At 45.2% G+C, this 144179-nt stretch overlaps 1 protein-coding gene across 2 annotated transcripts; it reads right to left on the bottom strand.

Moving 5' to 3' along the window:
- Positions 1 to 9399: 9399 nt before the first annotated feature.
- LOC138664114 (oocyte zinc finger protein XlCOF6-like) lies at positions 9400 to 112993 on the bottom strand. 2 transcript variants are annotated; one of them, XM_069750541.1, is made up of 8 exons: positions 112754 to 112993; positions 112445 to 112624; positions 112238 to 112361; positions 112057 to 112154; positions 111423 to 111513; positions 84793 to 85595; positions 27905 to 27919; positions 9416 to 12931 (listed from the first exon to the last, which is right to left on the bottom strand). In XM_069750541.1, the coding sequence occupies exons 1-8, from the start codon at positions 112934 to 112936 to the stop codon at positions 11885 to 11887; spliced, it is 2541 nt and encodes an 846-aa protein (XP_069606642.1). In that variant the 5' UTR covers positions 112937 to 112993; the 3' UTR covers positions 9416 to 11884. The 2 variants fall into 2 exon arrangements, with proteins under 2 accessions (XP_069606641.1, XP_069606642.1); XM_069750540.1 differs by lacking the exons at positions 27905 to 27919; positions 84793 to 85595; positions 111423 to 111513; ... (2 more) ...; positions 112445 to 112624; positions 112754 to 112993 and adding exons at positions 25356 to 25446; positions 25644 to 25738; positions 25822 to 25945; ... (1 more) ...; positions 26334 to 26483; positions 33054 to 33121 and having other exon boundaries at positions 9400 to 13326.
- Between the last annotated feature and the right edge of the window lie 31186 nt (positions 112994 to 144179).

Here is a 144179-nt window from a genome sequence, read left to right on the forward strand (position 1 = left end):
GCACCACATGCTGAAAAAACAACGGAACCAAATCAGAAGAAGGCGGCAATTTAGGCAAAGGCACCAAATGAACCAACTTAGAAAATCGGTCACAGACAACCTAGATAACCGACATTCTTTGGGAAACAGGAAGATCGGAAATAAAATCCATAGAAATATGCGTCCAAGGTCTCTCAGGGACCGGCAATGGCAAAAGCAACCCACTAGCGTGGGAACAGCAAGGCTTAGCCCGCGCACAAATCCCACAGGACTGCACAAAAGAACGCACATCCCGTGACAAAGAAGGCCACCAAAAGGACCTACTAACCAAATCTCTGGTAGCAAAAATCCCAGGACGGCCAGCCAACACAGAACAATGAACCTCAGAAATCACTTTACTAGTTCATCTATCAGGAACAAACAGTTTGCCCACAGGACAACGGTCAGGCTTATCAGCCTGAAATTCCTGAAGAACCCGTCGCAAATCAGGGGAGATGGCAGAAAGAATCACCCCTTCCTTCAAAATGCCGACCGGCTCAAGAACCCCAGGGGAATCAGGAAAAAAACTCCTAGAGAGGGCATCTGCTTTAACAATCTTAGTACCAGGAATGTACGAGACCACAAAATCAAAACGGGAGAAAAACAGGGACCATCGAGCCTGTCTAGGATTCAGCCGTTTGGCAGACTCGAGGTAAATCAGATTCTTATGATCGGTCAGGACCACAATACGGTGCTTGGCCCCTTCAAGCCAATGTCGCCACTCCTCAAATGCCCACTTCATAGCCAACAACTCCCGATTGCCGACATCATAATTGCGTTCCGCAGGCGAAAACTTCCGAGAAAAGGCACACGGTTTCATCAAGGAACCATCAGAATTCATCTGAGACAAAACGGCCCCTGCCCCAATCTCAGACGCGTCAACCTCAACCTCAACCTGAAATGGAAGAGAAACATCTGGCTGACGCAACACATGGGCAGAAGTAAATCGGCGTTTAAGCTCCTGAAAGGCAGAAACAGCCGCGGAGGACCAATTCGTCACATCAGTGCCTTTCTTGGTCAAATCGGTTAGAGGTTTAACCACACTGGAGAAGTTGGCAATGAAACGACGATAAAAATTAGCAAAGCCCAAGAATTTATGAAGGCTCTTCACAGATGTGGGCTGCAATCCAATCATGAATGCCCTGAACCTTAACCGGATCCATTTCTTTAGATGAGGGAGAAAAAATGAAACCCAAAAAAGAAACCTTCTGCACTCCAAACAGGCACTTTGACCCCTTCACAAATAAAGCATTATTACGGAGGATCTGAAATACCATCCTGACGTGTTTCACATGAGACTCCCAATCATTGGAAAAAATCAAAATATCATCCAAATATACAACCATGAATTTATCAAGATAACTCCAAAAGATATCATGCATGAAGGATTGGAACACAGATGGGGCATTAGAGAGTCCGAATGGCATCACAAGGTATTCAAAATGGCCTTCGGGCGTATTAAAAGCAAAGGCAAGGGGTATTGAAATTTAACCGTGATCTTATTCAAGAGGCGATAATCAATACAGGGTCTCAAGGAGCCATCCTTCTTGGCAACAAAAAAGAACCCCGCTCCCAACGGTGAAGAAGATGGCCGAATATGCCCTTTCTCCAAAGACTCCTTAATATAGCTCCGCATGGCGGTATGTTCAGGCACAGACAGGTTGAAAAATCGGCCCTTAGGGAACTTACAACCTGGAATCAAGTCAATAGCACAATCACAGTCCCTATGCGGTGGAAGGGAACTGGATTTGGGCTCATCGAATACATCCTGGAAGTCAGACAAAAACTCAGGAACTTCAGAAGAGGGAGAAGAGGAAATTGACATCAAAGGAACCTGATCATGAACCCCCTGACAACCCCAACTAGTCACAGACATGGATTTCCAATCTAACACCGGATTATGTAGCTGCAACCATGGAAAACCCAGCACAATATCATCATGCAAATTATGCAACACCAGAAAACGACAATCTTCCTGATGGGCTGGCGCCATGCGCATGGCCAGCTGTGTCCAAAACTGAGGCTTATTTTTAGCCAACGGTGTAGCATCAATGCCCCTCAAAGGAATAGGGCTCTGCAAAGGCTGCAAGGGAAAACCACATCTGGCAAATTCTAAGTCCATTAAGTTCAGAGCGGAGCCTGAATCCACAAATGCCATGACAGAAAATGATAATGAGCAGATCAAGGTCACGGATAACAGAAATTTAGGTTGTATAGTACTGATGGCAACAGAACTAGCGATTCTCTTAGTACGCTTAGGGCAATCAGAAATAACATGAGCAGAATCGCCGCAGTAAAAACACAACCTATTCTGACGCCTGAATGTTTGACGTTCAGCTCTAGACAAAATCCTATCACACTGCATAGGCTCAGGGCTCCGCTCAGAGGGCAACACAACAGTGTGCACAACTGCGCTCGCGCAAGCGCCGATCAATCTGAATGGCCAGAGACATAGAATTACTCAGACCAGCAGGCGTGGGGAACCCCACCATAACATCTTTAACGGATTGAGAAAGACCCTTTCTGAAAATTGCCGCCAAGGCATCCTCATTCCATTTAGTCAGTACAGACCATTTTCTAAATTTCTGGCAATACAATTCTGCCGCTTCTTGACCTTGACTGTTGTGAATTCCGCTCTTGGGCTCCCTCCGGTGGTTGTAAGTGGCACTTTTGTGAGTTCTGCTCTTGGGCTCCCTCTTGTGGTTTCTAGTGGTATGGCTGCTCCTTGGAGTTAGCTGTCATTAGCTGCCTCCACTTATCGTCTCTTCTGCTCGGCTATTTAGGCCAAGGCTCTTTCTTCAGCCAGTGCCACTTGTAAATGGTTCCTGGTTGGATTCACATCTCTTTGGAGTTCCCTGTTATCCTGACCAGTTCAGCAAAGCTAAGTTTTTGCTTGCTCTTTTCTGTCCATAGATTGTAGACTTATCCATTCTGTGCTTTTTATGTTTGTCCAGCTTATCAGTGTGAATTAATTCTGTCTTGCTGGAAGCTCTGGGAGGCAGATTTGCCCTCCACACCTTTAGTCAGGTGTGGAGATTTTTTTGTAAACTCTGCGTGGATTTTTGTAGTGTTTTATACTGACCGCACAGTATTCCATCCTGTCCTATCTATTTAGCTAGACTGGCCTCCTGTGCTCATCCTGGTTTCATTCTGTGTATGTATTTTCCCTCTCCACTCACAGTCATTATTTGTGGGGGGCTAATCTATCCTTTGGGGATTTTCTCTGAGGCAAGATAGCTTTCCTGCTTCTTTCTTTAGGGGTAGTTAGCTCTTAGGCTGTGACGAGATGCCTAGGGAGAGTTAGGAGCATTCCACGGCTACTTCTAGTGTTGTGTTGAGCTTAGGGACTGCGGTCGATACAGATACCACTTCCTTCAGAGCTCGTTCCATGTTGCTCCTAGACCACCGCATCATAACAGTACAAGTGGCCAAAAATGAATTAAATGCATCTCAAAAGAAGGAAAAGAAAGTTCTGAACCATTTTTTTTTCTGTGCTCTGGTTTGTCTTTTTTTTCCTCTTGATATCTGGGTGGTTCAGGATATATGCTTTGGCATGGATGTTCAGGGTTTGTTTTCTCGTGTTGATCAACTTGCTGCAAGAGTACAGAGTATCCAGGACTATGTTGTCCAGACTCCGGCTTTAGAATTCTTACTCCTGATTTGTTTTTTGTGGACAGATCCAAGTTTTTGAACTTTACAAATAACTGCAAATTGTTTTTTTGCTTTGAAACCCCGTTCTTCTGGTGATCCCATTCAGCAAGTAAAAATCATCATATCCTTGCTGCGTGGTGACCCTCAAGACTGGGCTTTTTCTCTTGAAACAGGGGATCCGGCATTATTGAATGTAGATGCATTTTTTCAAGCGCTCGGATTATTGTATGACGAACCTAATTCTGTGGATCATGCAGAAAAAACCCTGTTGGCCTTGTGTCAAGGTCAGGAAGCGGCAGAGTTATACTGCCAGAAATTTAGAAAATGGTCTGTGCTCACTAAATGGAATGAAGAGGCTCTGGCTGCTATTTTCAGAAAAAGTCTTTCTCAAACCCTTAAAGATGCTATGGTGGGCTTTCCTACGCCTGCCGGTTTGAGCGAATCTATGTCTCTAGCCATTCAGATTGATCGGCGTCTGCGCGAGCGCAAAGCTGTGCACCATATGGCAGTATCCTCTGAGCAAAGTCCTGAACCTATGCAATGTGATAGGATTTTGACTAGAATAGAACGGCAGGAATTCAGACGTCAGAATAGGCTGTGTTTTTACTGTGGTGATTCGGCTCATGTTATCTCTGATTGCCCTAAGCGTACTAAGAGAGTCGCTAGGTCTGTTACCATTAGTACTATACAGCCTAAATTTCTCTTATCTGTGACCCTGATTTGCTCATTGTCGTCCTTTTCTGTCATGGCATTTGTGGATTCAGGTGCTGCCCTGAACTTAATGGACTTAGAATTCGCCAGGTGCTGTGGTTTTTCCTTGCAGCCTTTGCAGAGCCCTATTCCTTTGAGGGGTATTGATGCTACACCCTTGGCCAAGGATAAACCTCAGTACTGGACACAGATGACTATGTACATGGCTCCTGCACATCAGGAAGAGTGCCGTTTTCTGGTGTTGCATAACCTGCATGATGTTGTTGTACTGGGATTTCCATGGTTACAGGAACATAATCCGGTGCTGGATTGGAAAACTATGTCGGTGACTAGCTGGGGTTGTCGAGGAGTACATAGTGACGTTCCTTTGATGTCAATTTCCTCTTCCCCCTCTTCTGAGGTCCCTGAGATTTTGTCGGATTTCCAGGATGTATTTGATGAGCCCAAGTCCAGTTCCCTTCCTCCGCACAGGGACTGTGATTGTGCTATTAACTTGATTCCTGGTTGCAAGTTCACTAAGGGCCGACTTTTCAATCTGTCTGTGCCAGAGCATGCCGCCATGCGGAGTTATGTTAAGGAGTCTTTGGAGAAGGGGCATATTCGGCCTTCTTCGTCACCATTGGGAGCGGGTTTCTTTTTTGTTGCTAAGAAGGATGGCTCCTTGAGACCCTGTATTGATTATCGTCTTCTTAATAAGATCACGGTCAAATTCCAATACCCCTTGCCTTTGCTTACTGATTTGTTTGCTCAGATTAAGGGGGCTAGTTGGTTTACTAAGATTGACCTCCAAGGGGCATATAATCTTGTTCGTATTAAACAGGGTGACGAATGGAAAACTGCATTTAATACGCCCGAAGGCCATTTTGAATACCTTGTGATGCCATTTGGGCTCTCTAATGCTCCATCTGTGTTCCAGTCTTTCATGCATGATATTTTCCGCAATAATCTTGATAAGTTCATGGTCGTATATTTGGATGATATTTTGATTTTTTCCGATGATTGGGAGTCTCATGTGAAGCAGGTCAGGATGGTGTTCCAGATCCTTCGTGATAATGCTTTATTTGTGAAGGGGTCTAAGTGCCTATTCGGAGTTCAGGAGGTCTCTTTTTTGGGTTTTATTTTTTCTCCCTCGTCTATAGAAATGGATCCTGTTAAGGTCCAAGCTATTCATGACTGGATCCAACCCACATCTGTGAAGGGTCTGCTGATCAGGATGATTGGGTGTCTTTCTTGCCGTTGGCCGAGTTTGCCCTTAATAATCGGGCTAGTTCGGCTACTTTGATTTCACCTTTCTTTTGTAATTTTGGTTTTCATCCTCGTTTTTCTTCTGGGCAGGTTGAGCCTTCTGATTGTCCTGGTGTTGATTCTGTGGTGGACAGGCTGCAGCAGACTTGGACTCATGGGGTGGACAATTTGACGTTGTCTCAGGAAAGGGCTCAATGTTTTGCTAACCGCCGTCGGTGTGTTGGTCCCCGGCTTCGTGTGGGGGATTTGGTGTGGTTGTCTTCTCGTCATATTCCTATGAAGGTTTCTTCTCCTAAGTTTAAGCCTCGGTTTATTGGTCCTTATAAAATTTCTGAAATTATTAATCCGGTGTCTTTTCGTTTGGCTCTTCCAGCCTCTTTTGCCATTCATAATGTTTTCCATAGATCTTTGTTGCAGAGATATGTGGTGCCCGTTGTTCCCTCAGTTGACCCTCCTGCCCCGGTGTTGGTTGAGGGAGAGTTGGAATATGAGGTTGAGAAGATTTTGGATTCTCGTTTTTCGAGGCGGAGGCTTCAGTATCTTGTCAAGTGGAAGGGTTATGGCCAGGAGGATAATTCTTGGGTTGTTGCCTCCGATGTCCATGCCACCGATTTGGTTCGTGCTTTTCATTTGGCTCGTCCTGATCGGCCTGGGGGCTCTGGTGAGGGTTCGGTGACCCCTCCTCAAGGGGGGGGGTACTGTTGTGAATTCCGCTCTTGTGCTCCCTCCGGTGGTTGTAAGTGGCACTTTTGTGAGTTCTGCTCTTGGGCTCCCTCTTGTGGTTTCTAGTGGTATGGCTGCTCCTTGGAGTTAGCTGTCATCAGCTGCCTCCACTTATTGTCTCTTCTGCTCGGCTATTTAGGCCTGGCTCTTTCTTCAGCAAGTGCCACTTGTAAATGGTTCCTGGTTGGATTCACATCTCTTTGGAGTTCCCTGTTATCCTGACCAGTTCAGCAAAGCTAAGTTTTTGCTTGCTCTTTTCTGTCCATAGATTGTAGACTTATCCATTCTGTGCTTTCTGTTTGTCCAGCTTATCAGTGTGAATTAATTCTGTCTTGCTGGAAGCTCTGGGAGGCAGATTTGCCCTCCACACCTTTAGTCAGGTGTGGAGATTTTTTTGTAAACTCTGCGTGGATTTTTGTAGTGTTTTATACTGACCACACAGTATTCCATCCTGTCCTATCTATTTAGCTAGACTGGCCTCCTGTGCTCATCCTGGTTTCATTCTGTGTATGTCTTTTCCCTCTCCACTCACAGTCATTATTTGTGGGGGGCTAATCTATCCTTTGGGGATTTTCTCTGAGGCAAGATAGCTTTCCTGCTTCTTTCTTTAGGGGTAGTTAGCTCTTAGGCTGTGACGAGATGCCTAGGGAGAGTTAGGAGCATTCCACGGCTACTTCTAGTGTTGTGTTGAGCTTAGGGACTGCGGTCGGTACAGTTACCTCTTCCTTCAGAGCTCGTTCCATGTTGCTCCTAGACCACCGTATCATAACACTTGACACAGGGCTAACAAGATTTTCTCAGCCTGATCCACAGAATTAGGCTCATCATACAACAACCCCAATGCCTGAAAGAACGAATCAACATTAAGCAAAGCAGGATTGCCAGATTCCAGGGAAAATGCCCAATCCTGTGGGTCACCACGCAGCAGAGATATGATGATTTTAACCTGCTGAATAGGATCACCAGAAGACCGGGGTCTTAATGCAAAAAACAGTTTACAGTTATTTTTGAAACTCAAAAATTTGGATCTGTCACCAAAGAATAAATCAGGAGTGGGAATCTTAGGTTCTAAGGCAGGAGTTTGAACAATGAAATCTGAAATACCCTGTACCCTAGCAGGAAGCTGATCCACCCAAGAAACTAACTCCTGAACATTCATGTTAATACTAGACTCCGTAGCCACCCAGAGGTAAAGAGGGAGGAAAATACCAAACAGGCTAAGGAAAAAAAATGGCTCAAAAGCTTCCCGCCCTTCTTCTGAGATGCAATTAACTCATTGTTGGCCAGTTGTCCTGTTATGATCTGGTGGCCTAGGAGCAGCATGAGACGGACTCTGGAGAAGGTGGTCCCTGTACTGACCGCAAACCCTGAACCTAGCAGCGCAACTAGAAGTAGCCGTGGGGGGTACCTAACACTCCCTAGACCCCTCGGCACAGCCTAAGATCTAACTACCCCTAAAGACAGAAACAGGAAACCTATCTTGCCTCAGAGAAAATCCCCAAAGGATAGATAGCCCCCACAAATATTGACTGTGAGAGGAGAGGGAAATAACATACGCAGATATGAAATCATATTTTAGCATAGGAGGCCATACTAGCTAAAAAGAAAGAATAGAACAGAGTACTATGCGGTCAGTATAAAAACACTAGAAAATATCCACCGCAGAAAATACGGATCACCACATCTGATTAAAGACATGGGGGGGTATATCTGCATCTCCAGAGAAATAGCTAGGCTGCAAAAAATCCTTCACAGACTAAGCTGGACAAGACAAAAACATGAAAAAGCACAGAACTATAAGGTCCACTGCAGGTGGACAGCAAAAACAAAGCCAGGACTTATCTTTGTAGAAAAGCACAGCAAACTGGAGAGACCAGCAGGGAAGTGAATCCTTCCAGAACAATGGACAACTGGCACTGACTAAAGGATCCTGCAAAGCTATATACCCCAGTCAGTTTTGCAATTAGTAGATACACCTGTCCACTCCTGCAGTCCAGGCACAACTGCATTACCCTCTACAACCACCGGAGGGAGCCCAAAAGCTGAATTCACAACAGTTATGGCCCCATAGATGCCCCATATAATGCTCCATGCAGTTATGGCCCCATAGATGCTCCATATAATGCTCCATGCAGTTCTTTATGGCCCCATAGATGCCCAATATAATGCTCCATGCAGTTATGGCCCCATAGATGCCCCATTTAATGCTCCATGCAGTTCTTTATGGCCCCATAGACGCTCCATAAAGCATTGTGCCTCATGTAATGCTGCTGCTGCAATAAAAAAGAAAAATCACATACTCAACTCTCGACTGTTCAGGCAGAGGGCGGCGCGCACACTAATATGTCATTGCGCCCTCTGACCTGCACAGTCACTGCAAGAGGACGGGAAAACGGAGTGGCGCCTGGCGGATGGAACGCGGACAGGTGAATATTAAATACTCACCTGCTCCTGACGCTGTCCCTGCCTGTTCCATGGTACCGCAGCTCCTTCGAGCCTGCGCGAGAACGTCATGGAAGGTCCTTGTCACATACCATCCTTAGCACCGGAACGTTGTGAAGAGCGGGAAAGGCGCCGGAGGGTGAGTATATGATGATTTTTTATTTTTTTTATTATTTTTAATATTGGATCTTTTTACTATTGACGCTGCATAGGCAGCATAAATAGTAAAAACTTGGTCACACAGGGTTAATAGCGGCAGTAACGGATTGAGTTACCCGCGGCATAACGCAGTCCGTTACCGCCGGCATTAACCCTATGTGAGCGGTGACTGGAGGGGAGCATGCGGGCGCCGGGCAGTGACTGCGGGGAGGAAGGAGCCGCCATTTTCTTCCAGACTGTGCCCGTCGCTGATTGGTCGTGGCTGTTTTGCCGCGACCAATCAGCGACTTGGATTCCATGACAGACAGAGGCCGCGACCAATGAATATCCGTGACAGAAAGACAGACGGAAGTGACCCTTAGACAATTATATAGTAGATGTGTTATCGTGCACTAAGTATTCATGCAGCACTATATATGAATGAGTCATTTGTATGGAAACTTACTATTTGGAATGGCATATTTATTATTGGTCTATTTGAGTATCATGAATTATAGGATATAGATCGAGCATATTGCTTTCCCATATAAATGCACTTTAATAGTATTACACTTTTGGTTAATTATTATAAGGACTTCCTGTAATAAGGCTAATACTGACCTGTAATAAGCAGTATATTTTGCATCTGTAACTCCGTTGACTATTATTTTAAATGAAAATTGAATAAAAATGTATATTTTGATATTTTTTTCAGTACTTGGCATCTACTTCCTTTTATTTGTAGGATTATATTGAAGTTAGGAAGTGCCAAAAATAGGCCTGTCTTCCTGTTAGGTTCTGATAGGGAATTTAGATTGTGAGCCCCATCAGGGACAGTGATGATAATGTGTGCAAACTGTAAAGCTCAGCAGAATATGTCAGCGCTATATAAAAATAAAGATTATTATTATAGTGCTTTTACATTTCTTTACAATTTGTCAATAGCATATATAATTTCTACCCCTGTGAGTTATTTTTGATGGTCAACTTAACATGATTTTCCAGTAATTCCTTTTTTATACTCTATGTATGATAATGGCTTGACTCTGTGTGAGATTTTTGATGTTTAAAGGGGTTGTCCACTACTCAGTCAACCCCTTGTCCTTCCTCATGTTTGGTCCTCTTAAAATTAAAACACTTAATCTAACCTCCAATGCCAACGCTATTTCAGCAGTGTCGATAATTGTGCTCCTGGGGCTCATGTGAGGTTGTTACGTGATGTGAACCATGCTCCCAATCAGCACTGGCGTCACTGTCCTCACCTTCGGACAAATCGAACATAGTGAAAAAGTCAAAGAGCAGCCGCAGCCCTGGCTTCCTGTTGACGGGCAATACATCCGAAGATGGGGACAGTGAAGCCGGCGCTGCTTGGACATAGGACTCATGTGATGTAACAATCTCACATAAGCCCCGGGAACACAAGTGCTAACACCACTAGAATGGCACCGGCACCAAAGGTGAGTATGAGTGTTTTTATTTTAATTATACCAAACCTAAGGAATGATGAGGGGTTGTCCTAGTAGCGTACAACCTCTTTAAGGAGAAAATATACTTAACATTAAAAAGGGCTTCACTGTTGTTGATTTCCGTGTAAAACATTTCCCACATTAAGAGCAAGAAAAAAGCTTGTTCCCTGAATGAATTTTTTGGCGACAAAGAAGAGATGATTTAATCACAAAACATTTTCCACATTCTAAACTGGTAAAGGGCTTCTCCCCAATTTGAATTCTCTGGTGCCTAACAAAATATGATTTATCATTGCCACATGTGGTGCAGTGACCCACGTTGCAGCCAGGGGGCGCTGTGTGTGCGCTTCAAGATGTGCTTGGAGGCATAAATGTGATGAGACAAAGTCCGGCAGGAGTGTAAATGGCCGGTGTGTGTGTTGCAGAGGAAGACACTCTGCGCTGTCAGTCTGAAGTTAGGTTGGTGTTCTGGGACCTGTAGTCCCACAAGTAATGGGGTAGTTCTAATGGGAGACTGGCAGGGCAAGTTTTGAAAGATGGGTGGGTCAAACTAGCCACACAAACCCACACTCCCACCCAGGGGAGTGGTTACACCTAGATAATGTGACCAGGGTATGGGTCACATGGGTTCAGAGTGTATGGATCTGTTTGGTCCATGTGCAAGGTCCTGGATGGTCTGTGTTGGAAGCTCCTGTGAGTGGAGTCTTCCTGGAAGCACCTGAGACCGTGAACCTAGTGGACGGTCAGTGTTGGAGTCTCCTGGCATTGGAGAAGTCCTGGAAGCACTGAAGAGTGAGTCCTGCAATAGCCTGGGTGTTGGATTGTCCTGAAGTGGGCTGGAGTCCTGGAAGCACTGGTGAGGCTATGGACTGAATGCTCGAGGTTTTGGATTGTCCTGGTATGGACTGGAGTCCTGTAAGTACCTGGTAAGAGTGTGAGTCCTGGAATGGTCAGGGTGTTGGATTGTCCTGGGATGGACTGGAGTCCTGCAAGCACCTGATAAGATCATGGACTGATGGCCTGTGTGTTGGAAGTGCCTGTGATTGGACTTCCTGCAATCGCATGGAAAGGCTGCATCTACAGAGCCTGTGAACCAGCACTGGCAGGAGTCAGTGTGTGGAGTCGAACCTCCTGAGAGATAACCCCTGGTATGGGAAAAAACCTGTAATATACGGTAGAGACATATCTGCCATTGGAACAGACTGCTGGTGGTTAACATGTTCCGTTGATGCATACAATGAACTGTAATGAACTGTGCAGTCACCTGGTGACTGGAGATAAGGCGTGACTACCGAATGTTTTGTAAAGCCACACGTGTTAAAGTAACAGACTAAGTGTTAGCTGGTGATGTGTAACCTGGCTTATGGTGCGGTTTATGACGCTTTAATAAACCGTATGGATTGATTTGTGGAGAAATTATGCCTGTATGCGTTATTCCCAAACAAAGCGAGTGTCCCCCAAGGCCCGAAGTAAGGTAAACGCTATACACATTATGAACATGAAAAAGGCTTCTCCCCTGTGTGAGAACTTTGGTGTGTAGCAAGATTCCATTTATGCTTAAAAAATTTCCCACATTCTGAACAGGAAAAAGGTTTCTTCCCTGTGTGAGTTCTCTGGTGCTTATCCAAAGCTGATCTCTGGTTAAAACATTTCAGACATTCTGAACAGGAAAATGGCTTCTCCCCTGTGTGGGTTCTCTGGTGCTTAACCAAAGATGATTTCTGGTTAAAACTTTTCCCACATTCTGAGCATGAATATGGCTTCTCCCCTGTGTGAGTTCTTTGGTGTATAACAAGATTCCATTTCAGGTTAAAACATTTTCCACATTCTGAACAGGAAAAAGGCTTCTTCCCAGTATGAATTCTTTGGTGCTTAACAAAATGTGATTTCTGTGTAAAATATTTCCCACATTCTGAACAGGAAAAAGGCTTCTCCCCTGTGTGGGTTCTCTGATGGTTAACCAAATCTGATTTCTGGTTAAAACATTTCTCACATTCTGAACAGGAAAAGGGCTTCTTCCCTGAGTGAGTTCTCTGGTGCTTAACAAAACTTGATTTTTTTGCAAAATATTTCCCACATTCTGAACATAAAAACGGCTTCTCCTTTGTGTGAGTTTTCTTGTGAGTAACAAGATCTGATTTCTGGTTAAAACATTTCCCACATTCTGTACATGAATATGGCTTCTCCCCTGTGTGAGTTCTTTGGTGTATAACAAGATTCCATTTCAGGCTAAAACATTTTCCACATTCTGAACAGGAAAAAGGCTTCTTCCCTGTATGAATTCTTTGGTGCTTAACCAAATTTGATTTCTGGGTAAAATAGTTCCCACATTCTGAACAGGAAAAAGGCTTCTCCCCTGTGTGGATTCTATGGTGGTTAATCAAATTCGATTTCTTGTTAAAACATTTCTCACATTCTGAACAGGAAAATGGCTTCTCCCCTGTGTGAGTTTTCTGGTGCTTAACAAGACTTGATTTCTGTGTGAAATATTTCCCACATTCTGAACATAAAAATGTCTTCTCCTCTGTGTGAGTTCTCTTGTGAATAACAAGATCTGGTTTTTGGTTAAAACATTCCCCACACTTGGAACAAGAAAATCCATTCTCAGCTGTGAGAATTTTTTGATGTTTAAGAAAAGATTTTTTGAGAGGAAAACTATTTCCATATTCTGAATGTGAAAATGGATTCTTTGCTTTAGGAGCAATTAGCTTTTTAATGCTTATTTTGTGACTTTGATTATCCTTAGTATTTGGTAATGAATCAGAAGACAGGACCTGTCTCAAAGGAGAAGACGACAGATATTTGCTGTGAAGGGATAATGATATATCTTGAGTAAAGGCATTCACTTCAATTGTATCCTGTGGGATCTCAAGATCATCTAATTTAAAAATTGAAGATGTCAGCTGTCCCTCTGATCTCCTGGTACAGTCATCTGCAAAGAATAAAACAAATTATTATTTTTGAATAAAATATCCTTTTATATTTTCTAACATTTTTACTACATCTGACAGTAAAAATGGAAAGTTATGTAATAATATTGAACTATTAAACAGAAGATCGATACGATCAGAGAAAGCTTTGGCCCACAGCGCCCACTGCCCCTCTTAGCTGCTCAACCCTGCTCCTCCAAAACCAGCTTCTCCACCATGACAGAAGATCAGCTCTCCACCCTCCTGTCAAGATCACACCTCACCACCTGCACGCTTGACCCGCTCCCATCCCACCTCATCCCTAACCTTTCCACGGTCTTCATCCCAACCCTAACGCACCTCTTCAACCTCTCACTCACAACAGGTGTCCTTCCCTCATCCTTCAAGCATGCCAAGATCACACCCATCCTCAAAAAGCCCTCCCTCGACCCATCCTCTGTGTCTAGCTATCGCCCGATATCTCTTCTCCCTTATGCCTCCAAATTGCTGGAGCAACACGTCCATCTTGAACTGTCCTCCCACTTCTCCTCCTGCTCCCTCTTTGATCGGTTACAATCAGGCTTCCGTTCCCATCACTCAACTGAAACTGCCCTAACTAAAGTCACCAATGACCTACTAACTGCCAGGAGCAAGCGACACTACTCTGTCCTCCTTCTCCTGGACTTGTCTTCTGCCTTTGACACTGTAGACCACTCCCTTTTGCTACAAATCCTCTCATCCCTTGGCATCACAGACTTGGCCCTTTCCTGGATCTCGTCATATCTGACAGACCGAACATTCAGTGTCTCCCTCCCCCACACCACCTCCTCACTTCGCCCCTTGTCAGTCGGTGTTCCTCAAGGCTCTGTTCTAGGACCCCTACTCTTCTCCATCTACACTTTTGGCCTGGGACAGCTCATAGAATCCCACGGTATGCAGTACCATCTCTACGCTGACGACACGCAGATCTACCTCTCCGGACCTGACCTCTCCTCCTTGCTTACCAAAATCCCGCACTGTCTGTCTGCCATTTCAGCCTTCTTTTCTGCTCGCTTTCTACAACTGAACATGGACAAAACAGAATTCATCATCTTTCCCCCATCTCACTCTACCCCTCCACCAGACCTATCCATCAATGTCAATGGCTGCTCACTATCCCCAGTCCCACACGCCCGGTGCCTCGGGGTGATCCTCGACTCTGCCCTCTCTTTCAAGCCACATATCCAAGCCCTTGCCTCCTTCTGTCGTCTCAAACTCAAAAATATTTCCCGGATCCGTGCTTTCCTTGACCGCAACACTGCAAAAACGCTAGTGCATGCCCTTATCATCTCCCGCCTCGACTACTGCAACCTCCTACTCTCTGGACTCCCCTCTAGCACTCTGGCACCACTCCAATCCATCCTACACTCTGCTGCCCGACTAATCCACCTGTCCCCCCGCTATTCCCCAGCCTCTCCCCTGTGTCAAGCCCTTCACTGGCTTCCTATCGCCCAGAGACTCCAGTTCAAAACCCTCACACTGACATACAAAGCCATCCACAACCTGTCTCCTCCATACATCTGTGACATGGTCTCCCGGTACCTACCTACATGCGACCTCCGGTCCTCCCAAGACCTCCTTCTCTACTCCCCTCTCATCTCTTCTTCCCATAACCGCATCCAAGACTTCTCCCGTGCTTCCCCCATACTCTGGAACTCTCTACCCCAACACATCAGACTTGCGCCTACCATAGAAACCTTCAAAAAGAACCTGAAGACTCATCTCTTCCGACAAGCCTACAGCCTGCAGTGATCCTCAACCTACTGAACAGCCGCACAGCCAGCTCTTCCCTCTCCTAGTGTATCCTCACCCACCCCCTGCAGACTGTGAGCCCTCGCGGGCAGGGTCCTCCCTCCTTATGTACTCGTGTGCCTTGTTATCTGCTCATGTTTAATGTATTTGTCTATATTTGCCCCGTATTCACATGTAAAGCGCCATGGAATAAATGGCGCTATAAAAATGTATAATAATAATAAAAAATAATAAAAACTATTCACCAATACAACAGTTCACAGTGTAATAGCGTAGCATGAACCAGTGGGGAATGGTGTGGAACTTATTGTTCATTTTGCCTTCCAAATATGGAATAAAAAGACACCAAACAATGGTATGTTGGTGAAAATAATACCAATAAAAACTTCTACTCATCTCACAAAGTCCCCACTCAGGTCTTTCATCTGTCAATGGAAAAACAGAGGTTTCCACATTATTAGTGGCTCAAAGGCACTTGGTAGGCAACATGGTTGGATAAACCAGTCCAGCATTATCGGCTCTTGCAAAGTCAAATTTCCCTCTTACGTCTGAGCCTTGCCGTGTGCCCATATCACATTTAGCATCCATGTATTTAGCATTACTATCTTGACAAGAACCCACTTTATTTACGGTGTGTTCACCACACATGGGGCACAATATGGGCACTATGCATTGGATAATAAAATGGCAAATGTACAATTTTCACTCTACAACATCCACTGCTTGCTAATTTCCAGAAAGTGCCTGAGGAATCAAAATAGTCACTACTCTTATCGATTAGTTAGAATTTCCAAAATAGAGTTAAATTATGGGGATTTCTACTGCTCTGGTTTTCTGCCATTTTGATATATTAGGGCATCTGCAAATGGTGCGTCATATTTTCTCTGGGATCAGCTCCTGTGCCATCTGCTTCTGTCATCAGACACCACCTTATTCATTCTGAAGGCAGCTCTGGTAATGGAGGAGATGTCAAACCAGGAGCTCTGGATGGTGCAGGCTCTGTCCAGCCACTGAGATTAGGGTTGCTGGGACCAGTAGTACCATCCAGTCTGGCAGTATGGGTGTGTATTGTAGAGCTGCAGTAATCTGCTACCTGCTTCAGACAATTAGAAAGCATAACACCATACTAAAGCTCGAAGCATTTTGCTGGAAACTGACCGATACAGCCTTGTTCTACTCTGGTTCAGTCCTCTGTGCTCAGCTCCCAACTTGTGTATTTGTTTCCTGTTGTGACCTCAACCAATTTACTGACTTCTCTTGTGTCTTCTGATTTTGTATTGTCTCTGCTCTCCTCTGGTCCAGACCAACTATTTGACTATTCTTCTTGCCTTCTCACAGAACAGCAAGTAATGTCGTGGCCCTAGCCTAAGCGTCTTTGTGTAAGTCTACATCCATGTAGAGGCGTTAAAGGGTGACACAATAAGACATCTACTGAAATGATCGAACTTTAGTCTTCTTCATTTCAAAAACCTGACCGGCACATCCAAACATAGACTAAGTGTGAACAGGTGCTGAACCTAGAGTCGCCAACTCATATATAGTTACCGTATATACTCGAGTATAAGCCGACCCGAGTATAAGCCGACCCCCCTAATTTTGCCACAAAAAACTGGGAAAACTTATTGACTCGAGTATAAGCCTAGGGTGGAAATGCAGCATTTACCGGTGAATTTCAAAAATAAAAATAGATCATTATTTCCCCATAGCTGTGCCATATAGTGCTCTGCACCGTTCATATTTCCCCATAGGTGTGAACCATATAGTGCTCTGCACCGTTCACTGTGCCCCATAGCTGTGCCATATACGGTGCTCTGCACCGTTCACTGTGCCCCATACATAGCTGTGCTGTGCCATATACGGTGCTCTGCACCGTTCACTGTGCCCCATAGCTGTGCTGTGCCATATACGGTGCTCTGCACCGTTCACTGTGCCCCATAGCTGTGCTGTGCCATATACGGTGCTCTGCACCGTTCACTGTGCCCCATAGCTGTGCTGTGCCATATACGGTGCTCTGCACCGTTCACTGTGCCCCATAGCTGTGATGTGCCATATACGGTGCTCTGCACCGTTCACTGTGCCCCATAGCTGTGCTGTGCCATATACGGTGCTCTGCACCGTTCACTGTACCCCATAGCTGTGCCATATACGGTGCTCTGCACCGTTCACTGTGCCCCATAGATGTTCCACATAAATTTGTGCCGCCGCTGCCGCAATAAAGAAAAAAAAACACATACTCACCTCCCTTGATTGCAGCTCCCGGCGTCTCGTTCCGGCGCCTCCATCTTCCCGGCGTCTCTGCTCTGACTGATCAGGCAGAGGGCGCCGCGCACACTATATGCGTCATCGCGCCCTCTGCCTGAACAGTCAGAGAGCAGAGACGCCGGGAAGATGGAGGCGCCGGCCGGGAAGATGGATCGGCGCCCGGCGGCTGGAACGAGGACAGGTGAATATGCTATACTCACCTAGTCCTGGCGATCCTCGCGCTGTCCCCTCCTGTCTTCGGTGCCGCAGCTTCTTTCTCTATCAGCGGTCACCGGCACCGCTGATTAGAGAAATGAATAAGCGGCTCCGCCCCTATGGGAGGTGGAGCCGCTTATTCATTTCTCTAATGAGCGGTCCCACGTGACCGCTGAAGAGAGGAAGAAACTGCAGCGCCGAAGCCCGTGGGACGGCAGGGACAGCGCGAGGATCGCTGGGACTAGGTAAGTATACCCCAGCGCCCTCACCCCCTCACCCGCCGACCCCACCGCTACCGTGACTCGAGTATAAGCCGAGGGGGGCACTTTCAGCCCAAAAATTTGGGCTGAAAATCTCGGCTTATACTCGAGTATATACGGTAAGTAAATAAGGCAGCACACTGCAGCGCTGAAACATGCAAACTTGAAACACGAAATTTGAACTGCATTACTGCACTAGAAATATGAAAAATGAGAGCGTTTAGCGCATAAAATTGGCCAATTTGATGTGTACCTGGTAGCCCCTTTACGGCATCTCTCTTATACCAGGTCCTACACTTGCCTTACCTCGCTGAGAATAAATGTCTCCATCTGAATGGGTACATGTGAAACCTCTTCCTAGACTAAAATTCTCTCTCTCTCTATGGAGGTGTATTGGACCTGCTGTAATTAAAACACCTGTGGCTAGGAGACGGAGTGCACGATCAGAAGGCTAAAGAATACATTTCCAAAACCTGACCGGCACATCCAAACATAGACTAAGTGTGAACAGGTGCTGAACCTAGAGTCGCCAACTCGTATATAGTTAAGTAAATAAGGCAGCATAATGCAGCGCTGAAACATGCAAACTTGAAACACGAAATTTGAACTGCATTACTGCACTAGAAATATGAAAAATGAGATACGAGTTGGCGACTCTAGGTTCAGCACCTGTTCACACTTAGTCTATGTTTGGATGTGCCGGTCAGGTTTTTGAAATGTATTCTTTAGCCTTCTGATCGTGCACTCCGCCTCCTAGCCACAGGTGTTTTAATTACAGCAGGTCCAATACCCCTCCACAGAGAAAGAGAATTTTAGTCTAGGAAGAGGTTTCACATGTACCCATTCAGATGGAGACGTTTATTCTCAGCGAGGAAAGACAAGTTTAGGACCTGGTATAAGAGAGATGCCGTAAAGGGGCTACCAGGTACACATAAAATTGGCCATTTTTATGCGCTAAACGCTCTCATTAAGTCTTCTTTAGTTAAAAAAATGAGAATGTATAGGTGAAATCTCTCAGGAGTAATTAGAGTATGTGGCTCAGTGGCTCATGACAATCTAAACTATCATAAGGGCCAATACTTTCTGTCAAATGAGTTTCAAGAAAAATTATACATCTATTATATAATTGTCTAAGGGTCACTTCCGTCTTTCTGTCTGTCCTTCTGTTTGTCTGTCACGGATATTCATTGTTCGCGGCCTCTGTCATGGAAATCCAAGTCGATGATTGGTCACGGCAAAACAGCCGCGACCAATCAGCGCCGGGCACAGTCCGGCGGCAAAATGGCCGCTCCATCCTCCCCGCCCTCAGTGTCCGCTCCATACGCCCCTCCAGTCAGCCCTCACACAGGGTTAATGCCAGCGTTAATGGACCGCGGTGTAACACACTCCATTAACACAGCTATTAACCCTGTGTGACCAACTTTTTACTATTGATGCTGTGTATGCAGCATCAATAGTAAAAATATCTAATGTTACAAATAATAATAATAAAAAAACTTTATTCTCACCCTCCGACGTCGCGTCCTCTCCTCGGCAGTGCAAGCGGCAGGTTCCAGTGGCAAGGATGCTATGCGAGAAGGACCTGCCATGACGTCACGGTCATGTGAACTCGACGTCATCACAGGTTCTGCGCTCATACCAACCCTGGGACTGGAAGCTGCCGCGTGCACCGCACACAAGCGACAGAACTACAAGGGGCCCTCGGAAGGTGAGTATATGTTTTTTTTTTATTTTAAGTCTTTTTTAGCCTGTTACATACGTGGCTGTGCAATATACTACGTGGTTGGGCAATATACTATGTGACTGGCCAATATACTACGTGTCTGTGCTGTATACTACGTGGCTCTGTGCTGTATACTATGTCGCTGTGCAATATACTACGTTGCTGGGCAATATACTACGTGGCTGGGCAATATACTACGTGACTGGGCAATGTACTACGTGACTGGGCAATATACTACGTGACTGGGCAATATACTACGTGACTGGGCAATATACTACGTAGCTGGGCAATATACTACGTAGCTGGGCAATATAGTACGTGACTGGGCAATATACTACGTGGCTGGGCAATATACTACGTGGCTGGGCAATATACTACGCGGCTGGGCAATGTACTACGTCACTGGGCAATATACTACGTCACTGGGCAATATACTACGTGGCTGGGCAATTTACTACGTGACTGGGCAATTTACTACGTGACTGGGCAATATACTACGTGACTGGGCAATATACTACGTAGCTGGGCAATATAGTACGTGACTGGGCAATATACTATGTAACTGGGCAATATACTACGTCGCTGGGCAATATACTATGTAGCTGGGCAATAAACTACGTGGCTGGGCAATATACTACGTGACTGGGCAATATACTACGTCACTGGGCAATATACTACGTGGCTGGGCAATATACTACGTGGTTGGGCAATATACTACGTGGCCTGTGCAATATACTATGTGGACATGCATATTCTAGAATACCCGATGCGTTATAATTGGGCCACCATCTAGTTTAACCCCTTAGTGACCGCCAATATGCCTTTTAACTGACCTGAGATATAAGAGACTTATATCCCCATAAAGGTGACAATCCAGCAGCTGTCAACTGGACACTATAGCTGACAACTTGCTGCATCAGCCATGAGCAGTGTTTGCACCATCCAAATCTATTTAACCCCTTAGAGGCTGCTGTCAGTAGTGACTACATCATTATAAATGGTTAACATAGTATGGGGGCTCCCTCTTTATCCCAATTGGTGGTCTCAGATCATGATTGTGTGGTCCTGATGTTTGCCATGGCAATTCACAGCCAAATAGCGGCCTTAGAGTCTGTCAGCTGTAGTAATCTGTTCAGAAGTTAGAGGTGGTAAAAATACACATTTTCATTTTTCTCATGCCACTTTGCATTAATTCCTGAAAATCACCCAAAGGGTTAACAAACTACCTGACTGCAGTTTTCAATATGTCAGGGGGTGCTCTTTTTAAAATGATATCACTTGTGGGGGTTTCCCTATATATAGGACCCCTAAAGTCACTTAAAACATGAATAGGTCCCTAAAAAAATACATTTTGTAAATTTCCTTGAAAAAAATTTACATTGTTGCTACATTTTTAAACCTCCTAAAATGCTAATAAAATAAAATAACATTTTGCAAATGGTGCTGATGTAAAGCAGACGTGTGGGAAATGTTATTTGTTAATGTTTTGCTGTGGTATGACTATCGGGATTAAAGAGATAATCATTCAAAGTTTGAAAATTGCAAATTTTTTTACTTTTTTTTCTCATTTCTGATATTTTTTATAAATAAACACAAAACATATCAACCTAAATTTACCATTATCATAAAGTATAATGTGTCACGAAAAAAATAATCTCAAAATCACTGGGCTTTGTTGAAACGTTCCACAGTTATTACCACATAAAGTGACACTGGTCAGATTTCAAAAATTTGGCTCCGTCACTAAGGGGTTAAAGATAATTATGTATAATATTGCAGAGCGGAAGTGTCTTAAATTTAGATTTTGGGCATTTGCCAGAGAAAATGGAGACTTTTTTAAAAGACTATCAGGGCGTTTCAGACATACATGAGGGCGACCAATCCCAACCCAATCAAACTACTCATTAATGGTGGACCATTGGGGCTGCTATTAGTCCTGGCCAGAGGGGTAGAGAAAGCATTAGTGCTACCCATTTCAGGAGAGATTGTGCAGTAATCTGAATTCCTTAGGATTGAAAACAAAATGTAATTTATGACGTGGAGGGAATCCATTAAACCAGGGCTCAAGCCATGCCAACAAATCTCCTGCAGACGTGAATAAATGTATATTACAGCCATCAACCACACACAGCTTAGTCTACGTTCACATTAGCGTCGCGTCGCCGTTGCGTCGGCGACGCAGCGGCGACGCATGGAAAAACGCACGCGTTTTGCGACGCGTGCGTCGTTTTTTACGAAAATCGGACGCACAGAAATTGCTACATGTAGCGTTTTCTTGCGTCCGACGCTAGCGTCGGAAACGACGCACGTGGCGAAAAACGCCACCAAAACAACGCACGCGTCCCCTATGTTAAACATAGGGGCGCGTCGCCGCTGCGTCGCCGACGCAACAGCGACGCACATTAGCGTAACGCTAATGTGAACGTAGCCTTAGAGATATATATCATAGCACATGTGTAATGTTTTTTATGTAGTTAATCACAATCCTGTTTGAAGTTAGTTGGTTTTAAAGAAATTAAAAAGTTAGGTTAAAGGAAAACTCTGTTGTTATTGTACAGAATTTCACACTGGGCCTTCACTGCTCATTTAATATTGTCGATCATAAAAGTGAAGTTTGGCCAGAAAGACTGGACCTGGTCATGCAGGGACATGTGAGCAAATTCAGCAGCACAGAAGGGAGAGAATTTAGATTCATCCAATAAGATATCAGGGTTCTAGGAAGCCAACAGCATCATTACCCTCCACATCATATTATTCTTCAAGTGACATGAGAAATCCATATGGGTGGATCATGCATTCTCATTAGATGTTTTATATTCCTCTAAAACTCGTTTTTTGTCACTGATAATGACTGGGAATCATTTGTAGCTAAACTGATAATGTTGATACTGATTGAGAGCCAAATATTTTCCTTATTAATTGTATTTACAGTGGGGCAAAAAAATATTTAGTCAGTCAGCAATAGTGCAACGTCCACCACTTAAAAAGATGAGAGGCGTCTGTCATTTACATCATAGGTAGACCTCAACTATGGGAGACAAACTGAGAAAAAAAAATCCAGAAAATCACATTGTCTGTTTTTTTATCATTTTATTTGCATATTATGGTGGAAAATAAGTATTTGGTCAGAAACAAACAATCAAGATTTCTGGCTCTCACAGACCTGTAACTTCTTCTTTAAGAGTCTCCTCTTTCCTCCACTCATTACCTGTAGTAATGGCACCTGTTTAAACTTGTTATCAGTATAAAAAGACACCTGTGCACACCCTCAAACAGTCTGACTCCAAACTCCACTATGGTGAAGACCAAAGAGCTGTCAAAGGACACCAGAAACAAAATTGTAGCCCTGCACCAGGCTGGGAAGACTGAATCTGCAATAGCCAACCAGCTTGGAGTGAAGAAATCAACAGTGGGAGCAATAATTAGAAAATGGAAGACATACAAGACCACTGATAATCTCCCTCGATCTGGGGCTCGACGCAAAATCCCCCCCCGTGGGGTCAGAATGATCACAAGAACGGTGAGCAAAAATCCCAGAACCACGCGGGGGGACCTAGTGAATGAACTGCAGAGAGCTGCGACCAATGTAACAAGGCCTACCATAAGTAACACACTACGCCACCATGGACTCAGATCCTGCAGTGCCAGGCGTGTCCCACTGCTTAAGCCAGTACATGTCCGGGCCCGTCTGAAGTTTGCTAGAGAGCATTTGGATGATCCAGAGGAGTTTTGGGAGAATGTCCTATGGTCTGATGAAACCAAACTGGAACTGTTTGGTAGAAACACAACTTGTCGTGTTTGGAGGAAAAAGAATACTGAGTTGCATCCATCAAACACCATACCTACTGTAAAGCATGGTGGTGGAAACATCATGCTTTGGGGCTGTTTCTCTGCAAAGGGGCCAGGACGACTGATCCGGGTATATGAAAGAATGAATGGGGCCATGTATCGTGAGATTTTGAGTGCAAACCTCCTTCCATCAGCAAGGGCATTGAAGATGAAACGTGGCTGGGTCTTTCAACATGACAATGATCCAAAGCACACCGCCAGGGCAACGAAGGAGTGGCTTCGTAAGAAGCATTTCAAGGTCCTGGAGTGGCCTAGCCAGTCTCCAGATCTCAACCCTATAGAAAACCTTTGGAGGGAGTTGAAAGTCCGTGTTGCCAAGCGAAAAGCCAAAAACATCACTGCTCTAGAGGAGATCTGCATGGAGGAATGGGCCAACATACCAACAACAGTGTGTGGCAACCTTGTGAAGACTTACAGAAAACGTTTGACCTCTGTCATTGCCAACAAAGGATATATTACAAAGTATTGAGATGAAATTTTGTTTCTGACCAAATACTTATTTTCCACCATAATATGCAAATAAATTGTTAAAAAACAGACAATGTGATTTTCTGGATTTTTTTTTCTCAGTTTGTCTCCCATAGTTGAGGTCTACCTATGATGTAAATTACAGACGCCTCTCATCTTTTTAAGTGGTGGAACTTGCACTATTGCTGACTGACTAAATACTTTTTTGCCCCACTGTATATAGTGTGTGTAATGAGACTAGTAGCCGAGTAGTCCCTCACATCTGAGGTAATAGGTTTTTAGTCTGGTGAATTGTAGTTAGTTTACAACTCAAATTATTTAATAAAAGATGATTTTATGGTATTATTTTGAATTTGTGCTTTTCTGTTCACTTCCTGTGGGACTTGGTAGTGTAATGGACGGAATTAGATGTTATGTGATGCACCTCATTATTGCTGGATCATTTTTGTGATAAGAAACGTGAATAAATGTATATTACAGCCACCTACCACACACAGCTTAGAGATATATCATGGCACATGTGTAATGTTTTTTATGGAGTTTATCACAATCCTTCTTGAAGTTAGTCGGTTTTAAAAGAAATTGAAAAGTCAGGATAAAGGAAAACTCTGTTGTTATTGTACAGAAATTCACACTTGGCCCTCACTGCTCATTTAATGTTATCGATCATAAAAGTGAAGTTTGGCCAGAAAGACTGAACCTGGTCTTGTAGGGACCATATGAGCAAATTCAGCAGCACAGAAGGGAGAGAAGGTAGATTCATCCAATAAGATATCAGGGATCTACGAAGCCAACAGCATCATTACCCTCCACATCATATTTTTCTTCAAGTGATTTTCTAACTTGTCAGCACATTCTACGTACGCTGTCATTTGGCTTTGTAGTTTACAAATCTGGACAGGTAAGGCTAGGGTCACATTGCGTTAGTGCAACCCGTTTAGCGCTAGCGGGTTGCGCTAACGCAATGTTTTTAATGGGGCCGCGTCCTGGGGTCGCGGTAACGTCCCCGCTCTCGCAGATCCCCGTTCTGCGAGAGCGGGGAACGGACCGCGGGCGCGCCTCGGACGCTGCAAGCAGCGTCCGCGGCGCACCAGGAATCACCGGCGCATCGCTAGCGCGTGCCGAACATGGCACGCGCTAGTGCTGCGCGTTCCCATTGCCGTGAATGGGCGCGCTAACGGACGCGTTGCACAGCGTTAATTTCGCCGTGCAACGCTGTCCGTTAAGCGCGTTCCCATAACGCAATGGGAACCCAGCCTAAGGGTTAGCGTCTTTTTATCCCAGGGGGTAGGTGGATCCTCCAGGTTCTAACTTCTATAGAAAAGGGTTTCAACAATGCACAAGGAAATTTGAACAGTTTTAGAAGGAGGAGAATGTTGTGGTCTAGAGGCAAAATGGTGATCACACTATTGTAATAAGGCCCGACTACAAGACCGATAAAGCAGCCACAGCTGGTGACTGAGAAGAATCTGAGACTTTTCTGCATTTAGTGGTTACTACTCACCTGGGTGGTCATATGTAGGAATCTCCTGTTTACACCACTCATCACCCCTCACATATGTCTCTGTAGTATTAATATGGGTCAGATCTTCACCCTGAAACAAATATTGTAAAAGTCATAGACAGATGGAGAAGACACAGCAGGATTAGAGCTGATCATAGATATCTCCACCGCTCTCATTACACAATACAAAACATATAATACTGGTGGATAAAACAAGACTGAGCACAAGACCTTCACAGCCTTCTACACATCATAGGGGAGATCTCATGACACCTTCTCTCCATCTACCTGATGATCCTGAGGAACATTGGGATCTTCTTGTTTACAGTGCTGTGGAAGAGGGTGGGGAAATCTCTCTGGTGTTGTCCTGTTACTGGATGGATCTGGAGGAAACACATACAGGGACTGAATTCAATCTTTACATACAGATAATTATAGGCCATGTGTATTTATTCCTGTCTATTACCTGGTGATGTGAGGGGCTGGGGAACCTCCATCATGACGTCCTTGTAGAGATGTTTGTTTCCTTCTAAATACTCCCACTCTTCCATGGAGAAATAGACGGTGACATCCTGACACCTTATAGGAACCTGACACATACAATGATACCGTCATCCCCCGATCCCTCCATAGCGTTACTGTATAATGTCCCAGCATTCCCAGCAGTGTCACCTCTCCAGTCAGCAGCTCAATCATCTTGTAGGTGAGTTCTAGGATCTTCTGGTCATTGATGTCCTCATGTATCAGGGGGCGAGGTGTAGGCCCCGTGATTGGGCTTAGGGGTCTTCCCCATCCCTCAGACACAGGGTCCTGACAGCGCTCACTAGAGGTCTTCACTACTGTGTAATCCTGGTTATGGAGTGACACATTAATAAACCTCACTACAGACATTTCCAGAGTCCTCACCTCTCCAGTTCTGTCCATCTGTTATTCCCATAGATAAGAATGATGTAATGTGACATCATCAGAATCTCTCACCTCTCCAGTAAGCCGGAAGAGGATCTCTAGGGTGAGGTGTAATATCTTTTCCGCCATCTTTTCTCTGTCCATATTTATTTTTGATGGGTAAATCAGGAAAATTCTCTTCTATAGAAGAACTTCACAGAAAGGATCCGCTATTATAGAAAACTGAATGAGAAGAAGATGAGCAGATGTAACATCATAAAGGATCCTGTGTAATAATACAATTACTGGAGATAATAATGGAAACATATTTTACAGTATTTAGTTTTCTTTACATTGTAAGAGGGTCACTGGTTATGTGCTAGAGGAAAGATATGTTTCACTGAGGTTATTAGCTTCAGTGATATGAACTTGGAAGTTTACTAGTGCATGCTATGTGCTGATAGGGGTTAATAGGCCAGTCATGGAGAGTGAACAAACCGGAATGTCCTTACTGCAGTTCCTGAATTCTCTGGGGTCTCCTGGATATCATTGCAGGGGCTCACTATAAGAATAGGAGCTCTGATAATGTTACTTAGGAACCTTCACCAACAAATTGTGTAACAGCACAAGGTCGTGTGTACGAGTCTCAGCCTAACGTTATCAAGGCCACTATTCTTATGGGAAACCAAGGGGGAAATGTTTCCATTCCGTGTATCCACCCTCGTTACCAAACAATATGTCCCCCATTATAGGCATCTCCAGGTCCCAATCCGACTTGTATTCACTATGAGCTGAAACAAAGCACAAGGTCAATCACTGACAGGGGCTGCAGGAATCTGAGGGCAGATTTCACAAGGGAAACTCTACGCTGCTTGTTCTAGGGTGGAGACCCTAAAATCTCCATATATGAGGGGAAACAAAAAACACTTTTTAACAGAAAGCTCCGATAGACAACGGTTTATCTGTAATCAGTCTCACTCTTCTGTCCATTACCCACTGATCGGTTACACTGGGGGAGGGGTGAAGGGTTGCACCATGCTGTCCCTCTCTTAATTTATGTGTTTGTGATAGGGGAGTAAATTTTAATATTTTGTAAAAATTAATTCAAAAAGTCATTGTCGCCTCAGTGTTACCACAAATGTGTAAAAAAAAAAAATCTGTTAACAACAAACAAAAAAGAGATGAAAAACAAATTGTAAACGCTGAGGCATCAACATCACGGGGAAACTGAAAATGTATCCAAGCGAAACCAACAATTTACATATCATTGTCTGCGATATTTACTAGTAGGTTATAATGCTGTCACTCTATGGATGTGCGGAGGTTGTTTGTTTCTTTCCCTTTGTTGTTGTTTCTTGTGTCATTTATTATCTTTATGTCACGTATGTGTATTGGTTCTGACATAAGGGATCTTGATGTCATGTCACAAACACTACATAAGGAACCCCCAAGGGATATGACAGCGGCTTAAAAAAGGTGTCCGACCCCAGAACATGGCAACAGGTGCGTGTTCACACCACCACTCCCTTTCCATGATCTCCCTATGAAATGCTGCTTGTGCAAGCAGATGATGGATCTCACATCACAGATCTGACAGGATCTTCTCCTGGCTTGTTTAACCCCTTAGTGAGCGGGCCTAATTTTTTAAATCTGACCAGTGTCACTTTATGTGGTAATAACTCTGGAACGCTTCAACAAATCCCAGTGATTTTGAGACTGTTTCTTCGTGACACATTATACTTTATGATAATGGTAAATTTAGGTCGATATGATTTGTGTTTAGTTATAAAAAATATCAGAAATTTAACAAGCATGTAAAAAAATTTGCAATTTTCAATCTTCAAATAATTATCCCTTTAATCCAGATAGTTATACCACAGAAAAACATTAATAAATAACATTTCCCACATGTCTGCTTTACATCAGCACTGATTGTAAAATGTTATTTTATTTTGTTAGCCTTTTAGGAGGTTTAAAAATGACTTTGCAATTTTTACTTTTTTTCAAGGAAATTTTCAAAACTTGTCTTTTTGAGGGACCTATCCAGGTTTGGAGTGACTTTGGGGGTCCTCTATATTGGAAAACTTCCAAAGGTGATACTATTTTAAAACAACACCCCCCACACATTGAAAACTTGTCAGGTAGTTTATTAACCCTTCAGGTGATTTTCAGGAATTAAGGCAAAGTGACTTAACAGGAAGGAAAAATGTTATTTTTACCACCTAAATGTCGCTAACTTCCGAACAGACCACTATAGGTGGAGGACTTTAACCCCTCTGTGACCTTAGACGTACTATCCCGTCGAGGTGCCCTGGGCTTATCTGACCCTGGACGGAATAGTACGTCATAGCCGATCGGCCGCGCTCACGGGGGGAGCGCGGCCGATCGCAGCCGGGTGTCAGCTGCTTATCGCAGCTGACATCCGGCACTATGTGCCAGGAGCGGTCACGGACCGCCCCCGGCACATTAACCCCTGGCACACCGCGATCAAAGATGATCGCGATGTGCCGGCGGTGCAGGGAAGCACCGCGCAGGGAGGGGGCTCCCTGCGGGCTTCCCTGAGATCCCCGGAGCAACGCGATGTGATCGCGTTGCTGCGAGGGTCTCACCTCCCTCCCTGCTCCCTCCAGCCCCGGATCCAAGATGGCCGCGGATCCGGGTCCTGCAGGGAGGGAGGTGGCTTCACAGAGCCTGCTCAGAGCAGGCACTGTGAAGCCTGCAGCGCTGCATGTCAGATCAGTGATCTGACAGAGTGCTGTGCAAACTGTTAGATCACTGATCTGTGATGTCCCCCCCTGGGACAAAGTAAAAAAGTAAAAAAAAAATTTTCCAAATGTGTAAAAAAAATTAAAAAAAATATTCCAAAATAATGAAAAAAAAAAAAATATTATTCCCATAAATACATTTCTTCATCTAAATAAAAAAAACAAACAATAAAAGTACACATATTTAGTATCGCCGCGTCCGTAACGACCCGACCTATAAAACTGTCCCACTAGTTAACCCCTTCAGTAAACACCGTAAGAAAAAAAAAAAAAAAACGAGGCAAAAAACAACGCTTTATTATCATACCGCCGAACAAAAAGTGGAATAACACGCGATCAAAAGGACAGATATAAATAACCATGGTACCGCTGAAAGCGTCATATTGTCCCGCAAAAAAAGAGCCGCCATACAGCATCATCAGCAAAAAAATAAAAAAGTTATAGTCCTGAGAATAGAGCGATCCAAAAATAATTATTTTTTCTGTAAAATAGTTTTTATCGTATAAAAGCGCCAAACCATAAAAAAATGATATAAATGAGGTATCGCTGTAATCGTACTGACCCGAAGAATAAAACTGATTTATCAATTTTACCAAACGCGGAACGGTATAAACGCCGCCCCAATAGAAATTCATGAATAGCTGGCTTTTGGTCATTCTTTCTCACAAAAATCGGAATAAAAAGCGATCAAAAAATGTCACGTGCCCAAAAATGTTTTCAATAAAAACGTCAACTCGTCCCGCAAAAAACAAGACCTCACATGACTCTGTGGACCAAAATATGGAAAAATTATAGCTCTCAAAATGTGGTATTGCAAAAAATATTTTTTGCAATAAAAAGGGTCTTTCAGTGTGTGACGGCTGCCAATCATAAAAATCCGCTAAAAAACTCGCTATAAAAGTAAATCAAACCCCCCTTCATCACCCCCATAGTTAGGGAAAAATAAAAAAAAATGTATTTATTTCCATTTTCCCATTAGGGCTAGGGTTAGGGCTAGGGTTAGGGCTAGGGTTAGGGCTAGGGCTAGGGTTAGGGCTAGGGCTAGGGCTAGGGTTAGGGCTAGGGTTAGGGCTAGGGCTAGGGTTAGGGCTAGGGTTAGGGCTAGGGTTAGGGTTAGGGTTAGGGCTAGGGTTAGGGCTAGGGTTAGGGTTAGGGTTAGGGTTAGGGCTAGGGTTAGGGCTAGGGTTAGGGTTGGGGCTACAGTTAGGGTTGGGGCTAAAGTTAGGGTTTAGATTACATTTACAGTTGGGAATAGGGTTGGGATTAGGGTTAGGGGTGTGTCAGGGTTAGAGGTGTGGTTAGGGTTACCGTTGGAATTAGGGTTAGGGGTGTGTTTAGATTAGGGTTTCAGTTATAATTGGGGGGTTTCCACTGTTTCGGCACATCAGGGGCTCTCCAAACACGACATGGCGTCCGATCTCAATTCCAGCCAATTCTGCGTTGAAAAAGTAAAACAGTGCTCCTTCCCTTCCGAGCTCTCCTGTGTGCCCAAACAGGGGTTTACCCCAACATATGGGGTATCAGCGTACTCAGGACAAATTGGACAACAACTTTTGTGGACCAATTTCTCCTGTTACCCTTGGGAAAATACAAAACTGGGGGCTAAAAAATAATTTTTGTGGGAAAACAAAAAGATTTTTTATTTTCACGGCTCTGCGTTATAAACTGTAGTGAAACACTTGGGGGTTCAAAGTTCTCACAACACATCTAGATAAGTTCATTGAGGGGTCTAGTTTCCAATATGGGGTCACTTGTGGGGGGTTTCTACTGTTTAGGTACATTAGGGGCTCTGCAAACGCAATGTGACGCCTGCAGACCAATCCATCTAAGTCTGCATTCCAAATGATGCTCCTTCCCTTCCGAGCCCTCCCATGCGCCCAAACGGTGGTTCCCTGCCACATATCGGGTATCAGCGTACTCAGGACAAATTGGACAACAACATTTAGGGTCCAATTTCTCCTGCTAACCTTGGAAAAATACAAAACTGGGGGCTAAAATATAATTTTTGTGGAAAAAAAATATTTTTTATTTGCATGGCTCTGCGTTATAAACTGTAGTGAAATACTTGGGGGTTCAAAGCTCTCACAACACATCAAGATGAGTTCCTTAGGGGGTCTACTTTCCAAAATGGTGTCACTTGTGGGGGGTTTCTACTGTTTAGGTACATTAGGGGCTCTGCAAACGCAATGTGACGCCTGCAGACCATTCCATCTAAGTCTGCATTCCAAATGGCGCTCCTTCCCTTCCGAGCCCTCCCATGCGCCCAAACGGTGGTTCCCCCCCACATATGGGGTATCAGCGTACTCAGGACAAATTGGACAACAACTTTTGGGGTCCAATTTCTCCTGTTACCCTAGGGAAAATACAAAACTGGGGGCTAAAAAATAATTTTTGTGGGAAAAAAATTTTGTTTTATTTTTATGGCTCTGCATTATAAACTTCTGTGAAGCCCTTGGTGGGTCAAAGTGCTCACCACACATCCAGATAAGTTCCTTAGGGGGTCTACTTTCCAAAATGGTGTCACTTGTGGGGGGTTTCAATGTTTAGGCACATCAGTGGCTCTCCAAACGCAACATGGCGTCCCATCTCAATTTCTGTCAATTTTGCATTGAAAAGTCAAACTGCGCTCCTTCCCTTCCGAGCTCTCCCATGCGCCCAAACAGTGGTTTACTGCCACATATGGGGTATCAGCGTACTCAGGACAAATTGGACAACAACTTTTGAGGTCCAATTTCTTCTCTTACCCTTGGAAAAATAAAAAATTGGGGGCAAAAATATAATTTTTGTGAAAAAATATGATTTTTTATTTTTACGGTTTTGCATTATAAACTTCTGTGAAGCACTTGGTGGGTCAAAGTGCTCACCACACATCCAGATAAGTTCCTTAGGGGGTCTACTTTCCAAAATGGTGTCACTTGTGGGGGGTTTCAATGTTTAGGCACATCAGTGGCTCTCCAAACGCAACATGGCGTCCCATCTCAATTTCTGTCAATTTTGCATTGAAAAGTCAAATAGCGCTCCTTCCCTTCCGAGCTCTCCCATGCGCCCAAACAGTGGTTTACTGCCACATATGGGGTATCAGCGTACTCAGGACAAATTGGACAACAACTTTTTGGGTCCAATTTCTCCTGTTACCCTTGGTAAAATAAAACAAATTGGAGCTGAAGTAAATTTTTTGTGTAAAAAAGTTAAATGTTCATTTTTATTTAAACATTCCAAAAATTCCTATTAAACACCTGAAGGGTTAATAAACTTCTTGAATGTGGTTTTGAGCACCTTGAGGGGTGCAGTTTTTAGAATGGTGTCACACTTGGGCATTTTCTATCATATAGACCCCTCAAAATGACTTCAAATGAGACGTGGTCCCTAAAAAATAATGGTGTTGTAAAAATGAGAAATTGCTGGTCAACTTTTAACCCTTATAACTCCCTAACAAAAAAAAAAATTGGTTCCAAAATTATGCTGATGTAAAGGAGACATGTGGGAAATGTTACTTATTAAGTATTTTGTGTGACATATCTCTGTGATTTAATTGCATAAAAATTCAAAGTTTGAAAATTGCGAAATTTTCAAAATTTTCGCCAAATTTCCGTTTTTTTCACAAATAAACACAGGTACTATCAAAGAAATTTTACCACTATCATGAAGTACAATATGTCACGAGAAAACAATGTCAGAATCACCAGGATCCGTTGAAGCGTTTCGGAGTTATAACCTCATAAAGGGACAGTGGTCAGAATTGTAAAAATTGGCCTGGTCATTGACGTGCAAACCACCCTTGGGGGTAAAGGGGTTAAGGCCGCTATTTGGTCATGAATTGCCGTGGCAAACATCAGGGCCACACAATCATGATCTCAGTTTGCCGATGGGGATTAAAAGGGAGAAGTCACACTTTGTTAACCAATTATATGATGTACGGTAGTCACGATTGACAGCAGCATCTAAGGGGTTAAACAGATCTGGACCGTGCCGACACTATGCTATTCTCTTATATCTCAGTTCAGTAAAAAGACGTATTGGCGGTCATTAAGGGGTTAATAGGACTTACAGGAGGAACCAGCCCAGAAAGCAGAAGATCCAGAGAGTGTCTGTCACATATATGGCTGTTCTGTGCGCACAGGACCTGTGATGAGGTCACAGAAGGGGAGGAGTCAGGGGGTCACATGATCAGGGGCCTCAGTGTATGCCGGACTCTGCTGTGTTGGTTGTCATGGTGCTGGATGAGGGGAAGTTTCTGTGTGGGGTCAGGAGGGGTTTACAGTGTGGGTGTAGCAGAGCCGTGTGTGTACAAAGTGTACAGCGCGGAGTTGCGTCTATACAAGGTGTATGGAGCGCAGCCGCGTGTGTACGAGGTGTATGAAGCGGAGCCGCGTGTGCAAGGTGTATGGAGTGGAGTCGTGTGTGTGTACGAGGTGTACGGAGCGGAGCCGCATGTGTACGAAGTATACGGAGCAGACACTAGCTGTGTCGGATTGGAGCAGATATTGCTCCTCGCTCTGACACTGACTGGCACAGGAGACATGGAGAGGTCTTTATCAGTGGCATACTGGAGCTGCAGCGTCGTGAGTAGTCAGTGGCACGGCTGGGTAACATCATTCAGTGCCACGGGAGTGGAAGCTGCCGGCTGCTGCGAGGGAGCGCGTTGAAAGGTTGTGTGTGTAGTGCTGAAGAAGGCAATGATGGGGGTGTGAGGGCAATGATGGGGTGGGGTAACCATGTGTGGCCATTATACTGTACGCAGTATCACGTGGGGCCATTATACTGTACCCAGCATCATGTGGGGCCATTATACTGTAGCCAATATCGTATAGGGCCATTATACTGTACCCATCATCATGTGAGGTCATTATACTGTACCCAGCATTATGTTGGGCCATTATGCTGTACCCAGCATCGTGTGGGGCCATTATACTGTACCCAGCATTGTGTGGGGCCATTATACTGTACAAAGCATCATGTGGGGCCATTATACTGTACAAAGCATCATGTGAGGCCATTATACAGTGTGCAGCATAATGGGGCAATTATACTGTATGCCGCATTATGTGGGGCCATTATACTGTACCCTGCATCATGTGGGGCCATTATACTGTACCCAGCATCGTGTGGGGCCATTATACTGTACCCAGCATCTTGTGGGGCCATAATACTGTATGGAGCATCATGAGAGGCCATTATACTGTAAACAGCATGATGTGGGGCCATTATACTGTACAAAGTATCATGTGAGTCCGTTATACAGTATGCAGCATCATGTGGGGCCAGTATACTGTACGCAGCATTTTGTGGGGCCATTATACAGTATGGAGCGCTGTGTGTGGCCATTATACAGTATGGATCATCATGTGTGGCCATTATACAGTATGGAGCACTATGTGTGGCCATTATACAGTATGGAGCATCATGTCTGGCCATTATACAGTATGGAGCATCATGTGTGGCCATTTTACAGTATGGAGCACTATGTGTGGCCATTATACAGTTTGGAGCACTATGTGTGGCCATTATACAGTATGGAACACTATGTGTGGCCATTATACAGTATGGAACACTATGTGTGGCCATTATACAGTATGGATCACTGTGTGGCCATTATACAGTATGGAGCACTATGTGTGGCCATTATACAGTTTGGAGCACTATGTGTGGCCATTATACAGTATGGAACACTATGTGTGGCCATTATATAGTATGGAACACTATGTGTGGCCATTATACAGTATGGATCACTGTGTGGCCATTATACAGTATGGAGCACTATGTGTCCATTATACAGTATTGAGCATCATGTGTGGCCATTATACAGTATGGAGCACTGTGTGGCTATATTTTTTTCTGTTTATAATTATTTTTTATGAAACAGTGTGATCAGCAGTGCTAAATGGGTGTGGTTGGGGCGTTGATATGGGTGTGACTAGTTGTGAAATGAGTGTGGTCAGAGACTTTGCCTAAAATTTGCCACGGCGCGCTACACACGCCGCAAGCTCTGTCCCTCTTTTCCTTCTTCAAATGTTGTGAGGTATGCTTCCACTATACGCTGGTCTGTAGTCCCTTGCTGCCTGTAGTTGTCTAACAAGGTCCTCTTTTTCCCCTGTCCAGGACAGTACCTGCACGGTAGACAACTTGAGCCGTATGTTTGGGGTCTCTGTCCAAAGTGACTCCAGGCTCTGATTGCTGCTGTACCTCAGGTAATAAATGGGCAAGTCCCTTTTAGTTTCCTGCCCTCCGGTTCTGCCGTGGGACCTGAAGTTCCTCACAGCCTCGGGTTCACCATGCCTGGTTTCTGCGATCAGCTTAGAGGGGCCCAGTCGCAGCTCTCCTCTAGCTACTAAGTCCTTCTGTGCTCCTTCACTGTCTGCTACCAACTGTCAACTGTCAACCTCCTCCAGACCAGGATGTATATAGGGAAGTTCCCCTTAAACCGGGTTTAGAGCTCCCCCTCTGGCCTGGAGTCAGAAAGTGTTACATGTAAGATTACCTGCCAAAGGTATCCTTCCTGTCTCCAGGCAGGGTCGGCGTCAACACCCGGCGCACCCGGGCAAGTGCCAGGGCCCTAGCAGAACGGGGGGCCCATGTTGACAAGTGTGACCAACCTATGCAGCATCAATAGTAAAAAGATATAATTGTTAAAAATAATTAAAAAAAATAAAAAATTGTGCTATTCTCACCTTCCGGCGACCCCCGCAGCCTTCCCCATCCTCGCGATGCTCCCAGCAGCTCCAGTTCCCAGTGATGCCTTGCGAAATGACCCCAGATGACGTTGGATCACGCGAGACAGCTCCATCATCACAGATTATTGTCACAAAGCATCACTGGGAGTGGGAGCTGCCGGGAGCATCGCTAAAGCCTGGGCTGATCCCAGGGCTGCCAGAAGGTGAGTATATAACTATTTTTTATTTTAATTCTTTTTTTAACAGGGATATGGTGCCCACACTGCTATATACTACGTGGCTGTGTTATATACTACATGGCTGCTATGTACTACGTGGCTGTGTTATATACTACGTGGCTGTGCTATATACTACGTGGGCTGTGCTATATACTACATGGCTGTGTTATATACTACGTGGCTGTGCTATATACTATGTGGGCTGTGCTATACACTATGTGGCTGTGTTATATACTACGTGGCTGTTATATACTACGTGGGCTGTGCTATATACTATGTGGCTGTGCTATATACTACATGGGTTGTGCTATATACGTGGCTGTGTTATATACTACGTGGCTGTGCTATATACTACTTGGGCTGTGTTATATGCTACGTGGGCAGAATGCTGGACATGGGGACAGAATGCTGGACACGGGGGCAGAATGCTGGACGTGGGGCAGAATGCGAGACACAGGGACATGATTGGAGACACGGGGCAGGATGAAAGACAAGGGGGCATGACTGGAGACACTGGGGGAATGACTGGAGACACTAGGGGCAGGATTGGAGACATGGGGCAGGATTGGAGACATGGGGCAGGATTGGAGACACTGGGGGCAGGATTGGAGACAGATGGGGCAGGAATGGAGATAGATGGGGTAGGATGGAGATACAGGGGGCATGATTGGAGACACGGTGCAGGATTGCAGACATGGAGGCACGATTGGAGACATAGGGGGCAGAATGGAGATACGGGCATGATTGGAGACACGGGGCAGGATGAAGGACATGGGGGCATGATTGGAGACACTGGGGGCAGGGTTGGAGACAGATGGGGCAGGGTTGGGGACAGATCGTGCAGGATCATGGGGCAGGGTGGATATGATGGAGACAGATGGGGCAGGAAGGGGAGATCATAGGATGCAGAATGGATAGTCATGGGGGCAGGATGGGAGAACATATAGCTGAAGCCAGGAATAAGATACACTGGGTCAAGGATGGGGAATATTATTACCATAGGGGCTAATTAAGGGATATTATTACGGCAGTTATGTATTTATTTTATTTTTTTAGTATACTGTTTTAAATGGGGGGGGGGCGGTCCTGTTACTGTGTAGAGTGATACTATGTCGTCTTTTTTTCTTCATGTGGTGTAATGCAGAAGTTAGGAAAAATTATGTAATGTATTCTGCAAGCGGAGCTCGAGATAACTGTGTTATTTCCTGCAGAGACGAGTCCTGGCTGGAAGAAGTGATGGTGATCTGTGCTGGATGAAAGATGAAAAACAAAGATGAAGGACTTCACCTAGAGACATCACTGGTGAGTCAGTGTGTTACCTATACAATGACACTATACACTGTATACTATATACAGAGGTCCTGTGTATAATGTCACCATTGATCACTGCATTACCTGTACGCAGGCACTCACAGTACAGATATCCTGTGCATAATGGCACTTATGGTGATAGTATTGTGGGTTTTTTTTTATTACTAATCAGTATTGTAGTATTCAGTCACTATGTGGTGATAATATATTGTCTGGACATGGTGTTGTGGTATTTGTCCGTTGTATGTGCTATTTGGTCACTTTGTGGTGGTAATATGTGGTCTGGTCATGGTGCGGTGGTATTTGTTCCTTGTATGTGATATTATTTGGTCACTGGTGGTAATATGTGGTCTGGTCATGATGTTGTAGTATTTGTTCCTTGTATGTGATATTATTCAATCACTGTGGTGGTAATATGTGGTCTGGACATGGTGTAGCAGTATTTGTTCCTTGTCTGTGATATTATTGGTCAATTTAAAAATTTAAAAATAAATAAAAATATACCGTTTTTTCCGGCGTATAACATGACTTTATAAGCCCTGAAAATCTTCTCAAAAGTCAGGGGTCGTCTTATAAGCCGGGTACGGCGTGTGCAGGGAGCGGTCATTGATGGTTCCCTGGGTCTGGAGGAGAGGAGACGTCATCTCTGGTACTTCGCGCAATGCATCCTTGGGAACGGAAGCCACCGCGTGCACCGCTGAGAGCCGGGAGAACTCCGGGGGCCATCGGAAGGTAAATATATCCATGTTTTTTAATTTTATTCTTTTTATTTACATGAATATGGATCCCAGGGCCTGAAGGAGAGTCTCGTTTCAGTTGCGTCAGCCGAAAGAAGCTTCAGCAGGGGTGTCAAACTGCATTCCTCGAGGGCTGCAAACAGGTCATGTTTTCAGGATTTCCTTGTACTTCACAGGTGATAATTTAATCATCTACAAACATAATGATTGCAGCACCTTGTGCAATGCTAAGGAAGTCTTGAAAACACGCATGGTTTGCGGCCCTCGAGGAATGCAGTTTGACACCCCTGAGCTTCAGTAAACTGAAGCTCATTAAAAACTTCCTCAGGTTCCAGATGTCTCAAGAATGGTTAAATGCATTGGCAATTCTTTCAATTGAGTCACAAGAAGCAGAATGTGTAGATTTGAATCAAGTTATATGTTGTTTTGCTGCTGAAAAAACCAGGAGAAAAGCTTTTTAGCAATTTTCAAATCAAATCTTTGGTTTGCCACCGAATTGCGCTACTGGTTTATTTTTTTTTGTTCTCTTGTTTTTATAGCTCTTAAGCTGCATCTTTGCACATGTCAATTAGGCTACTTTCACACTAGCGTCGGATTCGGCCCGTCGCAGTGCGTCGGGCCGAGATTCCGACGCTAGCGTTTGATGCGCCGCACAACGGGTGCAGCGGATACATTTCTCCGGCACATCCGCTGCCCCATTGTGAGGTGCGGGGAGGTGGGGGCGGTCTGTCGGGAGCAAAAAACGTTACTCTACGTTACTCGGTAATGTTACTTTATGGGGCAAAAATGCATCCTGCAAACAACTTTGCAGGATGCGTTTTTTCCCCTAAACGACGCATTGCGACGTATTCAAAACAATGGCAGTGTGAAAGTAGCCTTACTGGGGTCAGCCATCAGCACTACAAAGCGACAGTGAATTCAAAACAATGGGACAACGAATACTGATGTGTTGTGATGCCGCAACCCATTTTGCACTTTTACAAATGTTCTACGTTAATACTTTCTAATGTTTACTTTAACAAGTTTTCCATTAAAAAATTGTCATATTCAATGTATGCAGTTTTTTCTTTGCAGCAAGTTCAGCTAACAATAAAATGCCTACTGGTAACTGAGGAAGAGGGAGTAGGTCACAAAAATTTACATATAAGGGGTTGACTTATATAAAGCACCTCTGCTGTATTATAGAATTAACAATAGCTATCACTCATGTAAGAAGTGAAATCTGGCATTGTACTATACCTATATTTCTCTGCTGTATCTGTGCACCATGAGTTGTGGTATGTGTTAAAGGGGTTGGGGGGCACTGAGACTCTTTCGCCTGGGGCCCTCAAAGACCTGGAGCCGACCCTGTCTCCAGGCATGGCATTACCCTCCCTGAGAGGAGGGCAACACCACTGTGGTATCTGAACTCCTGGGGTGCCACACAATCATGGAAGGCTACTGGGATTTTTCTGCTCTTTCATTTTTCCCTCCCTTTCTTCTAAGGCCGGTTTCACACGTCCATTTATTTCTGGTACCAGAAAAATGGAACATGAGCTATCCGTGTCCATGTGTGTAATACTTGCGACACACGAGTGGCAACCCTGAGCCACCCATGTGCCACATCATTACCACACAGACGGCTGGCAGGGAAGAAGCGTTACATTAAGCGCTGTTCCCCGGTGCCAGGTGTGGAGCACAGCTCTCATCATTCTCTCCTGCTCTGCCGGCGATCAGCACAAGCAGGGGAGAATGATGAGTTAGGCCAGGGTCACACTTACGAATTCAATGCAAGAAACGTGCATCAAGTCCTGGCACTCGGGACTGGAGTGTGCAGTTGCATGAATTTCTATGCAACTGAACGCTCCGGTCCCGAGTGCCGGCGGCAGCGCTGGGTATTGATGTGAGTTTCTCGCACTGAACTCGCAAGTGTGACCCCGGCCTTATATTCAAGTCAGATCAATGACAGTAGGAGGGGGCTTTTTACTTAGTTTTTGGTGGAATTAGGCGTTAGGCGAGTATAACTGTGTTTGTTATTTTTAAATAAAAAAGTAAAACTGTGTTTTGTTTTATTTCTAATAAAGGACTTTATTCTGGCTGTGTCTTTATTTACCATACAACTTCCTGTACCCCTTCTTTCCCGATGCGTGTCGCACAGATGACATCCACGTGTGCGGGACGTCTCCGTGTGCAGGACGTTTTGCCGCCCATTCTGACGGGAAAAAACTGACATTTATACGTGTGGGGCACACGGACACATGGTCCTTGGAAAACACTGATGGTCACAGACCCATTCATTTGAATGGGTTTACGTGTGTATGTGTCTCCGGTACATGTGGAAACTGTCAGCACACGTACTGGAGACACTGATGTGTGAAAGAGGACTAAGAGCTGTAACTTTGACGTTGTCAGCAGGAAAATAAAAAATGCGTGGGCTTGTGGAAATCTAAATTAATGTGTGAACATATATTTCCATTTAAAATTTAACCTTTTATAATTCAGTAAAAAACACCAACCCAGTGAAAAAAGGTATATACCAAAAATATGCGACCTAAAGATAAACTAACCTGCAGATACCCTACACTAGGCCTAGATTGCCTCTACCTAGCTGTGGAGGTTGACACGCTAAAGGACGATTTTCGCACCCCAATCACCGTGGGCTCAGATGCATCTCCTTAATGGTTGACCATCACACATGATTTAGAGGACAAATGATAGTATTGGTTAAACCCCCTTCAAAATCAGGTTTAAGTAAATATATTTGTCATACCAGCAACATGAGTGCCAAATAGGTAGAACTAACCCAAAAAGCTATTCAATAAGCATAATAAAATAGCTAGGAGTATACTCAGCATGAATCAGAAGCTCCCCGACGCATTTTCCCCGTCAGTAACATGGTTCATCAGGAGGTATCACAATATAGATGCCGGATGCCATGATGGATTATGACAAATGCCGGCGGTCAGTGGGTGGATTTAAATAACCCCCGCTATGCTAATGCCATAATAAGCTCACATGATATTCAGCGAAATTAACTGGGTTCTAATCATATGCTCCCTATTATATGAACCAACTTTCCCTGATCCCGGTAATTCTCCGTCACCAAAAGCACGCACTTATCGAGCACACGTGCGTCCCTGCCGAAATGAATAACATCACTTCCGGTCGCTGTTAGCGATATGCGTTCCCTATGGAACGCAAACGTCATTTCCACCAGCGCTCATTGGTCTACGGGTGTCTGGTGTACTACGAGATATAGCACTTCGGGTCACCAGGCATGGTATGCACTCCAACATACATACCTGCCTAAGTTAGTAATCTTGAAGCACAGATCGTATCTCCTAATGCGCTTCAAGGAAGATAACATATAATGCTGATAACCAGCGACGTATCAGAGAAGAGATAGAGGGGGACAGTAAGAACTGAAACCCACTTATCAATTCTATCTTTATCAATTAACCACTTATATAAATATATACATTTCCATTATGCCAGTATTAAGATATTCGGATATATAAAAAAAATACATATATATATATATATATATATATATATATATATAGGGAACATGTAGAAACATGCATAAATATTGGTTTCAGCAGCTTATTCGTATTATAAAATATGATTATAGGGTCAGGACAAAAAACAGGCATCCTTAGATCTTTTTAAATAAAGCAAGTATAGGAAAGACACTTATGGAGTCCTTTCGGGGAGAGGGACTGTAAACGAAATATCCATTCAGCCTCCCGTTTAAGGACTCTTTTGTCAAGATCACCATCTCTTATACTTGGTTTAATCAGCTCAACAATAGTGAAGGTGATATCACTAGGGTCACGATGTACATTAATATGGCGGGCAACTGGTCTATCTCTCCTATTTCTAATATCACATAAATGTTCGTCCACCCTCACCCTAAATTCTCACCCGAACCCCACAATTCTGGCATTAAATAACTTTTTTCTTTTATAGTTTTTACAGATCATGTAAACTTTAGATTTAAATTGTACTTTTGTTGACAGGTTTATATTTTAAAAAAAAGGGCTCTTTCACACGTCAGTATCTCCAGTACGTGTGGTGACAGTTTCCACACGTACTGGAGACAGTGACACACACAGATCCATTGAAATAAATGAGTCTGCGCACATGTAATTGTTTTTACACGGACTGTGTGTCGTGGACGACAGCACGGATCACACAGACTCATTCAAGTCAATGCCATCCGTGCAACACGTATCGGAGCCTGGGAATCAGTGCACAATTTGCTCTGTTCCCAAGCACCGAATGCTGAACGCTGCCCTCATCATGGTTCCCAGCGCTGCCGATACGGACCGAAGAAACATACCCTTATAGTCACCTGTTTTAAATGTCCCTCACTGTAATCCATGCGACCAATCATGCAGCGGAGCAGAGAGCGGGCCCCGGTCCTTGCTGCGTTTAGCGAGCAGTGCACTGCCACTCGCTGAGGTCCAGGGCCGCTCGCTGCAGGCGTCATTCTCCCCAACTCCACTGCATAGGCGGTCAAGAGCATTACGGGGGGGACAATTAGAACAGGTGAGTTCTAGATTTTAGAAAATATCACAAGTCAGCAATACAGACTAAGAGTGAGGGACTGTTCCCAAGAGCTTACAATCTGAGAACATGGCAATGCTAAAAATACTTCACTAGACACCTGTACAGGTGTATAATGAGGCCCAGGCTTTATAGTTAAGGGGCTGGAGTGATAAAACTAGGAAAAGAGCCGGCTCTTTTTGGTGAGCGGAGCCGAGTGAGCTGGATCACCAAAAAGAGCCAGTTTTCTCAGACCCTGCCAGTGCCCAGGCCCTGATGTGTAGGGTACTCTGACAAGGAGGAAAAAGTTTTGGAAGATGCTGAAGAAGTACCTTGCAGACCGTATCAGCATCCTCCATGATTCCTCTGTGCCTTTCAACTATTGGATATCCAAGCTAGATACGATATTTTGTGGTTTATAAGTTACACCAGATTATTAGACGCACCCCAAATTTTGCAGAGAAAAATAGGAAAAAAATATTTTTTTTATAAAATGATGGTGCTTCTTACAATCCATGGGTCTTATTGCTTACCGGGGGTGGTGAATGCGGTGAAGTGGGGTCCCAGGGTCGCTGCTGGCGGAGGCAGGAGTGGAGTGATGCTGCGCACCCTAGACTGGGAGAAAGGGGTGTTCAGATGTGCAATGCTGCGGGTGTTCAGTGGTGCTGGGGCCCCGACTACATTTTGTGAAAGCCTGAAGCCCCCCTACTTCCATGGTTTACTTTGCGGTAGACTGGGAAAATGGCCACCGGGGCCGGCGCATGTGCAGATGGAGATTTTGGCGCTGAGATCTCATCTCCCGAGATCTTGGTGCCGAGATCTTCATCTGTGCATGCGCTGCCCCCAGCAGACATTTTCCCAGAGTCCACCGCAATGTAAACCAAAGAAGTGCGGGGGTCCCAGGCCTTCACAAAATGTCAGCGGAACCCGCGCACCATCGAACACCCGTAGTGTCGCACCTCCAAATACCCCCTCATCCCAGCCTGCGTCCTGCTGCAATGCACCACGCTTGTCTCCTCCAGCAGTGACCCGGGGACCCTGCCTGTAAGGTATATTCAAATTATACGACACACCCCCATTTTCCCCCCAAATTTGGGGGAAAAAAAATGCATCTTATAATCCGAAAAATATGGTACATAGAATGAACTGTCTCTCTATGACTTGGATGTCCTGGTCACGTTTTGTGATAGCAGGATTTTAGTGCTGCCCGGTGTATTATAACCAATAGGCACATCCGCCTGTAAACTGAAAATACTGACAGGTTGACTCATATCAAAATGAACAAGTGCTGGATTGGTCCAGACTTCTGTACACCACCAGATGACAGCATCGGAACATAAACTCAAATCCAGTGTTTGTTTTTCTGGCCTATTCCCATGAACCCCTTCCCACCCAAACATGGGTATACGCTTCAGGATTTCATCTTTTTTTGTGTTGTCCTCCTCCACCACCATATCAACACGGTGATCAAGCTACCCTCGCTATACATTTTTAATGGTGTTTATGACACCCGCATTAACAATTTTTAGAGGCCTACCTTGAACATTCTTTTATGTACAGTATATACTCAAGTATAAGCCGAGATTTTCAGCCCATTGTTTTAGGCTGAAAGTGCCCCTCTCGGCTTACACTCAAGTCATTGTCCCAGGGGGTTGGCAGGGGAGGGGGAGCAGCAGGAGTGGCGGCTGTCACATCATACTCACCCCCTCCTGGCGCGGTCTCTGCACCTCCCTGATTCTCAGATGGTCTCCGGCGCCTGCAGCTCTTCTGGTGTTCAGTGGTGATGTGGTACCCCTCATTAAAGTAATGAATATGCACGTGACTCCACTCCCATAGGCGTGGAACGCATATTCATTACTATAATGAGCAGAACCATGTAACCGCTGAACACAGGAACAAGCTGCCAACGCCGGAGACCATCGGAGAAGTAGGGACGTGCAGAGATCGTGCCAAGAGGGGGTGAGTATGACGGGGAGGGTGAGCCATGCGATATTTACCTGCCCCGTTCCACTGCCGGGCTCTGTCTTCCGCATCCTCTGGCTGTGACGTTCAGGTCAGAGGGCGCTGACGTGTCTAGTGCGCACCCTCTGCCCGAACAGTCACAGCCAGAGGACCTGGAGGACACAGCAGCGCACGGCAGTGGAATGGGGACAGGTGAATATCGCAAGTGCCGAGGGCCTGAGCCAGTGGCGACACCAGCCCCCAGTGATGAGAGGTGAGTATGTCCATTTTTTTTAATCGCAGCAGCAGCAGCATACATTATTCTATGGAGCATCTTATGAGGTCATCAACCTTCATGGAGCAGCATATGGGGCATATTATTCTATGGAGCATCTTATGGGGCCATCAACCTTTATGGAGCAGCATATGGGGCATATAAGTCTATGGAGCATCTTATGGGGCCATCAACCTTTATGGAGCAGCATATGGGGCATATTATTGTATTGAGCATCTTATGGGGCCATCATTAACCTTTTATGCAGCATTATATGGGGCATATTTTAATATGGAGTATCCTATGGGGCCATTATTAACCTTTGTGCAGCATTATATAGGGCATATTTTTTGTATTGAGCATCTTATGGGGCCCATCATGAACTTTATGGAGCATTATATGGGGCGTATTTTGCATGGAGCATTTTATGGGGCCCATCATGAACTGTATGGAGCATTTTATGGGGCTCCTGATTCAATATGGATATTCAAAAACATTTAACCTACTGATGTCTTAATTAATTTTACTTTTATTGGTATCTATTTGTATTTTTGAAATTTACCAGTAGCTGCTGCACTTCCCACCCTAGGCTTATACTCGAGTCAATAAGTTTTCTCAGTTTTTTTGTGGCAAAATTAGGGGTCTTGGCTTATACTTGAGTATATACGGTGTGTGTATATATATATATATATATATATATATATATATATATTGTAGCATGGCTAAAGGGTGTGTAGTCGATGGGAGGTATGTGCCACATAAGTGCCTTGTTGCTGTAATGTAGCCCGGAATATTGCGTTGTTTTATATAACCATATGTTTGTGTTTCAGGACCTGTGGTGATGTCAGACCACATGGCTAATCATGTGATAGATTACTGGGTGTGGTTAGTCCTATATAAGACTGGCTAATCCTTTACACAGCAGATATGTGTGGAGGTGAAACCCTCCTGAGTGTGTTCGGCTTCAGGACTGAGCCGGATGAACTGGACACTTGTTTTCCTTTGCCTGAACCAAAGGCTATTTTGCTTTCTGTTGTTTTGCCACATGGTTTATGAAGCAATAAACCCAGTGAACTTTAAAGGAACACGTCTCCTGAGTGTCAGCCGTCGCAGCTGAGTGAGTGAAATCGCTACAATTGGTGGAGAATGCGGGCAGCGTTCCCAGCGGAGACGTGAGTTTATTTTTGAATGGCCTGGGTCAAGGCTGTTGCAAGCCAGCAAGCATTGCCGGAGAAAATGGAGGACCTGCTGAAACACTTGGTCCAGCAGGAGCAAAGGCAGCAAGAGACCAACAGGCTGTTGATGCAGCAGATACAACAGAGCCAGCAGCAGATACAACAGAGCCAGCAGGAGCAACGGCAGCAGATGCAGCAAAGCCAGCAGGAGCAACGGCAGCAGTTACAACAGAGCCAGCAGGAGCATCAGCAGCAGATGCAGCTTCTGGCAACCGCCATCCAGGGCAAGGCGAGCGCCCCAACCCCAGGTTTGGCTGATGACACCCACGTCCGGAAGACGGTAAGACGTGCATTGCAGAAAATGACTCCCGGGGATGATGTTGAGGCCTTCCTGACGGTGTTTGAGAGGGTCGCTGAGAGGGAAAAACTTCCGCCAGAGCAGTGGGCAGAGGTACTTGCGCCATACCTGACGGGAGAACCCCAGAAGGCGTACTATGATTTGACCTTGCAGGATGCCAAAGAGTATCACAAATTGAAAGCCGAGATTCTCGCACGTCTGGGGGTGACACTGACTGTCAGGGCACAGCGAGTTCACTCCTGGGGCTATCACCGGGACAAACCACCTCGTTCCCAAATGTTTGATCTGTTGCACCTGGTCCAGAAATGGCTGCAGCCAGAGACCTCTGCGCCTGCACAGATGGTAGAACGGGTGATGATGGATCGGTTTGTCCATTCCCTCCCGAGGCCTATACAGTCTTGGGTTGCCCAGGGTGATCCCCAGAATGCCGACGAGCTGATCGGACTGGTTGAGAGATACCAAGGGTTGGAAGGCTCCTTCGGGAGGCAGCCCATGCCGTACTGGGGGTCCCAGAGGGCAGCTGAGTCCCAAAAAGGGGTGGTGCATCCAAGGTCACAAAGGGCGGGGGAGGTGGTGCCCAAGGTCCCCACGGGTGATGTTATTTGTTGGAGGTGCCACAAGCCAGGACATATAGCTGCCCGTTGTTCCCAAGCCACTGAGCAGATGGACTGCAGCATGGGACGCCGTTGTTCATACTATGCGTATCCAGTCTGTAGTGTGAACTCTCCATCCAACGAGGGACCTCAAGCGTGTCCCGTAAAGGTGAACGGTCGAGCAGTAACGGCACTGTTAGACTCGGGGAGCCTAGTGACCCTGGTGAGGGCCACTTTTCCTCTTCATCTGCTCCCAGGAAAGAAGGTCGGAGTGCGGTGCATACATGGTGATGCAAAGGACTACCCTATGGCCAGGGTGGACATTGAAACGGCATGTGGCACTGAATCCCACATAGTCGGCGTAGTTCAGGACTTGTTGCACCCTATAATTATTGGCCGGGATTTCTGTTTGTTTTGGGATTTGTGGGGAAAGGGTTCTGAGCTCCCTGGCAGGGAACCAGTGAACCCTGGAACGGTATCGCCACACCCAGAGGCAGACAGCTTTCCTTTTTGTGTTCTGGTTGGGGATGAGGAGGAAGTATCCCCTACATCTGACATTCTGGAGTTAGAGGTTACCGGTGAAAATTTTGGGACTGCCCAACATAGGGACCCCACTCTGAGGGAAGCCTTTAATAATGTCACAGTTATTGACGAGGTGGTACAGGAGCCGGGGGCAGACAAAAGATTTCCCCATTTTCTGTTGAGGGGGGAATTGTTGTACCGGGTCACGAAAATAAGGGAGGAGTTGGTAGAGCAGTTGATAGTGCCGGGTCCGTATAGACGGAAAGTGTTGGACATGGCCCATTCACACATCTTGGGTGGACACCTAGGGGTGGAAAAAACGCAGGAACGGGTTGTGCAGAGGTTCTATTGGCCTGGGTGTCACCGGGAAATAGTGAACTATTGCAGGTCCTGCCCTACATGTCAGCTAACTGCTCCTACTCCTCATTTCCGGAACCCCCTTGTGCCACTGCCCATTATTGAGGTACCGTTCGAGAGAATTGCCATGGACTTGGTCGGTCCCTTAGTTATATCAGCTCGGGGCCATCAGTATATATTAGTCATCCTGGACTATGCCACACGCTATCCTGAGGCAATTCCCTTGAGGAATTCTTCCTCAAAGAGCATAGCCCGCGAGTTGGTCCATGTCTTTTCCCGGACAGGTCTGCCAAAGGAGATCCTGACTGACCAGGGTACACCTTTCATGAGCAAGGTGATGAGGGAGTTATGCAAAGCCCTGAAGATCTCCCAGTTGAGGACCTCGGTGTACCATCCCCAGTCAGATGGTCTTGTTGAGAGGTTTAACAAGACTCTAAAGAGCATGCTGAGAAAAGCTATAGAGAAAGACGGTAGAGACTGGGATTGTCTCTTACCCTATCTGATGTTTTCCATTCGTGAAGTTCCACAGGCCTCCACAGGGTTCTCACCGTTTGAGCTTCTATATGGCCGACATCCACGAGGACTCCTGGATATAGCCAAGGAAACCTGGGAAGCCGAAGTCACGCCCCACAGAAGCGTCATTGAGCATGTGGCCCTGATGCAGCAGAGGATTGCAAAGGTGATGCCTATCGTGAAAGAACACCTTCTCCAAGCACAAGAAGCTCAAGCCAGGGTCTACAACCGGTCTGCAAGAGTGAGGCAGTTCAATTCGGGAGACCGAGTTCTGGTGTTAGTTCCAACGGTGGAAAGCAAGTTCTTGGCCAAATGGCAAGGGCCATATGAGGTTGTCGAGAAACTTGGTGAGGTAAATTATAAAATTCACCAACCAGGAAGACGGAAACCATTCCAAGTTTACCATGTCAACCTCATCAAGCCATGGCAAGATAGAGAGCCGACAGTTACTCCGTCATTGTTAAGCAACCCAGAAGGTGAGGTTGGAGCGGTTACTATAGCAGAGACGCTATCGAAAACCCAGAAACAGCAGTGCCGGGAGTTACTCCAGAAAAACAGGGACCTGTTTTCAGAATTGCCAGGATACACGAAGGTCATAGAGCACGAGGTCCTAACAGAGCCCCATGTGCGGGTGAATGTGAAACCTTATCGTATTCCTGAGGCTCGTCGAGAAGTTATCTCCAAGGAAGTGGAGCGTATGTTGAGGCTTGGAGTCATTGAGGAATCCAAGAGCGGTTGGTCAAGCCCAATTGTCCTGGTCCCAAAACCTGATGGAGAGTGGAGGTTTTGCAACGACTATCGGAAGTTGAATGAGGTCTCCAAGTTCGACGCTTATCCCATGCCCCGTATTGATGAGCTCATCGAAAGGCTTGGGCACGCCAGATATATATCCACCTTGGATCTGACAAAGGGGTATTGGCAGATCCCCATGGCGCAGGAAGCCAAGGAGAAGACAGCCTTTTCGACACCTGATGGATGCTTCCAGTATGCCCGGATGCCGTTTGGCCTACAGGGAGCTCCGGCGACCTTCCAGAGGGCTATGGATAGAGTTCTTGCACCCCATAAGGCCTACGCTGCTGCGTACCTAGATGATATCGTCATCTTTAGCCCGGACTGGGAGAGTCATCTGGAGAAAGTCCAAGCGGTGTTGGATGCTATAAGAGAGGCCGGATTTACTATAAACCCAAAGAAGTGTGCCTTGGGTAAAGAAGAAGCTAAGTACCTTGGATACATAGTGGGTCACGGAGAAATAAAACCCCAAATCAGTAAAGTGGAGGCAATTCAAACGTGGCCAAAACCAGTTTCCAAGAAGCAAGTTAAAGCCTTCCTGGGAATCGTGGGATATTACAGGAGGTTCATCCCAAACTTCGCCACGATGGCTGCGCCTCTGACTGACCTGCTAAAAGGGACAAAACCAGTAATGGTTAAGTGGTCCGAAGAAACAGAGTCAGCCTTCCAAGAGATGAAAAACGCTTTGTGTAAGCAACCCGTTCTGATGGCCCCAAACTTCAAGAAAGAGTTTATTCTTCAGACAGATGCCTCAGATGTTGGGGTGGGAGCAGTCCTTTCCCAAGAACTACATGGGGAGGAGCATCCTGTTCTCTATCTGAGTAGGAAGCTGTCCTCGTCTGAAAAGAACTACTCAGTCGTTGAGAAGGAGTGCTTGGCCATAAAATGGGCAGTGGACACATTACGGTACTATCTGCTGGGACGTAAATTTAGACTGATATCCGACCATGCCCCACTTAGGTGGATGAGGGAAACGAAGGGTAGAAATGCTAGGGTCACCCGTTGGTTCTTATCCCTGCAGGACTTCAGTTTCCATGTGGAACATCGGGCCGGAAAGCTGCACGGTAATGCGAATGCCCTATCAAGAATCCCTTGTTTAGTGGGAGAAAGTGCCAAGCCCCACGGCTTTAGGCAGAGGGGGGAGGTATGTAGCATGGCTAAAGGGTGTGTAGTCGATGGGAGGTATGTGCCACATAAGTGCCTTGTTGCTGTAATGTAGCCCGGAATATTGCGTTGTTTTATATAACCATATGTTTGTGTTTCAGGACCTGTGGTGATGTCAGACCACATGGCTAATCATGTGATAGATTACTGGGTGTGGTTAGTCCTATATAAGACTGGCTAATCCTTTACACAGCAGATATGTGTGGAGGTGAAACCCTCCTGAGTGTGTTCGGCTTCAGGACTGAGCCGGATGAACTGGACACTTGTTTTCCTTTGCCTGAACCAAAGGCTATTTTGCTTTCTGTTGTTTTGCCACATGGTTTATGAAGCAATAAACCCAGTGAACTTTAAAGGAACACGTCTCCTGAGTGTCAGCCGTCGCAGCTGAGTGAGTGAAATCGCTACAATATATACATATATATATATATATATATGTACATAATTGTCTAAGGGGTACTTCCATCTGTCTGTCTGTCCTTCTGTAACGGTTATTCGTTTGCTGATTGGTCTCGGCAGCTGCCTGTCATGGCTGCCGCGACCAATCAGCGACGTGCACAGTCCGGAAGAAAATGGCCGCTCCTTACTCCCCGCACTCACTGCCCGGCGCCCGCATACACCCCTCCAGTCTGCCCTCACACAGGGTTAATGGCAGCGGTAACGGACCGCGGTGTAATGCAGTCCGTTACCGCTGCTATTAACCCTGTGTGACCAAGTTTTTTACTATTGACGCAGCCTATGCAGCGTCAATAGTAAAAACATTGAATGTTAAAAATAATGATTAAAGAAAAATAATTATTATATACTCACCTACGCCGCCTTTCCCGCTCCTCGCGATGCAACCGGCACGATCCGCTACACGGTCAAGTGACTGCGACGTCACGGCAGGTCCTGCACGACAAGGACCTTGCCGCTTGCAATGGAGCGGTCCCGGGAGCGTGGTGAGGAGCGGCAAAGGCGGCGGAGGGTGAGTATAGCAGGACTTCCAACGGGCCTTCGGAAGGTGAGTATATGTTTATTTATTTTTTTACGTCTCTATACTACGTGGCTCTGTGCTGGCCAATATACTACATGGCTGGGCATTATGCTATGTGGCTGGACAATATACTCCGTAACTGGCCAATATACTACGTAACTGGGCAATATTCTACATGCCGCTGCTAGATACTACGTGGCTGGGCAATATACTACGTGACTGGGCAATATACTACATGGCTGGGCAATATACTACGTGACTGGGTAATATACTACGTGGCTGGGCAATATACTACATGGCTGGGCAATATACTATGTGACTGGGCAATATACTACGTGACTGGGCAATATACTACGTGGCTGGGCAATATACTACGTGGCTGGGCAATATACTACGTGACTGGGCAATTGTTGTGAATTCTGTGGCCAAGCTCCCTCCTGTGGTCGTGAGTGGTACTTCGGCTGGTTCTGTCTATGAGCTTCCTTTGGTGGATGAGAGTGGTACTGCGGCTTCTGAGTTTCCTTCCTCAGGTGATGAGGTTAAGTCATTAGGTGCTGCTCTATTTAACTCCACCTAGTGCTTTGATCCTGGCCTCCAGTCAATGTTCTAGTATTGGTCTTGCTTTCTCCTGGATTGTTCCTGTGGCCTGTCTATCCTGCATAAGCTAAGTTTTGCTTGTGTTATTTTTTGTTTGCTATTTTTTCTGTCCAGCTTGCTATATTGGTTTTTCTTGCTTGCTGGAAGCTCTGGGACGCAGAGGGAGCACCTCCGTACTGTTAGTCGGTGCGGAGGGTCTTTTTGCCCCCTCTGCGTGGTTGTTTGTAGGGTTTTATGTTGACCGCAAAGCAATCTTTCCTATCTTCGGTCTGTTCAGTTGGGCCTCACTTTGCTAAATCTATTTCATCTCTGCGTTTGTATTTTCATCTCAACTCACAGTCATTATATGTGGGGGGCTGCCTTTTCCTTTGGGGTATTTCTCTGAGGCAAGCTAGGCTTATTTTTCTTTCTTAGGGCTAGCTAGTTTCTCAAGCTGTGCTCGAGGCGCATAGGTCTGGTCAGGAGCGCTCCACGGCTACCTCTAGTGTGGTTGGATAGGATTAGGGATTGCGGTCAGCAGAGTTCCCACGTCTCAGAGCTCGTCCTATGTTTTTGGGTAATTGTCAGGTCACTTTGTGTGCTCTGAACTTCAAGGTCCATTGTGGTTCTGAATTACCTGTTCATAACAGGCAATATACTACGTGGCTGGGCAATCTACTACGTGGACATGCATATTCTAGAATACCCGATGCATTAGAATCGGGCCACCATCTAGTATATATATATTATCCCAGGGGTAAATTTTCTTCAGCCCATGCACTTAGTAAATGGGCATTAGTAGTCTACGATACTCACTCCCTAATAATGGGAAAAAAATGTTTTATGAGGCCCTCCATTACGTCTCTTTAAAGGGGTATTTCAGTTCCTTCTAATTTTTGGCACCTTTTCCAGTGTAGGAGACACACTCCTTAGTAATGGGAAAATGCTTTTTTGTGGATCCACCTTCTAGTTGAGGGAAGAGCCAATGGATTCTATTAGTATATCATACAGTGCCTTGTTGTGGGCTATCAAGTGGTTGTCTCATAAGACGTTCTTGTAACATCCCGATTTAACGGGGGGGAGTTAACACCTCAGGGTCCTGGTTGTTAAAGTGGTATTGCTTTTCTCACGGGGAGAGTGATGTCACGCTTGGAAGCAGGATAAGATCTCTTCTATCAGGTAACACAAAGCACAAATGTTCACACTCCAGGCCAGAAGGGGGAGCTCTGATCCAGCTTGTGGGTGGCTCCCCTATATATATATATTCTGGTCTGGAGGGAAAGCTAGTCAGAGAGTGTCAGACAGCAGACCAGACTGGAGGAGTCTGAGGAAGAGTTCCTGCCAGAGAGACAGAAGAGAAGGAAGCAGAGGGGCCATGCAGCCATGAGAAAGTGCTGCAGCTCCTGGAAAGTCAGTGAGTTGGAGAATGCCAGAAGGGAGCTTGTCACGGAACATAAGCTGAGGCGGGGTTGGTACGTAAGGAGAATAGCTGAGCAGATGTGGGAGTCTGCAGCTCCTGGCAGAAAGAGAAAGAAGGAAGAGCAGCGTGTAGTGAGCGTGCAAGAGAGCAAAGCACAGCAGAGTGATGATTGGGAAGGACAGCTGCGACTGGGCTACCTCCCTGGCAGAGCGCTGACACAGGTAGCCCGAAGACCGAGGTTGTGAGGGACTCTAAAACTTACAGCAGAAACTGGCAGGACAGCTGGCCTACATGTCACCTGTCCGCCCTAATACCCAGGAGACACAGTGGCGCATAGAGCCCGGGTCATGATAGAAACCCTATAAAAAGGCTCGCGCCACCTGTCATATGGAGCCACTTTTATGAGGGACAGAGAGAACTGTGAGGACCTTGATAGAAGCCACAGGCAGCAAGGGACTATATCAAAGCGCTGGTAGGAAGACTTTTATCTCTACCTAGTAAAGGGGACTCTGAACTTGCTTCCAAACCGAACCAGCCGGACCCTGCCTGTACCTGTGATCTGGGAGCCCTGGGGTCCTACTTCACCTGTGTGAAGTTATACCATCCTAGTTGCCATAACATCACCCCAGAAGACCCCTTTTAAGCAGCGTCGGTCCCCACTGACCGAATACCACAGGTGGCGTCACAAACACAAACTTTATTAAAAAAAACCTTTAAAGACATTCCCTTTTACATGGGTGTCCAGGACCACGGACCGGGTCGCCGCCACCGTGACATCCCCTTTTAGGCCGACTGGACCCGGTACCGAGTAGCCCACGGCCCTTGTGGGCGTTCCATTCTCACACTGCATACAGGATTTCACAACCGGGACAGGAGTATTTGTTCAGTAAGTACAGAAGATCCTGGTATTCTTTATATCAGGCTGTGTAGATGTGAAAAGCTCCACTATTTTCCACAGCAAAGTTGTTGAAATAACAGTTATTGAAGCTATTATGTTAAACTAATCACATTTTTAGGGCTAATTCAAATAGATTCTATTTTGTCATGGTAATACCGCTCTTATCTGCAATCCGTGTAGGGTGAGGTGTGGCAGTAGGAATAGCATATTACAGGCATCTAGTCAGGGATTATTGCCTAATAAATTATAAGCCTTGCTGCTGTTTTTTTCCGATCACTCATTGACCGATTCATGTGTTTTACAGTGTTCTGTACTCAGAAATTCATCAAAACAGGCAAAATTTAATTATTTAATGTGTCCATTCACAGTTTCTCTGTAACATCTGAATGTAAAAGGTAGTGGTGGGAGACTTGACAGTACTGGAGCTGGAATTACCACTTATTAGCTCTCTAGTGCTTTGTTTCCACCTATTTCTGGGAGGTTCTTGAAGTATGTTTAGGGTCATTGTCCTGCAGGAAGATCCATGACCTACTACGATGCAAACCCAGCTTTCTGACCCCAAGCACTACATTGCCACTCAAAATCCTTTGTGAATTTTCACATTTCAAGGCACCCAGGGCCACAGACAGCAAAACAACCCCAAAATATCTTTCAACCTCCACCATATTTGATAGTAACTATTGTGTTATTTTATTTGTAGGCCACATTCCATTTACACTAAACAGTAGAATTATGTGCTTTACCAAAAAACTCTATCTTGGTCTCATCTGTCCATAAAACACCTGCTGGCCCTCTAACAATAGAAAGGGCTACCTATTGGCCCTCTATAAATAGTGATGGTCAAATAAAATATTAAAATGTTCAAATTACACTTCCTGTGGAATGTTTTTACACCATTGAAAGCAATGCAAACGTGCAAAAAATGCAGCTTGTCGTTACCTTGTCTTTGTAAGTGCCTGCCAAAAGGTCGTGGTAGTTGGCCCTGGAAGACCCATACTTGCAGCAGCTCTAATCCTGGCAAGCCAGCGGATGGGTGAGACTCTGTAATGACTCTGTGATTTGCACCATCTTCGGAATTTTGCTTAGACTGTTCTATATGTGTTTATTGTCTGTTGGTGGTTCAATAAAGTATTGGCACACTGTTTTACTCTCACCCTGTGGTGTCCGAGTAGTATTATGCCCATGGGGAATGGAGAGCGGGCTTTCAGTGGGATGAACCCTGGTCCATCCGGTCTTGGGCCAGCGGACTAGAGCACCCACTGATCCCTGTGTCTCAACAGTTATGTTGCATTATACTGAATAAGGGATAGAACAATTGCAAGGTCAGCTCCTTTGTGGGGTACTAAAAAAATACAACAACAAAAACTTTTGAAAAAGAATTAAAATAAAACAAAAAAACATGAACGTTTGAATCACCCCCGTTTCCTCATAAAAAAAAAAAAAAGAATTAAACAAAAAGCTTTATTTGGTTTAGTTGGAATAGTGACCATAAAAGTCTGACTTATCAAAATTTAATCTGTCTTTCACTGACAGCTCAGGAAGCTCTTACACCAGATTGGATGACTGAGCTATCACTCACCGTGATTAGGACACGCTGAGGGTAAGAATCATGACAATTATGTTAGTCAGTGCTCAGTGAAACCGGGAAACTCCAGCACCTAAGGTTGGCCAGAAAGATGACCCTATGTGAGAAAGACTGCTCTCCAAAACTAGTGACCAAGGTGACCAAGGAAAGAGGTCTGTCTCTGAGGCAGCCCTTTATACTCCATTTCCGCTGCCTACATCAGGATCTGGTTTTTCAACTTCATCCACCTACAGCTTGATCATTCCCTTGCTATTGCTTCCATGGATGGACAACTCTTGGCAGAACCTATCCGATGTATTACCCTTACATTCACGTTGCAGACTGGAGTCCTGCATTCTGAGAGGATTTCATTCTATGTGCTAGCTAAATTTATGAACTTTATTCTTCTGGGTATTCAGAGGCTGCGTCTACAAGCGCTGGTTGTTGACTGGTCCACTGGCCAGGTGCTTCAGTGGGGACTGAATTGTGTGACCAACTGCCTAGCCAAGGTGAAGTCCAAGTCTCCGACTTCAATGCCTTTGAACCTTTCTTCTCTGCCCACCTTTGCAGAAATCTTTTGTGAGAAGAAGGAAGAGGTCTTGCCACCTCATAGACCCCACGGCTGTCCTATCGACTTTCAGTCTGGTGCCTCCCCACCTCAGGGCCAGGTGTATCCGCTATATCAACTTCAAAAAGTGTCACCCTCAGTGAACTAAAAAAAGGGGCTATAGTTACTTTTAAGACACAGACAGTACAAAAACGATAACCCCCTTAGGATAAAAAAGCAAAGATGTCTCTTGCAGTGGCTCTAGAGAAATCTATATAAACCAGGGTATAGTGTCCAAGAAAGTTCTTGCACATGCCAATCCAGCAGGTAGCAAAGCTAATCCTTATACCTCTAGCTGCATAATTATTGACAGTTATCAAAAAAATTACAGCCGTTATTATCATAAAGCACACAGATGCAACCTGTAAGAAAATAACGAGAAAAGGAACGGTCTCACCAATTCCAGAAGGCAGGTGCAGGAGTCAAGGATATTCCTAGGTCAAGGATAATCCATAAAGCGATGTGTGGGGAAGACAATACCCTGTCAATCCCTACGGGGCTAACAACAGTCTTTCCCCAAGACTCCTGCCCTTACAAGGGCAGTCCACATTTACCCTTGTATTAAACGTGCCCTGCACTCTCCCTAATAGATTGTCCCAATGCGTTTCTTCCAAGCTGAATCATCAGGGGACTAGCTTGTTTCAGAAGATAAAGTGCCTAAGTGATAACTAAAGGGACATAGAGTCCTGCCACTCTCTATGCTGCACTGAAGAGAGTGGGAGGATCATAGGACTGTTTTTAAATAGGGGAGGGTATGCCATGAAAAACTTACCACTTCCAATTGGGTGATCCCATTAAAAGTAGCGCAGCTGTCGCCTAGTTGATAGAATTCATGATGTATAAGTGGTACGCTAACAATCTGTATGTACCTTAGTAACAGCTGCTACAAAACGTGGAACACAAGCCAGGCATATTTCCAGGTGCCTGACGTGTCCATGTGTCAGCTGATTCGTATTCTGTCCGCTAGCAACAAGAATCATCAGCCCAATCAAACGCCGCGTCGCACGCGCATAACCCGCAAGTGATTAATCCATACATCCTCTTTTCCTGCTGGTGCCGGATTCTTCTTCATGACTAAGAAAGATGGTTCCCTACATCTGTGTATTGATTACTGAGGTCTTAACAAAATCACTATGAAGAACAAGTATCCTGTGCCCTTGATCACTGAGCTATTTGATAGAATCCGTCTTTGATAGCAAAGATCTTCTCCAAATTGGATCTGTGAAGCGCCTACAACTTTATTCCTATCCACAAGGGCAATGAATAGAATAAAACAGCCTTTAATACCCGTGAACGTGACGAGTATTTAGTCATGCCCAGTGGTCTGTGCAACGTGCCTGCTGAATTTCAGGAATTCGTTAACAAAATGTTCCAGGATCTCCTGTACATTTCCAAGGTGGTGTATTTGGACGACATTCTGATTTTCTTTCCTGATCTACCTACCTATAGAAGACACGTCAGTCAGCTTCTGCAGTGTCTAGGCAAGGACAATTTGTTTGCCAAGTTGTCCAAATGTGTCTTTGAAAAAACTTTCCTTGCCATTCCTCGAAAACATTGTTTCCAGCCAGGTTCTCAAAATGGTTTCTGAAAAGGTTTCTGCTGTTCTCTCCTGTTCAAGGTTTGCTCGACATCCAGCGGTTCATGGGTTTCGCCAACTTCCACAGACAATTAATTCTGCACAGGACTGCCACTAGGAATTTTGGGGCCCCATACTGGCAAAAAATTTTGGAGTCCCTTTGAAACTCCGCCCAGGCTCCACCCTAACCCTGCCTCCACCGTTCCACCACCCTCTCTTGGAAAAAATCTACTTCTGCACCATGTCCTCACCAATCACACATTAACAGTTCCCATAGAATACCAGATCACATACAGTACATAGCCAGCAGCTTTTGTTTTGGCGAAAAGATTTTTTAAACCGCCACCACGACAAGGTAGACTCTTTTGGCCAGGCTCTACTCTTCTGTAACTTGTTAAACATTTGTTAAAATATCCAATACATATTTTAGGTATATTTTTATTTATTTTTCAATGTTTAAAATAACCAATAATATCACATACAATGGACAAATACCAGCGCACCACGATCGAATCACATATTACCATCACATGGTGACCAATAATACCACATACAAGGAACAAATGCCACCATGCCATGACTAGACCACATATTACCATCACAGTGACCAATTAATAGCACATACAAGGAACAAATACAGCCACACCATGACCAGATCACATACTACCACAACATAGTGACCGAATACTACATTACTGATCATTAATAAAAAAAAACACAATAATAATGCCATTATATACAGGAGATCTGTACTTAGTATACAGTATCTGTGTAGAGGTAATACGGTGATCACTGGTGACATTATACACAGGAGCTCTGTATATAGTGTGTAGGTAATACAGTGATCAACGGTGACATTATACACAGGAGTTATACAGGGATAACCAGTGACAATATAAAAAGGACATCTGTATATAGTGTCAGTGTACAGGAAATACAGTGATCACTAGTGACATGATACACAGGAGTTCTGTATATAGTATACAATATATAGCGTAAGTGTACAGGTAACACACTGACTCCCCAGTGACGTCTCTAGTTGAAGTCCTTCATCTTCGCTTTTCTTGTTCATCCAGTTCAGACCGCCTTCACTTCTTCCAGCCAGGACTAGTCTCTGCAGAAAATAACACAGTTATCTAGAGCACATTCCCCAATTTTTCCCCAACCTCTATGCTGGGGCAGATGAAGAAAAAAAGCGACCGTGTCACCCTGCACAGTAACAAGACCTCTCCTCCCCCACACTGAAAACAGTATCCTTAAAAATATCCTTTAATTAGCCCATACAGTAATAATATCCCACATTATGGACCCCATGTGTCTTCCCTTTCTGGACCCCACGTGTCCACCCATTCTGCCTCATATCTCTCCATACTGCCCCCATGTTTGTCCCCATAGTCATCCATAATAGTATAATGCATCCTATAGTCAAATATATTAGTATAATACAGCCCCATAATAGCATAATGCAGCCCCAAAGCAGTATAATGCAGCCCCACAGTATAATGCAGCCCATAGTATAATGTACCCCATAATATAATGCACCCCCATTGAGGTATAATGCACTCCCATAGGGGTATAATGCAGCCCTGTAGTATAATGCAGCCCCATAGTGGTATATTGTATCCCCATAGCGGTTGAATGCTCCCCCATAGCAGTATAATGCACCCCATAGCAATATTATGCACCCCGTAGTATAATTCAGTCCCATAGTGGTATAATGCACCCCCATAGTATAATGTACCCCATAGCAGTATTCATACCCATAGTATACTGAAGGCCCATAGTGGTATAATGCAGCCTCATAGTGGTATAATGTACCCCCATAGTGTCATTCAGCACCATAGTGGTATAATGCCCCCATAGTATAATACAGCCCTATAGTGGTATAATGCACCCCCATAGTATAATGCAACCCCATAGTAGTATAATGCACCCCATAGCAGTATTCTTACCCATAGTATACTGAAGGCCCATAGTGGTATATTGCAGCCTCATAGTGGTATAATGCACCCCAATAGCAATATAATGCACCCCCATAGCAGTATAATGCATCCCCACAGTGAAATGCAGCCCCACAGCAATATAATGCACCCTCATAGTAGTATAACGCATCCCCATAGTATAATGCAGCCCCATAATAGTAAATGCACCTCCATAGTATAATGCAGCCCCATAGTGGTATAATGTACCCCCATAGTATAATGCAGCCCCAAAGCAGTATAATGCACCCCTATAATATAATGCTGCCCCATAGTAGTATAATGTCCCCTCATAGGGGTATAATGCAGCCCCATACTTTACAAAAATAAAAACTTTTCTCTTCATCTGGCCGAGATCCAGCTATGTTCTCCATTCGATGCATCTGAGGCACGGACCTGCGTTCCAGCGTATGACAGTGATGTCACACGTCGGCGACGTGCCTGCTGATGTCAGCTGCCAGCCTGTGATTGGCTGCAGCTGTTAACTGTTGCCGTGGCAACAAATCTTAACGACCCGTACATCTGAGGTCCCACGGGCAGTTACTGAGCTGGCAGAATCCGCTTCTGGGGCCTGGTGAGCAGAGGATAGGGGGCCCACTGTGGGCCCCATCTGATCATCAGACCCCATACGCCAGTAAGGGCATAATCCTCTGATGGCGGCCCTGATTCTGCACTTCTCATCACTCATAACAAGTATCTCCACTTTAACTAAGAAGGGGGCTAATGCCAGAGTCTGGTCTGAGTCAGCCGTGTCAACCTTCTAGCTTTTGAACGAGGCCTTCACGAGTGTTCCGGTGCTGCACCACTCCGGTCCTAACAAACAGTTTCTCTTGGAGGTAGATGCCTCCTCCATCGGTGCAGAGACAGTTCTGCACATAGCTTCTTCCGGGAAGTCTGTATTTGGTGGTTTCTTGTTTTTGCCAATCGAGCGAAACTATACTATAGGGGATAGTGAGTTTCTAGCCATTAAGAATGCACTCAAGAAGGGGCTACATCTACTGGAAGGTGCCATCTCTGCTGTAATAATTCACATGGACCATAAGATTTTGACCTTTCTACAGTTCACCCAATGGTTAAATCCTCATCAAGCCAGGTGGCCACGTTTCGTCTGTTATTTTGACTTAGAGTGCACTTCCATCCTGCAAAGAAAAACATCAAAGCAGGTGCCTTGTCTCGATCCTTTGACGTGACTGATTCTGTGGAGGAGTCACAGCACATCACTGACCTGGCTAGGATTGTTGCGGTAGCCCCTGAAGCAGCCCTTACCTTCTGAAAGACATACCTACGGGTCAGACCTTTGTTCCTATTGCTAGGAAGATAATTTTGTCCTGTAGAAAGGAATCCAGCTAGCTGGCCATATGGGCATACATTCACCATCCATCCATACACTTCCACCTTTTGTGTCTCCCCTATTTCCTCATAGATTGCAAGCTTGCGAGCAGGGCCCTTATTCCTCTTGTATCTGTTGATTTATGTGATTATTGTTATGCTGTAATATCATTTGTCTGTACAAATCCCCGCTAAAATGTAAAATGCAGAATATGTTGGCGCTGTAGAAATAAAATTATCATTATTATTACATAAATCTACTGAGCTGATTGCTCGTCGTTTTAGAGTGCGCCAAAAACAAGTCCTCCAGGAACAAGTCAACTGGTCTCTTTCAGCCTGGACCAGTTCTGTCCGTTCCATGGCAACGTATTGCTATAAATTTCACCACGGACCTGCCCCTCTCTGTTAATACAACGGTTCTCTAAGATGGCTCACTTCATTCCTCTTGCCGCTCTTCCCTTTGTGCCCAAGCTCACCACGCAGTTCTTCCAGCAGGTATTTCGTCCCCACATTCTTCATCTCCACATGGTCTCTAATAATGGAGGTCAGTTCATGCCAAAATTTACTTCTTATTAAAAATCCTTTGCGTTCTTAAGGACAGGGGATTTTAATGTCAAAGTGCCCAGCTCATTGACTTGGTGTCACAACTCTGTTGTCAGGTGTCCGGGATCCAGGAGCTCCTTCCCTGTCCTAACACTAGGGGCGCCCTAGCTCACCCTGTTTCCCGTCTTACTTATGATGGTGTGTAGCGCTTACCCTATGTGCAGTGAAGATTCGTCCGTGTAGCCAGATCCCTGTTGCTGCATCCGGTTAAGCGGTAGTAAAGTTGCAGGGGGTTAAGCCTGAGTTGCCTTTTGTAAGTGAGAGGGAGTGGAGAGCACTTCAGCTGTGCAGTTCCGAAGGAGCCCCGGCCGCAGGCGTCCCTGGATACAGCTGAAAAAATGGCTGCCAATACCTGCTCGCGTGTTCTCGGGTGTGACGTCACACAGCTACGGAGCGGCGTTAGGACCAAAAAGGGTCACCAACGCGTTTCGAAGGTGAACGACCTTCTTCTGACGATAGTCCTGACAAAGAAGGTCACTCACCTTCGAAACAGAGGTCTAGGCCTCCGGCGTGCTTAAGCCCCGAGGTCACCCCGCCGGGCCTGCCGCTGTATCAGGAGCCCCTCAAGGGACCCTCCGGTGGGTGGAACGAGCTGCGAGTTGGTGGTGACCCATGGCGGAATCCTGCATCGCGGCGGGGCCTGCAACAGGGGGAGGTGCCATCTTCCCTCTCATCTGAGTCCTCGCATGGGTCATCGGGAGCAGGAGCGGCAGTCAACGGAGTTGCAGGAGGGCCTGCTCGGCACATAGTGATGAGCGAATCCAGGAGGTGGGGGCCTTATCATCAGGCCACTCAACGCCGCACGTATAGCAGGCGGCGAGCGGCCGGCCTAATCAGGAGTGCGTTGCCGGAGGCAGAGCCGGAGTCGGCAGGATCCAGCAATGCAGGGCTGCAGGGGTCAGCTGAAGGTCAAAGGGGGCAGTTGGGCACTTCTGTCAGCGGCGTGGATGGCTTAATACGGGGCAAGTGTAGTGCCTCTCAGCATGGGCAGCAGGACGCTGGCCTCGCATCCAGAGCACTGATGGCAGCAGCGACAGCTCTGACGGTCCCAGCACAGATGGCTGGCACACCGCAGGATATCAGTTGGCCATCTGCTGGGTGGGGAGACCCTGGAGCTATGGAATCAACCGAAGATCGGTGCAGAAGAAGTGTGGAACAAGAACAACGACTGCAGGATTCCGGATCTTCGGCTGCCGCGTCCACAGCGCCCTGCAGCTAGGTGAGAGCGACCATTTGTTCTCTTGTAACCCATTATTAACTTCCCCTGTGGATAGGAGTCAGGATGTGTTTCTGGGGGGAGTTGGCGGGGGTTTAGGATTAATTATGCATGGGCTCAGAGATTAAAGGTACCTTCACACATAACGATATTGTTAACGGTATCGTTGTTTTTTGTGACGTAGCAACGATATCGTTAATAAAATCGTTATGTGTGACAGCGACCAACGATCAGGCCCCTGCTGGGAGATCGTTGGTCGCTGAAGAAAGTCCAGAACTTTATTTCGTCGCTGGATCTCCCGTGGACATCGCTGGATCGGCGTGTGTGACACCGATCCAGCGATGTCTTCACTGGTAACCAGGGTAAACATCGGGTAACTAAGCGCAGGGCCGCGCTTAGTAACCCGATGTTTACCCTTGTTACCATCCTAAAAGTAAAAAAAACAAACACTACATACTTACCTTCCGCTGTCTGTCCCCGGCGCTGTGCTCTGCACTCCTCCTGTACTGGCTGTGAGCGTCGGTCAGCCGGAAAGCAGAGCGGTGACGTCACCGCTCTGCTTTCCGGCCGCTGTGCTCACACAGACAGTACAGGAGGAGTGCAGAGCACAGCGCTGGAGGACAGACAGGGGTAGGTAAGTATGTAGTGTTTGTTTTTTTTACTTTTAGGATGGTAACCAGGGTAAACATCGGGTTACTAAGCGCGGCCCTGCGCTTAGTTACCCGATGTTTACCCTGGTTACCGGCATCGTTGGTCGCTGGAGAGCTGTCTGTGTGACAGCTCTCCAGCGACCAAACAGCGACGCTGCAGCGATCCGGATCGTTGTCGGTATCGCTGCAGCGTCGCTTAATGTGAAGGGGCCTTTAGCTGTGTTGTGGGGGTCTGGGGGTTTACAGAGAGGGTCGTCACCCTCCGCCGCCAGGATTGAGAATTCTAGGGAGGCTTTTGGGGTTGGGGTCCATTAAGAAGGCTTAGCAGCGTGGGCTCAAGAGATGGGGTGTCGTTGTCTACTGAGGAAGATACTGTGTTATCTGGTGCTACTGCACCATTGGTTAATGTGATTTTGGGTCAAGCAGGGGATGGGGAAAAGAGAAAGAGGATACAGTATGCTTGGATGATGTAGCAAGGGGTGAGGTTTATATCTGTTTTGAGGGACCATTGGGGCACAATTCAAGAATGAAATTAGCGAGAAGATATGGAAAGGGGATTATATCGAAATATTTTCTTTGTTGCCTTTAGAACGTTTTAATTTAGATAGGTTGCAGAGGGATGATTCTAAGAAGGACGATGAGAAAAGAGGAGGTATCGGTTAATTCCCAGAACCTTCTCTAACTCGCTGCAAGCATTTGCCATTTTGGCTAGCGTAATTGGTGAGAAGGCCCTTGAGAATTGTTCTGGCCTTTTTTGTTATATGGATGCTAAAGGTGAGGCGTATCGGGTTAACGGCAGTCAGGGCTTGGTAAGATATGATGAGCAGTTTCGGCAGCGGAAGGCGGTTCGGCCTAGCATTCGTTGGGATTACAAGGACATAACTCTTTGGCTGAGGGTTATGGTTCTGGCAAGGATGGGTCAAGGTAGCCAGCCTTTTCCAGGGGGCACTGGGGGTTCGGAACAGTCAGGACACTTGGTGGCTATGCAGAGAGGACTGTGTTTCGCATTCAATGAGGGGTCATGCAAATTTGGGGCAAAATGCAAATTCAAGCACGAGTGTTCAGCCTGTGAGGGCACACATGAATCATCAAAATGTTTTAGGGGGGACAGACACAGGGGGGAGATGGCGTTGAAAAAAGGAATGACGCCAGTTCGACTGGACGCGATGGTGCGATTTCTAAGCAGGTACCCTGGTGCAGCAGCGGCTGCTCTGCTAGAGGAGTGTTTTAGGGATGGTTTTAAGATCCCGTTCATTGAGATGGCAGTTCCTTTTTCCACAAAAAAGTTAAAGTCAGCCTTGCAGTTTCCTGAGGTAGTTGCTGATAAGTTGAAGAGAGAGGTTGCCCTGGGTGGGATGACTGGTCCGTTTGCAGTGGCTCCCCTCGATAATTTGAGGGTTTCCCCACTGGGTGTGGTCCCAAAAAAAGCCAAAAAAATTCAGGCTAATCCATCACTTACCTTTTCCTAAAAGGGTCTTTGGTGAATGATGGCATTGAGCCTGTAGCATGGCTAAAGGGTTTGTAGTCGATGGGAGGTATGTGCCACATAAGTGCCTGGTTGCTGTAATGTAGCCCGGAGTATTCCTTTCTTGCACATAATCTTGTATATGTGTTTCAGGACCTGTGGTAATGTCAGACCACATGGCTAATCATGTGATGGGTTACTGGGTGGGGTTAGCTCTTTATAAGACTGGCTAATCCTTTACACAGGAGATATGTGTGGAGGTGAAACCCTCCTGAGTGTGTTACGGCTTCAGGACTGAGCCGGATGAACTGGACACTTGCTTTTCTTTGCCTGAACCAAAGGCCCATTTTGCTTTCTGTTATTTGCCACATGGTTTATGAAGCAATAAACCCAGTGAACTTTAAAGGAACACGTCTCCTGAGTGTCAGCCGTCGCAGCTGAGTGAGTGAAATCCTTACAATTGGTGGTAGACGTGCGAGCAGCGTTCCCAGCGGAGACGTGAGTTTATTTTTGAATGTCCTGGGTCAAGGCTGTTGCAAGCCAGCAAGCATTGCCGGAGAAAATGGAGGACCTGCTGAAACACTTGGTCCAGATGCAGTCACAGCAGGAGAAAAGGCAGAGCCAGCAGGAGCAAAGGCAGCAAGAGACCAACAGGCTGTTGATGCAGCAGATACAACAGAGCCAGCAGGAGCAATGGCAGAGTCAGCAGGAGCAACGGCAGCAGATGCAGCAGAGCCAGCAGGAGCATCAGCAGCAGATGCAGCTTCTGGCAACCGCCATCCAGGGCAAGGCGAGCGCCCCAACCCCAGGTTTGGCTGATGACACCCACGTCCGGAAGACGGTAAGACGCGCATTGCAGAAAATGACTCCCGGGGATGATGTTGAGGCCTTCCTGACGGTGTTTGAGAGGGTCGCTGAGAGGGAAAAACTTCCGCCAGAGCAGTGGGCAGAGGTACTTGCGCCATACCTGACGGGAGAACCCCAGAAGGCGTACTATGATTTGACCTTGCAGGATGCCAAAGAGTATCACAAATTGAAAGCCGAGATTCTCGCACGTTTGGGGGTGACACTGACTGTCAGGGCACAGCGAGTTCACTCCTGGGGCTATCACCGGGACAAACCACCTCGTTCCCAAATGTTTGATCTGTTGCACCTGGTCCAGAAATGGCTGCAGCCAGAATCCTCTGCGCCTGCACAGATGGTAGAACGGGTGATGATGGATCGGTTTGTCCATTCCCTCCCGAGGCCTATACAGTCTTGGGTTGCCCAGGGTGATCCCCAGAATGCCGACGAGCTGATCGGACTGGTTGAGAGATACCAAGGGTTGGAAGGCTCCTTCGGGAGGCAGCCCATGCCGTACTGGGGGTCCCAGAAGGCAGCTGAGTCCCAAAAAGGGGTGGTGCGTCCAAGGTCACAAAGGGCGGGGGAGGTGGTGCCCAAGGTCCCCACGGGTGATATTATTTGTTGGAGGTGCCACAAGCCAGGACATATAGCTGCCCGTTGTTCCCAAACCACTGAGCAGATGGACTGCAGCATGGGACGCCGTTGTTCATACTATGCGTATCCAGCCTGTAGCGTGAACTCTCCATCCAACGAGGGACCTCAAGCGTGTCCCGTAAAGGTGAACGGTCGAGCAGTAACGGCACTGTTAGACTCGGGGAGCCTAGTGACCCTGGTGAGGGCCACTTTTCCTCTCCACCTGCTCCCAGGAAAGAAGGTCGGAGTGCGGTGCATACATGGTGATGCAAAGGACTACCCTATGGCCAGGGTGGACATTGAAACGGCATGTGGCACTGAGTCCCACATAGTCGGTGTGGTTCAGGACTTGTTGCACCCTATAATTATTGGCCGGGATTTCTGTTTGTTTTGGGATTTGTGGGGAAATGGTTCTGAGCTCCCTGGCAGGGAACCAGTGAACCCTGGAAGGGTATCGCCACACCCAGAGGCAGACAGTTTTCCTTTTTGTGTTCTGGTTGGGGATGAGGAGGAAGTATCCCCTACATCTGACATTCTGGAGTTAGAAGTTACCGGTGAAAATTTTGGGACTGCCCAACATAGGGACCCCACTCTGAGGGAAGCCTTTAATAATGTCACAGTTATTGACGGGGTGGTACAGGAGCCGGGGGCAGACACAAGATTTCCCCATTTTCTGTTGAGGGGGGAGTTGTTGTGCCGTGTCACGAAAATACGGGAGGAGTTGGTAGAGCAGTTGATAGTGCCGGGCCCGTATAGACGGAAAGTGTTGGACATGGCCCATTCACACATCTTGGGTGGACACCTGGGGGTGGAAAAAACGCAGGAACGGGTTGTGCAGAGGTTCTATTGGCCTGGGTGTCACCGGGAATTAGTGAACTATTGCAGGTCCTGCCCTACATGTCAGCTAACAGCTCCTACTCCTCATTTCCGGAACCCCCTTGTGCCACTGCCCATTATTGAGGTACCGTTCGAGAGAATTGCCATGGACTTGGTCGGTCCCTTAGTTAAATCAGCTCGGGGCCATCAGTATATATTAGTCATCCTGGACTATGCCACACGCTATCCTGAGGCAATTCCCTTGAGAAATTCTTCCTCAAAAAGCATAGCCCGCGAGTTGGTCCATGTCTTTTCCCGGACAGGTCTGCCAAAGGAGATCCTGACTGACCAGGGTACACCTTTCATGAGCAAGGTGATGAGGGAGTTATGCAAAGCCCTGAAGATCTCCCAGTTGAGGACCTCGGTGTACCATCCCCAGTCAGATGGCCTTGTTGAGAGGTTTAACAAGACACTAAAGAGCATGCTGAGAAAAGCTATAGAGAAAGACGGTAGAGACTGGGATTGTCTCTTACCCTATCTGATGTTTTCCATTCGTGAAGTTCCACAGGCCTCCACAGGGTTCTCACCGTTTGAGCTTCTATATGGCCGACATCCACGAGGACTCCTGGATATAGCCAAGGAAACCTGGGAGGCCGAAGTCACACCCCACAGAAGCGTCATTGAGCATGTGGCCCTGATGCAGCAGAGGATTGCAAAGGTGATGCCTATCGTGAAAGAACACCTTCTCCAAGCACAAGAAGCTCAAGCCAGGGTCTACAACCGGTCTGCAAGAGTGAGGCAGTTCAATCCGGGAGACCGAGTTCTTGTGTTAGTTCCAACGGTGGAAAGCAAGTTCTTGGCCAAATGGCAAGGGCCATATGAGGTTGTCGAGAAACTTGGTGAGGTAAATTATAAAATTCACCAACCAGGAAGACGGAAACCATTCCAAGTTTACCATGTCAACCTCATCAAGCCATGGCAAGATAGAGAGCCGACAGCAACTCCATCATTGTTAAGCAACCCAGAAGGTGAGGTTGGAGCGGTTACTATAGCAGAGACGCTATCAAAGACCCAGAAACAGCAGTGCCGGGAGTTACTCCAGAAAAACAGGGACCTGTTTTCAGAATTGCCAGGATACACGAAGGTCATAGAGCACGAGGTCCTAACAGAGCCACATGTGCGGGTGAATGTGAAACCTTATCGTATTCCTGAGGCTCGTCGAGAAGTTATCTCCAAGGAAGTGGAGCGTATGTTGAGGCTTGGGGTCATTGAGGAATCCAAGAGCGGTTGGTCGAGCCCAATTGTCCTGGTCCCAAAACCTGATGGAGAGTGGAGGTTTTGCAACGACTATCGGAAGTTGAATGAAGTCTCCAAGTTCGACGCTTATCCCATGCCCCGTATTGATGAGCTCATCGAAAGGCTTGGGCACGCCAGATATATATCCACCTTGGATTTGACAAAGGGGTATTGGCAGATCCCCATGGCACAGGAAGCCAAGGAGAAGACGGCCTTTTCGACACCTGATGGATGCTTCCAATATGCCCGGATGCCGTTTGGCCTAAAGTGAGCTCCGGCGACCTTCCAGAGGGCTATGGATAGAGTCCTTGCACCCCATAAGGCCTACGCTGCTGCGTACCTAGATGATATCGTCATCTTTAGCCCGGACTGGGAGAGTCATCTGGAGAAAGTCCAAGCGGTGTTGGATGCTATAAGAGAGGCCGGATTTACTATAAACCCGAAGAAGTGCGCCTTGGGTAAAGAAGAAGCTAAGTACCTTGGATACATAGTGGGTCATGGAGAAATAAAACCCCAAATCAATAAAGTGGAGGCAATCCAAACATGGCCAAAACCAGTTTCCAAGAAACAAGTTAAAGCCTTCCTGGGAATCGTGGGATATTACAGGAGGTTCATCCCATACTTCGCCACGATGGCTGCGCCTCTGACTGACCTGCTAAAAGGGACAAAATCAGTAATGGTTAAGTGGTCCGAAGAAACAGAGTCAGCCTTCCAAGAAATGAAAAACGCTTTGTGTAAGCAACCCGTTCTGATGGCCCCAAACTTCAAGAAAGAGTTTATTCTTCAGACAGATGCCTCAGATGTTGGGGTGGGAGCAGTCCTTTCCCAAGAACTACATGGGGAGGAGCATCCTGTTCTCTATCTGAGTAGGAAGCTGTCCTCATCTGAAAAGAACTACTCAGTCGTTGAGAAGGAGTGCTTGGCCATAAAATGGGCAGTGGACACATTGCGGTACTATCTGCTGGGACGTAAATTTAGACTGGTATCTGACCATGCCCCGCTTAGGTGGATGAGAGAAACGAAAGGAAGAAATGCTAGAGTCACCCGTTGGTTCTTAGCCCTGCAGGACTTCAGTTTCCATGTGGAACATAGGGCCGGAAAGCTGCACGGTAATGCGGATGCCCTATCGAGAATCCCTTGTTTAGTGGGGGAAAGTGCCAAGCCCCACGGCTTTAGGCAGAGGGGGGAGGTATGTAGCATGGCTAAAGGGTTTGTAGTCGATGGGAGGTATGTGCCACATAAGTGCCTGGTTGCTGTAATGTAGCCCGGAGTATTCCTTTCTTGCACATAATCTTGTATATGTGTTTCAGGACCTGTGGTAATGTCAGACCACATGGCTAATCATGTGATGGGTTACTGGGTGGGGTTAGCTCTTTATAAGACTGGCTAATCCTTTACACAGGAGATATGTGTGGAGGTGAAACCCTCCTGAGTGTGTTACGGCTTCAGGACTGAGCCGGATGAACTGGATACTTGCTTTTCTTTGCCTGAACCAAAGGCCCATTTTGCTTTCTGTTATTTGCCACATGGTTTATGAAGCAATAAACCCAGTGAACTTTAAAGGAACACGTCTCCTGAGTGTCAGCCGTCGCAGCTGAGTGAGTGAAATCCTTACAAGCCTCAGTTATGTTCAGTGCTTTATACGTCATTTGATGCAGCCATGGATCGCGTCCGTTTATGTGGGAAAGGTGCATGGTTGGCAAAAACTGACATAGAAGCAGCATTTCGGCTGCTGCCAGTGCACCCTGATAGCCTGCACTTGTTGGGATGTTTTTGGGATGGAGGATTTTTCATCGATCGCTGTCTTCCTATGGGCTGTTCTCTCTCTTGTGCTTATTTTGAGACGTTTAGCACATTTCTGGAATGGGCTGTCAAAGATGTGTCGGGGCTAAAATTGTGTATTCATTACCTTGATGACTTTCTGTTTATAGGTCCGGCACAGGAAATGGAAAGTTTAGCAGAGAGTTTTGGGGTTCCGCTAGTGGCCGAATAAACGGTGGGTCCGGTGACTGCTTTGAGATTTTTTGAGGATCGAAATTGATACTCTGGCGACGGTGTGTAGATTACCTGACGAGAAGGTGACCGCTTTACGTGAGGAGGTGTCGAGAGCAAGTGGTGCAAAGAAAATAACGTTACGTGATTTGCAACCTCTGCTGGGCAAGCTAAATTTCGCTTGCAGAATAATGCCTATGGGCCGGTCGTTTTGTCAAAGGTTATCGTTGGTGATAGCGGGTGTGAGATCACCGATTCATTTCATTACATTGCAAAAAGAACTGCAGGAGGATTTGACGGTATGGGCAATCTTTTTGGAGAAATATAACGGAAAATCTATTTGAATCCAGCCGGCAGTGGATGCTGATACTTTGGGTTTGCTCATAAATATTGTGAATTGCGGTTTTGGCTTGTTTTTTCATGGCAGTTGGTTGTTGGCGAAATGGCCTGGTTTTTGGGGGGAGTGGGGCTTGTTGTCAAATCAGGTTTTGTTTCCCATTGTAGTGGCACTATTGTTATGGGGCAGAAGAGTGAGAAATAGGAAGATTAATTTTCCATGTGTGCTGGAAGGGGTGGTGATGGCGATAAATTCGTTATCATCAGCTTCCCCTGCGGTTGTGAAAGTGTCACAACGCCTGGTCTTGTTGGGGTTATCTTTTAACCTATGGGTTGTGGCTGAAGTCAGGTCAGTGGTGTTTAATCCTGTCATTGTTGTTCTTTCTCATTTACAGGGAGATCGTTTTCGGGAGCTGGCACCTCAAGCGGATTCAGCTGGCATGAAATGTCCAGCAGAATTGTGAAGTCTTCCTTGTGGGCAGTAGGGCATTTGCTTACCAAGTCATTGTTGATTAGGTCATGGAGGCAGTATGGGCAGGCCTGGAGTACTTGGGAAGATTGGAGGGTATCTTTGGGTGAAGGGATGGCGGATGAGAGCAGATTGTTGTTGCTGGTTGAGCACTGCAGGGAATCGGGTTGGTCAGTGTCTAAATTGAATAAGTTATTAGCAGGTCTTGCTTTTGGTTTCAAGGTCTTTTTTGGTGCTTCAAGCGTTAAAAGGTTGGAGAAAGGGATGGAGAGTGGTGGATAGGAGACGTCCAGTTTCCTATGAAGTTTTATTAGTTTGGGATAATCAGTTGTCAGGAGTGTGTTCATCACAGTGGGAGGTGGATCTCTTTAAGGCGGCTTTTGCTTTGGCCTTCTCTGGAGCCTTTTGCTTGGGGGAATTGGTTAGCCCCTCCAAGTCAAAGAAGGGCGTTTTGAGGGAGGACTTGGATGTTTATAGTGATAGAGTGGTAGTGTTTATTTGGTCTTCCAAAACGGATGTGAGTGGAAAGGGTTGTAAAGTTGTGTTGTTCGGGGTTGCAGGTTCCCCTTTGTGTCCAGTGCGGTGTAAATGATTTTATGGGGAGAGGTGGTGTGTTGAATAATCGTTTTTTGGTCCATTTAGACGGTTCATTTTTATCACGCTTTCAGTTTATTGCGGTATTCAAGCATTGTTTGGAATTGAGGGGCATCTCACGAGTGGATTACAGTGGACATTCTTGTAGGATCGGTGCGGCCACGGAGGCAGCAAGGAGGGGTTTGGGGAGGAAATGGTGAAGAGGATTGGGCGGTGGGAATCGGTGAGGTTTAAGTCTTATATCCACAAAAATCTGGTTTAATGATACATTGTGTTAATGTTTTTAACGGCTTAACAATTTTGTTATTTTTGTTTCATGCTGCGTGCAATGGCTTATTTGGATAATGGGCCATTCTTTAATTTTCTGGGCGGTGATGCAGGCAGCGGTTCATCCGGATGGGCGTCAGCTGGGTTTCTCGTGGGAGACAGCGATTCTGTGTTGGATCGGCAAACACGGAATGGTTTGGAGTCAATTGTTACCTGAGTTTCACCGTTTTGTGTATTTGGACCAAGCACCAGATGTAGTGGTTGTACATCTGGGCGGGAATGATTTGGGCAAGAGGCCTTGTAGAGAGTTAATCAAGGACGTTAAATTTAATATGTTAAGGCTGTGGGCAATGTTTCCAAAAGTGCTGGATATTGGGTCGGATATTATCCCTAGGAAGGTCTGGTGGGGTGCTCGTTCCAACGAAGGGGTAAACAGAGTGAGAATTAAAGTGAATAGGGTGGTGTCTCGTTTTATGGCAAGACACAGCGCGGTAGTGGCGCGCCATGTGGACTTGGAATTGGGTACGGGGGAATTTTGGAGAACGGATGATGTTCATTTGAATGCTGTTGGCACTGACATGTGGTGCTTGGCCATGCAGGAGGGTATTGAAACAGGCTTAAAAGTTTGGAGGGACATAAATGTTTAAGAGGTCAGAACATTTATGTTCATGGCGTGGGGGAGAGGTCCTCGAAGTTGGTGGAATTGGGGAATGGCGGATTGGAGGGGGGGGATCTCTAGTGGTCCTGAACTCCCTGCACCAGACGATGCAGAGTTCGCAACCGATGTTGATGTTCTTGAACCCAAGTGGACATCCCCGACCGTGGGTAGTCTTCCTCGGGCTCTAGCTCCAGTTCAGTAATTTCTTTCCCTGGATGACCAAACAGGAGAGTATACGGTGTGTAACCGGTGGTGCTGTGTTTTCAATTGTTATACACCCATACCAATTCGGCCACGTACTCAGGCCATCGGGCCTTTTTATCCTCTTCCAAGGTCCTCAACATTTGTATTAGAGTACGGTTGAACCGTTCGCAGGCCCCATTCCCCTGGGGGCATCTTCCGAGACTTCTCGATCTGGTACAACCGATGTAACTCTTCCATCACCCATCAAAAAAAACAGGCGCCTTGATCCGAGTGTATGCGCTTTGGACACCCGTACACATAGATGAAGTTCTTACAGATGGCATATGCCGCGGATTCGTCAGTCTGATCTCGCGTCGGAGTCACAACGGCAAACTTTGTGAAGTGATCCATCATCACCAAGCAATGTTCATATCCCCAATACGCTGGGTCAACAGTCAGATAATCTATCATTAGCAACTCTAGAGGAATAGACATCACTATGGTCTGTGTAGGGGCCCTTTGTTCAGGTGGCTTGGCCAACTCGCAGCTCTGACATAACTGACACATTTCTTCCACTACAGTTTTTAATTGAGGATGTTTAATTAGTCATTGTAGCTACTGGAAGGTCTTTTTCTGGCCCGAAGTGTGCTCCTCTTTCTTGTGCCTCTGAAGCCACCTGGGGCAGCAACGTTTCAGGGACCACCATTTGCCAGGTGACGCCCAGCCCCCATGGCAGTAGAATTTTCTGGTACACAACTCCAACATGCAGCTGTAGCTTCTCCCATTGCCGGAGCATCCACAGAGCACCAAGGGACAGAGCATCTCTTTCTTGCTGATTGGGCAGTTGTTTGGATGACACCCACTGCCTTAATTGCTCCAATTCTTCGTCTTCTTGTATCGGCACCCACTCATCATGGGATTGTTCCAGCAGAAACACACAAGTCGCCATCTGTACTTGCTCCAGCGTGGCTGCCAACGTCCTGGCAGAGTCCCTGAATCTAGGAACCCCTTCAGCCTCCAGTTCCTCATCACGGTTAGGCCCTGGCTCTCCGTAGTTGACCCGGGACAAAGCATTGGCATGAGTATTCTCTGCTCCTCTCTTGTAGGTGATTTTATAAGAAATGTAGCCATTTGTGCTACCCAGCATTGTTCTAGCGCCCCAAGTTTTGCTCTTTCCAGATGAGCCAACAGATTGTTATCCGTGCGCACATGTACTTTAGAACTGGACAGATATTCAGCAAATTTTTCCATCATGGTCCACACCAACGCCAATTCCAGCCTGAAAGAACTGTAGTTATCCGGGTTCTTCTCAGAGTCATGAAGAGATCGACTTGCATAAGCATTTACTTGCTCCTCTCCTTTCTGAATCTGGGACAGCACTGCTCCGAGTCCATGCAAATTTCCATCCGTATGTAGAATGAACAGCTGCGTAAAGTCGGCATAGGCCAGTACTGGTGCCTCCGTCAAGGCCAATGTCAGGGCTTGAAACAATTCCTCTTGTTGCTCACCCATTGTAAAGTTCTGTTAGCTCACGTTGACACTCTTCCAGTCCTTGAACCGTTTGCAGCCAAACAAACTGATCCTGATTGCATCAGTTAGGGGGTAAGCCTGCTGTAGATCATTCGGAGCGCTGTATGATAGAAGAAGCAGTAGATTCCACACGAGCCACTGTACGCTTCACCCGATACGAGTCCTTTTCCCACCGGGACTCCAGCTTATCTCGACTGCGCCTCTCTCATACCAGGACACGGTCACCCCTTGAACAGCTCCAGCAGCGGGTTCACGATGTGGGTAAAGTTCTTTATGAAACGTCTGAAATAGCCCGTCAGTCCCAGGAAAGCCTGCACATCTTTCACGGTTTTCGGGGTAGGCAAATCTTGTACCACAGCAATCTTTTCTCGAGATGGTCTCACTCCTTCTGCAGAGACATTGTGTCCGAGATACTCAATTTGAGTGCGAAACAGATGACACTTCTGGGGTTTCACTTTTAGACCATGCTGTTGTAGCAGACTCAACACCTGTTCCAGTCTCCAGAGATGTTCTTCAAACAAGATAGCAAAGACAATGATGTCGTCCAGGTAGATCAGAGTGGCCTCAATGTTTAAATCCCCCAAACACCTCCCCATGAGTTGCTGAAATGTACCTGGTGCATTAGCCAGGCTGAATGGCATCCAATCAAACTCGAATAATCCCATGGGGAGTATGAAGGCTGTTTTGGCTCGGTCTTTCTCGGACATCGCACTTGCTAGTAGCCACTGGCGAGGTCCAACGTGGAAAAGTATTTAGCATTTCCCAGGACGGACAGGGACTCCTCAGTCCTCGGCAGCGGATAAGAATCCCGTACTGTACAGGCATTGAGTTTGTGGTAATCCACACAGAAACGTAACGTTATGTCCTTCTTCCGCAACAGCATGATGGGAGCAGCCCATGGGCTCTGACTCTCACGAATTACCCCCTTCTGTAGCATCTGGGTCAGCATGCCTTTTACCACCTGGTACATTTGAGGAGGAATTTGACGGTAACGCTCTCTTATGGGCTCAGCATTTCCAGTAGGAATCTCAAGTGTGATTGCCGTCGTGCAGCCAAAGTCATCCTCGTGTCTCGCAAACACATTTTGGTATTTTCCCAACAACGCATCCACTTGCTGTACCTGTTGTGGTGTGAGTTCAGTCAGCTCAGCTCTCATCAGCTCCAGGATTCGGCGTCCCTCCTTGAAATGTCGAGGGTCGATGACAAAGCAGTGTCCACAGTCACCATCCAAGGATCCCCTTGTTTGACAGTCAGCTGTTCAGCCTGAGGTGATATCAGCTCTTCTGGCATACCCTGGACATGAGCCACTTCACTTCTGGGGTAATATGACATCATTTTTCCCCAAATTCACACAGCATACATGAACTGCTCCATCTCACACCATAGCTAATGTCCGTGTCACAAGCAAGGCCGCCATCAGGGCATTACTGGGCCCGGTGGGCAGAGGGGGCCCACATCGGGCCCCGTCTCATCTGCTCACCAGGCCCCCCTGCAGGTGCTGCGACACACTATTAACATGCGGGCCCGTGCCTGCCCACACGTCAATAGTTAACAGCCGCCACCAGCCAGTCGGAGGCTGGCAGCTGACTTGAGCGGCCGTAGTGCGCAGTCGCACTTCGCCGGCGGCTGACGTCATTGTCATTCGCCGGCGAGTGCGTCCTTCACCTGCGTGGAGGAAGTGAGCTTCGCCCGCCGCAGGAGCATGGCCAGGTAAGAACTCTTTTTTTTTTTTTGAGAGCGGCGATCCGGGGTGGGGGGCCCAGGGCAGAATGCTGGACACAGGGGCAGAATGCTGGACAAAGGGGCAGAAAGCTGGACACGGGCATTATGCTGGACACAGGGACAATATGCTGGACACAGGGGCAGCATGCTGGACACAGGGGCAGTATGCTGGACACAGGGGCAGAATGCTGGACAAAGGGGTAGAAAGCTAGACACAGGGGCATTATGTTGGACACGCTGGGGCAGAGATGCTGGACACGCTGGGGCAGAGATGCTGGACACAGGGGCAGAATCCTGGACAAAGGGGCAGAATCCTGGACAAAGGGGCATTATGCTGGACACGCTGGGGCAGAGATGCTGGACACAGGGGCAGAAAGCTGGACACAGGGGCATTATGCTGGACGCGCTGGGGCAGAGATGCTGGACACAGGGGCAGAATGCTGGACACGGGCAGAATGCTGGACACAGGGGCAGAATGCTGGACACAGGGGCAGAATGCTGGACACAGGGGCAGAATGCCGATACGGGGTATGATTGGAGACACGGGGCATGACTGGAGACAGATGGGGAAGGATTGGAGACAGATGGGGCAGAATGGAGACACAGGAGGCATGATTGGAGACAAGTGGCAGGATTGCAGACATGGGGGCATGATTGGAGACACTGGGGGCAGAATTGGAGACAGATCGTGCAGGACCATGGGGCAGGATGGATACGATGGAGACAGATGGGTCAGGATGGGGAGATCATATGGAGCAGAATGGATACTTATGAGGGCAGGATGGGAGAACATATGGCTGACGCCAGGAATGAGACACACGGTGGCCAGGATGGGGAAAATTATTACCATAGGGACTAATTTAGGGATATTATTACTGCAGTGACGTATTTATTTTATTTTTAGAGGATACTGTTTTAAATGAGGGGGCGGTCCTGTTACTGTGCAGAGTGATACTATGGCGCCTCTTTTTCTTCATGTGGTGTAATGTAGAAGTTGGGAAAAATTAAGTAATGTGTTCTGCAAGCGGAGCTCGAGATAACTGTGTTATTTCCTGCAGAGACGAGTCCTGGCTGGATGAAGTGATGGCGGTCTGTGCTGGATGAAAGATGAAGGACTTCACCTAGAGACGTCACTGGTGAGTCAGTGTTACCTATACACTAACACTATACACTGTATACTATATACAGAGGTCCTGTGTATAATGTCACCAGTCATCACTGTATTATCTGTACACAGACACTGCATACTAAGTACAGATCTCCTGTGAATACTGGCACTTATGGTGATAGTATGGTGGGTTTTTTTTATTACTGATCAGAATTGTAGTATTCAGTCACTATGCGGTGGCAATATGTGGTCTGGTCATGGTGCGGTGGTAATATGTGGTCTGGTCATGGTGCGGTGGTATTTGTTCCTTGTATGTGATATTATTCGGTCACTGGTGGTAATATGTGGTCTGGACATGGTGTTGCGGTATTTGTTCCTTGTATGTGATATTATTGGTCATTTTAAAAATTGAAAAATAAATAAATCTTCATTTTTATATAGCGCTAACATATTCCGCATCGCTTTACAGTTTTGCACACATCATCATAAATAAAAATATACCTAAATTGTATTGCATATTTTAACAAATATTTAATTGGTTACAGTAGAGTAGGGCCCGGCCAAAAGTGTCTACCGTGTTATGGTGGCAGCTTAAAAAATCTTTTGGCCAAAACAAAAGCTGCCAGCTATAAGTGTGATCTGGTGATGGGAACTGTTAATGTGTGATAGGTGAGAGGTGGAGTTTTTCCAAGAGAGAGCAGTGAGACTGTGGACAGTTTCAGGGGTGGAGCGTGGAGGCGGGGCTGGGGTGGAGCCTTGGCGGAGTCTCAATGGGGGCCCTGAAAATGTTGCCAGTATGGGGCCCCAAAATTTCTAGTGGCAACCCTGGCCACAAGAATTCACGGCGGTAACTGTTCAGCATTACTCGGCTCGATCTGAACTTTGATGCTTTACAGGGGCTAAATGCTCAGATGGGCAGGGTAAGCACTGTTTGACCTGGCGGTAGGACCCTATTGACTGAGGTTGGGGCAATTACTTTCCCCAGTGTCTTTCCACCGCAGGAGGTCTCTTGGGCTTGGGCCACCCTAATGAGCTGTTGGAAGGCTCTCCTCTAATGGTGTATGGGTACTCCATTGTTTAAGGAACCTGTCTGGGTACTCATTAATAAGAAGACTTCCAAACTCTCTCAACACATTGATGCCTAGCATGACAGAATGTTCATTACCTGCTTTTCCAGCTGTTAGCACCACTCCTTTTCATCCTAAGTCTTTCCCACAGACCACTATATTCATCCAGACCACCCCTGCAACCGGGATAGGTAATTGATTGATGGCCGTGAGCTTGATCACTGGTCCCCATTCAGGCGGCATCACCTCAGTAAAGTGCTGGCAGAAGTATACTTCGGGCATTGGGGTCACCTGTGAGCCCGTATCGACTAGACAGCGTACAGCTTGACCATTCATCTCTGCCCAGACGAGGGAGCACATAGGAACAAGATTTGTGGGACTTCTAGTACTCCTTCTTAATGGTACAGGCTCCAGGCGGCATCCCCAGGCTCGGATAGGCCTACCCCGCCGGGTGCACCACTGGACTACGTGCCCTACTTCTCCACAGTTATAACGTGGGGGGCCTTTCTCTGAGAGACATTCTCATCTCACGGCGGAGGTCAGGCTCACGACGATTTTCCGGCGGGCTTGCAGCTACTACAGGTACTTTCTTTGAATCAGACAACTCTTCACCTATCTGCTGTATCTCCTTTCGCAATTCTTCTACCCATTGGGGTGCAGTAACCGTAGTTGTGGTCACCTCCCCACTCTGGACCTTCCCCACCAGAACTGACACCCCCTGCTCTTGATCGTGTGTGCACGCTTCACTCCCTATTTCGGAGAACGTCATGCTTGGTTTTACTCTCAAGCACTCCCGCAGAGCCTGCTTTAGCAGCACGTCCCGTAAGCCCGGCACGAATTGGTCTCGCAGCACTACGTCAATAGACCCTATGCCTACGACGTCTTTGCGAGCAATGGCAGTATGAAGCTTCTGCAGCGCATTCAGTGACGGTCTCCCCCTCTTTGAACCCGGCCGAACAGGCTCATACGTAACTCCCCTACGTCCATGGGGTCCTCATGCGTCTCTTCAAGTATGAATAAAACTTTATCCAGGGTGTCTCTTGCCTGTTGGGCCCGAAGCATGACCGAGTACCTGGCCTCCCCATCGAGTGCCATCATAGCCACCTCTGCTTCTAGGGCCAGAGTCATGGGATGCATTATCATCATCACCCTTATATGTTCAGTCCAACTCCAAAGCATCGTCTTATTCCCATTGAACTTTGGAAGGTCATTTAACATGGCCCCCAGGGAGATACTGGATTTAGGGCCCCCCTCCAACTGCTTTATCTGCCGCCTCTGCACCATTGAACAACATCCTGCCAACTACGCCAAATGTAGAAATCGCAGGAACATGAGATGTTGTCACGGACAGGAGGTAGATCAAGAGTTGACAGGTTTATTAACAACACGTATTCTCCTCACAGGGAGTATAGGGACTCAGGAAGTGTGTAAGGGAGAAGGGCAAAACTGGGAGCTAGGAAGGGACAGAGCAAGGACGAACGTTAGTTCAATAGTAAGAAACAAAGGAAAATAAACTTATCAGTCTGTAATTTTCTTGATTGCAGCGTCTCGGTTCTCCAACGGTGGCACCGACAACAGCAGCACGTGAAGTCGCAGAGGTGTCTGTAGAGGATGGGGTTCCAATCCACGGAGCGGGTGACAGGTCTATTAACAATGCGGAGAGCTCCTGCACTCCCAATTGCCAAAAGCTGTGCTCAGTCCAGTACGAAGTACCGCCAAAATGAAGCCTCGCTCAGCGGTGTACACAGGTTCCTGGCTAAGGGGCTCTGGCCTAGTCAACTGCTTCTCACTGTGTTGCGCGCATGTTACAGTCACTGGTCTCAACTCAGAGTTGACTCCTGGCATGGAGGCTAGTGGGGAACTGGCATCCTGTCGTCCACTTACAGTAGCCCGGTATGCAGGGGATCTGTTAAGTCGGCCTGCGCTCAAGGGGTGCTCTGCAGTCGCCACTGGTACTGCACCCGACTGTCCACTTAGCTTTCCCGCCTCGGTTCTGGCTCTTTTCCCCGCGCGCAGCGCTTTTTAACCCAGCCCCGCCTACCACAGTCACATGCAAGGGTCTGTCCTTGTCTGAAAATCTCCCCCCCCCTACCCCCCTGCAACATTAGTGATAGTCCAGGGAGTTCTGGAACTGGCATGAGAAAGGTATACCTGATCTTGTCCTTCTTCTTACATGGAACATCATATTTTATGGAGGAATGCACTGGGGCGAGCATAGTTCTCTGAATGTCAGAGCATCTTTGGAGGAGTTAAACGATGTGGATGGGTATCATGGGGGTGTCATACTGTGTGGACAATATGAAAGAGCAATTGTAGTGGGTGGGATGGCAAATTGAACAAATGAGAGCAACACTGAACAGCCCTTTTAAGATGCAGGCATACAATATATATAAATGTATAGTTAATATACATAGCTCATATACAGGTGCATTACATTGATTTTCATATTATAATCAAACTCCCAGTGTTCTGTCTCCGCCATCTAATTTGTTACCTCTGATTATCTGTTTGCATAATTTGCCATTTTCTCAGTAGCCAGTATACAGTAACTGATAGATTCATACCTTTATTTGTCTGTAGTGTTTTGGCTCCCTCTAGCGGTCAGTCATGTTCACAGTTCTATTTTCTGTTTTTTCTATTTTCCATGTCTGATTCTCCTCCCCTTTGCAAAGCATTATGGTAGCTCAGCCTTCATCGCCCTCCATTTTCTTTTCACTTCCTTCAGTCTGCTTTCAAAGAAAGACGCTTTCACTTCATCCCCCTTGCGATTGCATTGCCGGTATGTCTTTATGCTTTCTGTAGGTAATTTCTGCTCTAATATTAGCCTAGCTTAGGCTACGTTCACAGTTGCGTTTTTTGGAATCCGTCACAATCCATCACTTTTTGAGAATGCAAAAAAACTTGCAGGATCCTGCATTTTCCCATAGACTTGCATTAGTGACGGATTGTGACGGATGGACATCCGTTTCATCTGTCGTGCACTGGATCCGTCGGAAAATAGCGGTCCATCATGCGAAGAAAACGATCATAGAAACATTTTTATTCTGCACGTCGGAAAATCGGTCAGCGACGCATCCTGCGCTGTTCGTTGACGGCTATAATGGAAGCCTATGGACGCAGGATCTGTCGCTGACCGTCACACACTGCAATCCAGCAACGGATCCCGTTTTTCCCCTCTGAGCATGCCCGGAAGAATTTTCAAAATTCTCTCTCTCTCTCTTGTCCCCGGACATTTAAATCCCGGAATTTGTGTACGACGCATCCGTCATTACACTGGATCCGTCGCACACGTTTTTCCCTATTTTCGCGATGTCCGTCGATACGTCATTTTGCTGCACCACGACGGACAGCAAAAAACGCAAGTGTGAAAGTAGACTGTCAGTTGTACTCCTAGTTCCGTTACTAGCCTTATAAATGTTCATGCATAATGTACAACATGTTTAGTACTTATTTCTGCTATACCATGCACTGATTGTATGTTTATGATTGTTTACAGTTTCACCACGTCAATATACTACTACTTTCAATAAAAGCACAGACTCAACCACAGTCTCCTTATTGGACTCCGGTATAGCGGTTTAGCTGCCTGTAAAGCTACATATGAGCCTGCCTCATTTAGTTAGGACAGAACACCCAGAAATGAAATGGGTACCATATAAATGAAAATGCATTAATCTAAGTAGATATTTACGTTCCCCCCATGTGAGTAGAAGGATACTAGGTGTACACTCCAAATATTATGAAACCTGAAAAAATTGAGTTCTATACACAATTTATAAAAATCAATACAATTCTTTATTTCATGTAATAATACAGCAATGTAGCTAAAAAAAGCACAATCACAGGACATATGACCCTAGTAAAGACAAATGGGTCCAAGGCATTAAAAGATAATAAACATCATCATGGTACTAGAGTAGAAGCACTTTAAATCATAGATATATCAATATATCATGTCAGCCATATATGATTGTAACCAGTCTCAGACATCAATGTGATATCGTAATTATGCTGACATGCATGCATAAGTAAAAAAACTATCTTGAAAAATTCCTTAGGACTGCCATAGTGACATTACGCCCAAACAGGATGGAGAAAAAGTGCCCTTAATCGCTCAAATTCTTACCCTTGATGGAAGTAACAAGATGCCGATGAGCCAAATCCACCCCCTGATGTGCGTTTCACATTTGCTTTATCAAAAGGGAAGAGGGGAGTAGTAGTGTGCCATAATACACCAACCAGACTAACAAGGTAATACGAACAGAGATAATGAAAAATACCAAACATACAAATATACTCACAGATATAACAGAGGAATGCACTGGGGAGTGGAGGATGGAGTTAAACCAAAGTAGGAGAAGAAAGGGAGTTAGCACACACTCAAAACATAGCAACAGTCACAGATAAATCCACCAAACCCCTTCTTCAGTAATAACCAACAACAACCTCCAGCCATGCAGCATACGCTTGTTTTGACAATGAGTGCTAGCCAGAACCCAGTTTATAAAGGAGATGGGAGTGGCAGTGTACAGCTGAGAGCCCTAAAACTCCAGGAGCTTTCAACTGACCAGAGTAAACCCTGCACTGCTAAAAGAAATTTACACAGTTTAATATGCAGGTGAAGTGCTTTTAATCAGTGCAGGAGTAGGAGAAATCAGATGTTGTGGTCTTCTGGTTCCTCTCTGTCATGGTAAACCAGCGACACTTGGTTATTGGCTATCCTGCAGTCTCAGAATATCCTGTTGTCAAAGCAAAAGAATGCAGTGCGAGTTAGCTCCCTGTTTTATAGTCTGCAAGCTTTGCTCTGGAGCTGGTCAGATAGCAAGGATCCGATAAGCCTTAGTTCCCCTGCACTTCTCACATGCTGAAGAAACAAAGCTGCTTCCGCTGTGAGGATGGGAGAAACCACAGTTCAGAAGAGTGGTGCAAATCGCCTCGCTGCTAAGCATTAATGCGAAGGCCACAATCTCGAGAACACCCCTTTAAGATATATAGATCCAAATACTAGGATCGAAGTTTTAAGATCAGATGTTTAATAATGATCAGTAATGATTAGTCTGGTGCTCTGCTGCCATGGTCTGACAATGGCGGCAAGCCAGGTGGCTGCTATATGGCATGTTAACAAGGAGAACCCTTTGTTATTAGCCCAGTGTGGGATCCAAATTTCAGTGGCTTCTGCGTCCACAGGATGCAGATACAAGTTAATACAATGGTGGAGCACGGATCCGTCAGTTTCTTACTCCACCATTCAGCCTGTGCATCTGTGTGCAGTAGTTGTAAAGATATCAGTAGATCACATCTGCTGCAGAGAATTGGTCAGCATACAGCACAGAACGGAGTAATGATAGATGGGGTTTTTTTGTGTGTCGGTGCATTTTATGCTGGGGCACCATACTATAGTGGGGGCCCTGCAAGGGAAATCATACTGTATTTTGGGCAATTTGGGGCATCATTGTGTTTTAGGGGAATGGTGGCCTTATACTTTATTGAGGGTCTCAATGTATTGGGGTGTACAGTGTCTATCTCATATTGTATTGGCTTATCAAACTGTGTTGGTGGGCACTCTATAAACATCATTTAGAGGCATTCTGGGGACATCATACTTTATTGTGGGCACTGAGGGAATATAATAAATGTCAGGGACACTGTGGGAGACATTGTACTATGTGTAGTATATAAGGAGGCATCACACTATGCAGGGAAATTCAATATGGAACATCATATTGTGTGGCAGATTGCACTGGGGTGAGCATAGTTCTATGCACGTCGGAGCGTCTTTGGAGAAGTTATAAGATGTGGATGGGTATCATGGGGGTGCCATACTGTGTGGACAATATGAAAGAGCTATTGTAGTGGGTGGGATACTAAGAGGCAACGCTAGGGTCTCATCTAAAAACTGGGTATTGGATGCTTCCCCTGTAACTGTACTCATCATGTGTAGTAGTGTCGTTCAATAGTCGATGGCAAATTGAACAGATGAGAGCGACACTGAACAACCCTTTTGCAGGCATACAATATATATAAATGTTTAAAATGTTATATACATAGCTCGTATACAGGTGCATTATATTGGTTTTAGTTGGTTTTCAATAACATAATCATTGATAATTGTAAAAATGTTCTTAATAATCAAATGTTCTAGGTTGTTATCTTTTGCTTGTAGACATGTGAATTTACTTGACTATAACTTGTATTTTTGTCTTGCACATGTCATTAAAATGGTGGAAAAAATAGCTACTTGGCCTTGTGTCTTCTTTCATGTGTAACAAGGTTGGATTTTGTGTTAAAACATTTCCCACATTCTAAACATGAAAATGGTTTCTCCCCTGTGTGAATTCTCTTATGTATCACAAGATTCGTTTTCTGAATAAAACATTTCCCACATTCTGAACATGAAAATGGCTTCTCCCCTGTGTGAATTCTCTCATGTAACACAAGATTTATTTTCTGAAAAAAACCTTTCCCACATTCTGAACATGAAAATGGCTTCTCTCCTGTGTGAGTTCGCTGATGCCCAGTAAGACATGATTTGTTCTGAAAATATTTTCCACACTCTGAACATGAAAATGGCTTCTCCCCTGTGTGAGTTCTCTGATGTCTAACAAGTGTTGATTTCCGATTAAAACATACCCCACATTCGGAACAGAAAAATGGCTTTTCTCCTGTATGACTTTTCTGATGTCTAACAAGATTTGATTTCTGATTAAAACATTCCCCACATGCAGAACATGTAAATGGCTTCTCCCCTGTGTGAATTCTCTGATGTGTAACAAGATGTGATATCCTATTAAAACATTTTCCACATTCTGAGCACAAAAATGTCTTATCTTCTGTGTGAAATATGTCATGCTCAACAGCCATTTTTTGTCTTTTGCTTTGCATATTGCTATTTGATGAAGCAGAAGATAAATCGTGTTGACAAGGATCAGGTGATAGATCTTTACTGTGAAGGCCTTGAGATGTATCTGGGATAATGGCATCTTCTTCACATGTATCTGTTGTGATACCATAATCATAAGCTGTAAAATCTGAATATAAGCGATGTCCATCTGAGCTTCTGGTACAGTCGTCTACCAAGAATAAAACTGATTTTATTATTTTTTAGTAACACTGCATTTTGATATTATTTTTTAATATTTCCAATTATATTGTACGGAAATTCATTTTTAGACTAAAACATAAAAAAGCGACTAATACATTATGATCTTAAGCCACCAGCTTATGTCCTTTTAATTTTCCACTTTCCTGTTGAAATTGTTTTCTCCATAAGTTCATTTGTCACTGTACCTGTCACCAATTATTTCCAGTTACATATTAAGTGGAGTTACATAAATGGGTCGGTAAGTCAGTGCTGTAAGGTGGTGTCCATCTCATACCCTCCCTGACAGATGCACTCCAGAACGCAGAAGGGAGAGACAGCATATAAGAAATACATTTTGATATGTGACATAAGGCAACAGAAACATTGACTGCCATTACAAATCTACGAATATGGGAGAACAGTGGGATCTGAAAAAGAATTTGCAGAAGTGTCTTCTGTAAGCCATGGTTGCCACTTGCCAGTCCCAGGTTCTTTTATTACTCACCTACATTGAAGGTTTTGGACACCTTTGTGCAAAAAAATAAGTACCGTAACCACATGTGACTAAGTTTCTGTAGTTAATAAAGTTGAGCTGATCTGTTTTTTTGCATTGAACTTTCCTTCTTATCCGAAAGATAATAAATGGGAAATGTTTAAGAACATCCTAAATAGGCAGTGTAAGCGGTTTATACCTTGTGGGAATAAAAGGACTAGAAATAGGCAAAACCCAATGTGGCTAAACAAAGAAGTAAGACAGGCAATTAACAGTAAAAAGAAAGCATTTGCACTACTAAAGCAGGATGGCACCATTGAAGCTCTAAAAAACTATAGGGAGAAAAATACTTTATCTAAAAAACTAATTAAAGCTGCCAAAAAGGAAACAGAGAAGCACATTGCTAAGGAGAGTAAAACTAATCCCAAACTGTTCTTCAACTATATCAATAGTAAAAGAATAAAAACTGAAAATGTAGGCCCCTTAAAAAATAGTGAGGAAAGAATGGTTGTAGATGACGAGGAAAAAGCTAACATATTAAACACCTTCTTCTCCACGGTATTCACGGTGGAAAATGAAATGCTAGGTGAAATCCCAAGAAACAATGAAAACCCTATATTAAGGGTCACCAATCTAACCAAAGAAGAGGTGCGGAACCGGCTAAATAAGATTAAAATAGATAAATCTCCGGGTCCGGATGGCATACACCCACGAGTACTAAGAGAACTAAGTAATGTAATAGATAAACCATTATTTCTTATTTTTAGTGACTCTATAGCGACAGGGTCTGTTCCGCAGGACTGGCGCATAGCAAATGTGGTGCCAATATTCAAAAAGGGCTCTAAAAGTGAACCTGGAAATTATAGGCCAGTAAGTCTAACCTCTATTGTTGGTAAAATATTTGAAGGGTTTCTGAGGGATGTTATTCTGGATTATCTCAATGAGAATAACTGTTTAACTCCATATCAGCATGGGTTTATGAGAAATCGCTCCTGTCAAACCAATCTAATCAGTTTTTATGAAGAGGTAAGCTATAGACTGGACCACGGTGAGTCATTGGACGTGGTATATCTCGATTTTTCCAAAGCGTTTGATACCGTGCCGCACAAGAGGTTGGTACACAAAATGAGAATGCTTGGCCTGGGGGAAAATGTGTGTAAATGGGTTAGTAACTGGCTTAGTGATAGAAAGCAGAGGGTGGTTATAAATGGTATAGTCTCTAACTGGGTCGCTGTGACCAGTGGGGTACCGCAGGGGTCAGTATTGGGACCTGTTCTCTTCAACATATTCATTAATGATCTGGTAGAAGGTTTACACAGTAAAATATCGATATTTGCAGATGATACAAAACTATGTAAAGCAGTTAATACAAGAGAAGATAGTATTCTGCTACAGATGGATCTGGATAAGTTGGAAACTTGGGCTGAAAGGTGGCAGATGAGGTTTAACAATGATAAATGTAAGGTTATACACATGGGAAGAGGGAATCAATATCACCATTACACACTGAACGGGAAACCACTGGGTAAATCTGACAGGGAGAAGGACTTGGGGATCCTAGTTAATGATAAACTTACCTGGAGCAGCCAGTGCCAGGCAGCAGCTGCCAAGGCAAACAGGATCATGGGGTGCATTAAAAGAGGTCTGGATACACATGATGAGAGCATTATACTGCCTCTGTACAAATCCCTAGTTAGACCGCACATGGAGTACTGTGTCCAGTTTTGGGCACCGGTGCTCAGGAAGGATATAATGGAACTAGAGAGAGTACAAAGGAGGGCAACAAAATTAATAAAGGGGATGGGAGAACTACAATACCCAGATAGATTAGCGAAATTAGGATTATTTAGTCTAGAAAAAAGACGACTGAGGGGCGATCTAATAACCATGTATAAGTATATAAGGGGACAATACAAATATCTCGCTGAGGATCTGTTTATACCAAGGAAGGTGACGGGCACAAGGGGGCATTCTTTGCGTCTGGAGGAGAGAAGGTTTTTCCACCAACATAGAAGAGGATTCTTTACTGTTAGGGCAGTGAGAATCTGGAATTGCTTGCCTGAGGAGGTGGTGATGGCGAACTCAGTCGAGGGGTTCAAGAGAGGCCTGGATGTCTTCCTGGAGCAGAACAACATTGTATCATACAATTATTAGGTTCTGTAGAAGGACGTAGATCTGGGTATTTATTATGATGGAATATAGGCTGAACTGGATGGACAAATGTCTTTTTTCGGCCTTACTAACTATGTTACTATGTTACTATGAAACCCCACAGGGAGGCATTTCCCCAGCAATGGTCACATAGTGTGTATTGATTTCTCATGAACTAGCACAGCACCAGCTCAGATCCTCCTCCATTTTCTAAGGTTGTTTACTAACCCACACACTGCCAAATTAGTATAAGAAAAGTCTGTCATCCTCTCCCTCACCATCTGTGATAAGCTCTTGACATATTCATAACTGTGGAGTACTGTGTTGTAAAGAAAAATGGTGCCTCGTGGTCCTCAAGGAAAAAAACTGCAATATACACTAATCTGGTCCAGTTAATGAACCAGGATATATATATATATATATATATATATATATATTATATATATATATATATATATATAGAAGACAGCTCTTGCTCGGTCCACAATGCAAACACAAAGCTGCATATAGAATCAAATAAGTTGGCAATTTGCCAACGTGACTGGTCAGATTTTTTTATTGGGCCGTCTGAAACCATTATCATCAAACAGATACCTAGCCTATGGTAGGGTTAATTCTGTATGTCGGTTGTTGTGTTATGGAAATTCAGACAGTAGCCACAAGCGGAGATTGGAACATACGTCAGAAAACCATGCAGCTGAGCTAGTACGTTTGCTTCCTAGCACTGAATGGACACATCATCACCTTACCCAGCAACATAGGTTCAAAACTCTCCTATCATGAAAAGAACAAAAATTTAAAAAACAGAACAGAAAATAGCCTTACCAACACCAGGTCAGATTGCCAATGAACCAGCAGGATGCTGCAGACCCCCATGATAAAGGTTGGGCAGCACAGGTGCAAAATACTGATGGAAACAGTCACTCACAAACCTATCACAAGACAGATGCTCCAATTCACCCAACCAACACTAAAGGGCCTGGCTGCATCCTGGAATAAAAATGAAAAAATATGGAATAAAAACATGACAAATAATGTAACAACGCCTTTATCATGGGGAGTCTGCTGCATCCTGCTAGTGGTAATCTGAACTGGTGCTGGTAAGGCTGTTTTCTTTTCCGTGAGGTTTTTTGAATTGTTGTCCTTTTCTGTGAACCGTTTTTAATTTTAGTGGACTCGCAAGTATGAGGACCCTTGATATGGATTGCAAGCTTGAGCTCTTCCTGTGTTCAGCGGTCACGTGGTACCGCTCATTAAAGTAATGAATATGGAAGCGACTCCACTCCCATAGGCGTGGAGCGCATATTCATTACTTTCATGAGCGGTACCATGTGACCGCTGAACACAGGAACAAGCTGCCAGCACCGGAGAGACCATTTGAGAAGCAGAGACGGCGCCAGGATTGGGTGATTATGACGGGGGAGGGTGATCCATGTGATATTCACCTGTCCCCGTTCCACCGCCGGGCTTTGTCTTCCTTGTCCTCTGGCTGAGACGTTCAGGTCAGAGGGCGCGATGACGTGGTTAGTGGGGACACAGGTGAATAATGCAAGTGCCGGGGGCCTGAGCCAGCAGCGACATCGGCACCTTGCCCCCATAGCACGCCAGTGTCCCCTCCTGCTCAGGACACTAGCACTTGGCACCCAGCGACGAGAGGTGAGTATGTCATTTTTTTTTAATCGCAGCAGCAGCATACTGGCCTATTATTCTATGGAGCATCTTATGGAGCCATCAACCTTTATGGAGCATTATATGGGGTATATTATTCTATGGAGCATCTTATGGGGCCATCAACCTTTGTGCAGCATTATATGGGGCATATTATTCTATGGAGCATCTTATGGGGCCAACAACCTTTATGGAGCAGCATATGGGGCATAATATCCTATGGAACATCTTATGAGGCCATCATTAACCTTTTATGCAGCATTATATGGGGCATATTTTAATATGGAGCATCTTATGGGGCCCATCATGAACTGGAGCATTATATGGGGCTCCTGATTCAATATGGATATTCAAACACACTTAACCTACTGATGTCTCAATTAATTTTACTTTTATTGGTATCTATTTTTATTTTTGAAATTTACCAGTAACTGCTGCATTTTCCACCATAGGCTTATACTCGAGTCAATAAGTTTTCCCATTTTTTTGTGGCAAAATTAGGAGTCTCGGCTTATACTCGAGTATATACGGTGTGTGTGTATGTATATATCTATATATATAATTGTCTAAGGGTTTTTCCGTCTGTCTGTCTTTCTGTCTGTCTGTCCTGGAAATCCCGCGTCTCTGATTGGTCGAGGCCGCCAGGCCTCGACCAATCAGAGACCGGCACAGCATTGACGTAGAAATCCCGCGTCTCTGATTGGTCGAGGCCGCCAGGCCTCGACCAATCAGCAACGGGCACAGCGACGATGATGTCATAAAGGACGTAGACATCCTGCGTCTGATTGGTCGAGGCCGCCAGGCCTCGACCAATCAGCAACGGGCAGAGCGACGATGATGTCATAATGGTTGCCATGGCGACGATGATGTCATAAAGGTTGCCTCGACCAATCAGCGACGGGCACAGTCTGCCGCGAATTCTGGAATCATCATTGTCCATATATTACAGGGACATGCATATTCTAGAATACCCGATGCGTTAGAATCGGGCCACAGTCTAGTATATATATAATTGTTTAAGGGTCACTTCCGTCTTTCTGTCTGTCCTTCTGTCTGTCACGGATATTCATTGGTCGCGGCCTCTGTCTGTCATGGAATCCAAGTCGCTGATTGGTCTCGCCAGCTGCCTGTCATGGCTGCCGCGACCAATCAGCGGCTGCCACAGTCTGATTAGTCCCTCCCCTGCAGTCAGCGCCCAGCCCCTGCTCCTTACTCCCCGCAGTAACCGGTCACACAGGGTTAATGCCAGCGGTAACGGACCGCGTTATGCCGTGGGTAACTCACTCCGTTACCGCCGCTATTAACCCTGTGTGACCAAGTTTTTACTATTGATGCTGCCTATGTAGCGTCAATAGTAAAAACATCTAATGTTAAAAATAATAATTAAAAATCATTATATACTCACCTTTTGCGACGCTCCGGTGACCGCTCCATGCAAGCGGCAGGTTCCGGTGCCAAGGATGGTATGGGAAAAGGACCTGCCATGACGTAACGGTCATGTGACCGTGACATCATCACAGGCCCTGCGCGCCTGCGCGAGAAGGACCTGCCATGACGTCACGGTCATGTGACTTTTTGATTGGAAAATTAGCTCCAATCGTTAGCGGACACCATGTCGCGTTTGGAGAGCCCCTGTGTGCCTAAACATTGGAGCTCCTCCACAAGTGACCCCATTTTGGAAACTAGACCCCCCAAGGAACTTATCTAGATGCATATTGAGCACTTTAAACCCCCAGGTGCTTCATAGAAGTTTACAACGCAGAGCCATGAAAATAAAAAAATAATTTTTCTTTTCTCAAAATGATTTTTTAGCCCACAATTTTTTATTTTCCCAAGGGTAACAGGAGAAATTTGACCCCAAAAGTTGTTGTCCAGTTTCTCCTGAGTCCGCTGACACCCCATATGTTGGGATAAACCACTGTTTCAGCACATGCCGGGGCTCGGAAGTGAAGTAGTGTCGTTTTGAAATGCAGACTTTAATGGAATGCTCTGCGGGCATCACGTTGCGTTTGCAGAGCCCCTGATGTGGCTAAACAGTAGAAACCCCCCACAAGTGACCCCATTTTGGAAACTAGACCCCCAAAGGAACTTATCTAGATGTGTGGTGAGTACTTTGAACCCCCAAGTGCTTCACAGAAGTTTATAACGCAGAGCCGTGAAAATAATAAATACATTTTCTTTCCTCAAAAATAATTTTTTAGCCCAGAATTTTTTATTTTCCCAAGGGTAAAAGGAGAAATTTGACAGCAAAAGTTGTTGTCCAGTTTCTCCTGAGTATGATAGTACCCCATATGTGGGTGTAAACCACTGTTTGGCCACACGTCGGGGCTCGGAAGGGAGAGAGCACCATTTGACTTTTTCAACGCAAGATTGGCTGGAATCAATGGTGGCACCATGTCGCGTTTGGAGACCCCCTGATGTGCCTAAACAGTGGAAACCCCTCAATTCTAACTCCAACACTAACCCCAACACACCCCTAACCCTAATCCCAACCCTAACCCCAACACACCCCTAACCCTAGTCTTAAGCCTAATTCCAACCCTAACTCTAATTCCAAACCTAACCCTAAGGCTATGTACCCACGTTGCGGATTTGTGTGGGGATTTTTCCGCACCGTTTTAGAAAAATCTGCAGGTAAAACGCACTGCGCTTTACCTGCGGATTTCACCTGCGGATTCCTATTATGGAGCAGGTGTAAAACGCTGCGGAATCCACACAAAGAATTGACATGCTGCGAAAAATACAACGCAGCGTTTCTGCGCTGTACTTTCTGCACCATGGGCACAGCGGATTTGGTTTTCCATAGGTTTACGTGGTACTGTAAACGTGATGGAAAACTGCTATGAATCCGCAGTGGTCAATCCACTGCGGATCCGCAGCCAAATCCGCACCGTGTGCACATAGCCTAATTCTAACCCTAATTCCAACCCTAGCCCTAATTCTAACCCTAATTGTAACCCTAATTCTAACCCTAGCCCTAAGTGCAACCCTAGCCCTAAGTGCAACCCTATCCCTAAGTGCAACCCTATCCCTAAGTGCAACCCAATCCCTAAGTGCAACCCTAACCCTAAGTGCAACCCTAACCCTAAGTGCAACCCTAAGTGAAACCCTATCTCTAAGTGCAACCCTATCTCTAAGTGCAACCCTAACCCTAAGTGCAACCCTAAGTGCAATCCTAGCCCTAAGTGCAACCCTATCCCTAAGTGCAACCCTATCCCTAAGTGCAACCCTATCCCTAAGTGCAACCCAATCCCTAAGTGCAACCCAATCCCTAAGTGCAACCCTAACCCTAAGTGCAACCCTATCTCTAAATGCAACCCTAACCCTAAGTGCAACCCTAACCCTAAGTGCAACCCTAAGTGCAACCCTAACCCTAAGTGCAACCCTAACCCTAAGTGCAACCCTAACCCTAAGTGCAACCCTAACCCTAAGTGCAACCATAAGTGCAACCCTAACCCTAAGTGCAATCCTAACCCTAAGTGCAACCCTAACCCTAAGTGCAACCCTAACCCTAAGTGCAACCCTAACCCTAAGTGCAATCCTAACCCTAAGTGCAACCCTAAGTGCAACCCTAGCCCTAAGTGCAACCCTAAGTGCAACCCCAACCCTAAGTGCAACCCTAACCCTAAGTGCAACCCTAACCCTAAGTGCAACCCTAAGTGCAACCCTATCTCTAAGTGCAACCCTATCTCTAAGTGCAACCCTAACCCTAAGTGCAACCCTAAGTGCAATCCTAGCCCTAAGTGCAACCCTATCCCTAAGTGTAACCCTATCCCTAAGTGCAACCCAATCCCTAAGTGCAACCCAATCCCTAAGTGCAACCCAATCCCTAAATGCAACCCTATCTTTAAATGCAACCCTAACCCTAAGTGCAACCCTAACCCTAAGTGCAACCCTAAGTGCAACCCTAACCCTAAGTGCAACCCTAACCCTAAGTGCAACCCTAACCCTAAGTGCAACCCTAACCCTAAGTGCAACCCTAACCCTAAGTGCAACCCTAAGTACAACCCTAACCCTAAGTGCAATCCTAACCCTAAGTGCAACCCTAAGTGCAACCCTAACCCTAAATGCAATCCTAACCCTAAGTGCAACCCTAACCCTAAGTGCAACCCTAGCCCTAAGTGCAACCCTAAGTGCAACCCCAACCCTAAGTGCAACCCCAACCCTAAGTGCAACCCTAACCCTAAGTGCAACCCTAACCCTAAGTGCAACCCTAACCCTAAGTGCAATCCTAACCCTAAGTGCAACCCTAACCCTAAGTGCAACCCTAACCCTAAGTGCAATCCTAACCCTAAGTGCAACCCTAAGTGCAACCCTAGCCCTAAGTGCAACCCTAAGTGCAACCCCAACCCTAAGTGCAACCCCAACCCTAAGTGCAACCCTAACCCTAAGTGCAACCCTAACCCTAAGTGCAACCCTAATCCTACCCCTAACGGAAAAACAAAAATAAATATATTTTCTATATTTTATTATTTTCCCTACCTATGGGTGGATAAAGGGGGGGTTATTTACTTTTTTTTATTTTGATCGCTGTGATAGGTTCTATCACAGCGATCAAAATGTACAGGGAAGGCGGGCGCACTGCGCATGCGCCCGCCATTTTCCAAGATGGCGGCGCCCATGGGAGAAGACCGAGGACACCGGGAGGGACACCAGGACTCGGTAAGTAAGGGGGGGTGCGATCGGACAGTGGGGAGGGAAGGGGGCAGAGGGGAGGACGGGGAGGGTCGGAGGGGGGAGGATGGCGCTGAGGACATAACGGAGGGGTACGGAACACTGACGGCGGCTGCAGATCGCCGCCGCCAGTCAGTGGGGGGGCCAGATCGGGGTCTCCAGCCATGGCCGATGCTAGTGCAGCATCGGCCATGGCTGGATTGCAATATTTCACTAATTTTCATTGGTGAAATATTACAGATTGCTCTGATTGGCTGTTGAAAGTGAAACAGCCAATCAGAGCGATCGTAGCCACGGGGGGGGGGGGGGGCGAAGCCACCCCCCCGGGCTGTAGTACCACTCCCCCTGCCCCTGTAGGTCGGGTGAAATTGGAGTTAACCCTTTCACCCGGCCTGCAGGGACCCGATCCGACCATGACGCATATGCTGCGTCACAGGTCAAATTGGCACGGGTTTTCATGACGCATACGCTGCGCCAAAGGTCGGGAAGGGGTTAAAGGAGTATTTCAGTTCCTTCAAATTTTTGGCACCTTTTCCAGTGTAGGAGACCCACTTTTTTGTGGCAAAATTAGGGGTTTTGGCTTAAAACTCGGGTTGGCTTATACTCGAGTATATACGGGTATATCATTTTTTATGTTTTGGAGTTTTTATACAATAAACACTTTTTTTTATATAAAACTAATTATTTTTGCATCCCTTTATTCTAAGAGCTAGAACTTATTTATGCTTCCGATGATGGAGCTATATGGCGGCTTGTTTTTTGTGGGACAAGATGATATTTTCAGCGGTACCACGATTATTTATATCTGTCTTTTTGATTGCGTGTTATTCCACTTTTTGTTCAGTGGTATAATGATAAAGCATTGTTTTGGCTTTTTTTTTTAACCCCTTTTACCCCCAAGGGTGGTTTGCATGTTAATGACCGGGCCAATTTTTACAATTCTGACCACTGTCCCTTTATGAGGTTATAACTCTGGAACACTTCAACGGATCCCGGTGATTTTGACAATGTTTTCTCGTGACATATTGTACTTCATGTTAGTGGTAACATTTCCTTGTCATTACTTGAGTTTATTTGTGAAAAAAACGGAAATTTGGCGAAAATTTCGCTATTTTTCAACTTTGCATTTTCATGCCCTTAACCCCTTCATGACCATGGGATTTTTCATTTTTCCGTGTTCGTTTTTCACTCCCCTCCTTCCCAGAGCCATAACTTTTTTATTTTTCCGTCAATTTGGCCATGTGAGGGCTTATTTTTTGCGGGACGAGTCATACTTTTGAACGACATCATTGGTTTTAGCATGTCGAGTACTAGAAAACGGGAAAAAAATTCCAAGTGCGGTGAAATTGCAAAAAAAGTGCAATCCCACACTTGTTTTTTGTTTGGCTTTTTTGCTAGGTTCACTAAATGCTAAAACTGACCTGCCATTATGATTCTCCAGGTCATTACGAGTTCATAGACATGTAACATGACTAGGTTTTTTTTTATCTAAGTGGTGAAAAAAAATTCCAAACTTTGCTAAAAAAAAAAAAGAAAAAAATTGCGCCATTTTCCGATACTCGTAGCGTCTCCATTTTTCGTGATCTGGGGTCGGTTGAGGGCTTATTTTTTGCGTGCTGAGATGACGTTTTTAATTATAGCATTTCGGTGCAGATACGTTCTTTTGATCGCCCGTTATTGCATTTTAATGCAATGTCGCGGCGACCAAAAAAACGTAATTCTGGCGTTTCGATTTTTTTTCCCGCTACGCTGTTTAGCGATCAGGTTAATGCTTTTTTTTAATTGATAGATCGGGCGATTCTGAGCGCGGCGATACCAAATATGTGTAGATTTGATATTTTTTTTATTGATTTATTTTGATTGGGGCGAAAGGGGGGTGATTTAAACTTTTATTTTTTTTTATTTTTTTAACATTTTTTTCAACTTTTTTTTTTTACTTTTGCCATGCTTCAATAGCCTCCATGGGAGGCTAGAGGCAGGCACAACGCGATCGCCTCTGCTACATAGCAGCGATCTGCTGATCGCTGCTATGTAGCAGAAATGCAGGTGTGCTGTGAGGGCAGACCACAGGGTGGCGCTCACAGCCACCGGCGATCAGTAACCATAGAGGTCTCAAGGACCTCTATGGTTAAAATGGAGACGCATCGCCGACCCCGATCATGTGACGGGGGTCGGCGATGGCGTCATTTCCGGCCGCCCGGCCGGAAGCGGTAGTTAAATGCCGCTGTCTGCGTTTGACAGCGGCATTTAACTAGTTAATAGGTGCGGGCAGATCGCGATTCTGCCCGCGCCTATTACGGGCACATGTCAGCTGTTCAAAACAGCTGACATGTCCCGGCTTTGGTGCGGGCTCACCGCGGAGCCCTGCATCAAAGCAGGGGATCTGACCTTGGACGTACTATCCCGTCCAAGGTCAGATAGGGGTTAAATCACAGAGATATGTTACACAAAATACTTAATAAGTAATTTCCCACATGTCTACTTTAAATCAGCACAATTTTGTAACCAAAATTTTTTTTTTAAAGGAGTTATTATGAGGGTTAAACTGTGACCAGCAATTTCTCATTTTTACAACACAATTTTTTTTCGGGACTACATTGCATTTAAAGTCACTTTGAGAGGTCTATATGATAGAAAATACCCAAGTGTGACACCATTCTAAAAATGGCACCCCTCAAGGTGCTTAAAACCACATTCAAGAAGTGTATTAACCCTTCAGGTGTTTCACAGGAATTTTTGGAATGTTTAAAAAAAATGAACATTTAACTTTTTTTCACAAAAAATTTAGTTCTGATCCAATTTGCTTTATTTTACCAAGGGTAACAGGTGAAATTGGACACCAAAAGTTGTTGTACAATTTGTCCTGAGTACGCCGATGCCCCATATGTGGGGGTAAACCACTGTTTGGACGCATGGCAGAGCTCGGAAGGGAAGGAGCGCCATTTGACTTTTCAATGCATAATTAGCTGGAATTGAGATAGGACGCCATGTCGCGTATGGAGAGCTCCTGATATGCCTAAACAGTGGAAACCCCCCAAAAGTGACACAATTTTGGAAAGTAGACCCCCTAAGGAAGTTATCTAGATGTGTGGTGAGCACTTTTATCCCCCAAGTGCTTCACAGAAGTTTATAATGTAGAGCTGTAAAAATAAAAAATCATTTTTTTCACAAAAATGATTTTTCGCCCCCAATTTTTTATTTTCCCAAGGGTAGCAGGGGAAATTGGACCCCAAAAAATGTTGTACAATTTGTCCTGAGTATGCTGATACTCCATTTGTGGGGGTAAACCACTGTTTGGGCGCATGGCAGAGCTCAGAAGACAAGGAGTGCCATTTGACTTTTCAATGCAAAATTGGCTGGAATTGAGATGGAACCCCATGTCTCGTTTGGAGAGCCCCTGATGTGACTAAACAGGGGAAACCCCCCAAAAATGACCCCATTTTGGAAAGTAGACCCCTAAGGAAGTTATCTAGATGTGTGGTGAGCACTTTGAACCCCCAAGTGCTTCACAGAAGTTTATAATGTAGAGCCGTAAAAATAAAAAATCACATTTTTTTCACAAAAATTATTTTTCGCCCCCAATTTTTTATTTTCCCAAGGGTAGCAGGAGAAATTGGACCCCAAAAAATGTTGTGCAATTTGTCCTGAGTACGGTGATACCCCATATGTGGGAAAAAACTACTGTTTGGGTGCATGGCAGAGCTCGGAAGGGAAGAAGTGGCGTTTTGGAATGCAGACTTTGATGGAATGGTCTGCGGGCATCAGGTTGCATTTGCAGAGCCCCTGATGTACCTAAACAGTAGAAACCCCCCACATTTGACCCCATTTTGGAAACTAGACCCTCCAAGGAACTTATCTAGATGTGTGGTGAGCACTTTGAACATCCAAGTATTTCACTAAAGTTTATAAAGCAGAGCCGTGAAAATAAAAAATATTTTTTTTCCACAAAAATGATTTTTTAGCCCCCAGTTTTGTATTTTCCGATGGGTAACAGGAGAAATTGGACCCCAAAAGTTATTGTCCAGTTTGTCCTGAGTACACTGATAATCCATATGTGGGAGTGAACCAATGTGTGGGCGCACGGCAGAGAACGGAAGGGAAGGAGCACCATTTTACTTTTTCAACGCAGAATTGTATGGATTGAAATCGGACATGATGTTGCATTTGCAGAGCCCCTGGTCTGCCTAAACAGTGGAAACCTCTCAATTCTAACTTCAACCCTAAAAACAACACACCCCTAAATCTAATCCCAACGCTAACCACACCCCTAACCCCAACACACCCCAAACCACACCCGTAACTCGAACACACCCCTAACCCTAATTCCAACCCCAACACAACCCTAACCCCAACTGTAACCACACCCCTAACCCTGACACACCCCTAACCCAACCGTAAACGTAATCCAAACCCTAGCCCCAACCCTAGCTTTAGCCCCAACCCTAACTTTAGCCCTAACCCTAATGGGAAAATGGAAACAAATAAATTTTTTTATTTTATTATATTTCCCTAACTAAGGCTGTGATAATGGGTGGCTTCATTTACTATTTATAGCAGGTTTTTATGTTTGGCACACACTAAAAGACGCTGTAACGGGGTCTACCAAGCTGGGGTACCTCTTTCAGTACCACCCCGTGTTTCAGGAGGTCCACTCTGCTTTGGCTGGAGTCTGAATGAAGGACCCTGGCTGAAATTGCTTCGTTACATCGGCGCATCTAAAAGATCACTACTTCTCCACGTATTTCCAGTCTGCCAACACTTTACTCACAGGACACAAAATATATCACACAGATACAGAGGGCAGGCCAATAGAAAAGCGGCAGGCCAGACATACATTACAATAGCCGCAGGTGGCCGGAGCCTGCCAATATTTACAAAGGTGGGGGGCGGACAAAAGGGGAATATCGTGTCCCCTCTGCCCAGGGGCGCAGCCTGTGGGCTGATGCATTAGGGACATGCATCTCACATGGAACCTATACTGCACAACATATTCTGGGTGCTGAGTGGTTCTGTAACACGTAACAGACGCTTTTTATTGCAAAAAATATTTTTGCATTACCACATTCTGAGAGCTATAATTTTTTCATATTTTGGTCCACAAAGTCATGTGAGGTCTTGTTTTATTGTGGGACGAGCTGACGTTTTTATTGGTACCATTTTCGGGCACATGACATTATTTAATCACTTTTTATTCCGATTTTTGTTAGGCAGAATGAACAAAAACCAGCAATTCGTGAATTCCTTTTGGGGGGGCGTTTATACCGTTCCGCGTTTGGTAAAATTGATAAAGCAGTTTTATTCTTCGGGTCAGTACGATTACAGCGATATCTCATTTATATAATTTTTTTATGTTTTGGCGCTTTTACACAATAAAAACTATTTTATAAAAAAAATAATTATTTTTGCATCACTTTATTCTGAGGGCTATAAATTTTTAATTTTTTCGCTGATGACGCTGTATGGCGGGACAAGATGACGTTTTAGATGGTACAATGTTTTTTTATATCCGTCTTTTTGATCGCGTGTTATTCCACTTTTCGTTCGGCAGTATGATGATAAAGCATTGTTTTTTGCCTGTTTTTTTTTTTTTTTACGGTGTTTACTGGGCACAAGGGGGCATTCTTTGCGTCTGGAGGAGAGAAGGTTTTTCCACCAACATAGAAGAGGATTCTTTACTGTTAGGGCAGTGAGAATCTGGAATTGCTTGCCTGAGGAGGTGGTGATGGCGAACTCAGTCGAGGGGTTCAAGAGAGGCCTGGATGTCTTCCTGGAGCAGAACAATATTGTATCATACAATTATTAGGTTCTGTAGAAGGACGTAGATCTGGGTATTTATTATGATGGAATATAGGCTGAACTGGATGGACAAATGTCTTTTTTCGGCCTTACTAACTATGTTACTATGTTACTATGTTACTGAAGGGGTTAACTAGTGGGACAGTTTTATAGGTCGGGTCGTTACGGAAGCGGCGATACTAAACATGTGTATTTTTTTTTTTTTTATTTACATAAAGAAATGTATTTATTGGAACAATATATATATATATTTTTTTTTTTTTTACACATGTAAATATTTTTTTTATCTTTATAACATTGCCCCAGGGGAAACATCACAGATCAGCGATATGACAGGCACTGCAGGGAGGCTTGCAAGCCACCTCCCTGCAGGACCCGGAAGGAGCTCCGCGCCTATTTTGGATTCGGGACCTGCAGGTAGGAGGACGGAGGAGATGCTTGGATCGCGTTGCTCCGAGGGTCTCAGGGAAGCACGCAGGGAGCCCCCTCCCTGCGCGATGCTTCCCTATGCTGCCGAAACACTGCGATCATGTTCAGTGTTCCGGGGGTTAATGTGCCAGGAGCGGTCCGTGACTGCCCCTGGCACATAGTGCCGGATATCAGCTGTGATAATCAGCTGACACCCGGCCGCGTTTGGCCACGCTCCCCCCGTGAGCGCAGCTGATCGCGTTAGACGTACTATCCCGTCGGTGGTCATACATGCCCATACCACCTCGACGGGATAGTACGTCTAATGTCAGAAAGGGGTTAATGGTATTCACTAAAGGGGTTAACTAGTGGGACAGTTTTACAGGTCGGGTCATTACGGAGGCGGCGATACCAAATATGTGTACTTTTATTGTTTATATTTTTTTTTAAATTCAAATATTTATTGATGGAATAAATCTTGATTTTTTCATTATTATTTTTTATTATTTTTTTAATATTTTTACAATTATTTAAAAAAAAAAAAATTACATTTCATTCTTGTTTTTACAGATTGTCCCACTATGGGACAATCATTTTCTGCAGGCTGATCGCTTCTATAGCATGCAGATCTGCATGCTATAAAAGCTGTCAGCGCTGCAGCTTCTGTACACTGACACTGAGAGACTTCCTAACATGCACTGCGCATGACAGGAAGTCTCTCAGCTCTGGCATCCTAGATGTCGTCATTACGACATCGGGTCTCCATGGCAGCAATCGGCACGCCACAGGGTCTCCAATCCAAGGGCAGATTGGCTGTCAGCCCCTCTGCCAGCTCCGGAATGCTGCGATCATGTTTGATCGCAGTGTTCTGGGGGTTAAAGTGCCGGGAGCGGTCCATGACCACTCCTGGCACTTAGTGCCGGGTGTCAGCTGTGAGAATCAGCTGACAACCAGCCGCGATCAGCTGTACTGCCCCTGTGAGCACGGCTGATCGCCTGTGACGTACTATCCCGTCTATGGGCATACGGGCCCAGGGCAAATGGATGTTAGTATGTCTGATGTCAGAAAGGGGTTAATTATAGGGGGACCCCACGTCATTTTTTGGGGGGTCCCCTATTTTTATAGCCAGTAAAGGCTAAGTGTACAGCTGTGAGCTGATATTAATAACCTGGGAAGCTCCACGGGTATTACCCCCTTCCCAGGCAATAAACATTTGCCCCCAGTCGCTGGCTTTCTCTCTGCTGGCTTTGAATATTGTGTGGGAGGCCACGCCATTTTTGTTTTTAAAATAACCATTTATTAATTAAATACATGTACAGTAATTTCCATACACACTGTACTAATTGTAGTTGTCACTGACATCTATATATAACTATTCTATATGTATTTACTGTATGTAATCCATCTCTTCTATCCTGTCGACTCCTGCAGTGATTTTGCAAAAGTCGGCAATCTATCTCGCTATCTATCCATGTAATATAAATACATATATACTGTATATGTGTGTATGTCACTGACATGTATGTACCGTATATACTCGAGTATAAGCCAAGATTTTCAGCCCAAATTTTTGGGCTGAAAGTGCCCCTCTCGGCTTATACTCGAGTCACGGTGGGCGGCAGGGTCGGTGGGTGAGGGGGAGAGGGCGCTGAGGCATACTCACCTAGTCCCGGCGCTCCTGACGCTGCCCCTGCCTGTCACACTGTCTCCGGGTGCCGCAGCTCTTCCCCTGTTCAGCGGTCACTTGGGACCGCTCATTAGAGAAATGAATATGGACTCCACTCCCATAGGGGTGGAGCCACATATTCATTCCTCTGAGCGGTGCCAGTAACCGCTGACAGGAAGAGCTGCGGCACCCGAAGACAGTGTGACAGGCAGGGGCAGCGTCAAGAACGCCGGTACTAGGTGAGTATTTTATATTCACCTGTCCGCGTTCCACACGCCGGGCGCCGCTCTGTCTTCGCGTCCTCTTGCACTGACTGTGCAGGTCAGAGGGCGCGATGATGCATATAGTGTGTGCGCCGCCCTCTGCCTGATCAGTCAGTGTGGAGAGACGCCGGGATGAGACGCCGGGAGCTGCAAGCAAGAGAGGTGACTATGGCATTTTTTTTTTTATTATTGCACCAGCAGCAGCAATGGCACAGCATTATATGGAGCATCTATGGGGCAATAATGAATGGTGCAGAGCACTATATGGCATAGCTATGGGGCAAGAATGAACGGTGCAGAGCACTATAAGGCACAGCTATGGGGCAAAAATGAATGGTGCAGAGCATTATATTGCACAGCTATGGGGCAAGAATGAACGGTGCAGAGCACTATATGGCACAGTTATGGGGCAAGAATGAACGGTGCAGAGCACTATATGGCACAGCTATGGGGCCATAATGAACGGTATGGAGCATCTATTTTTATTTTTTAAATTCACCGGTAGCTGCTGCATTTTCCACCCTAGGCTTATACTCGAGTCAATAAGTTTTCCCAGTTTTTTGTGGCAAAATTAGGGGGGTCGGATTATACTCGGGTCGGCTTATGTATTTATGGTATATATATATATATATATATATATATATATATATATATAGATATATATATATATATATATATCAATTCTATCTTTTCTACTATAACCTGTCAGTGTGATTTTTACAGTAGCGGCATATGAATTATCGGCTTTTCAAAGGACACCGGTGCATAAAAAACGGACAGCACTTGCGTGGTGCGAGTCCTGTGCGTTTTTTTTCTGCATCCATTGACTTGCATTGACGAGTCTCGTCCGAGACACGCAGCAAATCGCAGCATGCTGCGATTTTTTTCTCAGTCCGAATTCACCTGAGGAAAAAAAAAAAATCGCAGATAAGATGTCACCCATTGAATAACATTGGTCCAAGTGCAATACGATTTTTGATCGAATTGCACTTGTCCGTTTCTCGCACAAATGGGTATGAGCCCTAAGTGACATTTCAGTGCTGGCTCACTGTATAGGGATAAGATATTACTATAATATAATATGCTATTTACTAACCTTACAGAACTATTGAACATTTACTGCCTTGTGACTTATCACATTACCCGCACATGTCTACTTCGGAGAAGCTTCCATTTTGACCACCACAACTTTTCATTATTTATGTTGTACATACTTGTATACAGGATTAAATTTTGTGATTTTATTTTGCACCCATCCATTACTCCTACTTGGCCCTTTCCCTTGTTTCCGTACTGTAAGAAGTATTAATTTGGATATATATTTTGTACTTGAAAAAATCTGTTTGGTTGAAATAATATCTGTTTATTCACCACTAGAACTATTAATCACATTCACGCGTCATATTAGCTTTGCATCTGCATTATTGTGCTGGGATTCTCAGACTGTCAAAATCCAGGCTGATGCCTTCTGCCTTTCACAGTCTTTATGCCAGAGTTTGTGTCTCTTCTTATATACATAGTTACATAGTTATTAAGGTTGAAGGAAGACTTTAAGTCCATCTAGTGCAACCCATAGCCTAACCTAACATGCCCTAACATGTTGATCCAGAGGAAGGCAAAAAAAAAAAAACCCATGTGGCAAACAGTAAGCTCCATACAGGGGAAAAAAATTCCTTCCGGACTCCACGTACAGCAATCAGACTAGTTCCCTGGATCAACGCCCTATCAAGGAATCTAGTGTATATACCCTGTAACATTATACTTTTCCAGAAATGTATCCAGTCCCCTCTTAAATTTAAGTAATGAATCACTCATTACAACATCATACGGCAGAAAGTTCCATAGTTTCACTGCTCTTACAGTAAAGAATCCGCGTCTGTTATTATGCTTAAACCTTTTTTCCTCCAAACGTAGAGGATGCCCCCTTGTCCCTGTTTCAGGTCTATGATTAAAAAGATCATCAGAAAGGTCTTTGTACTGTCCCCTCATATATTTATACATTACAATAAGATCACCCCTTAGTCTTCGTTTTTCCAAACTAAATAGCCCCAAGTGTAATAACCTATCTTGGTATTGCAGACCCCCCAGTCCTCTAATAACCTTGGTCGCTCTTCTCTGCACCCGCTCCAGTTCAGCTATGTCTTTCTTATACACCGGAGACCAGAACTGTGCACAGTATTCTAAGTGTGGTCGAACTAGTGACTTGTATAGAGGTAACATTATGTTCTCCTCATGAGCATCTATGCCTCTTTTAATGCATCCCATTATTTTATTTGCCTTTGTAGCAGCTGCCTGACACTGGCCACTGAATATGAGTTTGTCATCCACCCATACACCCAGGTCTTTTTCATTGACGGTTTTGCCCAGAGTTTTAGAATTAAGCACATAATTATACATCTTATTACTTCTACCCAAGTGCATGACCTTACATTTATCCCCATTAAAGCTCATTTGCCATTTATCAGCCCAAGCTTCTAGTTTACATAAATCATCCTGTAATATAAAATTGTCCTCCTCTGTATTGATTACCCTGCAGAGTTTAGTGTCATCTGCAAATATTGAAATTCTACTCTGAATGCCCCCTACAAAGTCATTAATAAATATGTTAAAAAGAAGAGGGCCCAATACTGACCCCTGTGGCAGGGCCGCCATCAGGGCATTACAGCCGTGACTGGCGTATGGGGCCCGGTGAGCAGAGGGGGCCCGCATCGGGCCCCGTCTTATCTGCTCACCGGGCCCCTACCGACAGCCGCAGGCTGAACCGGGCCCTTAGCGGCGGCCGGCGCTGCAGCTGTTTAACGCTATTGACGTGCGGGCCCGCGCGTCAATAGTTAACAGCCGCCAGCCAATTTGAGGCTGGCAGCTGACGTCAGCCGCAGCGTGCAGGTCGCTGACGTCTGACGTCATTGTCAGTCGCCGGCGAGTGCACGCTTCAGCTGCGTGGAGAGAGCAAGAGCGCGGCAGGTAAGCAGAACTTGTTTTTGTGTGTTTTTTTAATTTATTGAGGGCGGCGATCCGGGGGGGGGGGGGGGCGCCCAGGGCAGTAAAGCTGGACACAGGGAGGGCAGAAAGATGGACACAGGGAGGGCAGAAAGCTGGACACAGGGAGGGCAGAAAGCTGGACACAGGGAGGGCAGAAAGCTGGACACAGGGAGGGCAGAAAGCTGGACACAGGGAGGGGGCAGAAAGCTGGACACATGGGGGGGTGTTATGATTAGGCAATTCAGTACCACAGTGAACATAGAGGTCAGAGCACATACAGTGATCTGACAATAATCCAAAAACATAGAACGAGCTCTGAGACGTGGGAACTCTGTTGACCGCAATCCCTAATCCTATCCAACACTAGAGGCAGCCGTGGATTGCGCCTAACGCTACCTATGCAACTCGGCACAGCCTGAGAAACTAGCTAGCCTAAGATAGAAAATAAGCCTACCTTGCCTCAGAGAAATACCCCAAAGGAAAAGGCAGCCCCCCACATATAATGACTGTGAGTAAGATGAAAAGACAAACGTAGAGATGAAATAGATTTAGCAAAGTGAGGCCCGACTTACTGAACAGAGCGAGGATAGGAAAGGTAACTTTGCGGTCAACACAAAACACTAAAAACCACGCAAAGGGGGCAAAAAGACCCTCCGTACCGAACTAACGGCACGGAGGTACACCCTCTGCGTCCCAGAGCTTCCAGCAAACAAATAGATAAGCTGGACAGAAGAAAAGTAAACAAAATAGCAAAGGAAAACTTAGCTATGCAGAGCAGCAGGCCACAGGAACGATCCAGGAGGAAAACAAGTCCAATACTGGAACATTGACCGGAAGCCAGGATCAAAGCACTAGGTGGAGTTAAGTAGAGCAGCACCTACCGACCTCACCACATCACCTGAGGGAGGAAACTCAGAAGCCGCAGTACCACTTCCCTCCACCAACGGAAGCTTACAGAGAGAATCAGCCGAAGTACCACTTGTGACCACAGGAGGGAGCTCTGCCACAGAATTCACAACAGGGGGGGCAGAAAGCTGGACACAGGGAGGGCGGAAAGCTGGACACAGGGGAGGGCAGAAAGCTGGACACAGGAAGGGCAGAAAGCTGGACACAGGAAGGGCAGAAAGCTGGACAAAGGGAGGGCAGAAAGCTGGACACAGGGGAGGGCAGAAAGCTGGACACAGGAAGGGCAGAAAGCTGGACACAGGAAGGGCAGAAAGCTGGACACAGGAAGGGCAGAAAGCTGGACACAGGGAGGGCAGAAAGCTGGACACAGGAAGGGCAGAAAGCTGGACACAGGGAGGGCAGAAAGCTGGACACAGGGGAGGGCAGAAAGCTGGACACAGGAAGGGCAGAAAGCTGGACACAGGAAGGGCAGAAAGCTGGACACAGGAAAGGCAGAAAGCTGGACACAGGGAGGGCAGAAAGCTGGACACGAGGGGGCAGAAAGCTGGACATGGGGGGGGGCAGAAAGCTGGACACAGGGGGGGACAGAAAGCTGGACACAGGGAGGGCAGAAAGCTGGACACAGGGGGGGCAGAAAGCTGGACATGGGGGGGGCAGAAAGCTGGACACAGGGAGGGCAGAAAGCTGGACACAGGGGGGGGCAGAATGCTGGTGGACACAGGGGCGGGCAGAAAGCTGGACACAGGGGGGGCAGAAAGCTGGACACAGGAGGGGGGGCAGAAAGCTGGACACAGGAGGGGGCAGAAAGCTGGACATGGGGGGGCAGAAAGCTGGACACAGGAGGGGGGCAGAAAGCTGGACACAGGAGGGGGCAGAAAGCTGGACACAGGGGGGGCAGAAAGCTGGACACAGGGGGGGCAGAAAGCTGGACACGGGGGGGCAGAAAGCTGGACACAGGAGGGGGGCAGAAAGCTGGAGACAGGGGGGGCAGAAAGCTGGACACAGGGGGGGCAGAAAGGTGGACACAGGGGGGGGCAGAAAGGTGGACACAGGGGGGGCAGAAAGGTGGACACAGGGGGGGGCAGAAAGGTGGACACAGGGGTCGCAGAAAGCTGGAGACGGGGGGGGGCAGAAAGCTGGACACAGGAGGGGGCAGAAAGCTGGACACAGGGGGGGCAGAAAGCTGGACACAGGGGGGGCAGAAAGCTGGACACGGGGGGGCAGAAAGCTGGACACAGGAGGGGGGCAGAAAGCTGGACACAGGGGGGGCAGAAAGCTGGACACAGGGGGGGCAGAAAGCTGGACACGGGGGGGCAGAAAGCTGGACACAGGAGGGGGGCAGAAAGCTGGACACAGGAGGGGGGCAGAAAGCTGGAGACAGGGGGGGCAGAAAGATGGAGACAGGGGGGGCAGAAAGCTGGACACAGGGGGGGCAGAAAGCTGGACACAGGGGGGCAGAAAGCTGGACACGGGGGGGCAGAAAGCTGGACACAGGGGGGGGCAGAAAGCTGGATACAGGGGGGCAGAAAGCTGGGCACAGGGGCAGAATGCTGTGCACAGGGGCAGAACGCTGCACACAGGGGCAGATTGCTGGACACAGGCAGATTGCTGGACACAGGGGCAGATTGCTGGACACGGGCAGATTGCTGGACACGGGCAGATTGCTGGACACAGGGGCAGAATGGAGAAACGGGGCATGATTGGAGACACAGGGGGCAGGATGACAGACATGGCGGCATGACTGGAGACACTGGGGCATGACTGGAGACAGATGGGGCAGGATTGGAAACAGATGGGGCAGAATTGAGACACGGGGGCATGATTGGAGATGGGGCAGAATGGTGATACGGGCATGACTGGAGACACTGGAGGCAGGATTGGAGACAGATGGGGCAGGATCATGGGGCAGGATGGATACGATGGAGACAGATGGGGCAGGATGGGGAGATCATATGGGGCAGGATGGATACTCATGAGGGCAGGATGGGAGAACATATGGCTGACGCCAGGAATGAGACACACGGGGGCTAGGATGGCGAATATTATTACCATAGGGGCTAATTAAGGGATATTATTACTGCAGTGATGTATTTATTTTATTTTTTGAGCATACTGTTCTAAATGGAGGGGCGCTCCTATTACTGTGTAGAGTGATACTATGTTGCCTTCTTCATGTGGTGTAATGTAGAAGTTGGGAAAATTAAGTAATGTGTTCTGCAAGTGGAACTCGAGATAACGGTGTTATTTCCTGCAGAGACGAGTCCTGGCTGGATGAAGTGATGGCGGTCTGTGCTGGATGAAAGATGAAGGACTTCACCTAGAGACGTCACTGGTGAGTCAGTGTTACCTATACACTGACACTATACACTGTATACTATATACAGAGGTCCTGTGTATAATGTCACCAGTGATCACTGGATTACCTATACACTATATACAGAGCTCCTGTGTATAATGTCACTGGTGATCACTGTATTACCTGTACACAGACACTGCATACTAAGTACAGATCTCCTGTGTATAATGGCACTGATGGTGATAGTATTGTGTTTTTTTTATTATTGATCAGTATTGTAGTATTCAGTCACTATGTGGTGGTAATATGTGGTCTGGTCATGATGTTGTGGTATTTGTTCCTTGTATTTGATATTATTCGATCACTGTGGTGGTAATATGTCATCTGTTCATGGTGTTGCGGTATTTGTGCCTTGTAGATAGTATTATAGGTCACTGTGGTGATATGGTGTCTGGTCATGGTGCTGTGGTATTTGTTCCTTGTATGTGGTATTATAGGTCATTTTAAAAATTGAAAAATAAATAAAAATATACCTAAATTGTATTGCATATTTTAACAAATATTTAATAGGTTACAGTAGAGTAGGGCCCGGCCAAAAGTGTCTACCTTGTCATTTTGGTGGCTTAAAAAATCTTTTGGCCAAAACAAAAGCTGCCGGCTATATGTGTGATCTGGTGATGGGAACTGTTAATGTGTGATAGGTGAGAAGTGGAGTTTTTCCAAGAAAGAGCGGTGGGACTGTGGACAGTTTGAGGGGTGGAGCGTGGAGGCTGGGGTGGAGCCTGGGCGGAGTCTCAAGGGGGCCCCGGAAATTTTGCCAGCATGGGGCCCTGAAATTTCTAGTGGCAGCCCTGCCCTGTGGTACCCCACTGCTAACCGCGACCTAGTCCGAGTGTGTTCCATTAATAACCACCCTTTGTTTCCTATCCCTGAGCCAGCTCTCAACCAACTTACACATATTTTCCCCTATCCCCATTATTCTCATTTTATGTATCAACCTTTTGTGTGGCACCGTATCAAAAGCTTTTGAAAAATCCATATACAATACATCTACTGGGTTCCCTTGGTCCAGTCCAGAACTTACCTCTTCATAGAAGCTAATCAAATTAGTCTGACATGAACGGTCCCTAGTAAACCCGTACTGATACTGGGTCATGGGGTTATTCCTCTTCAGATACTCCAGTATAGCATCCCTTAGAATGCCCTCCAGGATTTTACCCACAGTAGAGGTTAAGCTTACTGGCCTATAATTACCGAGTTCAGTTTTTGTCCCCTTTTTGAATATTGGCACCACATTTGCTATACGCCAGTCCTGTGGTACAGACCCTGCTATTATGGACTCTTTAAAGATTAAAAATAAAAGGCAGCACACAGGTGGCATATAGATGGCATCTGAGTACTATAAGGTTTTTTTTCACTGGCCCAATAAATGGAAAGTTTGGTCTACCAATTGGATCAAAACTAAAAAGTTTTTGGTGGCCTGTCTTAGGGCTTGCTCATTTTTGACTTTTATTTGTGTTACATCTTAGGAACAAACAAACAGAATTCACGTCCAAAACTGATTTCCTGCACAACTAATAAAAATGAAAGCAAAAGAAAGCCATTGATTGACGACCTGTAACGCTGGATAATGCTAATAACTAGTGATGAGTGAATATACTAGTTACTCGAGATTTCCCGAGTACGCTGGGGTGTCCTCCGAGTATTTTTTAGAGCTCGGAGACTTTGTTTTCTTCGCCGCAGCTGAATGATTTACATCTGTTAGCCAGCTTAAGTACATGTGGGGATTCCCTAACAACCAGGCAACCCCCACATATACTCAGCCTGGCTAACAGAAGTAAATTATTCAGCTGCGGCAAGAATAACTAAATCTCCGAGCACTAAAAATACTCGGAGGACACCCGAGCGTACTCGGAAAATCTCGAGTAACGAGTATATTCGCTCATCACTACTAATAACCTCTAAGAGGTCTGTCTGGATTCCATTATGTGATCTATTTTTGTAATGGAAACATTGCTATACATGATGCACTTTCTTACAGTTTGAAAAACTGATATGGTAAAAAAACAATTGCACCATCTACAGTATATACCAGTACATTATGCTTGTAAAGAAGAAAACTACTGAAATTCTAAGGCTGATAAAATTCTCTTGTACATAGAAAGTGCAGCCTGTGGCAGACTAGTAATATTTCTGCCTTCCATATAAGAGGTCTGGAGATGAATCCCTTGGCACTGTCAGGCCTAACATGGATATTTAGAGACATCTATTGAGCACCGTGAATACAGATACATCTTCTTTGCATAAGATCAGAATCATTCCAACACTTCAGAGAATAAAACCTCCATACAAAATAGTTTTAAAGAATTCTTGTTTAAGTGCTAAATCTTTTAACATAAAATACCCATAAAATAGCTCTGTGTTAACAAACACAAAAGGAATCAATGATAAATGCACCAGGCACTGACTGAGTAGAACCTGTGACTTCTCAGCATTTAGTGGTCACTACTCACCTGTGCGGTTATCTGTAGGAATCTCCTCCTTACACCGCTCATCACCCCTCACATATGTCCCTGCAGTATTAATAAGAATCAGAGCTTCACCCTGAAACAAATATAGTAAAAGTCACAGATAAACATAGAGGTTGCAAGAAGAGTAAAGATCATAAATAAATATGATGACCAAAAATGACAGCAATAGTTATCATATAGCTGCAGGTCTCCTGTATAAATCCAACCTGTTGGCTCCTAATTCTAACCAGCAGTCTCCATAACCAGAAAATTGCGAGAAGATGCAGACAACATCTAATGTTCAGACAACATTCAATGACAAGTTCTAAGCTTTCCACTGACATCACCACCGGTATAAAACATATACTATTAGTGGCAGTGGCGTAACTTGAAACTCATGGGCCCCATGCGAAAGCTCCAACGGGGCCCCCAAACATTTTAAATCTTTAATAGCAATAGTCTTTTTCTATAGGCCAAAGGGACTTTTAGGGCCCCCTGGGCTCCAGGGTCGATTGAAACCCCTGCACCTGTTGTAGTTACACCCCTGATTGGTGAATAGAACAAGACCGAACACAAGACCTTCACAGCCTTCTGTACAATCGTCGGAGAGATCTCATGACACCTTCTCTCCATTTACCTGATAATCCTGAGGAACATCGGGATCTTCTTGTTTACAGTCCTGTGGAAGAAGAGGACGGGGACATCTCTCTGGTATTGTCCTCTCACTGGATAGATCTGGAGGAAACACATACAGGGACTGAACTCATTCTTTACATACAGATAATTATAGGCCGTGTGTATTTAGTCCTGTCTATTACCTGGTGATGTGAGGGGCTGGGGAACCTCCATCATGACGTCCTTGTACAGATCTTTGCGTCCTTCTAAATACTCCCACTCCTCCTTGGAGAAATAGACGGCGACATCCTGACACCTTATAGGAACCTGACACATACAATGATACCGTCATCCCCGTGATCCCTCTATAGCGTTACTGTATAACGTCCCAGCATTCCCAGCAGTGTCACCTCTCCAGTCAGCAGCTCAATCATCTTGTAGGTGAGTTCTAGGATCTTCTGGTCATTGATGTCCTCATGTATCAGGGGGTGAGGTGGAGGCCCCGTGATTGGGCTCAGGGGTCTTCCCCATCCCTCAGACACAGGGTCCTGACAGCGCTCACTAGAGGTCTTCTTCACTACTGTGTAATCCTGGTTATGGAGAGACACATTAATAAACCTCACTACAGACATTTCCAGAGTCCTCACCTCTCCAGTTCTGTCCGTCTGTTATTCCCATAGATAAGAATGATGTAATGTGACGTCATCAGAATCTCTCACCTCTCCAGTAAGCCGGAAGAGGATCTCTAGGGTGAGGTGTAATATCCTCTCAGCCATCTTGTCCCTGTCCCTATCCATCCTTGTAGGGTCACTCAGGAGAATTCTCTTATATAGAAGATCTCCACTGAGAGGATCCGATATTGTAAAGACCTGAATGGGGAGAAGATGACGATGTAACATCATAAAGATCCCATGTAAGAAACCTCCGGAGCTGTTACCGGCGTCACATGATCACTACATCCAGTCATGGCCCCGTCCTGCCCCCCGGTATAACACATAGCCCCATTATAGTCACATACAGAGATTTACCACAGGCTCAGCACTGAGGGGGTTAATGTCCCCTGCCCCAGCAATGGGGAATCTCAAGCACCTACCTCCACCTGCAGAGCCCCACACCACATATATGGCTGTTCTGTGCACAGGACCTGTGATGAGGTCACAGTCATGTGATCAGTCATGGAGGGGAGGACTTCAAGTGTTTCCCTTTGAGGAAGTGGGAGTGGCCACATGTGGGAGAAGATGCTGGAAGACGTCTGCGCTGCTGATAGGTAATGAGGGAGCAGGGGATGTATGAGAGAAGGATAGAAGGCTGAATCCTAGTGGACCAAAAGACCGGTCTCTCTGACCACTAGAACAAACAGTGGTGCTTCAAGGGTTGTGAACCCTTCAAAGTTTTAATTTTTTTTTAATTAATCTGACGTAAAACTACATCAAATTTTCCTAAAAATAAACAGAAACCAAACAACAGATATAAGTAAAAAAATTTAGACTTTGTAATTTTTTTTATTTAGGTAAATGATCCAATATCACATGTCTGTGAGTGGTAAAAGTGTGTGACCCCCTTGTGCAGCAATAAGTGCATCTGGACTTATAGGGTAATTGTTGATTAGTCCTTGTCATAGATGTAAGGAGAGTAAAACTAATCCCAAACTGTTCTTCATCTATATCAATAGTAAAAGAATCATATGTGAAAGTGTAGGCCCCTTAAAAAATTGGGAGGAAAGAATGGTTGTAGATGATGAGGAAAAAGCTATTATATTAAGATCTGACATAAACACCTTCTTCTCCACGGTATTCATGGTGGAAAATAAAATGCTAGGTGAAATGCCGAGAGACAAATAAAACCCTATATTAAAGGTCACTAATCTAACCCAAGAAGAGGTGCGAAACTGGCTAATTAAGGTTAAAACAGATAAATCTCCGGATCCGGATGGCATACACCCACGAGTACTAAGAGAACTAAGTAATGAAATAGACAAGCCATTATTTCTTATATTTAGGGACTCTATAGCGACAGGGTCTGTTCCGCAGGACTGGCGCATAGCAAATGTGGTACAAATATTCAAAAAGGGCTCTAAAAGTGAACCTGGAAATTATAGGCCAGTAAATGTAACCTCTATTGTTGGTAAAATCTTTGAATTAAGATTATTTAAAGATTTTATTTGAAGGGTTTCTGAAGGATGTTATTCTGGATTATCTCAATGAGAACAACTGTTTAACTCCATATCAGCATGGGTTTATGAGAAATCGCTCCTGTCAAACCAATCTAATCAGTTTTTATGAAGAGGTAAGCTATAGGCTGGACCACGGTGAGTCATTGGACGTGGTATATCTCGATTTTTCCAAAGCGTTTGATACCATGCCACACAAGAGGTTGGTACACAAAATGTGAATGCTGGGTCTGGGAGAAAATGTGTGTTAAAGGGTTAGTAACTGGCTTAGTGATAGAAAGCAGAGGGTGGTTATACAGTCATGGCCAAAAGTATTAACACCCCTGCAATTCTGTCAGATAATACTCAGTTTCTTCCTGAAAATGATTGCAATCACAAATTCTTTGGTATTATTATCTTCATTTAATTTGTCTTAAATGAAAAAACACAAAAGAGAATGAAGCAAAAAGCAAAACATTGATCATTTCACACAAAACTCCAAAAATGGGCCAGACAAAAGTATTGGCACCCTCAGCCTAATACTTGGTTGCACAACCTTTAGCCAAAATAACTGCGACCAACCGCTCACGGTAACCATCAATGAGTTTCTTACAATGCTCTGCTGGAATTTTAGACCATTCTTCTTTGGCAAACTGCTTCAGGTACCGATATTTGAAGGGTGCCTTCTCCAAACTGCCATTTTTAGATCTCTCCACAGGTGTTCTATGGGATTCAGGTCTGGACTCATTGCTGGCCACCTTAGAAGTCTACAGTGCTTTCTCTCAAACCATTTTCTAGTGCTTTTTGAAGTGTGTTTTGGGTCATTGTCCTGCTGGAAGACCCATGACCTCTGAGGGAGACCCAGCTTTCTCACACTTGGCCCTACATTATGCTGCAAAATTTGTTGGTAGTCTTCAGACTTCATAATGCCATGCACACGGTCAAGCAGTCCAGTGCCAGAGGCAGCAAAGCAACCCCAAAACATCAGGGAGCCTCTGCTATGTTTGACTGTAGGGACAGTGTTCTTTTCTTTGAATGCCTCTTTTTTATCTCCTGTAAACTCTATGTTGATGCCTTTGCCCAAAAAGCTCTACTTTTCTCTCATCTGACCAGACAACATTCTTCAAAAACATTTTAGGCTTTTTCAGGTTAGTTTTGGCAAACTCCAGCCTGGCTTTTTAATGTCTTGGGGTAAGAAGTGGGGTCTTCCTGGGTCTCCTACCATACAGTCCCTTTTCATTCAGACGCCAACGGATAGTACGGGTTGACACTGTTGTACCCTCGGACTGCAGGGCAGCTTGAACTTGTTTGGATGTTAGTCGAGGTTCTTTATCCAACATCCGCACAATCTTGCGTTAAAATCTCTTATCAATTTTTCTTTTCCATCCACATCTAGGGAGGTTAGCCACAGTGCCATGGGCTTTAAACTTCTTGATGACACTGCGCACGTAGACACAGGAACATTCAGGTCTTTGGAGATGGACTTGTAGCCTTGAGATTGCTCATGCTTCCTCACAATTTGGTTTCTCAAGTCCTCAGACAGTTCTTTGGTCTTCTTTCTTTTCTCCATGCTCAATGTGGTACACACAAGGACACAGGACAGAGGTTGAGTCAACTTTAATCCATGTCAACTGGCTGCAAGTGTGATTTAGTTATTGCCAACACCTGTTAGGCGCCACAGGTAAGTTACAGGTGCTTTTAATTACACAAATTAGAGAAGCATCACATGATTTTTCAAAAGGTGCCAATACTTTTGTCCACCCCCTTTTTTATGTTTGGTGTGGAATTATATCCAATTTGGCTTTAGGACAATTCTTTTTGTGTTTTTTTCATTTAAGACAAATTAAATGAAGATAATAATACCAAAGAATTTGTGATTGCAATCATTTTCAGGAAGAAACTGGATATTATCTGACAGAATGGCAGGGGTGTTAATACTTTTGGCCATGACTGTAAATGGTATAGTCTCTAACTGGGTCGCTGTGACCAGTGGGGTACCGCAGGGGTCGGTATTGGGACCTGTTCTCTTCAACATATTTATTAACGCTCTGGTAGAAGGTTTACACAGTAAAATATCGATATTTACAGATGATACAAAACTATGTAAAGCAGAGAAGATAGTATAGTGCTACAGATGTATCTGGATAAGTTGTGGTTTAGCAATGCTAAATGTAAGGTTATACACATGGGAAGAAGGAATCAATATCACCATTACACAATGAGCGGGAAACCACTGGGTAAATCTGACAGGGAGAAGGACTTGGGGATCCTAGTTAATGATAACCTTACCTGGAGCCGCCAGTGCCAGGCAGCAGCTGCCAAGGCAAACAGGATCATGGGGTGCATTAAAAGAGGTCTGGATACACATGATGAAAGCATTATACTGCCTCTGTACAAATCCCTGGTTAGACTGCACGTAGATTACTGTGTACAGTTTTGGGCACCGGTGCTCAGGAAGGATATAATGGAACTAGAGAGAGTACAAAGGAGGGCAACAAAATTAATAAAGGGGTTGTGGGAACTACAGTACCCAGTGAGATTAGCAAAATTAGGATTATTTAGTCTAGCAAAAAGACAACTGAGGGGAAATCTAATAACCATGTATAAGTTTATAAGGGGACAATACAAATATCTCGCTGAGGATCTGTGTAAACCAAGGATGGTGACGGTCAAAAGGGGGCATTCTCTGCATCTGGAGGAGAGAAGGTTTTTCCACCAACATAGAGGACGATTCTTTACTGTTAGGGCAGTGAGAATCTGGAATTCCTTGCCTGAGGAGGTGGTGATGGCGAACTCAGTCGAGGGGCTCAAGAGAGGCCTGGATGTCTTCCTGGAGCAGAACAATATTGTATCTTACAGTTATTAGGGTCTTTAGAAGGACGTAGATCTGGGGATTTGTTCTTATGGAATATAGGCTGAACTGGATGGACACATGTCTTTTTTCGGCCTTGCTAACTATGTATGTCACTATGTATCTATAAAGCCGTCTCTGGAGAGGGGACGTATCACTTTCACATCGAACATATTGGATAATTATAACTGTTCAAGTGGAAAAGAGAGGGCACTTCGATGCCTATTGAACTAGGACCTCCTGCTGGGGGGCAGGCATAGTTTAGGATCCATATGTTCAAGAGGCAGAGAAGTACAAACATAACACCTTCACAGGTAAAGACTACCTTTGTTCAAAGCAACATTGGACAATTACAACCAATATTCATTACAACAGTGTCCTGTAATAAAGATTGTTTTTTTGTGCTCTATAGTTAACCAGCAGAAATATTTTTGACGTCATGAAGAAGTGGTGAACATAACGCATTGACTTACATCACTGGGCAGTCGCCTCATCAGTCTCTAAATTATAATTGATGGAAAGCTAAAATCATGACTGTAAATATGGTACTAACATCTCTCACCTGGGACCTTCAGGGGTGAAGATATCCTGAAACTGGGGGATCCCATAATTTTCTAAAGACCTAGTCACATCCCATGATCAGCCCCCATATAGGTCACCGAAGGGAGGTATGTGGGAGTGACCTTTATTTAATAAATGCAAATACCGAATACTAATCAGTGTTAATTTCTTGAAGACACAGTTCGCTATGAGAGTGTTCCATTCCCCTAATTGGAGCACTTCCCTCCATAAAGAAACGTCATTCCTGCCACCATCGATTCAGTATATTTCTTTTTTTTAATCTTTCTTATTTTATGTTAATTGTATATACTGTATTGTTTTGTTCCAATTTTGTAACATTATTATTATTATTATTTATTGTTATAACGCCATTTATTCCATGGCGCTTTACATGTGAGGAGGGGTATACATAATAAAAACAAGTACAATAATCTTAAACAATACAAGTCATAACTGGTACAGGAGGAATGAGGACCCTGCCCGCGAAGGCTCACAATCTACAAGGGATGGGTGAGAATACAGTAGGTGAGGGTAGAGCTGGTCATGCAGCGGTTTGGTCCATCTTTTGTATATTTTTTTTTTTTTTTAACACTGCCTACTTTTCGGATAATATAAAATTTACCGTAATAACTTCATTCCTTTTACTCTATAAACCGCATCCGATAGTGTCCAATTGGCCTTTTGATCCCAGCAGTTCTTAATCCTTGCATATCTTCCTGAACAAAAAACAACCTTATATACCACCACATCTTACCCTAGTTATGTGATTGTTATCACATAATCACTAATGGTATTCTTCACCTGTTGAGAAATATCCATTATTTAGTTAACTCACAATATAAGCTAAATAAAAAAATAATATAAAACACACATACACGATAGACATGAAAAAAAATTAAAGGCTGCAATAAATTCAGAAATTTATACATAATGATATGTCAAATCCTGTTTAATATTCATCTCTGAAGGTGCAACATATAGATCCGCCACGATTCCGTATTTAAAAGTTTTCTATGGTGGCCCCCTCCTCTACAGGCTTTAGAGTGTATATGTGTGTTTTATATTGTTTTTTTTATTTAACTTATATTGTAAGTGAACTCTTCCCACATTAGGGGCTTGTGACTTCTATGCTGTATGGATTACTTATTTTAAAGAATTTTTGTAATACAATTTGAAAGTTTAAGAGACTGCCTGATCTGGATTACCTATTGGACTGATTGAATTTTTTTCTGGGGTTACTAGTAAGCTTGCCAGTGACCATACCAGAGTATATACATATATTCCATGAGTTGGAATCTGACGTGTATATATTGTACGCTCACTGTGCTTTCCCTAATATCTGGCCTAGTAGCAAAAGCACTCACGGCCTCGTTCATCAATCATCAGCCAATAGTTATTGCGTAATTGTCTTGACAATTAGATGCGGCGGAGCGTTTGTCCGTGATTACCTGGTAACACAGGGGAGATACCTGCGGGATCTCAAAGTTGATCACTGACAGTCCTACACAACGACTTGGAGGAATTTCAGTCAAATCCTCCCTAAAAACCTCTGTTATTTTGGTGTATTTCTCCCATGAATCACTAGCTTAACTTCCTTCTACATCATTTCTATAGGATTCAGATCAGAACTTTCACTTTGCCATTCCAAATCTTTATCTTTACTCTTCTTTAACCATTCCTTTGTAGAAAGAGTTGTGTTCTTTGGATTGTTGTCTTGCTGCATGACCCACATTTTCTTCAAATTCAGTTTCTGGACATACGTCGTGACATTTTTCTTTAGAATTTAAAATAATTCCGGATTCATTGTTCCATCAATGATGACAAGTAGTCATGAGCGAGCATGCTCGGTACTACTCAATTCAGCATCAGTGAGCTCTGACAAGGTGATTTTCTGGATTTGTTTTCTCATTTTGACTCTCAGGGTATGTGTAAGTATAGGAAAAATCAGCTGCACTCAAATGGTTGAAAGTTCAGCAAACTGTGTAGTTTCTTTATTAACATATACAATAAACATCATCAGGTGCTTTTTTAGGAGGTAAATGGGTGGCGGACTATTCAATTCGGGTAACGTTTCGACCCCAGCGGGTCTTTATCAAAACCTCACTTATGCCAAAGAGGTAGAGGAGAGGAGAAAGAGCCGAGTTCCCATAGGGCACATCACCCACTAGGCGGACGTGCTTTCACACAACTCCACCGGAGCTGCCCTATGGGAACTCGGCTCTTTCTCCTCTCCTCTACCTCTTTGGCATAAGTGAGGTTTTGATAAAGACCCGCTGGGGTTGAAACGTTACCCGAATTGAATAGTCCGCCACCCATTTACCTCCTAAAAAAGCACCTGATGATGTTTATTGTATATGTTAATAAAGAAACTACACAGTTTGCTGAACTTTCAACCATTTGAGTGCGGCTGATTTTTCCTATACTTGGACTATTTTGTTCATGCCTGCACCAACCCAGTGACAGTGTGCACATCTTTTTCCTGGATTCTCAGGGTATGTGCACACGTTGCGGATTCGCAGCTGTTTTCCATTCGGTTTACAGTACCATGTAAACCTATGGAAAACAAAATCCGCAGTGCCCATGGTGCGGTGTATTTTCCGCAGCATGTCAATTCTTTGTGTGGATTCCGCAGCGTTTTACACCTATTCCTTTATAGGAATCTGCAGGTGAAATCCGCGGGTAATCCGCGTTTTACCTGTGGATTTTTAAAAAACAGTGCGGAAAAATCCGCAACATGTGCACATAGCCTCATAGTTGTGGTTTACCTATGATGTCAATTACAGGCGTCTCTCATATTTTTAAGTGAGAGAACTTGCACAATTGGTCGCTGACTAAATATTTTTTTTCCCCACTGTACCTGTTGTAAGATTGCTCTCACAGAGTGTATTGGGGGACACTCGCTTGGCACGGGATTCTAGCACACGGGCACGGTTTTTTAAACAAAGCAGTCCATACGGTTTATTAAGCCTCATAAACCATCTCATGAACAGTCCATTTACACGCTTAACCAGGACATCACATGAAGTTTCAGAACCTTAGTCTGTGGTAACTAAACACGCTGGACCTCACTGACCAGTTGCCATGGGTTACCACACAGTTCAAGATACAAGCACCAACAGTTTATGGAGGTACCTTACGGGAGCTCCTGCTCCACCTGCTGACTCCTTGACAGTCGTCTTTTCCGGGTAAGCTGCCTCACGGGGATCACCAACTTGCCTGGGTGGCATATCATAGTCAGTCCAGACCCTCCGGAGGACTGTAGCTTCCCCAAGTTCCACTGCGCTGCTCAGGGATCCAGTCCTACTCCCAGGACCTCCCACGCTAGCATGTGCTTTCAGGAAAACCTCCTCCCAGGTCTTCCAACACAGAAACTTACATGGCCCATGTGACCCCCACCCTGGTCACATTATGTACCTTATAACCACACCCCATAGGTGAGGTATATCACATGGGTTGATCACGTGATCCTGACATCATTGCAGGTCCTCATACTCACACTGCAAAATGGGAATAAGGGATACAGTGAGCACCCTCACCCAGTGGTGAGGTATGTGGGTAGCCAGACCCTCCCATCTCTCATAGCTACCCGCACCCAGGTGCACTAAATGACATCTTCAGTGCTCACGTGCTCTAAAGACAAGATACTCTGGGTTGCATCGCAGGGAGCATCCATCCCTGTGACACATACCTCCCATTAACCACAATGCCAGACACTGTCTCACCATCACATCCATGCACACAATTGCCACGCACTGTCAGGGCCTCAATACACCTCAGTGCGCATACTGGGGAGACCATGCAGCGCCCCCTACCTGTTACAGGGGTCACTGCATCACACTGTCTATTCACCATATACCCTTTCTGAAGAAGCCATTGTGCAAAACGCGTGTCACGGGGTCCGCTGTTATCTATTATGTGCTTATTTTACCTTTGAAGTGTTATCTCCTGCATATGATTATACTGCCTACTATGATTTCAGTACTTGATTCATTTATCTTGCACCACTTTAGTAGTAATTCATAGACCTGTACTGTACATACGTCTATGAAGCAATCTAGTTGCTGCACTCAAATACTGTAGTTGGACTAATAACTAAAACTTTTTCCCCTTTACTATTGCAACTTATTTGACCATTTTCTATTCCTGCAACTATACGTGTTTGGTATATATACTGTATATATCACCTGACAGTGTCTGCTGATAAACCTATGAAGCTTCATTCTCAGTCCGAGGCTCCATAAGTTTTGGACGATGTGGGACCCCATGGCAATCCATGGACTACGGCGGACATGCGTGGGAGGTTTTTTCTTTTTCTTTAATAACTTGGTGAAAGAGGGCAATTGATGGGATAGTTTTTTGTTTCAAATTCTATTTACTACTAGGTTAGTAATGGGGGTGTCTGACTGACATGTCTCCATTACTAACCCCAGGGCCTAATATCAGCCAACTGCTGACATCAACCCCAAAAACATTACCTCTATTGCCACCGCACCGGAACAATCAGGAAGAACCAAGAATTGGTTCATGTGATTCAACAGTTCTGGGATGGCTGCGGGTTGGTAGTTTTAGACTGGGAAAGGGGCAATAACCAGGGACTTTCCCAGCCTAATAATATTAGCCCGCAGAAGTCTGCTTTACCTTTGCTGGTTATTAAAAATAGGGGGGGGGAACGCCACACCATTTTTTAAATTTATTTAATCAAAGTAAGCTGCCGGATAAGTTCCACACACAAGACACTAAAGGATGCAATGTTATAATGTGTTGAGAAATTATCTTTCTATTTATGTATATCTATTTATAAGGTTTTTTTGCTGTGTTTTTTTTTATGCAAATTAAGGGTACGTTTCCAGGTTCAGAGTTTGTTCAGAATTTCACGCAGCTGAAATTCTGTATGAATTCCGCACCTCAGCTAACTGTGCATTTTTCCCTTGCGTTTTTGTATGTGTTTTTGCATGAATTTTTGTCTCCCTTTGGTATGTTTGTAAATAGATCGGCACCCCAGCCCACTACAAAAATAAGGGGACCTTTGGGTCCCTGGGTGTGTGTGTGTAGTGCAGTGTTTCAGTAGGTAGATTTTCATACTCACTTTTGATTTGCCTACCTCTGCGCCAATTCTTTTGTTCTTCAGAGTGAGACAGCCACACCAGCCTGTACTTGCAAAGTCCTCTTTACTTATCAACACATTCAGACACAGGGAGCGCCACGTAACATGTTTTCCTTGATGTTATTTCACAGGCAAAGGCACTTCCACGGTGATGATGCACATGGACACGTGGACTACAGATACTTGCAGAGTGTTTCCGCCCTAAGGGTAGCTCAGTTTCCTTGGAAACTCGATGTAAGGGAGCTCCTGCTCAAGCTTACTGTTCCCGCTACCTGGCTATCCTGGATCCACCCTCTAGACAAGACTTTGTGTTCAACTGGGTCCCCTCTTAATAATGGACCAAGTTCCAACAAACAATAAAATAGAAAAGGAGTACTATTGCATTATCCCTAGCTGGAGTATTCAGGAGTGGTTGCCTGCTTTGAACAATATTTTTATCAAGTTAAACACTTTGGGCCCTCGGGACACTTCGGCAACAACATTGGGAGGGCCTCCTAAGGCAAAGGAACTGGGACTCCGGGTATCAAGCCTTGCGGCGTACCGTCAGCTCAATCCAACTTTATACTAACAGCAACATATAGAGTGTGGGGATGTGGGGGCCCTTTTACTTTGTGGGGGATCTGTGGGTGACATTATACTGTGTGGGAGCCCTAACACTGCCTGTGGGATCTGTAGGGGACATCATATTGTGTGTAGGGGTCGTCATGTTTAGTGGAGGACTGAGGGAGCCCTAATACTGCATGTTGTGGTTGTAGAAAACATCATATTGTGTGGGGAGCCCTCATACTTTGTTGGGTCTGTGTGTGTGACATTCTATTGTGTGTGGGGACCCTCACACTGGCTGTGAGATCTGTGGTGGAATTCATAATGAATATGGGTGCCTTCTTACTGGGTGTGGGTGCTGTGGGGTTCCTCATATTGCATGTGGAATACATTTTACTGTGTTTGGCAATGTGTGGGCCTTCCTACTCCTTGTGGGGACCATCATACTATGCATTGGAGGGCTGTGGAATCACAATATGTGGGGAGCACTGTGGTGTCATCATACTGTCAGTGGGGGCAACTGTTGTGTGAAATTGTGGGGGGAAATCACTGTGGGGGTATCATGTGTTATGGGTTATTCATTAGTTATGTTTATTTTGTCTGTAGTGTTTTTGGCTCCCTCTAGCGGCCAGAGTCATGTTTACGGTCCTATTTTCTAGTTCTTAGGTCTGATTCCCCTCCCCTTTGCAATGCATTATGGTAGCTCAGCCTCAATTTTCTTTCACCCTGCATTCAACAAATACCTCCATTACATTCCCCTTGCGATTGCATTGCCGGTATGTATTTATGCTTTATATACCGTATATACTAGAGTATAAGCTGACCCGAGTATAAGCCGAGGCACCTAAGTTTGCCATGGAAAACTGGGTAAGCTTATTGACTTGAGTATAAGCCTGTCTTGCATTGTCCCCTCATTCCTGTCCTGTGTGGCTCCCCATTGTATGCATGTCTCCCCCGCTCCCCTCGTTGTATGCATGGCTCAGCTCCCCCGCTCCCCTCATATGCATGGCTGCGCTCCCCCCTCCCATCGTTGTATGCATGGCTGGGCTCCCTCGTCCCATTCTTGTATGCATGGCTGGGCTCCCCCGTCCCATCCTTGTATGCATGGCTGGGCTCCCCCTCCCATCCTTGTATGCATGGCTGGGCTCCCCCGTCTCATCCTTGTATGTATGGCTGGGCTCCCCTTCCCATCCTTGTATGCATGGCTGGGCTCCCCTGTCCATCCTTGTATGCATAGCTCAGCTCCCCGTCCTCCTCGTGCCATCACTGCACATCCCTGCATCTCCGTTGTCCAGTTGAAGCAGCTCTTCCTGTGCTGAGAGGTCACATGGTACCGCTCATTAAGGTAATGAATATGTGCTCCACGCCTATGGGAGTGGAGAAGCGTGCATATTCATTACCTTAATGAGTGGTACCACGTGACCGCTCAGCACAGGAAGAGCTGCCGCAACTGGACAACGGAGATGCAGGGACATTCAGCGACAGCGCGAGGAGGGCGAGTATGATGTCACAGCAGCCGGCTCTGCCGCTCCCCTCACCCTCCGGCTTTCTGGACAATGACTCTTGTATAAGCTGAGGGGGCTTTTTCAGCACAAAAAAAATGCTGAAAATCTCGGCTTATACACGAGTATATACGGTAGTTAATTTCTGCTCTAATGTTAGCCTAGCTTAGTCAGTCGTACCCTTGGGTCAGTTACTAGTTTTGTAAACCTTCATGCACAATGTATAACATGTGTAATATGTATTTCTGCTGTATCAAGCACTGATTGTATGCATTATGATTACTTCTAGCTTCACCGTGTCAATATACTATCACATTCAATAAAAGCACAGACTCAACCACAGTCTCCTATAGCGGTTTATCTGCCTGTATAGCTACATGCGTTTGCCTCATTTAGTGAGGACAGAACAAGGACTTTTGCTATGGGGCTCCATGATTTTTATATACACCACCTTCTGGAGAGGGTAATATTGGGTTTCAATTTCCATCTTTTACATAAAGTCTATGTGAATGTAGATTGGTGGTGTCGAAACTCTTTAGAGATAGATTTGTAACAACCTCATGACCATCAGCAACTCATCCTCTGGGGTCCTCAGAAATATTTTTTGTTTGCGCTATGATACACTCCCAGAAAGGTGTTGTGTAGCTAAGACTTTGAGAGATGTTTTTAAAAAAAATAAAACTGGTCCCTATCTTGATTCACTGTGAGGGCATTCTACTGTACTGAGGGACATCATAATGTATTGAAGAGAAAGGAGGAAGCTTCATACTGTATTGGGGTACTGTGGTGGTCTTACTTCATTGTGGCACTTCGTCAGTCTTAATGTATTGTGTGGCACTAGGATGGCATGTTGTCGGGGGGGGGTGGGGGAGGATCAAAATGTATGATAGTGACACTGTGAGGCACCACAGTGTGTGAGGAGACTTTGGGGGCATTGATATGAAAATCTGTATTCCTAGCAAAGATCCAGACTTCACATGTGACTTGAATAGATCAAAATTTATTTAGAATAAAAGTTACAACTATAAAAGGGAAACATATACAAAAGAGATCACAAAAATATGTGCGCAGGGAGACTCCATGGTGAAAGGTCTGACCTGTTAAGATTGCAGTATGTAAAGGTAAACTGTCACCAGGTTTTTGCCACCCAATCGGAGAGCAGGGAGAGAGACCCTGATTCTAGTAACGTAAAATTTTCTTTGATAGGTAGTGCAGTTTTGAGAAAATCACATTTATTTACAGCAGATCTGCCAGTTTTCTGAACGCTGAGCTCTGTATATTGTCACCCATATCCCAGTGCTGGGTTTCAGGTGGTTCCCCTGGTTTCTGTGGAACTGATTGTTAAAATAAGCAGGGGTGTCCCATAAAATGGAAAAGCCAGAGCCTCAGAGGTGGGATTCAGCCATTTGTAACTGAAATGTATTGTGGCACACAAAGCTATTTCCTGCACTGCAATATTTAAAATGACCTATCAATGACACATCGCTGAAGAGGCGGAGCTGAACTGAAGCCCCACCCCTCCTGCTTAGAGCTTCCTGGTTCTATTACCATGGAGACTCAAGTCAGTATGTGAGTGCTGCAGAGCTGAGTGTGAACAGTGGGGGCCGGTCATATAATGTGAGGTCTGCAGAGACAACACCCAGTGTGTGAGGAGTGGAGAGGTCACTGATGCTGAGGGAGCTGCTTCTCTGCAGTGTCATCATTACATCCAGCTACATGACGTGTACTTCTACACAGTGAAAAGGAGTCTACCTTATACCTGTGTGTGCCAGTCCCAGATACCTCGTACCCGTATGTGCCATGCCAGATGCCCTGTACCCATATGTGCCTTTCCCAGATGCCCCATACCCAAATGTGCCAGATGCCCTGCCTTTTACCCATGTGCCAGTCCCAGATGCCCCACACCAGTGTGTGCCAGTTCCAGATGCCCCTATTCCCATGTGTGCCAGTTCCAGATGCCCCCATTCCCATGTGTGCCAGTCCCAGATGCCCCATACCAGTGTGTGTCAGTCTCAGATGCGCCATATCTGTGTGTGCAGGTCCAGGTGCCCCATACCCATGTGTGCCAGTCCCAAATGCCTCATACCCATGTGTGCAGGTCCCAGATGCTCTACACCAGTGGGTGCCAGTTCCAGATGCCCCATACCCATGTGTGCCAGTCCCAGATGCCCCATAACTATGTGTGCAGGTCCCAGATACCCCATACCAGTGTGCGCCAGTCCCAGATGCCCGTATACCCATGTGTGCCAGTCCTAGATGCCCCATACCTATGTGTGCCAGTTGCAGATGCCTCATACCAGTGTGTACCAGTCCCAGATGCCCCATACCCATTTATGCCAGTCCTAGATGCCTTATATCCATGTGTGCCAGTCCCAGATGCCCCATACCCGTGTGTAGGTCCCAGATGCCCGATACACAGCTTTCTCTGGACCGTGATATAGAAGGGTGTCTCCGCTTCAAGGAGACTACACTTCTTATCATGTATGTTCTCAATATTCAGTCACAACATGTTATTTGGTACGTGAGAGATTAAAGGTCAGTATAACCCTGGGTGATGGTGGGGGCTACATGAATTGAGTTACATTTATTGTAAATGGTATAAAATATTGCTTCTTGCTCTATTACTTCAGATAAAAGTGACTTGCTCACAGGATATGTGTGAGGTGTCTTTTTGTCTCCAAGCACGCTTGTAAAATGACGGGCGTAACTCCACAATTTGGTCTCACTGGTGATCTGTCAGCTGACATTTGGGTCAGAATGAAAACAGCTATAACAGTTTTGGCGCCCAACGTGGGGCTGTGTATCCAGCCTATTCGGAATCCGTATGGGGGAGTTTTCTGCTGAGAAATTGGACATGCAAAACACCAGCTGCAGCAAGGTGAGAAGTGTTATTCTTACACTCTGTTTTGCACTTGCAATCTCTCATCTGGATCTCTCCATACCTCTGGGTAAAAGGCTGCGAACATGGTTCAAAGAATCCACATCACCAGTGAGTTTTGTGTTTTGTCTATTTATGTCCGTATGAGAGTTGAATAATATAGTTATAAGATGATAATTGTTATCTGTATTATTTGTCAGTATCCTAATTGGTTGTGTATTTGTTTAGTGTATGTGTGAAGTACAGAGCTGGGATAGACTCTGTGCAGTGTTGTTATTTTGGGCATTTTGGATTGGCAGTACATTATATGAAGCTGTATTTTGTATTAGGGCCGTGGTTTTTGTTGTTTGGCCTTAAAGTGCTTTCAGAGTGTCAGTGGACACTGCTGCAGTTTTTGTTATATAGAGTTGTGTTAATTCCAAAGTGCAAAATAGGCAGGCTGTATGTAACCTTGTATGTCTATGAGAACTCTGAATGAGATAAGAGGTGAGTAAATGAGTATAAGGAATAAACAACAATCCCTGAATGTATGAGTGATCACATAAGTATCATTACTTATCTAACTGTTGTTAATTGTCCAGGATGAATGAGTTGTGGATATTTTTAATGTACATTTAATTTACAACTGAGATTCAGTGAAACCCGTGTTATGTGTGTTTTGACATTGGATAGGTTTCTATATGTGTTTTGGCCAGACGCGGTCAGAATCAGCTTATTCAAGTTGTGCAGTGATCTGCCTGTATAGAGAAACTGTTTTTAATTCCGAGAGAATGAATGTTTTGTAGAGATTAAGTCTGAAAACTGCTGCATTCTGTTTCTGTGTGTGTAAGACAACAAGCTCTTATCTGTGTTTATAGCTGATGGGAGGGGCGAACCCCTGCGCGAATTGTTTTTGATTTCTCCTCCTTGTGCTGCGGGCCAGAGAAAGGGGGGTCCATGCAGCTGCGCTGAAGAATATGGAGCTGTGCATATTCTGTCCTTGGTTCAGTATGCGCTGAGAGATTTGTGTTTAAAGCAACAGTACTGTATGTATTGAAGCAGAAAGAAATATCGTAAGTTCAAGTTGGAATTTGAAAGTGAAAGAATTGTGCCTATTTTAGAGGAAACTTGAAAGTGATTGAAAAGATTGGTAAAACATTCACCTGCTTCAAGTTGAGTGATTGATATATAGCAAATCGAGGATCAACAGAGGAGGTAGCCAACTGCACGGCTGATGTAATAGGTGGTGTAACCTGCTACAGTCAGCCTACGGCAAATTGGTGGTGTAACCTTGCCGTTCCATGGAGCTGTGCTAGCCAGCTGATCTACCGAGTGGTAGGTGGTTAACCTGCTCGCTAGAATCCTTTAGGTCTACTGGGAAATAGGTGGTGTAACCTTTCCCGCTAAATCTTGACACTCACTCTGACTTGTCACGTGTTGCAACCCTGGTTTAAGGCAAGGCACACTAATAAAGGGCATTTTTAGAGGTGAGTGTCTGAGCGGATAAGTTGAAGCCATGGGCGACTTATTCTGTGTGCAGTCAGGGCCCCCAATGGGATCCAAAAACCGCTGTACAGATTGGAAAAAGGAAGCAGTGAAAGATGTGAGACCAATATTGAAACAGGCAAAAATGTCAGTGAGTGGATGGATGTTTGGATGTTCAAAAAGGCACAGACAAATGAGGAAAATAGCATGTGAATAAATGGCATCTGAGAGAGTGCAGCAGGACAGAAGTAAGGTGTATTATGAATGTTTTGATGCTCAAAAGTCCGACTATGACCGACACACTACTGCTACGGTCATACCTTTGTATAACCAGAGACCAAGACAAGACAGATGGACTTGTAAACATTGCGGTCAGACAAACCCAGACTGGAGAAATACTTGTATGATCTGTGATGTAACCCAACCTAAGTGAATTACACTGAATCCTGTCCAGACAAGATCACATATAGTGACATAAGAAGCTGACACAGGATTGTGGTTATTGGGTAGTGGGGACATTAACTTTTGGGAGTAAGCTGACAGTAATCCTTTTGGGAAGGAGCTGTAGACCAGCATGTCATGTCACCCCCACCACCAGAGAACCAACCACATCAGGTAGTGTAAGACAGATACAGGAGTATTATCCCTGGAAGCCCTCTGACTAGCTAGCTACGCTAAAATAATTGGGTGACCCTGAGAACAAACCTTTCCCATTTTACAGACAAGGACAATATGATGGACGTATAAGTGCACCTGAGCAGACCTAGAGAGTTGGTGAGCACAAAAGCAGGTGACGTACTAGGACGCAAATTAAGACTTTTACAGATGTGGCAAAAGGAGAGAGTGTAGAGATGTACTCTGGACGGTTACAGCTGAAAAAGGCAGACATGGGGTACAGTCCAGTAAACCCACTTGATGTTAAAATATTTGTAAATACATTCATTGACGGTATGACAAAAGGCTTACGAGACACAGTACAGACAGCCAGACCTAAATGGAGAAATGTAGATCCAAAGACCTCCTGAAGATTGCTCAGGAGTTGAAGAAACTAGGACAATAAGACGACGTGTCATGTATGCTGGAACACGAGGAAAACAGTAGTGACGTAGTAAGGGACCTAAGGACTTAGAAACAGTGAAGTGCTGGAATTGTGGAGAAAATGGACACTCAGACCAATCTTCCACCTCCTTCACCTTCAGACTAGGAAACTGACAACCCAGTGACAAATGTGTGCCCTGTTCTTGTCCCCTCCGGACCTGGTCCTGCCTTGATGACCACCATACCAATGCTGGGAGGGAAATAGACAGAATTCTTGACCGACACTGGGGCAGCTGGGACTAGTACACAAAGACTTGATACTGCCAGACATGATTACTGACGAGACTGTGGAATACGTGAGGGTAGGGGGACAAGCGACTGAAGCCCCTATGACTAAACAAGAAAAGACTAGAGTCACGAGACAGCCAAGAGGTGCTTACAAACTTATTGTTAGTGACAATACCCCTATGAATTTGCTGGGAGCAGAGTTGAGTGCTGTCTAGGCACTATACAGTGCTCTCCTGAGGGTATTACAGTCACAAGTCCACTTTCATATAAACACTTGGGGCAGAGGGACGCCAGGGTCTTCCACGTGCACATTATACCACAGGTAAATCATGCCCTATTGTAGTTACACTTAATTCCATTCATTTGCCAGTTTTAGTAGTCTCCTTACACAAAGATGGTATAGTTACTGTGTATTTCTAGGTTGTCTTCATATGATATATAGTTTTTTAGCCATTCATTATACTGGCTCAAACCATAGTCACTGTTTATTTGTCTTTTCCAGTTCTTATACCTTATCGCAGGCAACTGACATCGATATTTGGTATTTTTCAAATCCCTTCTTTTTGTATTTGGAACTGTTAGTTATGGATTTATATAGGGCTGTTACTTTCTTAGAATAAGCTTGTGCTTTGCTGTGGCCTATGGCATTGTGCTCCCCTGTTTTATGACTCAGTATCTTTCGTAATTATATATATATATATAATTTTCTTTTGGTAACATTTTGTGAATCAAATTTAGTTTTTTAAGGGGTACTCTACCCAATCATATACGGGTATAAATATTTGGACATTAATGTGTGACTTATATAAACATTTGTGTAATATTGCAGAAATGGTGTGTATGGCAAGAGTAGTGAAAGTAACACCTGACACCAGAATGTCTGAGGACAGGGAAAAGAGTCAGGTACCAGACACCGTTTGGGCAAGGGGAAAATCTGATATGGGTCAGCTGCCCATTCCCCCTGTCATGATAAATCAAGAGAAGTAATCACTCCTCTTTGGTTAAGGCAATACCCCTTAAGTCTAGTCAAATCAATGGCCCTGAGCAGGAATATTAAAGAGTATGTTAAGGCAGGGGTTCTAGTGCAGAGATATTCCCCCTGCAACACCCCTTTGTATCCCATTAAGAAAAAACAAGGACCCAAGGGTTCCCCTTACACTTACAGAATAGTTCATGACTAACGAGCTATTAATGAGGTTACAGAGAGTATGACCTTAATTGTCCCTAACCCACACACCTTACTGTCACAAATCCCAGCGACATCAATATGTTTCACAGTTATTGATTTGGCAAATGCATTCTTCTCTGTACCACTGCACTCTGACTGTCAGTATCTTTTGTCTTTCACTCACAAAGGTAAACAATACTGTTGGACGGTCCTCCCACAAAGGGGGAAAGAACTCCCCAACCATCTATTCAACAGCGATGGCAGGGATTCTTGAGCAGTGGCAACCACCTCATCCACAGATTGTACTATTACAGTACGTGGATGACCTCTTGCTCTGCTGCCCGGACCAGATGTCCTGCAAGGAAGCTACAATTTCCGCTGGATTTTTTGGCAGAAAAAGGGTTGCAGAATCTCATGTGATGGCAAACAAAAGGTGACATTTTTAGGACATTGTATTGCTGAAGGTACAAGACACCTGACTGAAGACAGAAACCAGGCAATACAAATCTTTCTTTACCCAGGTCACACCAGCATCTACGCACTTTTCTAGGTTTGGTGACCTACTGTAGGCCTTGGATAAGGTCTGCTTCACAAATGATGCACCCACTCTATGACTGTTTGCCATCAGAACCCTACAATCTCACTCAAGAAGCAATTGACTCCTTCCACTCTCTCAAGCTGCTCATTGTGTCAGACATTCCAAACTATGATCAGCCATTTTTCTTATTTTTCACAGAGCAGGGTGGACATGCTACCGCAGTACTGACTACAACATGGAAAGAAACAGAGACCGATAGCTTACTAGCACAATTAGACCCAGTGATAGAGGGTCTCCTACATGAGTCTGTGCTGTAGGAGCTGCTGTATTACTGAAAGGCATGTGAAATCACACTGACTTTTTCTTTTTGACAATTTGTTCCCCACGTGACATTAATGCCATACTCGTACAAGTTCAACCAAAACACCTGTCTATGGATAGACAGATCAGACTTGAATGTGCTCTAATACTAATTCCTGAATATGTCACCCTCAAAAGACATAATGTTCTGAATCCAGCCACTCATCTGTCTGTGGATTCAGAAAAGGGGGAATTGGTGACAGCATTGGCAGGTGGGAAAGAGAACATGACATGACGTTGACATGACGCACGAACATGACTGCATAGGAACTGATGAGTCAGGAGACAGTGGGTTTTACATATGTTCGTGGGAAGAAAAAAACCTGTTCCTAATGCATATTTTGAGGTTTTTTATTTTTGTAGATGGCTCCAGATACCACCAGAATGGGCGACTCTACATTGGATATGCAGTAGTATCCTCACATGAGGTAATCCGAGCTGAACCACTCGCTCCTCACATGTCGGTGCAGGAGGCAGAGTTGAAGGCACTCACTGAGGCGTGTAGATCTGCTGCAGATAAAGTCGCTAACAGTTACACAGATTCAAGTTGTGCATGGGGAATATCCCATGATTATTGCCCTATCTGGAGAAGCAGAGCGTTTCTTACATCAGCCGGTAAGCCCATTAAAAACGTAGAGCTGGTGAAACAATTAGTGGAGGCATTGACGTTATCAGTCCAGGTTGGCATCGTCAAGGTAAAAAGCACACACGGACGGTGACTCTGTGGAGGAAAAGGGCAACAGAAGGACGGACGAGGCTGCTAAAGTAGCAGCAAGGCAGCCTAGGGAGCAGTGGACGGTGGCGGGGAGTCAGCGTATTCCAGCCACACTGAGCCTAGATGTCCTGAAATCCCTCCAGCTGCCCAAACAGAGAAGGAACACTGGGAGAATGGGAGCTGAGCTGAACTCAGAAAGAGTATGGGAGAATCAGGATAAATCGTATATACCAAGATCCCTGCTCCCAATCATGGCGCAAGCAACACAAGATGCCTTCTGGATCGCTCCTGGTTTCAGTTACGCAGCCGCAAAGCTCGTACAGTCATGCCTCATCTGTGCACAGCACAACCCAGGTAAAACAGTAAAAATCCCTAAGAAAGCGACACCCAGGCCTCTCTACCCGTTTCAGAGACTGCAGACTGGCTACATACAGCTACCCAAGGTAGGAGTGTGTGAAAAATATCCTAGTATGTGTAGATCTCTTCTCTGGTTGTCTGGAAGCCTATCTGGTAAAATGTGCAAATACTAAAGCGACTGCAGACAAACTGATGAAAGAACTGATCTGCAGGTATGGTGTCCTAGAAACCATAGACAGCGATAGGGACACACACTTCACGGGAGAAATAATGAGGGAAGTCATGCAGGCCCTGGGAGTACAGCAAGCATATCATGCACCATATAGACCACAAAGTAGTGGGAAAGTGATGAGACTAAACGGGACACTTAAACTGGAAAATCAAAGGCCATGGCAGACAAAGGAAAGAGCGGGGTAGAGTGTTTGTCTCTTGCACTCTTTTCAGTCACACACACTCCAAATAGAAAGACAGGCTTGTGTCCTTTTGAAGTCCTGTTTAGTAGTTTGCCAGAGGCTGGTCTGTACTTCCCACAGGTGCTACAAAAGCAACACGGTGCTATGACAGCCCATGTCCAGGCCTTACAGAAAAGACTTAATGTGGTGCATAAACATGTGTTTTCATCCATTCCAGATACTAATGCCAGTGCAGACGTACATCAGCTGAATCCAGGTGATTGGTGGTCATACACAGACACGTGAGAAGGAGCCTAGATTCACGGTTTGACGGCCCATTCTAAAGTCCAGCTGACCACATTCACCTCAGGGAAACTTGAGGGAAAGCCCACCTGGATCCATGCCAGTCACTGCAAAAAGATCTTTTCACCAGCAGAATGACTGTTGTCCTAATCATCACCTTGCTGGCAGTGATAGGATGTTTGCACCTTACAGAGACACTGGATAAACAAACTTATTCAACATCTGTACTTAGCCTTATCCCAGGACCCAAGGAAGGTATTAACACCACACTGCATGCACAAGGGAGACTTGGACTCAGATTTTCGTGGCTCCTTAAGGCTCTTAATGAGACTAATACAATATAGAGACTCCTTTTTTTCCAGCCAATTGGCTTAGCGGCCTAGCGGGATGGATTATTTTTGGTGTTTTACAGACTTGTATGCAAATTTTGTTGCTTTACTTATTCTTTTATGTAGCCGTAAAAGCGCTAATATATATATTACCTAAGCTATGGAATAATGTAGGTGTAGAAAAAAAATCTAAGGCTGAACCTTCTGTAGTGTATCATAGGCCCCGTGTAGCCACTGCTGACGGGGGAGGTGAGTGTCCACACTGAGGGTGGATGGGCGAAGCAGGTAGGAAGTCCCCTTGTGGGTACTAGACCCATGCGATAGTAGCTCCTTTGTGGACATCAGCTGACCCCATAGCAGAGGTTATACCATTTACAAAAGGGGGAAATTGATATAGAAGGGTTAATAGTTTGCCTTTAAGTGCCTTTTGCCTTTAATTGTCAGAATTACTAGAATCTGTTGATGCAGTAGTCTTAGTGTCTCCGCTTCAAGGAGACTACACTTCTTATCATGTATGTTCTCAATATTCAGTCACAACATGTTATTTGGTAGGTGAGAGATTAAAGGTCAGTATGACCCTGGGTGATGGTGGGGGCTACATGAATTGAGTTACATTTATTGTAAATGGTATAAAATATTGCTTCTTGCTCTATTACTTCAGATAAAAGTGACTTGCTCACAGGATATGTGTGAGGTGTCTTTTTGTCTCCAAGCGTGCTTGTAAAATGACGGGCGTAACTCCACAATTTGGTCTCACTGGTGATCTGTCAGCTGACATTTGGGTCAGAATGAAAACAGCTATAACAACTGCGTGCAGCGCCCACATCGCCTGCTGCTTATGCCTATGATCGGCATTCCCGTGATGAGCCCCTCTGGACCTCCTTATGGGGCGAAACGCGTCAGGATGAGACATTCGTCTCCTTGAGATAAGTGCACTGAAATTACAAACATGTGCTGCTGGGCTGGCGCCTTGTCATTATACCATATGAATACTATGTTGGCCATTAAGCACAATGTTAACATTATTTGAGTACCTGCTTATCACTGTGTGGAGTACATACTAGTCCTGGTAGGGAGGCTATTTTTACTTATTAATCATATCCCTGGCAGTGGTAGAAATATTATTTTGTCTGGCGAGGATGCCATCCGGTTTTTTGATTAGGTGACCATTTGGGCATTTCCTTTTCTTGTTCTCTGGCCTTGATGCCATCTTAGTATGTATCTTCAAATTATTTTTATCTGGCGAGGATGCCCTTATATGTGAACCTATTAGCTCTCATGATCAGGTGATTGATACTCCGTGCATATATTCTTTTCTGGCGTTGATGCCACCAAGTATCTTTATGATTATATCTCTGGCGAGGATGCCCCTCATTACATTTGAATAAATGTATTATTTTTTTCTGGCAGTGATGCCATTAGGTAATAAGATTGAGTAACTAACTCTCTCATTTCTGCATTCATCTAAGTTTGCAGTATGGCAAATCTGGTCCATACATGAGTTATTATCATATGAGATGCATTCCAACGAGCATTCTTGTATGTGGTTATGCCCTTGACATTATGGCAGTAATGCAAATACTTTTAGGTGTGACTAAGTCTTTATAGCATTGTTTCAACTTTGTCATCTATACAAGTCATACTGTCTCGAAAGGGCATTACAATGGTGCGTAATCAAATACTATATGGAGGGGCCTGAAGCCTTATTGATGTCCTTAATACTAAAGTGAATATGCTTGGGACACTTTAGGTATTATATTACTGATACGTTGGTCTCTCCTCTGTAGTGCTCGCACACTATACAATAGGAGGCGAGCATTTTTTTGATAATTGGACATAACATCATTATCAACCTTTCTAAGCACCATAATTCATCTTCAGCTCACGCTATACGCCAGAGTTAATTGAGTATAAGCTTACTTGTGCTATCTTTGCACCAATAGCCAGCATTTAGCAGCACTGTTAGTGTACATTATCACACTTTCTTCTTTCCTTTTTTTTTTTTTTTTGTGGTGTTATTCTTGGTGGTGGCTTTTTGGTAGGGATACCTGCTAGGGTCTTTAGGGTCAGTCCACGTTGAACGGGGGCGCCATATCGCATCCCAGGGTGCCAACCTCCGCTGTCAGGAAGGGAATTCTTTAGGGATAGGCACATCCATCTTCCCTAGCCCTTTCCAATATATACAATTTTTTCCGGTATTATACATCGGAGACCATAGATCCTGCAGGTTTTCTACTATTGGTCTATATGGTATTATCGTTTTTTGGTTTTATTCATTACATTAAAACATATTATTTAGGTCTTTATCAGTTCTATTTGGTTTTTGCTCTTTAAATATTAGACCTTAGCTATTTGCATGTTGTTTTTTTCCCCCAAGATGCCCGATACCAGTGTGTGCCAGTCCGATGCCCCATACCCATTTGAGCCAGTCCTAGATGACCTATAACCATGTGTGCCAGTCCCACATGCACCTATACTCATGTGTGCCAGTTGCAGATGCCTCATACCCATGTGTGCCAGTTCCAAATTCCCCCATACCTGTCTGCCAGTCGCAGATGCCCCATACCCTTGTGAGCCAGTCCCAAATTCCCCCATACCCATGTGTGCCAGTCTTAGATGTCCAATACTTGTGCGTGCCAGTCCCAGATATCCCATACCCATTTGTACCAGTCACAAAAGCCCCATACCCATTTGTGCCAGTCCCAGATGCCCCTATACCTGTATGTGCCAGTCCCAGATGCCCCTATACCTGTATGTGCCAGTCCAAGGTGCCCCATACCCATGTGTGCCAGTCTTAAATGCCCATACCATGCCAGTCCCAGATGCGCCCATACCCGTGTGCCAGTCCCAAATGCCCCATACCCATGTGCCAGTCGCAAATGTCCCCATTCCGATGTGTGCCAGTCGCAGATGCCCCATACCAGTGCATGCCAGTCCCAGATGCCCTATTCCTGTATGTGTCAGTACCAGATGCCCCTATACCTCTGTGTGTGTAGTGTGAATATAAAAATGGCTATTTTGAGTCCATATTGAAATATAGAGAATGCATTCAGACCATTACAGAGCAGCATTTCTGGTCATACATATACAGACAGACACTGCTCATAGTGACACATTCTTAAGAACGGTTTACTTATTGTCTGAAGCCCTTTCACCTCACAAACAGTTCTATGTTTTTGTTTGCCATTGTAAAACATGAAAGTTTATGTTAACCTCGTTCTGTGGTGGAGTTATCTAATCCTTGTAGCTTTTTATATTCTAAAGGTACCGTCACACATAACGATTTCGTTAACGATATCGTTGCAACGTCACGCTTTTTGGTGACGTAGCAACGATCCCGCTAACGATCTCGTTATGTGTGACAGCGACCAACGATCAGGCCCCTGCTGGGAGATTGTTGGTCGTAGGGAACGATCAGGACCTTTTTTTGGTCGCTGATCACCCGCTGTCATCGCTGGATCGGCGTGTGTGACACCGATCCAGCGATGTGTTCACTTGTAACCAGGGTAAACATCGGGTTACTAAGTGCAGGGCCGCGCTTAGTAACCCGATATTTACCCTGGTTACCATTGTAAAAGATAAAAAAACAGTACATACTCACATTCCGATGTCTGTCACGTCCCTCGCCGTCAGCTTCTCTGCACTGACTGTCAGCGCCAGCCGTAAAGCAAGCAGAGCACAGCGGTGACGTCAATGTTCCGTCTGGTGCTGTTTCCGCTTGCAGGGATCGTCCACAATGACACTTCCGGTGGTGTACGTATCCCAGCAGTGATGTAATATCTGCCTCATCTGGAGTGGTGGATAGCATAGCGCTCCATCCACCTCCTCGCTGACACGGCAGAAAATCAGCTTATATATATTGCATCATCATTTTAGATTGTCTGGCATATACATTAATTACTGTCCTGCGCTACATGGTCTATGTGTCATTGATGTCAGGTCACATTACTTTGACATAATTCTATAGTGGCTTATAATTAGCCCTCATTTGGAACCAATGTATTGAGACTGAGTAAATGCAAAGGATGGAAAACCACAGGCTAGGTTATCACTATACTGATAAATATATACATGAAAAAATTAGGAAGTGTTTTTTTTGGGGGAGGGGAGTTTTTTAGGGTTTGACCAAGATGACCACTAACATCATATGGTCATAAAGAATAATTTATCTCAAATGTAATAAGATGGAAATATTTTGATGCCAATATGTATATCAATATGTAAACCACCAGGAACAGGGTTACCATAATACAACCCCTGGCAAAAATTATGGAATCACCGGCCTTGGAGGATGCTCATTCAGTTGTTTAATTTTGTAGAAAAAAAGCAGATCACAGACATGGCACAAAACTAAAGTCATTTCAAATGGCAACTTTCTGACTCAGAGAAACACTAAAAGAAATCAAGAGCAAAAAATGTAGTAGTCAGTAAAGGTTACTTTTTTTAACCAAGCATAGGGGAAAAATTATGGAATCACTCAATTCCGAGGAAAAAATTATGGAATCACCCTGTAAATTTTCATACCATGACATGAATCATGGCTCCAACAAGAGAGATGTCAGTTAAAACAAAGAAGAGGATTATCAAACTCTTAAAAGAGGGTAAATCATCACGCAATGTTGCAAACGATGTTGGTTGTTCATAGTCAGCTGTGTCTAAAATCTGGACCAAATTCAAACAACATGGGAAGGTTGTTAAAGGCAAACATACTGGTAGACCAAGGAAGACATCAAAGCATCAAGACCGGAAACTTAAAGCAATATGTCTCCAAAACAGGAAATGCAGAACAAAACAAATGGGGAATGAATGGGTGGAAACTGGAGTCAACGTCTGTGACCGAACTGTAAGAAACCGCCTAAAAGGAAATGGGATTTACATACAGAAAAGCTAAACAAAAGCCATCATTAACACCTAAACAGAAAAAAACAAGGTTACAATAGGCTAAGGAAAAGCAATCGTGGACTGTGGATGACTGGATGAAAGTCATATTCAGTGATGAATCACGAATCTGCATTGGGCAAGGTGATTATGCTGGAACTTTTGTTTGGTTCTATTACAATGAGATTTATAAAGATGACTGCCTGAAGAGAACATGCAAATTTCCACAGTCATTGATGATATGGGGCTGCATGTCAGGTAAAGGCACTGGAGAGATGGCTGTCATTACATCTTCAATAAATGCACAAGTTTATGTCGATATTTTGGACACTTTTCTTATCCCAACAATTAAAAGGATGTTTGGGGATGATGAAATTATTTTTCAAGATGGTAATGCATCTTGCCATAGAGCAAAAACTGTGAAAACATTCCTTGAAAAAAGACACATAAGGCCAATGTCATGGCTTGCAAATAGTCCGGATCTCAATCCAAATGAAAATCTTTGGTGGAAGTTGAAGAAAATGGTCCATGACAAGGCTCCAACCTGCAAAGCTGATATGGCAACAGCAATCAGAGAAAGTTGTAGCCAGATTGATGAAGAGTACTGTTTGACACTCATTAAGTCCATGTCTCAGAGACTGCAAGCTGTAATAAAAGCCAGAGGTGGTGCAACAAAATATTAGTGATGTGTTGGAGTGGTTTTTTCCTTGTTTGTTTTTCATGATTCCATAATTTTTTCCTCAGAATTGAGTGATTCCATAATTTTTCCCCTATGCTTGGTTAAAAAAAGTAACCATTACTGACTACCACATTTTTTGTTCTTGAATTCTTTTAGTGTTTCTTAAAGCCAGAAAGTTGACAAAATTAAACAACTGAATGAGCATCCTCCAAGGCCGGTGATTCCATAATTTTTGCCAGGGGTTGTAGTGTCCAATGGTATCATTAGTGGTTCCCTACTCCCACCTCAGGGTGTCATCTTCCCATGATTAAGGATGTTCTCAGGGGTTTATAGATCCTATCATTGTACTAATACGTAACCATCGTGGCTAAATGAAGCTTGAGAAGCTCAATTGTTCATTGAGCCCCCCAGATAAACTGTCATTAACCAGAAGATTCATCTACTTTCCCTTTGCAAGGTTTTCCTATCCCAGTCTCCTTGATGAATAGAGGGGGCAACCACCTCTATTGTCCTATTGTTCCTATGTCCCCACCGTGTTGTGCACTGATGTGCCAAGCAAGTGGTGTATATCTCTCATTCCCGATATCTGTCTTTTTGTCTTTCCGACATATTTTTTGGGACATATACAGGTCCTTCTCAAAAAATTAGCATATAGTGTTAAATTTCATTATTTACCATAATGTAATGATTACAATTAAACTTTCATATATTATAGATTCATTATCCACCAACTGAAATTTGTCAGGTCTTTTATTGTTTTAATACTGATGATTTTGGCATACAACTCCTGATAACCCAAAAAACCTGTCTCAATAAATTAGCATATTTCACCCATCCAATCAAATAAAAGTGTTTTTTAATAACAAACAAAAAAACCAACAAATAATAATGTTCAGTTATGCACTCAATACTTGGTCGGGAATCCTTTGGCAGAAATGACTGCTTCAATGCGGCGTGGCATGGAGGCAATCAGCCTGTGACACTGCTGAGATGTTATAGAGGCCCAGGATGCTTCAATAGCGGCCTTAAGCTCATCCAGAGTGTTGGGTCTTGCGTCTCTCAACTTTCTCTTCACAATATCCCACAGATTCTCTATGGGGTTCAGGTCAGGAGAGTTGGCAGGCCAATTGAGCACAGTAATACCATGGTCAGTAAACCATTTACCAGTGGTTTTGGCACTGTGAGCAGGTGCCAGGTCGTGCTGAAAAATGAAATCTTCATCTCCATAAAGCATTTCAGCCGATGGAAGCATGAAGTGCTCCAAAATCTCCTGATAGCTAGCTGCATTGACCCTGCCCTTGATGAAACACAGTGGACCAACACCAGCAGCTGACATGGCACCCCACACCATCACTGACTGTGGGTACTTGACACTGGACTTCAGGCATTTTGGCATTTCCTTCTCCCCAGTCTTCCTCCAGACTCTGGCACCTTGATTTCCGAATGACATGCAAAATTTGCTTTCATCAGAAAAAAGTACTTGGGACCACTTAGCAACAGTCCAGTGCTGCTTCTCTGTAGCCCAGGTCAGGCGCCTCTGCCACTGTTTATGGTTCAAAAGTGGCTTTACCTGGGGAATGCGGCACCTGTAGCCCATTTCCTGCACACGCCTGTGCACGGTGGCTCTGGATGTTTCCACACCAGACTCAGTCCACTGCTTCCTCAGGTTCCCCAAGGTCTGGAATCGGTCCTTCTCCACAATCTTCCTCAGGGTCCGGTCTCCTCTTCTCGTTGTACAGCGTTTTCTGCCACATTGTTTCCTTCCAACAGACTTACCATTGAGGTGCCTTGATACAGCACTCTGGGAACAGCCTATTTGTTGAGAAATTTCTTTCTGGGTCTTACCCTCTTGCTTGAGGGTGTCAATGATGGCCTTCTTGACATCTGTCAGGTCGCTAGTCTTACCCATGATGGGGGTTTTGAGTAATGAACCAGGCAGGGAGTTTATAAAAGCCTCAGGTATCTTTTGCATGTGTTTAGAGTTAATTAGTTGATTCAGAAGATTAGGGTAATAGGTCGTTTAGAGAACCTTTTCTTGATATGCTAATTTATTGAGACAGGTTTTTTGGGTTATCAGGAGTTGTATGCCAAAATCATCAGTATTAAAACAATAAAAGACCTGACAAATTTCAGTTGGTGGATAATGAATCTATAATATATGAAAGTTTAATTGTAATCATTACATTATGGTAAATAATGAAATTTAACACTATATGCTAATTTTTTGAGAAGGACCTGTACAGGTACATAAGTAGACTACTCCCGAGATTTTGCAATCTGAAAATTTTCTGCTTCTATACGTTCTATTTGTTACTAAGCTAACAAATGTATTGGAAGGTGTAATATGGCGGCAAAAGCTACAATGGCCACATCTAAACGTGCCAAATGACCTATTCTCCAACCATGTTCCTTCATTTTTGGGGGAAGGTAAGTGACTATGCACAAGGTGATCTTTTATGTATTTGCCTCTTCTATATGTCACAGATTTAGCGGATGTTATCCATTTGAAAATGTCTGAGTCGGTTTTAAGAATGTCCCAGTGTCTCCTGAGGATATTCATGATCTTAGGTTGTTGGTCATTGTAAGTACCCATCAATCTTGTTAGAATATCTGTTTCAGATTCTATTTTTGGGGTCAATAGTGATTTTCTATTGTTGCCCAGTGCATTATGGTAAACTGTATCAACTATTGGGTTTAAGATATCCACGATCTCTGAATCTATTTTTAAGGTCCTGTGCCTTATTGAAGAAATTTGCTGTTATATAGCAGTTTCTCCTCAGTTGCAAAAACTGCTCTTTAGGTATTACTCGCTTTTGGGGGGTGGGATGATAACTTTCCCACCTGAGTAAACTGTTCGTTGCTGTAGGTTAACAAATTGATGTTCTAAGGGACCCATCTGTTTGTATGGATAGCATAACATCTAGAAAGGCAATCTTATGACCACTTCATAGGTAAGCTTTAAGACTAACTGATTGTCGTTCAGATTCTAAACAAAAATTGCAAGGAGTCATGACCTCCTGTCTAAAGGACGAGGATGTTATCTATGTAGTGGCCCCAATATTGAATGTGGGGACATCCCCATCCTTAAAGACCTTCGTGTCTTCCCACCAGCCCAGAAGCAGATTGGCATAAGTGGGGGCATAGGTAGGCCAACAGATCTCCGGGCCTACCAGTAGAAGATAGATTTAACCCAATATTATACGTATTGACAGGCCTCTTCCCTGATTCCTTGTCATTACCCTCACTTGGGTTGTTTTTTGAACACTTGTTTTTAATAATTATAGTAAAATATATTTTGAAGGGGTTTTTTGCACTTTGATTTAGTAATCAATACCTGTGTATGCCATTCCCAAATTTCCCCATACCAGCTTGTGCCAGTCCCAGAGTGGTCCAGTACTAGTTTCTAGCCCCAGTGTGCCACACCATGATATGAGGTAATAATTAAAAGAATAAAACATTTAAGTGGTTTTCCGGGGTTGTCATACTGATGACTTAGATCATCAACATCGATGAAGGTGCCAGGAGCCGTCACTACTAACCAGAGTCGTACTGGCCCACTGGAGAATCCAGAGAACTGGAGGATTCTCCATTGGGCCCAGGCACTGATACCTGCTGGCATACAAGGCCCCAGCCAGTGTTGTGTCACTAATAGCGGCACACCATACAGCTTCTATGAGGCCCGTGAATCATGGGGGCCCACCCGGTGCCAGCAGAGCAGCAGTGAGAGACAGGAGGCAGAAGCCTTTCCGCGCTGCTAAAGAGAAATGAATATTCACTCTTCCCCATGCCCCTATGGGCGTGTAGAGTGGTGAATATTCATTTCACTGTAATAGCTGGCAGTGCTATCCACAGGCTGTGGCTAACATACCACATGTGCAGCTGGTGGCGGCCCAGAGGTAGAGTGGGGCCCCTGCAGGTGGCCAACACTGAGGGCAATCTGGTCTGTTTATCTGGCCCTGAGGCTCTGGGGGGTCCCTGGCCAGATTGCCGTCATGTGTGGAGGGCAGGGAGCGATGCCTGCAGCTATGCTGCCTAACTGAGAAAATGG

This window comes from Ranitomeya imitator, chromosome 2, assembly GCF_032444005.1.
Source record: "Ranitomeya imitator isolate aRanImi1 chromosome 2, aRanImi1.pri, whole genome shotgun sequence".
Classification (NCBI taxonomy): Eukaryota; Metazoa; Chordata; class Amphibia; order Anura; family Dendrobatidae; genus Ranitomeya; species Ranitomeya imitator.

What these genes read in the sequence shown, in the direction of transcription:
- LOC138664114 (XM_069750541.1), bottom strand. Translation starts at nt 112,936, where the DNA reads ATGATGTTACATCGTCATCTTCTCCCCATTCAGGTCTTTACAATATCG. An exon ending in TCTTCCGGCTTACTGGAGAG is followed by an intron (nt 112,625 to 112,753) that starts GTGAGAGATTCT and finishes CTCCATAACCAG; the next exon opens with GATTACACAGTAGTGAAGAA. An exon ending in TTGAGCTGCTGACTGGAGAG is followed by an intron (nt 112,362 to 112,444) that starts GTGACACTGCTG and finishes TGTATGTGTCAG; the next exon opens with GTTCCTATAAGGTGTCAGGA.